This window comes from Erythrolamprus reginae, chromosome 2 (assembly GCF_031021105.1).
Source record: "Erythrolamprus reginae isolate rEryReg1 chromosome 2, rEryReg1.hap1, whole genome shotgun sequence".
Classification (NCBI taxonomy): Eukaryota; Metazoa; Chordata; class Lepidosauria; order Squamata; family Dipsadidae; genus Erythrolamprus; species Erythrolamprus reginae.
The window spans coordinates 284,794,157-284,916,052 of record NC_091951.1 but is presented as its reverse complement, the minus strand read 5'-3'; the positions used below and the strand labels follow the sequence as shown (position 1 = coordinate 284,916,052).

At 40.2% G+C, this 121,896-nt stretch overlaps 1 protein-coding gene across 2 annotated transcripts; it reads left to right on the top strand.

Annotated features, from left to right (window-relative positions):
* Nucleotides 1-10,527: 10,527 nt before the first annotated feature.
* MFSD14B (major facilitator superfamily domain containing 14B) lies at nt 10,528-41,661 on the top strand. Of its 2 annotated transcripts, none has more exons than XM_070742804.1 (12): nt 10,528-11,075; nt 15,287-15,379; nt 17,302-17,364; nt 23,998-24,125; nt 24,402-24,516; nt 27,956-28,174; nt 29,998-30,111; nt 33,307-33,378; nt 36,019-36,131; nt 36,934-37,031; nt 39,144-39,295; nt 40,044-41,661. In XM_070742804.1, the coding sequence occupies exons 1-12, from the start codon at nt 10,845-10,847 to the stop codon at nt 40,245-40,247; spliced, it is 1,602 nt and encodes a 533-aa protein (XP_070598905.1). In that variant the 5' UTR covers nt 10,528-10,844; the 3' UTR covers nt 40,248-41,661. The 2 variants fall into 2 exon arrangements, with proteins under 2 accessions (XP_070598905.1, XP_070598906.1); XM_070742805.1 differs by having other exon boundaries at nt 10,550-11,036.
* Nucleotides 41,662-121,896: the final 80,235 nt, after the last annotated feature.

Sequence of the window (121,896 nt, the reverse complement as noted above, 5' to 3'; positions counted from 1 at the left end):
TTGAAAACAATAAACATTGACAAAATCATGATTTGTCAGTTGCAAAAGGCCACTGTACTTGGATCTGCGCGCATCATACGAAAATTAAAGCCCTACATGGCATTGGACCAGAATACCTCTGGAACCGCCTTCTACCGCACGAATCCCAGCAGCTGATAAGGTCCCACAGAGTTGGCCTTCTCCGGGTCCTGCTGACCAAAAAATGTCATTTGGCGGGCCCCAGGGGAAGAGCCTTCTCTGTGGCGGCCCCGGCCCTCTGGAAAACTCCCCCCCCGGAGATTAGAACGGCCCCCACCCTCCTTGTCTTTCGTAAGTTACTCAAGACCCACCTGTATCGCCAGGCATGGGGGAACTAAGACATCTCCCCCAGGCTTTTTATATTTCATGTTTGGTATGCATGTGCTGTATGGTTTTTAATTGTTGGGGTTTTTATATATTTTTTATTATTAGATTTGTCCCATTGTTACACTGTTTCTTATTACTGTTGTGAGCCGCCCTGAGTCTTCGGAGAGGGGCGGCATACAAATCTAATAAACAAAACAAAACAAATAAATAAATACATCACACAATCCTAGATGCTTGGGAAGTGTTCGACTTGTGATATTGTGATATGAAATCCAGCATATAAATCTCGCTTGCTGTGTATTACTGTTTTTTATTTAATAGCATTTTTTTTTAAAAAAAATTGATCCTGGATTGCTCTGAATTTTTGACCAAAAGGGGGGGGGGGAGGAGATGGAGTAAGATACCTAGGTGTGAAATTATTTAGAAATTGAGTTAAGAATGGAAATCATGTTTGGCACTCAAGCTAACATAAAGACCCTGGATTGATTATGTTCCCAGCAGTCGGCATTTTACAATAAACAAACACTCAAGCATATTGCTATTAAAGCTGCTTTTAGTAGAGGCAATGATACACAAACGATGAAACATGTATCATGGCCTAACAGTACAATTGCCACCGTTAGTGCTGGCATGAAATGTGAGGAGGTCATGTTTAACAAGAACATTGCATTAAGAGATGTTAAAATAGAAAGTGAGAGCTGATTGCTCTAATAGGTTTTCTCACCAGGAATTGAGTCCAATATCTATATACATGGTTTGGGGGGGGGGGGGGAATGCAATGTCTTTATGTCAGACTATAATACCAAAATAATAAATATTACGGATGGCTGCCAATCACTTATATGAAATGACACTAAAAGAAGGTAGAAGTTCTAGTAAATGATACTCTTCCTCATTTATCCTTAACCACATCATAGCCGTGCACCAGCAACCCCGACTCCATTCATTTCATGCCCTGCCCATATCTGAGGCAGCTTAAACTTCTAGAAGAGGGGAGCCACCATGCATAGGCCATGCCCACCCAGCTCTGCGAATGGAAAAAAACCCATCACAAAATGTCACATGATGGTGTGATGCTGTGAGTTTGACACCCGTGTTCCAAACTATAAACTGAGAGCAAACCCCCTTCTATACTAGCACCTATGATGTTACCTTGTTTAGGTAATGAAACATCTACAAGAAAACAACAAAACTCAAGAGAGCACCAAGGACCCCTCAGCTTAAACCTCTCCTTGCCTGCTCCAGTTACATTGTGGTTGTTATGTCCTGAAAAGCTGGGAAGTTTTCACTCCAGACCAGAAACTCAAACAGGTAAAATCTGATTGGTCCCCGAGTTAAAGGGCTCCCTATTTAAACCCCTGCCTATAGATGTCTCCTGCCTCTTCAGTAGAGCAGTGATTTTCAACCTTTTTTGAGCCGTGGCACATTTTTTACGTTTACAAAATCCTGGGGCACACCACCAACCAAAATAACATTTACCTCCAGTCCTGACCAGGATTATAAATCGGGACCATGGGGAGGAGTAGCAGCTTCAACTACTCACCACGGCCACACAATGACAAGTGCACGGCAGCCCAAGCGGGACCTTCCTGAGTATGGATGAGAGGCAGCCTGCTATTGGTTCATCGCTAGAGGTCGGGATGAATCCTAGATGATTGGTCAGTGAGCATTCCCTGTGCCTCCACTCTTCCTGTCGCTGATAGCTGGAGGGATTGTGAGGGGAATGTTTATATTCGGATGGAGGCAGCTGGTGGCAGGCCGGATAAATGGCCTCCGCGGGCTGTATGCGGCACGCAGGCCGTAGTTTGTTTAATTTCCCCACGGCACACCTGACCATGTCTCACGGCATACTAGTTTGGTTGAAAAACACTGCAGTAGAGGGACTTAATAGTGGTGCTTTCTGGTTTTTTTCACAACACGTTTGCTGTGAATACAGTTTCAGTTAGTTTAGCTCTTGTTGGCCACTTCTATCTACTGTGAGAACACTCCATTCCCTGTGGTTGTTGAGCTCTTCCTTCTACAGTTGGTCAGATTGCAAAGCAGACTCCTGTTCCTGGAGATGCATGTCCAAATAATGTCTGACTGGCGCTTTCAATAGTGTTTGTCAGCTCCTACACATCTACCTTATAAATACAGGGTTAAAGATCTTCTAAAAGAGCATTGGACCTGCTTTCAAACACTAGTTAGTGCTTCTAAAAGACTGCTGGTCTAGCCTTATACAGATTGAGTTAACAAGGAAATGAAAGCCAGGTTCTGCTACATTACAGGTTTTGTACAGTTTGGGCTGACATTAGTTTTTTTTCCATTTTCTATTTTTTAAATTATTATTTCTGAGGACCCATGCAAAAATGCTCTTGCTCTGGACAATGACCGAAGGCCAGGCTCCCACAGCTGCAGTTTCCATGACTTTGTGCAGTGCTTCACAGCTATTTTCCAGAGAATTAGCAATATTGTCTCCCTCTGGGAGGGAGAGCAGGTATCACTGGGCCCACTCCATACCAGCTTTATTAGCAGTAGGTGCTATGGTGATGGCTATCGTTGCGACAAGTAAGCCACTCAGATTTGTTTGACTCAAGATGTCCGCTCTAGCATTCAGGTTCTCTTTGGTTACAGTATTATCTAGCTACTTCTGGATACTGCCAGATTTGAGGTCAATTGCTTTTTAACCCCATTCAGGCTGGATGCATCTTGTCAGCTGTGCTGTTTCTGAATTAAGCCCATTTTCAGAAAAGTATTACAGTGTTCCCTCGATTTTTGCGGGTTCGAACTTCGCGAAGTCTATACCACAGTTTTTCAAAAATATTAATTAAAAAATACTTTGCAGGTTTTTTCCCTATACCAGTTTTTCCCGCCCGATGATGTCATATGTCATCGCCAAAGGTTCGTCTGCTTTTAATAAATATTTTTTAAAATAAACTTTAATAAATAAACATGGTGAGTAATAATCTAAATGGTTGCTAAGGGAATGGAAAATTGCAATTTAGGGGTTTATTTATTTATTTATTTATTTTATTTATTTATTTGTTGGACTTGTATGCCGCCCCTCTCCGAAGACTCGGGGCGGCTCACAACATGTAAAAACAGTCACAACAATCCAATTAATTAAAATTTAACGATTTAAGAAAAGAAACCCCATATGATAACAGACACACACACAAGCATACCATGCATAAATTGACGTGCCCAGGGGAGATGTTTAGTTTCCCCATGCCTGACGACAAAGGTGGGTTTTGAGGAGTTTTCGGAAGGCAGGAAGAGTAGGGGCAGTTCTAATCTCCGGGGGGAGCTGGTTCCAGAGAGCCGGTGCCGCCACAGAGAAGGCTCTTCCCCTGGGACCCGCCAACTGGCATTGTTTGGTTGACGGGACCCGGAGAAGGCCCACTCTGTGGGACCTAATCGGTCGCTGGGATTCGTGCGGCAGGAGGCGGTCTCGGAGATATTCTGGTCCGATGCCATGAAGGGCTTTAAAGGTCATAACCAACACTTTGAATTGTGACCGGAAATTGATCGGCAGCCAATGCAGACTGCGGAGTGTTGGTGAAACATGGGCGTACCTAGGTAAGCCCATGACTGCTCTCGCAGCTGCATTCTGCACGATCTGAAGTTTCCGAACACTTTTCAAAGGTAACCCCATGTAGAGAGCATTACAGTAGTCGAACCTCGAGGTGATGAGGGCATGAGTGACTGTGAGCAATGAGTCCCGGTCCAGATAGGGCCGCAACTGGTGCACCAGGCGAACCTGGGCAAACGCCCCCCTCGCCACAGCTGAGAGATGGTTTTCTAATGTGAGCTGTGGATTGAGGAGGACGCCCAAGTTGCGGACCCTCTCTGAGGGGGTCAATAATTCCCCCCCCCCAGGGTGATGGACGGACAGATGGGATTGTCCTTGGGAGGCAGAACCCACAGCCACTCCGTCTTATCCGGGTTGAGTTTGAGTCTGTTGACACCCATCCAGGCCCCGACAGCCTCCAGGCACCGGCACATCACTTCCACCGCTTCGTTGACTGGGCATGGGGTGGAGATGTAAAGCTGGGTATCATCGGCATATTGATGATACCTCACCCCATGTCCTTGGATGATCTCTCCCAGCGGTTTCATGTAGATGTTGAATAGCAAGGGGGAGAGGACCGACCCCTGAGGCACTCCACAAGGGAGAGACCTCGGAGCCGACCTCTGACCCCCCACTAACACCGACTGCGACCGGCCAGAGAGGTAGGAGGAGAACCACTGAAGAACAGTGCCTCCCACCCCCAACCCCTCCAACCGGCGCAGAAGGATACCATGGTCGATGGTATCGAAAGCCGCTGAGAGATCGAGGAGCACCAGGACAGAGGATAAACCCCTGTCCCGGGCCCGCCAGAGATCATCCATCAACGCGACCAAAGCGGTTTCCGTGCTGTAACCGGGCCTGAAGCCTGACTGTCGGGGACCTAGATAATCAGCTTCTTCCAAGGACCGTTGGAGCTGGAGCGCTACCACCTTCTCGACAACCTTCCCCATAAAGGGAAGGTTGGAGACTGGACGATAGTTGTTAAGTACGGCTGGGTCCAGGGAGGGCTTCTTGAGGAGGGGGCGCACAAGCGCTTCTTTATAGAGTGGTGGAAAAACTCCCCTCCCCAAGGAAGCGTTGGTAATCTCCTGGGCCCAGCTCCGTGTCACCTCCCTGCTGGCCGAGACCAACCAGGAGGGACACGGATCCAGTAAACAGGTGGCAGAACTCACAGCTCCGATGGCCTTGTCCACTTCATCAGGTGTCACCAGATCAAACTCTTCCCAGACAGGTGGACAAGTACGTGCCCCAGTCACCTCGACTGACTCGTTGTCAGTCGACTCTGTTTTACAATTGGAGTCGAGGTTAGCCCGGATCTGAGCGACTTTATCAGCGAAAAACGTGTTAAACTCCTCGGCACTACTCTGCAAGGGCTCCCCAACTCCCCCCTGATTAAGAAGGGAGCGGGTCACCCTAAACAGAGCAGCCGGGCGGGATTCCGCTGATGCAATCAAGGCGGCATGGTACGCGCATCTTGCCGCCTTGAGCGCCACTTTGTAAGTCTTAATAAAAGTTCTTACAAGTGTTCGATCGGATTCTGACTTACTCTTCCTCCATCGCTTCTCTAGACGTCTCTTTTGGCGTTTCAACACCCGGAGCTCCTCGTTGAACCATGGGGCTCTACGGGGTCTAGCGCCGCGGAGAGGTCGCAAAGGCGCAATCCGGTCGAGAGCCCCTGCCGCAGCCCTGTTCCAGGCCTCAGCAAGGGTCTCCGCCGAACTGTGGACGAGTGCCTCTGGAATAACCCCAAGCGCCGTCTGAAAGCCCTCTGGGTCCATCAGGCGTCTGGGGCGGAACATCTTCATTGGTTCCGCCTCCCTGCGGGGAAGGATTGGAGCCAGGAAGTCAAGCCGTAGCAGAAAATGGTCAGACCATGACAAAGGCAACACTTCTAAGCCCCTTAATCTCGGACCATTACTCAATTGCTCGGAAAGGAATACCATGTCAGGTGCGTGCCCTCCCTCGTGAGTCGGACCCTGTATTACTTGAGTCAGGTCCATGGCTGTCATGGTGGCCATGAACTCCTGTGCCAACCCAGAGGTTTCACCGAGTGACGGCAGATTGAAGTCCCCCAAGACAATGAGTCTGGGGAACTCCACCGCCAACCCGGCTACCTCCTCGAGTAGCACAGGCAGGGCTTTTGACACGTAGCTGGGAGGCAGGTACGTGAGAAATAAGCCCACCTGAACCCCTAAGTCCAACTTCAGCAAGAGAGACTCACAACCTGCAATTTCCGGAGCAATGAGTCTACGCAGGCAAAGGCTCTCCCTGGCTATAATAGCCACTCCTCCCCCCCTTCCCTGGGGTCGAGGTTGATGCCATATCTGAAACCCGGCTGGGCAGATTTCAGAGAGAGGGACACCTCCCTCCGGGCCCAGCCAGGTTTCAGTAATACAAGCCAGGTCGGCCTCCTCATCCAGGATCAGATCCCGGATGAGGAGAGCTTTATTTACCACCGACCTGGCATTGAGCAGCAGCAACCTGAGTCCAGGGCCAGAGTTTAAAGTGTTAAGGGAAGGTTTGTGATACTGTTCATAGCCAAAAATAGTGTATTTACTTCCGCATCTCTACTTCGCGGAAATTTGACTTTCGCGGGCGGTCTCGGAACGCATCCCCCATGAAAAACGAGGGAACACTTGGATGACAGGTATGAGACACAAAGGACAAGCTATACGGAAGAACAAGACTCTTTTCTGCTTCACCTTGCATTCAGTTACCTGCCTTACTATCGGTGAGGTAGGTAATTGGAGAAATGCTAAACATTCCACGCAAGAATCTGTTTAAATATATGAGATCTCGTTCTGCTCCACGTTGAGGACCATGATTAGTGGCTATTTTCCACTTATGGATGAGAAATAAAGAAAGGAAATCCCTTTCCTGGCTTCTGTGGGCTTCTTCCTTGTCTGTAATCAAGTACAGAATAGGAAAATCAAGCGGCAGAATAGGAAAGTCCTGGAATTGTGGGTTGTAAAGGGAAAGGTGGTGGAATGATTTATGCTCGCATACTTTTTTGTAGGTTCAAGAAATGGCGGACATCATTATTGTTGAAAGACCCCTTAGTTAATTCTAATAAAACAGCAATATTCAAATTAATTAATTTATATATCCATACAACTGAATACAATGAATTCATTTGTATAGAACTAGATTTATTTATGCCTAACTACCGGTAAATTAAATCAAGATATTTCTATTCATAATGGTGTTGAATCCATTGTTATTTATTTTATTTATTTCAATTTATAAGCTGCCCATCTCCTGACAGGCTAGGGAAATAGCTTTACTTTTTAATTTCACAAATGTTATAAGAATCACTTTATTGTCTCTAAACAAACAGGGAGTAAGATGGAACTATAAATCCTAACCCTAACCAAGTTATTCCATTGATTCTGTTTCTTAATAACAGAAACAGGCAACTGTATTTGTTCCATCAATACATTGAATTACAATTGAAGCAATTTTTATTATTAGAAAGCTCAGGCGCCAAATATACAGTATCTGTTTGACTGTCAGATGCTCTTTTAAACTCCAGCAAGTCAATGAAATTCAGATAATTTTAGAATCCAAATTCCTCCTTTACCTTGATGTTAATGGCCATTTCTGACTACACAAGCGGAGCAGATCAGTTTAATACCATGACAGAATTAAAAACCCGAATGTTAATGAATTAGTCTTGTCATTTTATGCTTCGAAGACAGATGTTGGGAACCATCTAGTTTGGCAGGGAAAAGGGATGAGCTAGTTTTGTCACTGTGCAACTGCAAAAGGGCTGGAACTGGCTTTTCCTGAATTCCTTGGCGCCTCATCTAATTATTCCAAGAATGGCCTGCCTGACGAGGGAGATTTCTATATCATAGGTAGAATGTAATAAAGTGGTTAGTTTGAACTCTGCACGTATGCCTGAGAACAGTTCCTCCAAGATCATTATTATTTTTTTTTTTTAAACAGCTTTTGTTATTTGACTGTTTTTGAGGAAATCAGGTAGGGAAATTGCTAAGAGAATTATCTTGAGAAATGAGAAAAATTGTACTAATCTGTAAATTGAAGACTGATAGTGTTCCCTTGACTTTCGCGGGGGATGCGTTCCAAGACCACCCAAGTAGAGATGCGGAAGTAATTACACTATTTTTTGGCTATGAACAGTATCACAGGACATCCCCTAACACTTTAAACCCCTAAATTACAATTTCCCATTCCCTTAACAACCTTTAGATTATTACTCACCATTATTACTGATACTCACCATTGAAGAAGATACTTTAATGATCCTGATATTTATTAACATTATTTATTAACAATAATTTGGCGATGATGTATGACATCACATGCGGGAAAAAACGTGGTGTACAAAAAAACCCCGCAAAGTATTTTTTAATTAATATTTTTTGAAAAACCGTGGTATAGACTTTTCGCAAATGTTGGACCCGCGAAAGTCAAGGGAATATTGTATTAGGGGAATGTAATTTAGCCATTTTTGAAAAAGTATTTCTATCAACCCCTCCAATGCTCCCTTTGGAATATATTTTAAAATAACTTATAAAATTAAGTTTTATCCTTTTTAAAATGAAAACATACTTATTATTTCATATATGTGTGATATTATTGGGGGTTTTTTGGTAGTATTTCTTTGTTAGTATTGGTAGTATTTGGAAGTTTTTGTGTATAATTTAACACGGTGACCCCCAACTTTTTTTCCCTTTTTGCAGGGAGAAAGATTTTTCCGCGGACCAGAAGAGATGTGGTTTTATGTGCTGCCTACATCCTGAGGATGGCGCTTCACTTGTTTGTGCTTATCAGTTTTTGGCATGCTGCAGCCCTATGCTGGTCCATGGACTTTTAACAAATCTTTATTTTATTTTTTAAAAAACAATATAATAAAACGCCTAGTCTCCGCTTTATTAATAGGAAAAAAAGTTGTATTAGAAAAGTTTTACTAATTCCTTGGATAAAATAATCTGGTTTTTTAAACCATCCTTATCGAAGAAAGAGATAAATGACTTTTGGACCTGATGACTTTAAATTAATTGATCTGATTAAATAGTATCATATAAAAATTTAGGATGCCTTTCACTGTACAATTACTGATTTTGCATTCCTGATATTGAAATCTAATTCCTACTAATTGCAGAAAGAACAAACCTAAGCAATGCTTGGTTCTCACAATTCCAGGAAATCTGGAAGTAAAAAACAAAACAAAACCTGTTAGCAAATTTCTTCAATACTGTTGTTAAGAAAAATTTATGAATGGGCCATAAATTTCAAGGAGTGGAGAAAGACCTGGAGAAAGTATTCAGCAACAGTTAACAGGAACTCCTTGATTTACAGTCCTTCATCTAGCAAATGTTCAGTTACAAAACAGTGAAAAAAGTGAGTTACTACTGGTTCTTTCTTGCACAATTGGAACAATGCCATGGCCACATAATCTAAATTTGGGTGCTTGGCAACCACCACGTATTTACAATGGTTTCAGCATCCCAGGACCATGCTATAACCATTTGCAACCTTCCCAAGCTGGTTTCCAACAAGCAAAGATTGTTGAGGGCAAGAGGCTGACTCTGTAAACCGCCTAGAGGGGGCTGCAAAGCATTGTGAAGCAGTATATAAATCTATGTGCTATTGCTATAGCCAATAGTAAAAGCTGGATTAACAACCACATGGCTCACTTAACTGTGGTGTATCACTTAACCACCACGGCACAAAAGGTTATAAAATTAGGCATGACTTGTTTAACAACCAACTTGCTTACGTATCTAATCTAATCTACAGTATCTGCCTACCTACCTACCTACCTATATATCTATTATCTATCTACTTACTTACCTACCTACCTAGATATATGCCGCCAACTTCCAGAGGACTCTGGTCAAAATTCTGGTCCAATTATTTTATTTATTTATTTATTTATTTTGTCCAATACACAATACACATTGAAGAGAATAAACATATAGTAATATATATCAAGGAAAGGATAGAATAAAAAATATAAGAATAAAATGCATCAATGAAGAATAGAGAAGAAGATATATAAAAGGAAGAAAAAATATATGAGATATAGGAGACAATTATGGTCGAAACAATCAAAATTTTGGCCCAACTGCGGTTGTAAATCAAGGACATACCTGTACCCAACCAATTAATAAGTTATAAATTTCAATATAGCTAAAATGTAATGTAGCATTGAAACATATTGTGCCTTATTCCCAATAAGGCAACCATTATCTTTGACATGTCTTACGTAATTTTTTAAAAATAGTATCGCTTTAATAATTTTACATCCACTACTGCTCTACAATAAAAAACAAAGCATGAAAATACATTAATATTTAAAAATAATAATAAAAAATACACCGGCTTTACATCAAAGGTTTCATAAAACAGAAATCTGTGAGCACCACAGCCTCTTTCTTTCTCACATATTCGGGTGCTCGGAAGCAAAGGCGCAATGCACACAGAAAGACCGCTACACCAACATTACAGTCCGAACTTAAAAGCGCGCAGAAAAAAAAAAAAAAGGCGCCGCGCTCCAACGCGAGTCCCGCTCATCCGGGAGATAAAGCCCCGCCCACGTCGCCTATTGCGATACATGATTGGCGGCTCCGCGGTGCGGAAGCCCCGCCTTCTCCGTATGTGACGTCTTTTCCGGTGTGTGTGTGCGGGGGGGCGTGTGTGTGTATGTGTGTGGCTTTCGGTGGCTGTGATCCCGGGAGGGCGCATTAGAGAGCGCTAGAAGGGGGGGAGGGCAGCGCTGCCGCCGAAAGTTGCCGCGCCGCCGTGAGCATCTCCTTCTCTTTTCCCGTTGTGGTTTCTTTTTTTTTTTCCACGCCCCCCTCCCCACTCCCCGAATCGCCCGGCCCTAGAGACGGTGGCAGCGGATGAAGGAGCCGGCGGGAGGCCGCCCGGAGCCCCTGCATCGCCGCCGCTTCCTCCGCCGGGGCAAGATGCGAGCGACATGAGCCCCGAGCCCAAGCCGCCGCCGTCTCTTCCTCCTCCTCCTCTTCTTCCTCCAACCCCAGGCGGCCGGGAAGCGGAGGTGGTGGCCTTGACAGTAGCGGCGGCGGCGGCGGTGGTGGAGAGCGAAGCGGCGGCGGTGGCATCCGGTGCGAGCGGCGGGGGCCGAAAGTGCGGCAGCCGAATCATGCTGGTGAGGAGAATCGGGTTCAGGCCGGGCGGAGGCGCCTCGGTGAGTGTCTGAGAAGAGAGACCTTCCTCCTTCTGTCCGCTGAGGCTCCGGGGAGCTCTGGCCGTCGTGGAGGGGGAGGAGGCGGATGCTGCTCGGATGTGAGGCCAGGTGTCGGCTGGGTTTCGGCGTTTGAGAAGCTTGCATCCTGCAGCCGGAAAGGAACGCCGCCGCTGCGTCTTCTCTTTCTTCTTCTTCCTCCTCTGCTTTCTGGGCCTCTGTTTGCTTTTGGGAATTTATTTATTTATTTATTCGACTTCGGAACCGCCTTCTGCCTCACGAATCCCAGACTGATAAAGTCCCACAGAGTTGGTCTTGTCCGATTCCGTTGACTAAAGCCAGTGTTTCCCAACCTTGGCAACTTGAAGATATTTGGACTTCAACTCCCAGAAGTCCAGGTATCTTCAAGTTGCCAAGGATGGGAAACACTGGACTAAGCAATGTCGCCTGGCGGGCCCAAGGGGAAGAGCCTTCTCTGTGGCGGCCCCGGCCCTCTGGAACCAACTCTCCCCAGAGATTAGAACTGCCCCCACCCTCCTTGCCTTTCATAAGTTACTTAAGACACACCTTTGTCGCCAGGCATGGGATAAATCAGATACCCTGAGAACATATAGTTTTATAAATGTTATGATTGTATTGAATGGTTCTTAATGATGGGCTTTTAAAATGTTTTGTTTCTTTTTAAATATTGGATTTGTATATTGTGAGCTGTTCCGAGTCTCCGGAAAGGGGCGGCATACAAATCTAATAAATTAAATTAATTCTATGCCGCCCAATCCCGAAGGACTCAGGGCAGCTTACAACATAATATAATACCATACAAAAAGATACAAGCAATAAAAATAAGTTGAATATAATCTCTAAAAACTAACTAATGGTTGCAAGGGCCAGAAAGAGGTGTCCCTCCCCCCCCCTTCTATCCCTTGGGAAAAGCCATGGGTGGTGCTGTGGGCAAATTGACCTAGGTGGGTTGGAAGACTTCTGGGTTTGCCTGGAGTTCTAGCTAAAGGCCATCCCATTCAGGAGAACCTTGCAAGGAATCGATTTCGGTTCACTTTCTAGTTTAGGAAGATTGAAACAGACAAAACTACCTTGCAGTTTTGGTTTTAAACCTTGCTTTTAACTTGTTCGCATTTATTATACATTTTTACTGTTTCAGGCGTAAGGAAATGAAATCAACAAAAAGGAAACAAAAAAACACCAACCCAAACTCCACACTCATAGTAAGAACCCCATCAAATGAGGAAATCACTAGTTTCAGATCCGCATGACAAATAATCTACAGGTCTCAAATTTCATTTTGGGTCATATTGACCCGAGCAGAACAGCAAGGTTAAGTGAGGTCTGGAACTGGGGTCTCCAACCTTGGCAACTTTAAGCCTGATGGACTTCAATCCCAGCTTTGCTGGCTGGGGGATTCTGGCAGTTAAAGTCCTCTAAGCTTAAAAAAAAAGCAAAGCTGGCTGGAGGATTCTGGCAGTTAAAGTCATCCAAGCTTATAATTGCCAAGGTTGAGCTGGTCTAGAATAAAGTGCATGTCTTTGGGGGAGCCAACAGGTGTGTTAGAAATGTTGGATGGATGCTGGTGGGATGCAGTGAGTGAGTGCTATCAATTTGTTTTTCTTTAAATGACCACATAGATCAGTGGTTCGCAGCCAGGGGGTCTGGACCCCTTTGGGAGATCGAATGACTGTTTTATAGGGGTCACCTCAGACCATGGAAAAAGACAAATCTTCCATGGTGCCTTGGAACATATTTTTATACTCCAACCAAAGGGCGTTTACAGTGGGGTTATCCTTCTGAACTTCCTGCCTATCAGCTTAAAGTTCTGTTTGGAGAATTAGTGCTAGACCTATGGCTGGGAATCACCACCATATGAGGAACTGTATTAAGGTGTCGGGGCATTAGAAAGATTGAGAACCACTGCATACATTTTCTTCATGACAATCTAACCCTATTTAACCTGGCCTTTGCAGGGCCTTCAATGTTGTATCTATCAAAACTATAACATCCCCCTTGTCACTGGGCATCCTGTTCTTTCCCTTCCCACCTTTCCCAGCATTGAAGCCTTTTCCAGAGCCAGGCCTCAGATATTACACAATTCGCTATTTTCATCATAAAATAGTTCTCTGAAGGGAAGTTTGTGTATATGTTTCGGCCATTTCTCTAAGCACAACCCCATTTATTACATCATTGATCAGATTGCAGCAATCAACTTGAGTTTTCCTCTTATATGAATGGGAATCCAGATAAAAGAAGTCTATAAACTCTTGCTAGTTTTACTTTCTAAAAATGCTGTGGCTGGATGAATTGAAAAATAAGAATTCTACTCAGAGAATGAGTAATTATCTCACCATAAAACAAGATAGAAACATAGAAAACTGACGGCAGAAAAAGACCTCATGATCCATCTAGTCTGCCCTTATACTATTTTCTGTATTTTATCTTAGGATGGATATATGTTTATCCTAGGCATGTTTAAATTCAGTTACTGTGCATTTACCAACCACGACTGCTGGAAGTTTGTTCCAAGGATCTACTTTCAGTAAAATAATATTTTCTCATGTTGCTTTTGATCTTTCCCCCAACTAATTTCAGATTGTGTCCCCTTGTTCTTGTGTTCACTTTCCTATTAAAAACACTTCCCTCCTGGACCTTATTTAACCCTTTAACATATTTAAATGTTTCGATCATGTCCCCCCCTTTTCCTTCTGTCCTCCAGACTGTACAGATTGAGTTCATTAAGTCTTTCCTGATACGTTTTATGCTTAAGACCTTCCGCTATTCTTGTAGCTCGTCTTTGGACCAGTTCAATTTTGTCCATATCTTTTTGTAGGTGAGGTCTCCAGAACTGAACACAGTATTCCAAATGTGGTCTCACCAGCGCTCTATATAGTGGGATCACAATCTCCCCCTTCCTGCTTGTTATACCTCTAGCTATGCAGCCAAGCATCCTACTTGCTTTTCCTACCGCCCGACCGTACTGCTCACCCATTTTGAGATCTTGCAGCTATTGAAATTATACAGTGTAGATTAAATTACATTTATTGGATTTATATGCCGCCCCTCTCCGCAGACTCACAACAATGGTGAAGAACAATACGTAGTAACAAATCTAATATTTAAAAATCTAGGTTACAGTTTTAGATTAAAAAGTCCAAAAAAAGAAGCCCCAATATATAAAAAACAACACACAATCGAATCATACACAAAAACTAATTGGGCAAGGGGGAGATGTTTCAATTCCCCCATGCCTGATGGCAGAGGTGGGTTTTAAGAAGTTTACAAAAGGCAAGGATTGTGGGGGCAATCCTGATCTCTGGGGGGAGCTGGTTCCAGAGGGTCGGAGCCACCACAGAGAAGGTTCTTCCCCTGGGTCCCGCCAGATGACATTGTTTAGTCGATGGGACCCGGAGAAGGTATATCAGTGAATTGGGCAAAGATGAAAGTGTTTTATGTGTTTCTGTGTTAACCTTGGTTATCTGATGGACTCTCAGTGTTTGAAAATTGCAGAGTAAGTCTTCTACTAATAATTTACATTAAATTGTAATTTTTTATAAACTTTAGCTGAATTAAATATGAAATCTTGAACAGTTAAATAAGGAGCAGTAATTTTCGCTTTTCATACATCCTCAGCAACTCTTCTAGACTCAAGAATCCCACAAATGCAATGTGGATAGTTTTAAATTCTTATAGATATTAGTTGTGTTTTTGATTCTATGTTTTTTGTTCTATATCAATGTTTTTTATTTTATAAGTTTTATTGTTTGGTTGTTAGTTCACTGACATGTTTAAAGTGGAATGTAAATATCTAAGTAGAGCATTCTGATAAAAGATGGTGATACTTGGGGGTTCTAAAGTGTGAAGGAAGACACCATAGTTCTTATATAAAATCTATTCAAATATATTGCATTTTTGAGTTGTCATTAAATGGAAAAAGGGATTTTACAGGCTGATGCAAGCAAAGGATTCTCTTTAGAAAGTGAAATTGTGGCACTTTTGTCATCCCTTCATTCTTAAGTGGCTATCTTGGAAGGGTTGCAACAAGGCATCTAGACTACCTTTGCTCCATCCATGGCATGCAAAACACCTGGCAAAACTTATTGTAAAAAAATCAGAAAAAACTTTGTGTCTTCTAATATATAAATTATTGTTAGAAAAACAAATCCCTAATGTCCCATATACTATTAATACTATTTTGTTTTTATTAACAGCAAGGCATTGGTCGACCAAGTGTGTACCATGCTGTTATTGTGATCTTCCTTGAATTTTTTGCTTGGGGGCTTCTCACAACACCCATGCTCGCGGTAAGTTTTCAGATCCCATTGGCTGCAGTTTCATTAGCATTTTTCTTGTGGAAGGAACTATTCTGTTCTCTACTGGTCAGATGAAAAGCTTTTCCCCAAAATTGTTTTGTGGCTAATGGGCTAAATAGGGTTTCAAAGGCTGTGATTATAAGAGAGGTGGGAAATCTTCTTAAGTTTCTGGAAGAACCCAGATCTTATCAGGAATCTAGAGCACATCCAGAAATTAAGTTATTCCAAGATGGACATCAGTTGTGCTTGCCTTGCCACCCAGTGTAGAGAGAACATAAATTTATTGAAACAAATGCAAGGTATATAACAAGTAAATTCTAATCATTCTGTGATTAGTTGGTAGAATTTTGGAGAAATAAAACATGTTATATTTTATCTTGGGAAGGAAGAATTGTCTTAATTAAAATATGAGCTTTGTGCCATTAGATAAAATTAAAATACCAGTTTTGTATCATTAGATTTGGGACATGATATCTACATGATAGATATGAGAACATTCAAGGCATTTCTCATCTAGTTCTAGCTGCTATTTAACTCTATGTGAGTGTTGCTAGTGTCTTATTGCTTAGAACAAAGAACATTCATAATTGTTTACTTCCTTTGGGCAGTTCATTTTTTTTGTCATTGCTGTAAAACCTCTATTTCTAGTTACTTAACCAGTTATTTCTAGTTAGATTGTGTTTTATTTGCTGAAATACTACAATTCTTAAAATATAGGAAAGGTAGGACTTTAATTACAATTTATGGAAGTCAGATAAAACTGTTCTTGTCAAAATCCATCCAGTCATGGTAATCAATTCCCTATAGGCTTCCTTTGAAGGTCAGCTGAGTTTTGGGAATGGCTTGTTAGCTTGTAAGAATTGTTCTCAAACTGAGAAGGTGTTCTATATATTGAATACAGTATTTCAATTTCTTTTCCTGTGCTCCTTGGAACTAATGTTTTCAATATATATTGCTCAAAAATAAATAAATAAAGGGAACACTCAAATAACACATCCTAGATCTGAATGAATGGAATATTATCATTGAATGCTTTGTTCTGTACAAAGTTGAATGTGCACAACAGCATTTGAAATTGATTGTCAATCAGTGTTGCTTCCTAAGTGGGCAGTTTGATTTCACAGAAGTTTGATTTACTTGGAGTTATATTGTGTTGTTTACGTGTTCCCTTTATTTTTTTGAGCAATTTATATAAAGCACAATACAAATTCTGCATATTTTTCTTTCTTTCTAACAATTAAAATAGCTCTATGTCTGTTATGAGAAGATTATGGGAAAGATGCCAGATACATATCATACTGAGGTCCAATAATTGTACAATTTATTAAAATGTTTATCTTATTCTGACAACAAATCAGTTCTTTTAATGTTTCAAATTACCACAATCACATTTCATGCAACTAGAAATGTGTGTGCATATAATTAAGTGTCCTTTTTGTTTTATTCTACAGATAATGTATAACCTTTATATTGCAGTTGTTTAAATGTTAATATCAGTTTTAGCAACTTGTGAAGCTATGCTTCTTTTGGTTTGAGATATTTAATTATGATTATAATTATTTATTTAATGGAGGTAGTGATGATTTAATCTGTATTGTAGTTTGGTACTAGATTTGTGTTCAGTGAAGTTTAGCTCAGGAGGAAAGGATTTAGGTGGCCACTTTCTTTAATCTTCAGGTCATATTATTCCTTATCCATATTCTGGAGGATTAGATTAATAATGATAAGGACTTTAAGAAGAAATGCTACTCAAGAAAAATGCTGTATTCCCCTCCTATATCTTTGTATTCTTGTTAGATTGCAGTTCCCTTCATGAATGCTCTGGTGAAGGAATCTTTACTTTGGCAATTATTAAATATGCATTTACCTAAATTGAGAAGCTAATTTTGAAATAAAAAATATTTCTGTTATAGGTCTTACATAAAACATTTCCTCAGCATACATTTCTAATGAATGGCCTCATTCAAGGAGTTAAGGTAAGAATGTTTTAAGTATTATTATCACTCTTACTAATTAACAGAATAGGAATTCTGAATAGGAATTGTTATACTATAGTTATGAAAACAGCATCAAGGCAAGTACCAGCATAAACACATTATTTTTTAAAGATAGTGATGTAATTAAAGTGGTCATATATTTTTAGCCGCCCCAAGTCCTCGGAGAGGGGCGGCATACAAATCCAATCAATCAATAAATCAATCAATCAATAAATTTATAATATAGAAATAAATAAATACATAAATATATGTAAGACCAATTGAACTTAGCAAGACTTAATTTTCAGTGGATAAAGCTACACTGATATTTAGTAAATTAAAAATACGAGGCAATATAACATCAAAATGAAACTAGCAGCATATCAGTTTGATAAATCTGACCTCAGCAAGTGGCTTGTGTGAAATAAGGATGGTGTTTAAACCAGTTTTTGCATTTGTAAATTGTAGCTTGAAAACTTAGTGTCAGTGATAGAAGAGCACAAGCAGAATGGACAAAGGCATGCAGGAATGTTAGTTAAAAACCCATTGTAATCAATAGAACAATATTTCAATAACATTAGCAACTATATATGCCTCTTGCATTTGCCTTCATAGTTACCTGCCTGAAAAAAGCAGTCTAGAATAGGTTGCAATCCTGGTCCACACACAGCCTGTTAGAACTCAGTCTGTACAAGCAGGTGAAGCTTTATCTGCGCATTGTAGGATCTAAGTAGTGCACAAAACCACCCCTCCTTGGTCTGTGGGAAAATTGTTTTCCACAAAACCAGAGCCTGCTACCAAAAAGATTGTGGACTGCTGATCTAGAATGTATTTTAACACTTGCAACGTGGCTGCTAACATTCCACAGGGCAATACTCTATATGCTCTATAAAACTATAGTTTCCATAATATTTAGCTGGGAGAAATAGTGTATCATATGGCAACAGCTTTTGAGCCAAGGTACTTTGAATTGACTAACTTATAGTGCCTAAAATCCCTAATTTATGATTGACCTATGGCATCGAAATTTGGCAAATTCTATAAAACATTTTATATAATACAGTTATCATAAAATACTTTATGACATAATACAACGTGTCATAAAACACTCCCCATGCTGGTGTTTGATTGTGCCATGCAGTTCAACATGGGCTACTTTCAAGGCAGATACATCTCTGAATGTTCCAGTGAAGGCATTAAATTAGAATTCCTGTCATTGTTGAAAGCATTGAGGAATCTGGTAAAGAAATATTTTTGAAAGGATGATCCAAAGGGTCACGGGTTGTCTAGCTTGTATACAAAGGTAGCATTATGTCTGATTTAGAAGAATCAATGGTTGGTATCATATGCTTAGATAACTGCTGACTTTTTCTTATTTGTTTCCTTGTTACCTCCATCCAATCTTAGCAGCAGCAGAATTGGAACTAGATCATATTGCAGTATTGGCTAGGCCAAAAACATTTGGATTTGGAACTTGATTATTGTATTTTGAAAATTTTTACCAATCATGCAGTTGGAAAAGCTGAGTGTTTGAAGCAACATTGCTCAAAATGATATGATTTTGTTCTGAGAAAAACCAAAATATTTTCTCCCTCAGAGCATATATGCAGGCAGTCCTCACTTAGTGACCACAATTGGGACTGGTTGGGACACAATTGGGATCTTGTTGCTAAACACTGGGATTGCTGAGAGAAATATGTGACCACGATGGACTTACAGTGTCACTTTTCATTTGATCATTAAGTGAATCACCATAGTTGTTTTAATAAAGCACTTGACCACAACTTGCAGCTTTACTTCTGCGTTCTCTGTTAAGTCTACTTGTTGCAAGATGGCTGGGGAGCACACAGATGATGGTTATGTGTCCATTGGAGGCTGCAAGAGGTTTGCTGATTACAAAGTGACCAAAGGATTAATCTCACCATTGCAAGATGCTGCAAAAGTCATAAATGCAAAACTTGATCACAAATGCCCTTTTTAAACATTGTAACTTTGAACATTTGCTAAATGAGGCATTTGGTAAGCGAGGACTACCTGTACAGATCTTTTTGTAGATACTGTTTTGTTTCAGACTGCTTGACTTGAGAAACTCTGTGCTTGAAGGATTCTGTAGTTTGTGAAAAAATAAAGACCTTGGAAAAACTGGGGGCTAGGATTAGTTTCACTGATTAATTTGGATATGTGTGATCCACTGGAGGCATATCAAATGGATTTGGAGTATTAGGTGTGTAGTCAGTTGAGTAAAAGTGAATCAAGAACAGCCTTTATTCCCTCTTCTAGTGGCTTCACATTTATGTGAATGGAAAAGTTGCTCACACGATCATTGCATCATCATCATGGTCATGTGATCAAAATTTCAACACTACATAACTAATCCATATTTATGATGGTTAAAATGTCTAGGAAGAGAGAAATCATGTGATCCTCTTTTGCGACTTTCTGGAAAGCAAAGTCAACGGGGAAGCCGAATCCACTTAATAATCGTGTTACTAATTTAACAACTGCAGTGGTTCATTTAACAACTGGCAAAAAATTTTGTTAAATGGGGCAAAACTCACTTAACAAAGTTTCACTTAGCACAGAAATTTTGGGCACAATTGTGGTTGTAAGTTGAAAACTACTTGCATTAACTTTTATATTGTGTTTTATCATGGAATATTTTTTAAATAGTTGCAAAAAAATGTCAATAGTTTGAAAATCCATGATGGCTTGACAGGAAAATGAACGTTTACATTAAAAGTGCAAAAAAGGAAAGGTTAATAGATGTATCTTTAATGCCACTGCATCTCTTTTAAGGAAATCATATGTAAAGGTCTCTTTCTTGACAATTCTCTGATTTATGTCATCTGTATATTGGGGAAAATATACTTTGTAAGTGAAACCTTTGAAAGATTAATGCAATTATTTGTATATTACACTGCTCAAAAAAATAAAGGGAACACTTAAACAACACAATATAACTCCAAATAAACCAAATTTCTGTGAAATAACTGTCCACTTAGGCATCGTGCACATTCAACTTTGTACAGAACAAATTATTCAATAAGAATATTTTATTCATTCAGATGTAGGATGTGTTATTTGAGTGTTCCCTTTATTTTTTTGAGTAGTATATTTAAATCCTACTGGCATCAGTAGTGATTTTCAGTTTACTGCCTACTTGTGGACTGTCAATTTTGTTAAAACATGTGTGCTCCAAAATAGATGTACCAGTGGTCCAAATTGATATGTATAGGCTGAGCATTTGTTTGAAATTCTCAAAAGTGATAAATATTAAAGCGAAGAAAGAAAATATATACCAGTGATGGCAAACCTTTCTTCCCTTGTGTGCGGACAGCATGCGCACATGTGACAGAGGGTGCACCCCTGCCAATACCCATAATGCAAGCTCCTCCCCTGTGCATGCGACCCACCTGCCCCTGCACATGTACACATGAGCCCTGTATTGGTGTTAGCAGGCCTCCCTGAAACCTCCTGGAACTAAAAAAGGAAGGGGAGTGTCACAATATTCCCCCATGTCCATTCACATGTCACCCCCACCACCCTTCACTCATGCATGCATGTCTCCTGGCAGAGACCCCAAAATCCCCTGGCTGGCAGGAGGTACTTGGGCATGTGTGGTGAAGCTGGCAGAGGCATCAGCTCGCATGCCCGCAGAGTTGGCTCCACGTGCCACCAGTGGCATGCGTGCCATAGGTTCATCATCACCGATATATACTGCTACCTAGTGAATATTTAAGGTAGGGAGAGAAGGAGTGGGAGTAGAAACAACCTAATACAATTGAATTTTATTTACAAATACAGAACATATTCAATATTCAATATCCGGATTGTGGGGGCAATATGCTGGCTCTATTAAAAAGCGCTATTGCTAACATGTTGTAAGCTGCCCTGAGTCTAAGGAGAAGGGCGGCATAAAAATTGAATGAATGAATGAATGAATAAATAAATAAATATTGTGCTACAGTATTAAAAATCAGATCTGTATGAAAAACTGTTGAAATATAGGTGAAATAAATTCAGAATCTTCTGTAGAATATGAGTTTTATAATTCTCTAGATACTGGCCAACATTTGACTCTTTTATCTGCCAGTCTAATTTTTTTATTTTAGTCTTCCTTTACTTCAAAATGGCTTGTAGATTATCAAACATTGATGATTTAAGGCGTCATGGGCTGCAATATTACAGCTAATTTGCAGATTAAAAGGATATGTAAGAAATGCTTACCTTGAAAGATCAAGCAGACCATTCTCTTTCTGTGGCACTTTCATTATATTGTTCAGGTGGAGAATAGCTATGCTTGCTTTTTGTTGAAGTACTTTTACATCTAAGGAAAATTTTCTGTGCTCACATGAAGCAGCTCATCAATTAAGTTATTCCTTGGAGACCTTTTTATCCAGGTGTTGTGACCTTCGTCAACTTAGCTGTGTCTGAGTTAAGGAACTCTGGAAGCAGAATTAACTACCTATTATGCATGGGGCCAATCCCATCCAGTTTGTTCTTTTTGAAAAAGAACTTTCCAAAAATATAATAGAATAATGGAAAGTAATATAAACTTAAGGAAAAATAGAAAAACATGCTGTTGGGTGTGCTTTTCACAGCACTGTCTTCAGTTCACCATTTTTCTACAAGTCCCCCAATCCTTTTTTTTTAAAAAAAGCAATGCCATAAAATCAATTTTAGGGAAAAAATTTCCCCTTCTCAAATTAACTTTTTTATTGAGCTCTAGTAAAAGGTTCGGTAAAGTTGCTTTTTGGTAAATTTACTTTCTTGTTTGTTGTACTTTATGTAATCTGTCAATATGTGTGTATACGAATGATGAATATTATATGATATTGGTTACAGAAAACCCGGCAAATCTGAAATTAGAATCATAATATTGGAACAGAACATTTAAACTGTTAAGTTCAATGTTTAATGTCTGTTGTTGAATATATACTGTGAAGAATAACCTATCACCACGTTGAATAGTGAGTTTCATTGTCCAAATGTTCCTACTGTCCCCTTTTCCTCGTCCTCGTCCTCTTCACATTCAGTTATTCAGTTGTAATCTGTCTTATAACTGAAATTCACGATTCTATGACATGCACAGAAAGAGAGAATAGGCCTTGACCTATGTGGCATTCTTTCAGCACATATCTACTCAAAGTAGTCTGTTTGTCAAATGCTTTGCTTGAAGTAATTTATAACATCCCCGTAATCAAAGAGGTTGATAATATTTATTCATATAACATATCTCTGCTGCCTTCTAACAATTTGTAAATCTTAATATCACAATAGAAACAGGAACTTGCACTGTATGGTATAAGTATCCATCCTACTTTAAAAATTCTAAGAAATTAACCTGGCAGTTTTGTTAAAAAATATTTTGGAAAAAGCACATAGAACAAGTAAAGACAAGTCAATCACTCCTAGTGATGTTTACTCATACTATTCAACAAAAAGATATAGGTAGTGTTTTCAGATTTTTTGAGAGACATGAAATCATAATAATAGAGTTTTAATTACTGGTTTCTTTGTAAAGCCCTCCTTTTAAAAACCTGATTTGCTTTTGCTCTTATTAGTGACAATATTTGCGGCTGCAGTCCTTTGACCAAACATTTATATACAACAAATTTAAAAAAAGATGTAAATGAAATCCTCACTGCAAATTTGATACCACTCAATAATTTGAACGCTTTTCAAAAATCCCTAAAGAGGTTAAAGCTTTCATATAATTATATATATAAAAACATGTGACATATATATATATGTATATGTATATGTTTTTTTATGTCGGCTCACCCTGGTATATAGAAGGAACGTCACAGCTCCTTTTTGCCTCTAGGCCCAACCCAGGACCATTTCAAGGCAGTCAATTTATTTATAGCCGACAACTATATTCTGTATGTGTCAAATGTTTTTTTAGCTGGAATTTTAAAATTCCAAATATATATAATATATTTGTTAAATAAAAAGATCTACATTCCATGAACTAATCACAGTAAATCCATGTTAATATTTAAAACTAAACATTTACTAATCTCAAACTATCAGCTATACTTTATGACAATATATCTAGTTTTCTGGTAGAAGAAAGGTGACATTGTGCTTATGTCCCATCTGTGGGCAATATCAGTCACTACAGAAACATAATCCTAGGCATTGAGATGTTTGGTTTTATATACAATATTCTTGGCTTCTTATTTTGCTTTCATCTACCCTTTGAAATGACTTTGTGCTTCTAGCAATCTATAGGCATTGTGACCTTTTGTATATGATAATATAATCTAGTATCTGATGGAAACTTTATTCTTCATTTTATTGAGATGGACGCTCAAATATATTACAATAAACAATTCACCCGTTTGTTTAGCAATTTTCAATTTTGCCATTGCCATGGAAACAATTTTCCCTTGCTGCTTAAGAGTTTTATTGGATTTCAAAAGTATGACACGCATGTTTGGGATTTATGCAGCTTTGCTGCCTGCTCTCTTTGTGTGTGTATGTGTGTTTTTTAAAAAAATGGCTTATTTGTATTACTTGTTATTTCAAAATTATGCTTTATCAACAAGTGCTTACCAAAATATAACACATTTTATAGTCACTATGTTGCTAGAAACAACCTTAACATCATTATTTTTTTGTTCTTAGGGTATTTTATCCTTTATGAGTGCTCCACTGATAGGTGCTTTGTCTGATGTCTGGGGAAGAAAATATTTCCTCCTTATTACAGTTTTCTTCACTTGTGTCCCTATTCCTTTAATGAAAATAAGTCCATGGTAAGTGTGGCATAAATAACTGAGTATTTTTGGGTGGAGGGGGCACTTGGATGAAGGGGCCATATTAAGAAAAGAGATCTAATAAACTTTCTTGCTCTTGTGTGAGTCAGTGTCAGTCTTTTAACCTAATTACACTATAATTACTCTTGGCAAAGGAGTCACTGAGCATGGATGGGATAAAAATCTAATTGAGAAACAATCTAAAAGTTTGCTTTTCTTGGATATGTTTACAGTTTTATGTATCTACGATTCATAAATGTGGTTCTCATTTTGCAGGTGGTATTTTGCAATGATTTCTGTATCTGGGATTTTTGCTGTTACGTTCTCTGTCATATTTGCATATGTAGCTGATATAACTCAAGAACATGAGAGAAGCACTGCTTATGGTCTGGTAAGAATGTTTCTTAATAATTCTTCAACACAATGTGTACTTTGGTTTGTTGGGTATCATCTCAGCAGCTAATTTTGGATTTTTTAAAAAAGTGATATTGCTTAAAAGTAAAATTTGAATCTCTGTTTTTATAAATCACAGTAGTTTTATTCATATACATGATGTCTAATGGAGAGCAAAATAAAGAGGTCTTGTATATAGCATCCCCAAGAATAAGCAAGTCCATTAAATAGAAAGGTTTGTCAGCTCGTCAAGGTAGACCAATCCAAGAATTCAATTCTGATATGATTCCTTCATCTTAACAGTTTATAAAGAGATAATAATCTCTCCTGGTCAACTTATTACACGTCTTTTAAAGAAGCTTTTCCTATCTCGGATCCTTCACGAGTGAAGAAATGCTAGGATAATAAGAATTGTTTCAGAATTATTCTCTAGTAGCTTTTTATATAAAATACTGAGCATGGGATTCACCTAACCATGGCAACGAAAACTGCTGCAATGTCTGTGGTCACATGATCTCATGCTTATGATCACGTGGCTTAGCAACAGAGTTGCTGATCACAATCACTGTAGTTAAGCAAGGACTACCTATATGCATAAATATTTACTATAAATATTTCCTATTTCTAACTCGGCATTCACAGCAAAGCCACAATGTGTGGATCTATTTTAAAAAATGATTTCAGCAAAACAGTGCTATATGAAGAAGACTCAATTATCATGAAATGCTATCATGCTCTTAATACATTGAACTTTTATTGCCATTTCATTAGTTTGTGTGTACCTTAGCAGCCCCTTGGAAAAATGAGAGTAGTTAAATATCAGAAAAACATTTTCGTGAAAAACAGCTGAACTGATAAGGTGACAAAAGAAGATTCCTGCTTTTAAAAAAACTGTGTTATTGTTATTGATTAGATTTTAAGCATTAGATTCTTGATGGGTTCCAAAAGTTGTACATTTCATGAAACATCGATAAAACATCCTCTGTACAAAGCAAATAATAATTAAAAATCCAAGTTTAAAATTGGAACGACAGTTAATTTTAATGACTCACAAGCAATTTTCCACAGTTGATTGGTTGAGGAAACAGTTTCAAACATAACTTAAATCAAAGCTATATAGCTTAAAACCAGCACCCTAAATGTGTCCAGAATATATTACTTGGTTGCTGCAAATTCTGTAGCACAAATGTAACATGCATTTTTGCCAAGCGCCTGGTAGGAGGTAGATTGCTAATTTTTTTCTCCAGTTGCAGTTTTTGCATGATCTCCAAAGTTAGCTGCCAAAATTTTGGAAAAAAACCTTGCCAAAGTGATCCAGCCATTCATGCCTCCACTTGGTTCTCTGCAAGAGCAAAGAGGGACATGAATCTAGCGGTAACATCGTGCTTGCCCAGTTGAGGGTCCTTTTAATGTGCCCATTGAAAAGGGGGTTAATGTTTAAAAAACAGCTTTTTAATTTTGGTAACTATCTGATTTGAAGATAAAAATAGAAGATAACTTATATTTTTAGCCATCTAAAAAGTAGAAGTTATTGTGAGCCACAGTGGCACAGTGGTTAGAGTGCAGTACTGCAGGCTACTTCTGCTGACTGCCAGTTGCCTGCAATTTGGCAGTTTGAATCTCACCAGGCTCAAGGTTGACTCATTGTTGGGGGCAATAGGCTGACTCTAAACTGCTTAGAGAGGGCTGTAAGGCACTGTGAAGTGGTATATACACCAAGTGCTATTGTTATAAGGTTCAGCAATATAATTGCAATATTGTGATAGGATTGGAAAATATATTAAAGAAATGGAAAATTGATTGAATTATTCCAGCCAAAAGAATCACATGACAGACTAATGAAAAAAAGGATTTAAGTAAATGAAAGGCCATAGGAAAAAAACATTCCAGTTGAGAAATTATGGCTCTCTGTAATATTAGTATGAGAATTTCTGAAATAGTAATTCCAATTATTGATATTGCAATACTGTTTGCAATGCTTACATTAATATTGAATGCATAAATGTAATCTCAAAATAAAAATCATAATCACAACTGTGATAATAATAATGAAATTCAAATAATTGTTAGCGTCTTTTAATACTGAAAAATTGTAATACTGTCAAGAGATTGGGGGGAATTTATTTTCCAAGGACTGCTTTTTAACATTTATGCTGCCTCTCCATTAAAGAAAATTTCTGTTCACAATAAACAAGGAAATGTTACAGCATGTTACAGCAACCAGAGCCATAAAACAACAAGAAAGCCACACCTCAAAATATTGATAGTAAAAGGAAAAACTATAAATGCCTTCAGAATTCTGGAGATATATTTTTGTGTCTCTTAAATTGCTTAAAACAGTGTAAGAGAAGAGAGAGGGGGAAAATATGCATGCTTTAAAGTGACATATCATGGTTTTGTTGAACGCATCACAAATCCATTTCCTGAAAAGGAGTGTTTAGTATTACTATTTATATCTCTGCAGTATAAATTATTCTGGTAAATGTTTATTAATGCCGCTGAGGAGTATTTCAGAAATCATGGTGAGCTGTGATTAGATCAGTGGGCAATAGTAGTTGACAATGACAAGGATGATGATTTTGCAGCTTAACTTGATCATCAACATGCTGGTCAGAAGCAAAACAAGGCAATTTACAAATTTAGGTGTAATGAGCTTTCTCTACAATCTAATGGGATCCTTTGCATAGCCTATAGAAAAAAATCTGGTACTTGCAAAATCCCTTCTCCCAAAGCAGGTGGGTAGGCTGAATTGTTTTGTAGAAATGTACCTACAGCCTCTTCTTCATTTCTCTAATATCAGAAAATATTCTGTGAAATCACTTATAAAATCAACCTTAAAATAAAAAATAAGAAAATGTGGATGAATTAGAAGGGATATTACCTTAAGAAGAAGAATTGGGCCTTAATCAGGGGTTGGCTGCTAGCCGGAATGCTAAATTGGGCTCGCTGCTGTGGTTCGTGAATGCTTGCGGGGCTAGCACAATTTTGCTTCTGCACCTCATGCAGAATCATGCATGGAGCCGCAGGTGCGGCCGTGTTTCGATGAGGTTTTTTTGCTTCCGCACATGCCAAAACACAGGGGCAACTGTGGTTCTGTGCATGATTTTGCTATCTCCACAGGTACAAAAGTAAATTCGCGCTGACCCCGCAAGCACTCACGAGCCGCCGGGGCGAGCCCAATTTAGTGTTCCGGCTAGAGCCCACCCCGGCCATAATGATTTAGTGTAACTTTCTTGAATGTTTTGTGATGGATTGATAAGGCTTTATCAGATTTTTCTCTAGAGCTGGGTTTTAATAGTCACTTTTCTATGATGTATACATGCCTATTTCTAGGTCAGAACATCTCTATCTTGTTAGTGTTTGGAATTAATTTTTAATTGTGTTAGTTTTCCTTCTATCGAAGTATTATATTTTATATTTTTTCTCTTCATATCTAGGTATCTGCTACGTTTGCAGCAAGTTTAGTAACTAGTCCTGCTATTGGAGCACATCTGTCTAATTTGTACGGTGATAATTTGGTAGTGTTAATTGCTACAGTGGTGGCTGTTGTAGATATCTGTTTCATACTACTAGCTGTACCAGAATCTCTACCTGAAAAAATGAGACCACCTTCATGGGGAGCTCTTATATCATGGGAACAAGCAGATCCCTTTGCAGTAAGTTGCCAGTCATATTTCTTCTGCTTTATGATTCAGGATGCTACTTTTTCATTTGAGAAAATAAATGTATTTTGAATGGATTGATTAAAATGAAATTCTGTCAAACAGGCATTAAGTTATTTTTTTAACCATATGTTATTTCTGCATATAACTTTCTAATTATGTCTTGATGTGGGTAATAAGGTACTAGTACTAGTGATGGTAAAATCCTACAGAACCTTTACAATGTTTAATGTAGCTGTCTAATGTTATGGGCAGGCAAGCATGAACTTAGAGCAGGTCACCAACCTTGGCAACTTTAAGACTTGTGGACTTCAACTCCCAGAATTATTTTCAAACCAATGTAAGGGTTAAAAAATGAAGTGAAACAGCTATTTATTCTATTGTCTTGGTGAGCTCTTAGCCAGTAATCTTGTTTAGGATGACAAACTCCCTTTGGAAAGAATTCAGAACTCCTTGGTTGCTGTAATTTGTTTACATGGTATTTGGCAAACAAAGCCATTCAGATTCTCCAAGATTTGGTTTGCAGAATTTGTTGTAATGACTGGAACATTGACGTGTCATAATATCAGGTATAAATGAAATGATAAAATGTTCTCTTGGCTCTTACACTCACCTGTGGATTGGGCAGCCTCATCAGATAGACCAGACCAAGAAACAACTGCCCAGAAAGACTAAGATTACTTTAATTGAGAAGTGACTATAATAACAAATCTCTGAGAGTGCTGTGCCTCTTTCATTCTTACACCCACATGAGTTAAGAAGTTGTCTTCTAAACTACTTATGAATAGCCTTCTGCTAGTTTTGATTTTTTCCTAGTTGCTTTGGCAATGGATTTGGTCTATGTCTGTCAAGGTCATCTTCCTTACTCTGTACTAGACTGGATCTTTGCCAGTCCTGGCTTCTTTGGAAGATTAGGGAAAGAACATGATAAATTGGACGTGGGACACTATCAGTATCTCATTGCAGGAGGGTTTGATGCCAACAGCTCCTTCCTTAAGAGATGGCTCACTGAATCTATCTGTCCTTGGCAAGCATTGCTCTGTCTCTAAATTCTCATTTTTGGACTAGAGACAATGGCCAGTGCACAATTACAAAACATTCAAACAAAGTGAGTCATTTGAGTCATTTGAGTTCAGACCTACACATGGAATCAGAACACTTCGTTTGTGAATGACTTTCAAAACCTGGTGCATTTCTACTGTTCTCTTAGATATCTCAGTTAACCTTGATACTATGGACTTAATGGACTTCTTACAGGGATTGGGAACTGCATTATTATGCTTCTTGTTTCTTAGTCAACAGTTCTAATCAAGGCAGGGGAAGAGTGATTACTTCACTGGCTGCACTATTGTGTAATGCCAGATGGTCCATTCCTTTATTCCTATTTAACTTTTACATTAAGTTTCTAGGTGATTCCAGTCAGTCAGTTTGGGATGTAGTGCCTGTTCTATACAGTAGATTCTGTCAATATCTTGACATGGTATTGAGATTATAAGGGTCTTGATGAGAAAAATAGTCCAAAACTTAATCCAAATAAGCTGGAATTGTTATTTTATTGAAATGTACGACAGCTCTGATATTACCGCATAACACATACTTTTCGGAATAAGTTCCTGAGTTTCTTAGCCTCCTGAGCTTTATTTTTTTTTTTCTGTGGAATTTTTATTGTTGGTTACCAATGTTTTTTCATAACTGTTGGACAAAAATTGAACAAATGCATGAATACTATTATTAATAAATTATAGAAATGCTGTAATTCATTTATTCCCTATGGCTTGTTTTGGCTTACCTTATTTTTCCTCTTATCTTTTTGACAGTCTTTGAGAAAAGTTGGAAAAGATTCTACAATTTTGCTGACCTGCATCACTGTTTTTCTTTCTTATCTTCCTGAAGCTGGTCAATATTCTAGTTTTTTCCTTTATTTGAGACAAGTAAGTAGTTTCTAACATTTTTCAGTGCCTGTCTAGTTGTCCTGAACAAAGCTTTAAAGTGGGGTGTCTCCAGCTTTATTGGGCAGATGAAATTGAAATCATGCCCATGAGCCACCTGACAAAATGCCTGTCTTGCACAGGTACATTTCCCACTCATGAAATGATTACAAACTGTCAAGGATCCTTTTTATGCCCTTAGGATGGTCCCCATAATCTAATTTCCTTAATATCAACCCACATATTTACTGTAATCATGGCAGTCTTCTGCCCATAGAGTGAAAAGGTAGATTCCAAACTTACATATATTTTCATTATTTGACTACAAATCACGTATCATCTCTGATCTCTCACTTTTCTGATTTTTTAAGAAAAAGCAAGCAACCATCCAAAGCATGTTATTATAATGAAGAAATAAAAGAGATTATTATATCATTTTCTATGTAAATTTGACATCCTATTGACGGGCAGAGAATATAGACATTTTTCATTAAAATCTTTCTCTAGCCATTCTTTCAGAATTCTCTTAAAAGTTCATTAAAAATTAAGAAATAGCACAAAGACAATATAAATGTGATAGCAATCTATAACATTTAGTTGGAGTCACAATGTTAATTTCACCATGGGGGCCATCTCATCTCAATTTCATGCCTTCCAGTCATTTTGAGCTATAATTACTGTGAACTCTGACCCTAGTATATCATGGAATTGTAGCGCAAATCATCTGAAAGATATCCAGATCGGGAGAGCCTGCTGTAAAGCAAACTATTCCTACTTAGTATCTACCTACCCATTTACTTACCTACCCTGTGCTTTTAATCTAAGATTCTAAACTTACTTTGGAGGCTAACAAGTAGATTTCTATAGTAACTACAGTAGTCCTTGATGTGTCTGTTTGCTTGGCAACCATTCAAAGCTACAGTAGCTCTGAAAAAAACTGAACTTAATATGACAACCAGCCCTCAAAATTTCTACCATCGCAGTGTCCCTGGGGTCATGTAATTGTGATGCAAATGCTTAAGTATCTGGTGATTATGATGTCAGAATGAGCTGTGTCATATCACCATTTGCTGGTTTTTAATAAGCAAAGTCAATGGGGGAAGCCGAAAGGGAAAGCCAAAGTTGTGGATCCCAGTAAGTGTTTCCTACCATTTTTTCTCTGAGGAACAAGATCTCCGGGATCCTGCCCACCCGCACTCTGCAGTGCATGCCGAGTAGGAGCATCCTCCATTTCCCATGGTCTCTGCCAACCTGCTTCAGATTTTTGCTTCCTGCCCCCTCCCCCTGCCAGCAGCACCTTCTTTTCCCCATGTCAGCCCCCCAATAGTTCTTACATGTCGCCAGGCATGGGTCAACTAATGTATCCCCTTCTCTGACCAATAAAGTTATGAGTGGGTATGATTGTGTAGTATCGATTGTTTTTAAGTAATGGGTTTTAGCTACTGTTTTAATTATTAGATTTGTATCTGTATTGTTTTATTATTGTTGTGAGCCGCCCCGAGTCTTCGGAGAGGGGCGGCATGCAAGTCTAATAAATTATTATTATTATTATTTATTAATTATCTGGAAATCTCTTCTCAATAATCTATACATCCTGAGGTTACGAGTACAACTGACAGTACTAGATTTGTTGTTGCTAAGCAATGTGATCCTGGAATGCCATACTTTATGACCACATCGCTTAGTGACAGTAGTCCTGGTCCCAATTGCCAATGCTACCCATTATGATTATGACTGAACTATGGTTTGTTCCATTCTGGAAACATTTATTTTTAATGTTTCCATTCTGGAAACATTTATTTTTATTGTAAATATAACACAGTTCTGAGCAATGGCTTCCAAAATGGTTGAAACAGGTTGCCTCATTCTCAAAATAATAGGGATGTGTGTGCATATGTTTGTCTTTGTATGTTTATGCACCTCAACATGGAAAATCTTATGAAGGTGCAAGAGAATATTTTGAATTGAAATTAAATTGTGCAGTGCTGTGCCATCCTACATATGGCAGTACAGTGAACCCTCGATCATCGCGAGGGTTCCGTTCCAGGACCCCAAGCGATGATCGATTTTTCGCGAAGTAGCGGTGCGGAAGTAAAAACACCATCTGCGCGTGCGCAGATGGTGTTTTTACTTCCACTGCCGCCTGCCCTTTGCCCGCCCACCCCGTTGCTCGCGCCTGGGGTGCGCGCGCGCTTGGGGAAACCCTAGCTCCGCTTCCCAGCTGGGAAGCGGAGCTAGGCTGCCCCAAGCTCGCGCGCGCCGCCCGCCCGCCCACGCTGTTGCCGGCTCCGCTTCCCAGCTGGGAAGCGGAGCTAGGCTGCCCCAAGCTCGCGCGCGCCGCCCGCCCGCCCACGCTGTTGCCGGCTCCGCTTCCCAGCTGGGAAGCGGAGCTAGGCTGCCCCAAGCTCGCGCGCGCCGCCCGCGCGCCCACGCTGTTGCCGGCTCCGCTTCCCAGCTGGGAAGCGGAGCTAGGCTGCCCCAAGCTCGCGCGCGCCGTCCGCCCGCCCACGCTGTTGCCGGCTCCGCTTCCCAGCTGGGAAGCGGAGCTAGGCTGCCCCAAGCTCGCGCGCGCCGCCCGCCCGCCCACGCTGTTGCCGGCTCCGCTTCCCAGCTGGGAAGCGGAGCTAGGCTGCCCCAAGCTCGCTCGCGCGCGCCGCCCGGCCGCCCACGCTGTTGCCGGCTCCGCTTCCCAGCTGGGAAGCGGAGCTAGGCTGCCCCAAGCTCGCGCTCCAGCCCACCGCCGCTGGGGTCTTACCGGGGCAAGAGGGGGAAGACCCAGGGAAGCCTCTGCCCGGCGGGGAAACTCCACCATCTACGCATGCGTGGAAGGGCACGCATGCGCAGATGGTGGAGTTTACTTCCGGGTTGAAAACTAGCGAAATAGCCCTTTCGCGATCCTTGAGGACGCGAAACTCGAGGGTTCACTGTATATATTATTAGCAAAGGGTCATGGTATTGAGGCATCGGTTGCTTTTTATTTGACTGTAGTTGATATTTGTGCATTTTAATCAATATTTCTTTTCTACACGTTTTTTAGAAGTTACATACATCACAAAAATCGCCTAAGATATGGTGTTCTTTTCCAAGTTTGTTTTCATTTTGTAAATTCACTTTCCTTAACTACTATAATCATTACTATTTCTGAAAAAGGTTTTCAGTAGCTGTAAAGTTTTAAGTACAGATTTTGTTTATTTACAGGTGATAAAATTTGAGTATGCAAGCATTGCAACATTCATAGCTGTAATTGGCATTCTATCTATAGTTGCTCAGGTAAGCATAATTTTATTAAGATTTTTAAAAACTGCAACAAGCACGCGTAACTAAAATGTAGTAATTAAATGATGAAATGTACTTTGCAAATTATGTATGTGTAAATAAAATGTCTATGTAGGGCCTAAGTACTATAAAATAAAGAGAAAAAATGACAAAAAGTACATATTTTATATCAAATTAATATCTAACAGAATAATTCAAAAATGCTTAACAGAATTATGAATATTTAATATATCAGTCCAAAAATTGTATTCAGTAAGAACAATCAGAATGTTGAAAGCTAGTTTCTTTTATCAGATGCTGACAGAGAATTGGAATCTGACCCTTTTGTAAAGGTTCTGCAACCTTTGTTCCTGACTATTGTTCACAGAGTGAACATTTGAAAAAAAATGTTTTAGATTATGATTGATGCATGTTGGTAAATGGTTCTGTAGCATAAAGCTGATCAGTGCTTAAAAAGTGAAAATCAGGGACGTGAAAGTGAACTTGGAAGCAAACCATCCCCTAGCACAGATCACACAGAATATGTGTGATAGAACATGCACAGGTAGTCATAATTTACCAATCTGCAATTGGGACCAGCAACTGTTTGATATATTATAAAATGAAACACCACACTCCTTTATGTTAGTTCTGGCTGCAGGAAGTGAATCATTTGGAATTGTTAAGTGTGTTTGTCCTGTGACCATGGCTTGCAACTTCCTGCCGGCTTTGCCATTGACTTTGCTTGTCAGAAGCTGGCTATGAAAGTTGTAAATAGGATCATGTAACAGTGGGACACTGCGACTATCATAAATTTGCACTGGTTGCCAAGATGGGTAGGTGCTGTGAGTGGTGCAACTTTTTCACAAATTGTAACTTCAGGCTGTCACTGAACAAACTTAGTGATAAGCAAGGACCCCTTATAGTTCCCATCAGCTTCCTTATCACATGCCATTTGTAGCAGTTGCAGTTTCCAACCTTTTTCAGGGGCAACATTGTACTAGTGGGAAGTTGACCTTGCTTGTTTAAGGGTGTCCAGGAAACTTGGAAAATAGGGAAATCCGGAAATTATCAGGGAAATCAGTGGTTTGGGAAATATCAGGGAATTATCAGGGAATTCGTGAAAAAAAATGGAATAAATTAGGGAAAAAGTGAAGTGTATTAAAATGTTTAAAAGTCAAGGAAAAATCATGTTTTTTATTTTTAAAAAACCCTGATCGTGCTGTCTGGCAGAGTCAAGCAAAAATGAACATAACTGTAGCAACAACTTGCTTCTTCAGCTACTGATATTTCTCCACGGCTTAGCTGTTTGGTATGACAGTAGGTTCGACTACTGTAATGCTCCCTACACAGGGCTACCTTTGAAAAGTGTTCGGAAACTTCAGATTGTGCAGAATGCAGCTGCGAGAGCAATCATGGGCTTCCCAAGGTATGCCCATGTTACACCAACACTCCACAGTCTGCATTGGTTGCCAATCAATTTCCAGTCACAATTCAAAGTGTTGGTTATGACCTATAAAGCCCTTCATGGCATCGGACCAGAATATCTCTGGGACCGCCTTCTGCCGCACGAATCCCAGCGACTGGTTAGGTCCCACAGAGTTGGCCTTCTCCGGGTCCCGTCGACTAAGCAATGTTGTTTGGCAGGATCCAGGAGAAGAGCCTTCTCTGTGATGGCCCCGACCCTCTGGAACCAGCTCCCCCCAGATATCAGAGTTGCCCCCACCCTCCTTGCCTTTCGCAAGCTCCTTAAAACCCGCCTCTGTCGTCAGGCATGGGGGAATTGAAATTTCCCTTCTTCCTAGGCTTATAGAATTTATACATGGTATGCTTGTATGTATGAGTGGTTCTTTAAATTGGGGTTTTTTAGATTGTTTTTAATATTAGATTTGTTTACATTGTCTTTTTATATTGCTGTTAGCCGCCCCGAGTCTTCGGAGAGGGGCAGCATACAAATCTAATAAATAAATAAATAAATAAATAAATAAATGACATCATCTATACACCATGCCTTAAATAGATCTCAAATTACAGCGAAATGTCAGATAAATATCAGGGAATTTCAAAATGCTTTCCTCCTGGACACCCTGTTGTTTGCAAGGTAGCTGAATGCTTGATTTCACCTAGCAGCTTTCTTACAAAGAATCATGTATTCTTTGGGAATGCTTTTTAAAAAGTGCTTTTATCTTTCCTTGGAAATATATGATGGCTTTGGTTGTAGTTTTGAAGGACACCCCCCCACCCCCAAAATGATGCTGAATTTGTGCACACATATATGAAAAATTGATGTGGTCTGGTGGCCTACAGGTGGAGCTCATCTCACAATCGGGAGACTGTGACTTCAATCCCAGGTAGAGGCAGCTATTTCTCTCCCTGGGCATGATGAGAATATATCTGCTGAATATAACTCTGCATTGATGACAGGAAGGGCATCCTGCCAGTAAACTCTCAGTTGCGTTCAGTTGCCTAGACTTCACCTACAAGAGATTATGAGGTCATTAAAAGGAAATGACAAATGAAAAAGTGATATTGCTTCCAGATGATTTTTGCACAGGCATACAAACTCATTTTAAAATGTTTTCTTTTTGCCACTGCGGTTATTCAGATATATTGATTTATAAATAAACTACATAATGTGTTTTCTGATTTTTGTAGACTGTCTTTCTGAGCATCCTAATGAGGTCTATAGGGAATAAAAATACTGTACTGCTTGGCCTTGGTTTTCAGATGTTCCAATTGGCCTGGTATGGTTTTGGCTCTCAGCCTTGGTAAGTGCCATGTGGATGTGTTTTTAAGTGACTCTTCCTAGTTTTCTTTTTAACAATTCAGTGAATATATTGCATGTTGTGTGCTTGTGGGCATGGAAGGTAGGGTACGTACAGTTCTAACTCATATATATAATCACTCCATGGTTATTGGATAGGATGTTATTGGAAGAGGTTCTTTAAGAACATGATGCTCTGCTGGATCAGATACTTTGACCGTCTAGTGTAGCAGTCAGTCTTCATCTTGCCCAACCAAATGCCCAAGAAAGCCCAGTGGTCACCAAGCTGATGGCCTTCAGAGATAGGCATGCTGACGTGAAGGCTAATAACCATTGGCTAAGATCTTAAGTCATATACCAAGTTTTAAGTCATTGACAGCATTATATATCAAAACGTAGAATTTGTATTGCGGCTGGTGAAAAAACAGATTTTAAAGGAAAGATGTAGTTGCAGCCTGGCAATGAGTGACAAGGGATAAAGACAACTGCCATATTTTGGTTTGCTAAATTTTGAAATTAGGCACTTTTTAATAGAAAGATATAATAGTTTATTTTGAGAGAGAGAGACAGACAGACAGACAAACAGAGATACAGAGATACAGAGACAGACAGACAGAAAGAGACACAGTGACAGAGACATAGATCAAGAAAAACTATAAATATATTCTTCCAAAATAATATTTTATCGCATAATATTTATGATGCATAGCTAGTCCACAAGTCTTAAAGTTGCCAAGTTTGGGGTCCCCTGTACTAAATGCATCCTTCCTTTCAGATTATACATTATTGTGTTTTCTTGTGCTTAGGATGATGTGGGCAGCTGGAGCTGTTGCAGCCATGTCAAGTATCACATTCCCAGCAATCAGTGCTCTTGTGTCACGGAACGCAGATTCAGATCAACAAGGTGAAAGCAAGGTTATTTTTCTACAAAACTGATCTTGTAGCTGTTTCTCTCTCTTACCCCCCACCCCGGTAACATGACTGTGAATGTATAATTTTTGTGCTTTAGAAAAGGAACCCCAATTGAGGCCAGAATTTCTCTTGCTAAGTTGTTAAGTGAGTTTTGCTCCATTTTATGACCTTTCTTGCCACAGTTGTTAAGCGCATCACGCTGCTGTTAAGTTAGCAACACAGTTGTGAATTTGACTTCCCCATTTACTTTGCTTGTCAGGTCACAAAAGTTAATCACGTGACCCCAGCACACTGCAACTGCCATAAATACCAGTCAGTTGCCAAGTATCTGAATGTTGACCATGAGGACGCTGCAATGATCCCAAGGGTGAAAAATGCTCATAGATCTCTTTTCCCCCCAGTACAATTGTAATACTTCAAACGGTCACTAACTGAATTGCTTAAGTTGAGGGCTTCCGGTTAATAGCTTTTGAAAGCAGTACACCCTGTATATCTTTTACCGCCTCTTGTGCATGCAAGAAGTGGTAAGTTACATTTAATGTGAGTCTTCATAAATGATATTTCTTTACCTTAGATAATTTTTTGAGAGAGATTTTCCTTTGGGAAAATCCTTCAAGATCGCAACTGACAAAGGACAATCTGGTGATGATAATTTATTTATTTAGCTAATTGCATGCAAAATGGGACTGCAAATTAGAAAGGGCAGAACTTGCATGATGGACATGATGTGCATTTTGGCTTCATTGTAGCTAGCCTACATATCCAAGACAGGGATATTTGTAATTATTTTCTCTTTCATCTCTTTATCTCCTTGCTTGAGGACAAACTCTGCTCTGTTTTCTTCAATATTTTATTGTGAGATTAGCTTGCATTTGATCATTTATTCTTTCTGGAAGAATGGGTGATTTAGGTTTCACTTGTTTTTGAAATGAAGATGGGTGGAAAATGGGGAATGATAGAAATGTCATAGTCACCCCAGTGATTTTATTCTCACTGGGCCAGGATTTAAAAAAAATATTATCGATTGTTTATTTTGTTAGAAAATGATCACAGTTGTTGATGAAAAAGAATGGGAATATGCTGTTGTTGGCACTTTATAGAATAATTTTCTTTGTATAAGAGCAGTGTTCCCTCTAATTTTTTTTGGGGGGGGGCAGAAAAGTATAGTGTCTGAGCAGCAGTCCCTTCGGGACTGGGCGGCACAGAAATAATTAATTAACAAATAAATAAATAAACAAACAAACAAATAAAAAACCCACCCTGTTTTGCCTCAGAGAATTTCAAAATAAAATACTGTACTGTGCGTCTATAACAATGAGCTCATAATAGGGCAACTCTATCAATATCAAAATGCCACTTAAATAGTTGAGCTAGTTTCAAACTAGATTTTCATTTTCTTTCTCTCTTCCTTACTCCCATTCTTTTTCTTTCTCTTTTCCTTCCTCTCTTTTTTCTGTTTCTCTCCCTTCCTCTCTCTCTCCTTCCCTCTCACTCTTTCCCTCTCAGCTTCTGGGCAGGTTTGGAAAACTCTGAGTTGATGATGATTTTTAAGTGAGCGATTGCTCACTGCTCAGCTTAGAGGGAACTATGTATAAGAGTATAATGTAATCTAATATAAGCTCTTACACTGGAGGCGGGGTTGGCTATTATTCTCTGAGGAGTTTTTAGAAATTTCAAAGCACATGGTAATGCCATCTAGTGGTGACTGAATATGTGAGAATGTTTAACTGTCAGATTATATAGACACCACACGCTCTCTAAAATACAGAATTCAAAACAATTGAATGGGAGCAATCATTTCAGTATAAAAGAATATGTTGAGATCAGTGATCTAATGTGGTTGTTTTGAATGGAACAAGAAAATCTGTTTTTCATAGGCACACTTATGTCTCTAATTAATGTCTGTAACTTTATTTTTGAATCTAGCTGATCTTTCTTTAAAGGTAGTTAATATTCAGCCAGCTTAGAATAAAGTCAGCTAGATAGCTGTACAAGAGCTCAGAACCCATTTGAAATGCAGTCCATAGAGCTTTTTCTTTGCATTTAAAGTGGGAATGGCTGGCAGAAATTATTTCTCCTTCACTGTGAACTTGCTCTTTCCCAGGTGTCGTCCAAGGAATAATAACTGGAATCCGAGGTCTGTGCAATGGTCTTGGCCCTGCTCTCTATGGCTTCATCTTCTATCTCTTCCATGTGGAACTTAATGAGTTGGCACCTGTTCAGGATAAGACTGTTAGGCAGGATCCAAGTGATGAGGTAAAATGATTATAAATCTTTATTTGAATAGTGGCTCTTAATAGTTATTGATGAGGCATCCTATGACTAATATTTCTTCATTTCAAACTGCAAGACATAACATGGAGTGAATCAGCAGTTGATTCTTTTGATGGATTTTCCAGCTAAAACATAACCTTTTTGTACTCTTGCCTTGTTTTTCATGTTGTTCAGCTATTGCCAGACATTCTTCTCCTTGGTGTTCTAATAGCTCTGCTCTGTGTCAGTCTCTTGGATTGAAGAATGCTTCTATTTTGAAACATGATCATAGAATATTAACTGTGCAGGTTAAAATACTGTGTTTTAGCATCTCCGTTTCTAAAATCCAATTCGTTGTCAAAACAATTATCCTGTATAGATAATTCTAATTCAATTCACAGAAGTTCTCACTTGCCTAGGCCTGGTGCAGCACATGTAGAAGCATACAAGGCAAATTTTGTCTGATTCTTTTCAAAACAAAAAAAAGACCTTTTACTGGTTTTGTATTCTGCCTCAATTCATTATGGAATGGAATAGCGTGATTGCTGGAGATGACAAGTTTCTAACTTTTGACAACAGCCAACGACTGCCAGGATTGATGCAAGTCTTTTTGATGTTGGCAGCACAGTTCTAGTAGTGATATGTATAACTGTCTGTTTACTGGACAGTTAAAGATGCGGATGTGAGTGGCTTCATTGTTCACATTATACTAATCTGTGGTTGCTCAGTCTTTCTCATTTTCTTTTTACAGAGTGCAATCATACCTGGCCCTCCTTTCCTTTTTGGAGCATGTGCAGTCCTCCTAGCTTTTCTGGTTGCCTTATTTATCCCCGAGCACAGTAAAGCTGCCAGTACCAGAAAGCACAGCAGCAGCATCAACAGTATCCAGAGCAACAGTCCAGATCGGGGCAGTGATGAGGATATTGAGCCTCTGCTTCAAGACAGCAGTGTATGAAAGGAGTTTTCTTCTAAGGTTAACAGAGACAGCCATTGGGCAGACATAATCCATGCACTGAGCTCTGAATCGAGAGCGGTTCTCTTCTGGAGTGAACTTTTGATCTGTCAGAAGCTTTGCACATTTCACTCACCTAAGATATCATGTATAAGTGGCCATTGGTATTCAATTAAGGCTGATTGCAACCACTTTCTGTGGGTTTTCTGTAGAACAGTCCAAAGCAAGTTTTTCTTTTTGTATCCATGCAATTACTGTTGATCCCAACATTGAACTGAGAATGCGAAATTGCAGTATCTTGGGAAAGATGATCTTCAGATGTAGTTAAATACTTGAGTACTCAAAATTCACTGTGAGTAAATCATAACCCTGCTAGGTTCCCCCCTTCCCCGACCCCATCTCTCCCAAAATGTCTTCATTGCTTCTCTACTCTTGTTGTTTGTGAGGATTTGGAAAGAATACTCCATTTCAATAAACATTACTGAGAAAGATTTCTATCACAATCCCACTCCATCGATATAGTCTTATCTCTCTCTCTCTCAACATGCTGCCTGATTGATTGAATATTGCCGAACTATTTAAAGTGTGCAGGGAATGTCAATTGAAAGATAAATTATTGGTGCATTTTCAACCCTTGTTTTTAAAATCCTCTGAGATGATAATTAAAAGGGCTCCTATTGAAAACCTGAGCAAGGCAGTGGTGATAATTCCTTCGATAGAAAGCATTAGTGATGCTCATTTCTGGCACCACCAGTGTGGCCGGTTCTGACGTATGAACTAATTAAATGGGTGCTGAGGCACTTTATATTGACGTGTGTATTTGTCGCATCCTTTGCCATCTTTTAACTGCCATAAAAAACATTTCTGTCCCACTTAATTTCACTCCTGCCTTAACTGCTATTTAGTGTACATTGTTATCAGCTATGTTTAGCCTTCATATCAATCTCTGAAGAATCTCATAGAATTATAATTGTGAAATGTCTATCTAAAAAGACTTTAAAAGATGATTTAGTTTCTATAAAGTACCATGTTACAATTTTTAGAAGCGTTTTTGAAATTGCACAGGTTTCTGTGTATTTTGTGGCAGTAAAAATGGAACACTACACAAAAATCTAACAAAGTACTCTTATGAATGTTTTATATGTATGAATATATGTAGATATTTATAAGAAGTTCTACTTTTTTTCCTGATGGGGTACTGTGTAAATCTTGTATTTATAAATGTAATGAGGGCACTGAGAGATATACAGCTTTTATAAAGGATTGTGTAATGACGGAACAAAATTTAAATATATATATATATTTTGAAACTTGGTCCGCCTTAAGCAAAAATATCAAACCTTTTGTACTATGCAGTTTGGTTTTTAAGTTAATAAGCTTCCTAATGCATAATAAATTTGCGAACTATATTATTCAAGGTTGTAATATGATTTTGGTATCTTTTGTCTCCTGTTAAAAGTATACCTGAATTATTTATATTATGTGGGGTTTTTGCTAACTAGTTACCACATACCAGCCCAATAGCAAGCATCTTTCTCCAACAAATTCTTGTTTATGCTACATGCTTTAATAAATACAGCTTTAATTAATAGAAATAATTCAAAGTAAACTGGAGGGATTTTCAAACCTATCAATGTGCTTCTCAAAGACAGTATCAGGTTCTCATTATATAATTGACAAATTTTAACGTTCTCAAACCATTGGGTAAGATACAACCAAAACAAAGGTAGTAATAAAATGTAATTTACCAGTTTGAGGAATCTCTTGTTCTAGTACAGGTAGTCCTTGGGTTAGCTACCACAATTGGGATTTAAATTTTGGTTGCTAAGCGATACAGTTGAGCTAGTCACATAACTAGACCAATTTACTACAGTCATTAAGCCAGTCACAGTCATTAAATTAATAACATGGTTGTTAAGTGAATCATGTCCTTAAGCGAATCTGGCTTCTGGCCTTTGTCAGAAGCTGGCTGAGAAGTTTGCTATTGTAAATGTGAATTGGCTGTGAAATGTCTGAATTGTGACCATGTGACCACAACAGCCATAACTTTTGAGGATGGGTTGTTTTTGTGAGATCATTGTAACTTCAAACTTAAAAGAATTCATGTAACTCAGGAGCTACCAATACAATATTCTCTTAGTTTTGCTGCAGGGACGACTGGTGCAAGCAAATTTGATTGATTAAAAACCCCCAACATATTATTTTGTGTGGGAGGGGAAGCTTGTAATACCGTTTTTCTTTTGCCTTTATTGTGAGATGACTATTCCTTGAATATTTAAATTTTTTGAAAATATTTTTTTAATATTCCGAGCGAATGTGGAGATTGCTGATAGATTGGTAAATGAAAGTGGATTGGGGATCTTTTATCCAATCAAAATTGTCATGTTCAAGTAGTACAGTATAATTCATTGACTTTGTAGCCAGAAGGTCCAACTTTAAATCCTTAATTTCTCCAGCAGGAGATCTACAGGACTGAAAATTTACTTACTTGGATTGAACTTATTTGACATAAGGTTTTGCTTTGCGTTACTGCTAATAAATCAACAATTGGTGGCCAAAATGAACTAACATTACATGCTAAAAATGCAATGGTGCAATATTTCTCAATTATATGGGAAAGTACTTTTGTATGCTGCAAACATGGAAAACAACCTGCTGGACACTCAGGTTGTTTTCTTGGCAACAGTTGGGATTTCCAATGTCATTTTCCAAATCTCCTAAGAACAGCCCCTGCTTAGCAAGTCTGAGAATAAAACTGGTTTTATTATACAACCCCAGAAGGCTGGGAGTTGAAGTCCACAAGTCTTAAAGTTGCTAAGTTTGAAGACCTATGTGCTATCTATAGAGAACCCTAAAGTTGTGGCTAAACATATGGAGTTGTTTTTCATTATATTCAGGCATCAAAGGTATTGGGATTTTATTACTGCATCTCTTATAAATGTCAGATCAGTTCCCATGCTTTACTTCCTCATGTTAAAATACTTGAAAATCTAAGTCACCTTTTGAAATGTTCACATTAAAAAAAGAGTCATGCTAGGTTATCAAGATCTCTGTAAAGGATTGCAATATCTCTGCTACTAGAGAAAAGCCATCCTGGGGAAATAGTCCTTTACTAAAGCAATAACATTTATCAGCAGTCCCAAATGTGTGTGAGAATTGACCTTGCTTTGCACGCTGATCATTAACATTTTATAAAGCTAAAATGTGAAACGTGTGTATTAATATCTGAAACTGGTTTCTTTATTTCTTTGGAAGAGGCAAACCCTTATAGAGGTCCCTTTTATCTGCATAGGAAAATATATTTTACAATAATTCATCTGGCCCAAAAGAACTCAAGTGTGCTAAATTTTGAGTCCCTTAGTTTAGATTAGAAATATACTTCACTTACTTAGTAAAGTGAAATAATAATTTAATATTCCCCCAAATCTTGAAATAAGTTCTGAATTACTATAACGATGCAGATACAATATAAAAGAGCCTTTAGACAAAACACTTGCTGCTTTAATATAAGTGGTGAAATGATAATTTTATAATAAAAATCAGGGCTGAGATAGGACAGCACACTTTGGGCCACTTTAGATATTAAACTTAAAAGAAAGCATCAGTGGAATTGTCATTGCGAGTCTACGGAGAGGGGCAGCATACAAATCTAATAAATAAATAAATTGCTCCAAATACATGGAGTGCACAATATATTCATTCATTGCATCCACTGCCAATGTCAAACCACCTTGAGAATTATGAGGTAATAGGAATATGAACCCCAAATTTCAACCTTGTATTATGCACCAGAAGAGTAATGATACGCAATGCCACATTCGTGAATCTCTGAATGCCTGGCACTACACAAGATTAACAGGAGACTAAAAACTTTTCCAAATAATTCAATGGGATTGTCGAAGACAACACTGGAAGTCAACTCGAGACAGATTATGCAAGTAGCCATCAAATGTGGCATTTATTAAGGTGATGTTGCTGCCGCTGCTGCTGCTCTTCATAGACTTGCACGCCCTAAGCCAGATAATCACAAGGGTAGGATATACTAGTTCAAGAATGGAACTAGTATCAGCCTCTTCCTCTACACCAGAGTTCTTCAACCCCTTGTCTCCAGCCCACTGCTGGGCCACAACCCTTTGGGAACTAGGTTGCATGAGCAACGGATGAGCAAGTGAAGCTGCATTTGTGCAAGTGGCACGTGCATGTGTGAAATCATCCCCTCTCCCCCCCCCCACTCTACTGATGTTGCCAGTCCCCAGAACTGGAAAGATTGGGGACCCCTGCTCTACATGGATGACGGCATGTTGTATGCTAAGGATGAATGAAATTGACTCACTGATCTACTTGACATGGATCTACAGTGAGAACATTGGGATTTATTTATTTATTTATTTATTTATTTATTGTTTGGATTTGTATGCCGCCCCTCTCCGAAGACTCGGGGCGGCTCACAACAAGTGAAAAAACAATCCAATACATAATTCAATTAATTAAAATATTAAAAGTTAAAAAAAAAACCCTATACTAACATACACACACACAAGCATACCATGTATAAATTCAGCGGGCCCAGGGGGAGATGTTTAGTTTCCCTATGCCTGACGGCAAAGGTGGGTTTTGAGAAGTTTACGGAAGGCAGGAAGAGTAGGGGCAGTTCTGATCTCCGGGGGGAGTTGGTTCCAGAGAGTCGGTACCGCCACAGAGAAGGCTCTCCCCCTGGGGCCCGCCAACCGACATTGTTTAGTTGACGGGACCCGGAGGAGGCCCACTCTGTGGGACCTAATCGGTCGCTGGGATTCGTGCGGCAGAAGGCGGTCTCGGAGATATTCTGGTCCGATGCCATGAAGGGCTTTACAGGTCATAACCAACACTTTGAATTGTGACCGGAAACTGATCGGCAGCCAATGCAGACTGCGGAGTGATGGTGAAACATGGGCATACCTGGGTAAGCCCATGACTGCTCTCGCAGCTGCATTCTGCACGATCTGAAGTTTCCGAACACTTTTCAAAGGTAGCCCCATGTAGAGAGCATTACAGTAGTCGAACCTCGAGGTGATGAGTGCATGAGTGACTGTGAGCAATGAGTCCCGGTCCAGTTAGGGCCGCAACTGGTGCACCAGGCGAACCTGGGCAAACGCCCCCCTCGCCACAGCTGAGAGATGGTTTTCTAATGTGAGCTGTGGATCGAGGAGGACGCCCAAGTTGCGGACCCTCTTTGAGGGGGTCAATAATTCCCCCCCCAGGGTAATGGACGGACAGATGGAATTGTCCTTGGGAGGCAAAACCCACAGCCACTCCGTCTTATCCGGGTTGAGCTTGAATCTGTTGACACCCATCCAGGCCCCAACAGCCTCCAGGCACCGGCACATCACTTCCACCGCTTCGTTGACTGGGCATGGGGTAGAGATGTAAAGCTGGGTATCATCCGCATATTGATGATACCTCACCCCATGTCCTTGGATGATCTCGCCCAGCGGTTTCATGTAGATGTTGAATAGCAGGGGGGAGAGGATCAACCCCTGAGGCACCCCACAAGGGAGAAACCTAGGAGCCGACCTCTGACCCCCCACTAACACCGACTGCGACCGGCCAGAGAGAACAGTGGAGAACCACTGGAGAACAGTGCTTCCCACCCCCAACCCCTCCAGCCGGTGCAGAAGGATACCATGGTCGATGGTATCGAAAGCCGCTGAGAGGTCAAGGAGCACCAGGACAGAGGATAAACCCCTGTCCCGGGCCCGCCAGAGATCATCCATCAACGCGACCAAAGCGGTTTCCGTGCTGTAACCGGGCCTGAAACCCGACTGTTGGGGACCTAGATAATCATTTGGGATGTCATTTGGATTGGAGAAGTAGTCGAGAGAGGGAAGATCATTAAGACTGATGATGTGGAACCACCAACAGAGCCATATAGCAGACATACAGACCACTTATAAGTACCTTGGAGTCCCATAGTCACATGGGAATCACAGCAAGTAGACAAACACAGTAACATCCAGGTACCTTTAAAGGTTAAGACACATCATGCTTAATTTTTAGTGTCTACATAGACCAATTTGTGGCCTGCAGGCCAGATGCGTCACACATTGGCCGTGCCCACACCCGGTTTAACAAAAGGGAAAAAAGTCCCAATATGTTATGTGAAGATGCTTTGATGATACAAATTTGACACTTGACAGATCAGGGTAGGTTTCTTCACAATAATACTTTTCTTTGCTCTTGACTTCTGGGGGTCTCCCATTTAATTAATCAGCTCTTACTCTGCTTAGCATTCCAAAATTAGCCAGGACTATCTAAAAGTGTCATGTCTCTTGCTAGAATAGAGATGGAAACATTTAGTGGATTCAGGATGCAATGAACATTGTTTGGCAGATGAGAAGGGACCCAGGATTACAGATGGTTAGATTGCATCACACATATGTGAGTTTATATTGCATTCCCCAAAAACGTTCATCTACAATAGCTTAAAATAACAACCCCCCCAGATATATAGTGTAACATTTTACAAATGAAGAACGACGCTAATTGAGCAGAATAAGGGACAATCAAAAAGTATTGTATTTTCTGCATTTGCCATTTGGCTTTTCCCATTTTTGAAATACACTTGTATGTTTGAAATAGATGGCTAATCTCAAGTGCAGCTCCTGCACCTACATCTGCATCTGAGCCTGTTACTTTACATGGCAGTCTGTGATAAGAATTCTAAAGGGAATTATTTTTAATTGCTGCAAGCGTCATAATCTGGAATGACTGCATTGTAATATTGTACTACATACGATATCTTAAAAATTGTGTGGACTGAATTACCATGTCTTGCGGTCATTGAACCACCAGCTGGCAGCATAACACAGCTTTTATGGTAGATGCATCCTCTGATCTCTAAGGATGTGGTGTAGCATCTCTGTGTTTTGATTTTAAAAAGTGGCGGGTGGGGGGGGCAAGATATTAGATGTCTATGCAGATGGGTGAGGTTTTTTAAAAGTATTTCACAGATGAATCATTGGGTTGCTTAAAATTAACAAAAAATAGACATCCTGCTTTTAAACAAAAGCAAACTGTACAGAACTGTATAATATGAGACTAAACTAAGAATCATGAGGCCACCAGTTTGAATCCTGCCCTTTTCATACATTTACTAAATATTTAAACCTTTCATTCTTTCATTACACTTTTCCATTTACCACACAGAGGTACAAGGAATAATAATGTGTGCATCAGCCAATGTCGGATCAAAATTGAATTATTTTTCAATATGAACGAGAGATTTGAGAAGAACAAGATTTGATTTCAAGCAAATTTGATTCCATAAAGGTTTCCACGTAGGCTATAAATTGGAAGCATCAAAACACTTAAAGCTGCTTCATTTTTGTTATTGTTGCTAGAAAGGAATTGAAGATAGATAGTAAAAAATAAGTGGCAGATCTTTTAGAAGACATTAACCTTGCTAGGCATCAACCAACATAGTTTGGGGGATTTTACTGTTAATATATTTTTGAAATATTATCCAATACCTGTTTTTTAGGCAAAAAAACAAATATAATGATAGACAACAGTCTAGTCACCAAAGATTGTGGCCAAACTATCTACAGAGAAGTGTTGATTGCAAGAAGCATGCATCTTACTACAATTTATCAACCTCTTAGTAATAATAAAATACTTCAATATTTTCATCAATGACGTGGGAGTAGAAGGGGAACTAATCAAATTTGCAGACGACACCAAACTGGCAGGGGTAGCCAACACCCTAGAGGACAGGCTCAAAATACAGAAAGATCTAGACAGATTAACACTATGGGCCCACACTAACAACATGATGTTCAACGTCGACAAGAGCAAAATCCTTCACCTTGGTAAAAAAAAACCTAGACACACATACAGCCTGGGAGAAACCCCGCTTAGCAGCAGTAACTGCGAAAGAGATCTTGGAGTCTTGGTGGATAATCAACTAAACATGAGCCAGCAATGTGCAGCAGCGGCCAAAAAACCCAACACCATCCTAAGTTGTATCAACAGAGGGATACATTCCAGGACCAGGGAAGTATTAATACCACTCTACTACGCCCTGGTCAGGACACATCTAGAGTACTGCATCCAGTTCTGGTCACCACACTTCAAAAGAGACATTGAAACTCTGGAGAAGGTGCAGAAAAGAGCAACCAAAATGATTAGGGGACTCGAAACCAAGACTTACAAAGAGAGATTGTGGGAATTGGGCATGGATAGCCTAGAGAAAAGGAACATGATAGCTGTATACAGGTATATGAGGGGTTGTCACAGAGAGGAGGGGGTCACTCTATTCTCCAGAGCACCAGAGGGCCGAACGAGGAACAACGGCTGGAAGCTGACCAAGGAGAGATTCAACCTAGAAGTAAGGAAGAACTTCCTGATGGTCAGAGCGATCAACCATTGGAACAACCGGCCTGCGGAGGTTGTGAACTCCCCAACTCTGGACACTTTCAAGAGGAGATTAGACTGCCATTTGGCTGGGGTGCTTTAGGATTCCTGCTCAGGCAGGGGGTTGGACTTGATGACCTACATGGTCCCTTTCAACTCTAACAATAAATAAAGTAACCTCTTACTGAAAAACAAAGATTCCAACATCCACGGATCATTGGTTTTTCTGGGCTAATTGGCTTTTTGATACAACCCATTGGCATGGTTAGTCTCTTTTGTAAACACAATGTAGCACTTGTGTAGCAATTTAGAAAAAGCATTGAGAAGTAGGTGTGTTATGGTACTTTGATATGTTACAGAGTACAATAGATACAATAACACATTCTAACAAACTGTCTTTTAAACTTGGGAACTTTAGGACGTGTGGACTTCAATTCACAGAATTCTCCAGCCAGCATGTTGGATGTTCAGGTCAACACATCTTATACGTCTGAAATAAAAAGTACCATACTATATGTTTTGTTGAATAGCGAATGTCTAACTTTTTGAAGAGATATTTAATATACTCTTCTAAGGTATATGTAAATCCAGGAGCTTATGCACATTACACTTCCTGTTTAAAATTGAAATTATTTGAATTCATTCTGAGGGAAGCCCCCCTCCTAGAAGAATGAAATATTTTGAGGAAGAATATTATATTTCCCAATGGAGAAATTGAGAAACGTTTTTAGAGGCGGGAAGCCGACTCACTCTTAATAGCACAAAAGCAGGATGAAAGTCATTAAGCCACAATATAAATTACCCAACACCCTTTCAGAACACAAGCCCCTTCCTTGCATCACCCCCAGCAAATGTCAACCAAACCTCAGAGCTCAGACAACCTATAGAGCCAGCTATGATCCCTACATAACCCTGCAACAGCCAATAGAATGCATGTTCCTGCACAGGAACAGGAAACTCAAGTGCCAAGCCCAAGAGAAGGTATAAAAAACCTCCACTCTCAAATCCATTTGGTCAGCTGCTTCATCAATAAATCATCTTTCCAATCAGCCTCAGTGTTTCCAGTGTCTTTTCTCCTAGTTTGGAACTGAACCAGATGGATTTTCCCCTATAATACCTAATAAAATAAAAATAAAAATATTTTGTAAATAGAGAGATGGTTCACAAACATTTACTCAAAGAAAAACAATTTTGAACTGTCCCATAAATTTGCCTGCATCATCATAGAATGTAAGCATTAAAAAGGAAAGGAAGCAGACAAAGAACTCAACCAGTTTTAATATATCTCATCTTTGAAAACCACAACATCCCACCACCTCAAGTTTCAGATACACAAACTTAAAAATTAACCTGTGCTCTGTGTGAATTATACATTTAGAGTTTGCTTTAAAAGTTTCCCGTATTTAAAAAAAAATCTTTTGGAAAGATGCTTGGTTAGAAGCAAGAAGCTGGCATTTTGAATGAATTAGTTTTGGACAAGAGTAAAAAAAAAAAAGACAAACTAAAGGTGTGATTGATGTGTTGCTTGTCTCCTTGGTGAGGATACATCATGAAAATTGGAATGTGAGGCTTTTAAAAGCTACTGGCATCCTTCCTTCTAGCTAATTTAGGGAGTCAAGGTGAGAATAGTCTTGTGAGAAAGGTGAAAAAAGGAGCATAGACCTCTTTGGAAACTGTGCTTATGTAGGTATGTTGAAGTATTCTTGCTGTTGATTATAGATTAATAAGTAAAAATATGTTAATTCATTAGTGGGAACCAAAGCTTGGAAAGTACTGGAGAAAACCAATTAACAATTTGCTGATTGTAGCTGAGAATTCAGTCAGACAAACTATTAAAACTATTGTTTTATCAATAAAATGAAAGTTTGCATCAGTGCTCATTTTAGAGCTTGCAAATAAATAAATTTGCTTTATGAGCCTATAAACACTCTCCATTTCAGAAAAAAAGAGAGAGAAAGAGAAAAAACAATAAAATGACAATGAAACTATATGAACATAGGACTGGATTTCAATCAAGGGAGACTTTTAAATCCTTGAGTGTTTATGAAGCTCCTGATATTAGATGGAATATTTAGTGCAAAGATTAAAACTTCTGGCTTTTGATGTTGCAGTTGTAAATTTTTTCAACTTAATATCGAGCTCAGTAGGCCAGTTGAAAGAAAGATGCACGCTAGAAAAGTTGAAGTCAGGGATTAATGTTAATTTAAAAACAATAAAAATGATCTGAGTAATCAGAAAATGAAGAGAATAAAAACGAGTGTGGGTTGTTATGCTTGTGCCTTCAGGCCTGGAAAGTGGCAAAGTTAAAAAAAACTACACCTATTTATACTTTTCGGTCACAACTATTTCTTGAGAAGGGTGCTCCCTGCTTCTTACTTTCATGCTGTGGCCATGAAATCACAGCAAAATGGCTTATTTCACCTTTAGTTGTTGTATCAGAACTTCAGCTCATGTACAAGCAAATGTTTCAGTGAGTTTCTGAGATGGGTTCTGAAATCAGGACAAGATGAGAGAAAATCTTTCCATACATCTGAGGTTTCCTGTTATCATTTCATTTGAGAAACAATGACATTATAAAGTGACACAGCCTATAAATGTTTTGATAGGCTTAAGTAGAATATTTATCCTAGTGGGAAGGCCATTAATGTTGGTCAGCTAGATTACAACTGAAGGCAAAAAACTAAAAATTAAACCACTCTCGATTTTTAATTTTTATGGTCAATTAAACTTGTTGAAGTGAAGTAGAACACTATGTGGTTTACCGCTTCAAGATTTTTGGTTCCTCAGAGTAGGCAGGGGTGAAGCTACCTTAGATGATATGAAATAATGAGTTTTCTGTTATCGTTGTGATCACATTTAGTAATTATCCACATTTATGCAGTTCAATTTTGTAGCATTAGATACAGGAAGTTATTTGGTTGTTAAGGAGAGAGACAGAAATAAAATAATGATCTTATTACTTTTAAAGATAACTCAAGGCAGCAAACACATCTACTATTATTTCCTTCTCTTACTTTCCTCACAACAACTTTGTGAGGTGGGTTGTGTTAAGAGAGACTGAATGACCCAAAGTCACTCAACAGATCTTCACTGCCTAACATGGGACTAGAATTCACAGTCTCCTGGTTTCTAGGCTGTTGCCTACATCACCAAACCAAACAATCTCTGGGTTTCTTTCCTTTAATTTCCACCTATGAGCTACAGTAGAAGAAAGCCAGTTTGATGTAGTGATTAGGGATGAGACTAGAAATTGAGAGATTATGAATTGTAATTCTGACTGTGGCAAAAAGCCAGCTGGATGACTTTGGATCAGAAGGAGGCAAAGAGAGGGAAAGCGAGAGAGAGAAAGAGAAAGGGAGGGAGGGAGGGAGAGAGAAAGCACCAGAAGGCCTAATTTGCTTGCCTTACTCAGGATCACTTTATTATTTTTAGGCTTTACCCAACTTAATCTGTTCTCTTCTTTTCTTCAACAACTGAAACTGTGTCCTTGATGGGCTGATAGATTGTGTTTCCTGGAGTTCAAGACATATAGTATTAACTCAGGTCAGAAAATTGATATACCTTTCTCTGGGTATCATCTACAAAAGCACAGGGGGTATAATCTCTCTTGACTTTAGGAATGTGTGACCTTATGAGATTTTTAGTTTCTTGTAGCATAATCTTGTATGCAGCTGAATTGATGCAAAGGTCAGTGAAATCTGGTCCATTTTAATGGCCGGAGTAATAGATTAGTATTTCCTTAGGGTCAGTGGCGTCATAAACTTGCTATTCTTTTTCTCAACAACTTCAGCAATATTATTTTTACAAGAAAAATAAACAATAACTGTGTGGGAAGCACAGAATAGAAGAAAGAAAGAATAAAAGAGCCAGATAGAAAAAAATATAAATGAAACTGGAAAGGATAAAACAAAATTTTACTCATTTTGACCCTGGCAATTTCATCTAACACACATTTTTTGATGCGTTCCTTTACTTGATAGATTATTCTAGAATTGAAAAAAAAGTGTCCTAAATGCATTTTAGTACCTCCTAATTGGTTGAATGTATTTAAGAAGTTGGTAGAGCACACATCTTTAATTTTGATTTTAATTTATTAATTCCTTTTTTAAAAAAAAATATGTTGAATTCTGACATAAGCAGAGAGAAACCAGGTATAAATTAAGTAATAAAACACATTCAAACTACTAGCTGCCTCAGAGATTATACCAAGAAGGAAGTTGCTTTGGAAAATTTCTTATCTATCTATCTATCTATCTATCTATCTATCTATCTATCTATCTATCTATCTATCTATCTATCTATCTATCTATTCGATTTTTATGCCGCCCTTCTCCTTAGACTCAGGGCGGCTTACAACATGTTAGCAATAGCACTTTTTTAACAGAGCTAGGCTATTGCCCCCACAATCCGAGTCCTCATGATCTTATGATCTCAAAGAACAATCATTTTACTACAGTATGCATCAATATTATGAAAACAGACTGTCAACAATTTCATTTTCTTCGACAACAGAAATGTCTCTAGCACAATGTCCCGAGAAAACAAAATATTTGAATTTGGCCGAAGGACATCATTTGATACAGTTTGTCTGCCTGCCTGCCTGCCTCTCTCTCTCTTTCTCTCTCTCCATCTATCTATCCATCCATCCATCCATCCATCCATCCATCCATCCATCCATCCATCCATCTATCTATCTATCTATCTATCTATCTATCTATCTATCTATCTATCATCTATCATGTATTAGTAGCCCTTATTACCACAGAGTAACTCTGGTCATCTTACAATTCTAAAGCAATATGGATACTAAAAACTCTATGATCCAATTAAGGATGGGGAAGGGGAGAGAGAGCAGGGTGGGGAGAAAGTGGGATTTGTTGTTACTCCATCAACCACCTCCACTGTGATGCTACCACATTAGGGCCCCGGCTAGCTGCCAGAGCCAGGTCTTTAGGCTCTAATGGGAAGGTCAGGATGATTGGGACTAATTTCAGATTAGGGAGGGCAAGAGGTTCCAGAGAGCAGGCGCAACAGCAGAGAAGGCCCTTCTTCTGGATCCTGTAGGCCAGAATAATTGAGCTGATGGGCCCCACAGCATGCCTTCATTGCCAGTATGGGTGGGATGAATGGTCCCTCAAGTAACCTGGAACCACACCATGAAGAGTTTTAACAGTGATGACTGATACCTTGAATTGCATCTGGAAGCAGCCAAAACACACATGCACACACACACACACACACACACACAAACATGCACAAACATAAAAATTTCCAATCAGAAGACTGTGGATTTCTCCACCTGTGACATCATTGATAGATTTGAAACTTGAAACATGTCAGTGTCATCTGCCTTTTGACTCACTATATTATTTCTTATGGGAAAAAATGGTTTGATATTCATTTTTGGTATTCATCCAGGCCTCAACTTTTGAAAGGCATAAGGTTGTCCCAATATCCTAACGTAAACTAAATATACAAAATGTAAATTGCGATTACATTTAACATTACAAAGGGACAATTTCTCCATTAAAAAGACCAGCTCCAATACACAACATGGTTCCCAATCCAAATATTAATAATTTTAAAAAAAATAACATTCCAAATAGTAATTTATGCCATTCAAATAAACATTCCATATTTCAATTTTCTGATGATCAGTTCCACTCTGACTAAATAATCCTTAGGAACTGTAATATATTCCATGCTGAACGTTTTCTAATGATGATTATTCCACTGTGATTTGTGAACATATATACATGAAATAATTTTCCTTATTAAATTTGGATTGGATAATTAAGACTAATTTAGAAAAAAACGGTGTGCAGTTTAGGTGATTTGGATGGAAGCTTATTATCAATGTGAATTTACATTTACTTTTAATTGTTTAAATTCTAGTGGGCTTCTTCAGACTTTTCACTGCATGAAATTTGCCATGCCTCTCTTTTAAAGGATGTTCAGTTGAAGAAGTTTATATCAACTAAGAAATGTGAATCTCAGACAGAAATCTTTGCACCAGTAAAATCGTCCTAAATTGCATAGAGAGGGCTAGTACAGGATCTTCTATCTTATTTTTAAAATTATTTTATCACTTTCTTCTTCTTTGGATGATTTAAAGCCTTTTAGTGGTAGATACTCACCCAGAGCTGCTTGGCAGTTGCCCCTTCAAATAAATAAATAATAATAGTAAAAATACAACTCCAAACTGACCTTGGCGTTAATACTATATGGCAGTGATGGCGAACCTATGGCGTGGGTGCCACAGATGGCACAGGGAGCCATATCTGCTAGCACACGAACCATTACCCTAACTCAGCTCCAATGTACATGTGTGTGCTGGCCAGTTGATTTTTGGCTCACACAGAGGCTCTGGGAGGGTGTTTTTGGCTTCCAGAGAGCCTCCAGGGGTATGGGGGAGGGCGTTTTTAACCTCCCCCGGCTCCAAGGAAGCCTTTGGAGCCTGGGGAGGGTGAAACACAAGCCTATTGAGCCCACCAAAAGTTGGGAAACAGGCTGTTTCTGGCCTCCAGAGGGCCTCCAGGAGATGGGGGAAGCTGTTTTCATCCTCCCCAAGTATTGAATTTTGAGTGGGGGAATTGCTCATGTGCAATAGTGCACATTCACCCTCTTTCAGCACCCGAGGAAAAGAAAAAGGTTTGCTGTCTGTTGTGGTTAGCTCTGGCCCAGCTCCTGCCCCAAGGAATGTGCAGATGGATGTGGGGGAGACATCCACATGCCACAGGCCTGTTTTGCTCCCGATGGAATCTGCCGATGAAGCCTCCTCTGACCAAGGAAGCATGAGTGACAGAGAAGAGGGGAGTTTGGCAGACAGCCCAGGAGGAGATCAATCATCAGTATCATCTTTGGATTCTGAACAAGAATTAATGATACATCCACGCATGCGTAGAGTGATGCATAGGAGACAACAACTGAAGGATTATTACAAGAGAAAATGAGGCCACCTGTGGTTGGGTGGGGCTCCAGTAATTAGGGCTGCTGCTATAAATAGCAGCGTGTGGGTTTGGCCATTGTGAAAGAGTATCTGATCGCAGTTCTTCAGGAATCGTGTGTTGCTGTTTTCTGGACTTTGTTTGTTGATTTTTCATGCCTTTGAAACCAAAGCAGAGCAATATGTGTGTGTGATTCACTTCGTTGGAAGAAGAAGGGGTGAAGCTGCTAGCTAAGTACTTAATGACTGCTTAAGGGAAATTGTACAGACTACCCGGTTGTTTTGGGCCGAGTGCTCTTTGCAATACAAAAAGAGTGCTTAGTTTATTTTGAATTTTGTGATAAAGAACATTGTTTTGAATTTTCAAACGTGTGTGTGTCTGAAATTTGTACCGTCACTGCTATATGGCAATTATGGAGAACCTTTTAGACACTGCATGCACCCAAATTGAAAGGTATGTGTGCATGCATGAATGCACGCAGGCATACACATGCCTGCCTGACACACACACATGTGCAGCAGAGACCCAAAGACCAGCTGGTTGGTGGGAGGTCAGGCATCCTAACACTGGTAGCAAAGCAAGAGGTAAGATCTTTCACTTTTGTGAACTTTCCGTTGTTTGCAGGGAAACAGAAGCTCATTAAAGAAATGCCATGAAGATCTTACTTGGGATGATGGTGTATGTGCCAGCAGAGAGGGCTCTGTGTGCCACTTCTGGCACATGTGCCAGAAATTTGCCATCACGGCTATGTGGCCTTGAAGTTTGTTTCCTGTCTCCTCTTTAAAATTTAGCTGGGATATCATGGGTATATTTGTTTACCCAGAATCTGGAGCTGATTTACTCTGGAGTCAGGTCCAGTGTTCTCTCTAAATTTTTTTTGGGGTGGGCGGAAAAGTATAGTGTCTGAGCGGCAGTCCCTTCGGGACTGGGCGACACAGAAATAATAATAAAATTTCTCTCTCGGCTTCTGGGCAGGTTTGGAAAACTCTGAGTTGATGATGATTTTTAAGTGAGTGATTGCTCACCTGCTCAGCTTAGAGGGAACTATGGTCAGGTCCCCCCGGAGATTCGGACTGCCCCCACCCTCCTCGCCTTCCGTAAGAGTCTGAAGACTCATTTATGCCGCCAGGCCTGGGACCATTAGATTCTTGCCCCCTGGCCAAAGAATGTGTTGAGAGAAGGTTGAGCGTGTGGAATGATTGTTAGATTTTTAATTAATTAATTGGACTCAAGATATTGTATATTGTTTATTATATGTTGTGAGCCACCCTGAGTCCTTGGAGAGGGGTGGTATAGAAATCCAATAAATAATAAATAATAAATAATAAATAATAAATAATAAATAATAAATAATAAATAATAAATAATAAATAATAAATAATAAATAATAAATAATAAATAATAAATAATAAATAATAAATAATAAATAATAAATAATAAATAATAAATAATAAATAATAAATAATAAATAATAAATAATAAATAATAAATAATAAATAATAAATAATAAATAATAAATAATAAATAATAAATAATAAATAATAAATAATAAATAATAAATAATAAATAATAAATAATAAAAACATCTATCTATCTATCTATCTATCTATCTATCTATCTATCTATCTATCTATCTATCTATCTATCTATCTATTAGATTTCTATGCCACCCTTCTCAACCGACTCAGGGTGGCTTACAACATAATAAACACAATACAAGACGTGTAGAGATCTAATATTACAAATCTAAAAATTTCTAAAATCCCTTTATCTTAAAAACCCAGACATCCACATTCATCTAACTAATTTAACCATTCCTGACTGGAGTTAGCTCTAAACGCTCACGGCCCCCCCATGCCTACCGGCAAAGATGGGTTTCAGGGCCTTGTGAAAGGCCAGGAGAGTGGAGGGCGGTTACGAATCTCCGGGGCCAGTTGGTTCCACACTCCATAAATTTGAGTGTGTAAATGTGTTGCACTAGGATAATAAGCTGTGATCTTATTCTGAATGTGTTTGCCAGGAATCTCTCTCCGTCTCTTTGTCTGTCTTTCTGTCTCTGTCTCTGTCTATCTCTGTCTCTTTCTCTCTCTCTCTCTCTTTCTCTGTATGTGTGTCTGTCTCTCTCTGTCTCTCTCATCTCTTTGTCTGTCTGTCTGCCTGCCTACCTACCTACCTACCATTTGTCTAATCAAAGCATACATTGATTCAGATGTTGTGATGCCTTCTCCCTGTGAACTATATTTTCAGTAAAGGATGCCCCCCCCCCCAGTTATTCATATTATACATGCAAATAGAGCAAATAATAAAAACATATGTGACTGCCTTGTTAACTCTGGTTAGGCCTATGTTGGATCAGAGACAACATTGCTAAAACCAAAAGTAATTTTAGCATGCCGCTACCAATTATAACCAACAGAAATCCAGATTACCACTAGGTGGCAGCAAACCAATATAGAAAACGAACTCTGACTTAACTTGTGGCCATCTTGGGTGGTGGGGGAGTATATCTGGTAGTCCTATGTAAGATAACAAGGGCCATTTGAAACACCTTACATGCATTCCCGCAATAATCTTTCAGCAATCCTGAAAGATTAATATTAATCTTATCTCCATATTGAATCAGAACATTTGTAGAGGGGTAGAACTGTTCATTTGCAGCTTGTTAAGTTTTTCAATAAATAAATAAAAAAAATTATCCTTTTTGTCATTTTAATCCTATTTGCAATGTTTTCTCCTCTCTTAAGTTTGAATTACTTTTGGAGAAAATAAAACTTTTGAAACACCGGTGTATCATAAATGTAATAATCTGTTAGATGCTCTCGCTTCCCCCATCGGCCCCCCCCAATTATCTTCCCAAATGTGCCTATTCTTTCAGAAGTAATTTAGATGGCAGACATATCTCTGCAGTCAAGCAATTGAGACGGCTGAGTGTTCCCTGCAAGCTTCTATAACACACAACACTCTCCCCCTGTTGCAACAATCATTGGGCTTGTGCCCAGCACATAATTTCACAGTGAAATGTGTTAGGTGAGAAATATGTTTGTATAGCTGGTAATAATACCACCTCGTTCTCTGCCTGGCACAGTGGCTGTGCACTTAAAGATTTTCAAGTGGATATTGTCTACAACATTTCATATGTTTAGATTGTTGGATGACAGTTAGTGACCCAGCTGTCAGCCACGACAGAGAGATTTTTGAAGAACTGTTCTTTGTGAGTATGTGCTTAGTTTCAGCACATCTCTTTGGCAGCCAAAGAGGTAACTTTCAATGCAAAGCAATGCTAAGCATGCCACCTGTGAAGGCAACTGAATTTAATTCCACTTATTTCATTTTTTAAATTTTAATGGTTTAATTTTGCATTTTGTTTTCTTATCATTAAGCCTCCTTGAACAGTAGAGTAGAAAGGTGGGATGCAAACTAAATAAAGGAATAGAAATGAGCAAACATGAAAAAGCTAAAACCAGAAGGGTGATCATAAATGACCCACAGAATTGCTGGCATCTATTACTGCTTTCTTGGAAACGGCAAATCCTTGTTGATTCTGTGATTAAACAAGTACAATTTCAAACGAGGCATTTTATAACTTTTTATTGCAATGTACAACGTTACCTGTCTCCGCATATAACAAAATGCTTGTATTTGACCACAGGTATAATTGAAAGTTTAACATGGCCTGGATATATTCCAAATATGTGGGATGGATGTACACATTATTTAAAAGATGCTTTGCCATTAGAGGGAGCCAAAGACTTTCCGTAAAACCCTTATTTTTATGTAAATTTCGATGTTAAGTACTAAATAAATAAATACAATCTGAAAACAATTAGACTAAGGTAGTGCAGTGAATCAATGTGTGGCAATAAATTCTCAGTTAAAATTCCTGACTCTCCATCCTTTCACCTTTAATGAGTCCAATATAGGGTCAATCTGACAATAAGGATTGGTCCATTCAGTTTCTCATGGTAGTTTCGGAGTGGTTGGATTTTGCATTTAACATGATTTGCATGGACAGAACCTACTGGAAGGAGTCCATCACAAATAAAGCAAAATCTGGAGTTGTAGGCTAAGGAGAAGATTATTTATAGCATGCATTTCAGAGACAATACTGTTCCTCAACCCAATGCCCAGTCTAAGTCAGAACAAGAGAAGGTTCATTAAAATCTGTAATTTACAACATTCAAGGCCACCTTGTCTAACTTATTTCAATAATTCTTTTCTAAGTAGGGTATATCTATATATAATATTTTATACTTTGTAAGTCATGACACTGAGAAACTCTTATTGCTGTGAATACATTTTACATTCACAGTTCAACATCTCTGCTTGACAAGTCTTTAAATCTCGTATTATTTTGGGATATTTCTCCCCCTTGGACTACTTTCCTTCATATTTATTTGTCATAACATAACTTCTTCATTAGATCATAAGATTACGACTCCACGTTCGAGGGTACTCATGATTTTCCTGGTGTAGAAAGGCCTCCCCCACCCCAGATTAAAATATTATTTATTCTTAATATGAAAAAGAGACAGGATAGAATATTTATCCTAAAGGAGAAGTGGAGATAAATTTAACAAAGGCAGAACACAACCCCAATTTTCCTGCCATAGGAAAACAGCCTCAGGAAGAAGCTTGAAGATTCTTTAGGAATGGAGATTGTGCATCCAGTCAGAATCTACTCATAAGCAAAGAGACTCCAAATAAGCAACACAATTATGCAAGCCAAAGCTGATAAGATTAGCTCAGACAAACACCTAAGCTTTGCATTTCCCCTTTTTCTTGTAGAACTAACCATGACCCTTACATGACCCCATGGGTATCTGGCAATAACCATTAACATATTAAAGGACACATTCTTACATAGGAACAGGCATCTCAATCACAAAGCCCCGAAGAATGTATTTAAAAAAACACCTATTCTCAACTCCATTTTGTCAGCCACCACAGAAACATGGTGCTGTCACTAGTTTCTGGCTACCAAATAAACAGAGTTTCTGGCTGCAGCCTGCCTCCCTTTCATTTCTCCTGGCTTGGAACTATACTGGATTTTTTCACCCAAACACTGATGAAATTATAGCATGCAGGCAGGTCAAGTGCAGTTCCATGGAATGGTCTACTATATCTTTTTATTTCATCACACTGAACAAAAGATTGAAAAGAGATTTTATACATACATACATACATACATACATACATACATACATACATACATATATATATAAAGAGGTCCTCTCCATCCCTCCATCCATCTGTCAGTAAGATAACTCTTTATACAGAAGGCAAGAATGTTAAGGAGTGTGCAGAGTGACTCCTGAGTTATCAAGGATGCACATGCGCATAGAAAATGTGGAATCCTAGCAGATATCCAGTAGATAGTCAGGACATATGAATATTATTATTATTATTATTATTATTATTATTATTATTATTATTATTATTATTATGTCAGTACAACACAGCAAACGAGATCACTATGCTGGATTTCGTATTTCATCACCAGTCGGGCACTTCTCAAGCACCTAGAACTGCATGATGTAGTGGCGGATTATGTTTGCGATCCCAGTAAAGCGGCCTTTTGCAATTGACAGATGGAGATTTTTTCAATTCCGATGGTTTTCAAATGTTCCCTGAGATCCTTTGGCACTGCGCCCAGCGTGCCAAGTACCACTGGGACCACTTTCACTGGCTTATGCCAGAGTCGTTGCAGCTCGATTTTTAGATCTTCGTATTTCACTCATTTCTCTAGCTGCTTCTCCTGCTGTCCCCTGGGATTGCAATGTCGATGCTCCATACTTTCTTTTTCTCCACAATCAGGATGTCTGGTGTGTTATGCTTCAGAATTCGGTCAGTCGGAAGTCAGAAGTCCCACAGTAGTTTTGCTTGCTCATTTTCGACTACTTTTTCGGGCTTATGATCCCAACAGTTCTTTGCCACTGGGAAATGGTAGTTCCGGCACAAGTTCAAGTGGGTCATTTGTGCCACAGCATCATGTCTATGCTTGTAGTCAGTCTGTGCAATCTTTTTGCAACAGCTGAGTATGTGATCGCTTGTTTCATCTGTTTCTTTACAGAGTCTGCACTTTGGATCGTCTGTTGATTTTTCAATTCTGGCTTTGAAAGCATTTGTTCTAATGGCCTGTTCTTGTGCCGCCAGTATTAGTCCTTCTGTATTATTATTATTATTATTATTATTATTATTATTATTACTACTATTACTATTATTATTATTATTATTATTATTATTATTATTATTATTGCTATAACAGTTGAGAAGCATAGAATCATGGAATTGAAAAGGGCTATTGAGACCATCAAGTCCCATCTCTTGCTAAGTGCAAGGATTCAAAGTAAAGCAAAGTAAATAGGGATGGTTGTTTAGCACATTTTAAAGGGAAGCCCCACACTGCTTACTCTTTTACTAATTTGTTTTGCCACATATCTTCAGGCCTGCTGAGTTTGAGACCAAGCACAGACCTGGAAAATAAATACTTTCTTTCCTCCTTCCTTCATTCTCCTCCTCACAGTAACCCACGGATACACAACCTGTCCTCAGAGCTCTTATCCAATGTCCCTAAGCTTTTGAGGGTAACCCTGGAAGGCACCTTGCAACTGCTGAACTGTAATACTCAGAATAAGAAATACAGTACATTTAAAATAACCCATCGTATCATGAACATCTCTCTCTCTCTTCCCATATATACCCTTCTAAATTTATTTATTGACATATATATAAACACCTGCACACACACATAACTATTAGCAAAGAATTTTTAATATTTCACTATTTAAAATCAAGCTAATATTTAAAATAACACTTGGTGATATTTTTATACCCAGAATGAACATAATCTATAAGCATATGCTGTTTAAATTAATCCCATAGTCTTCTTTTGCTAATAGTGAGATAATTTTTGTAATATGCTAAATTGTAATTGAATCAGTCACCTTTGTTTTTTAATAATCTTATTGAAGTTGTTGTTGTTGTAATAATAATAATAATAACTAATACAAACTAAACTAGAATTCAAAAGTTCAGAAAGTGCAGAAGAAAATAGAAGAAAAAGAAATAGCCAAAAAAAAGTTTGTTTTTTGGAAGGTTGTCAACAACAACAAAAATCAGCTTCTAACCTTCATCAACCTGAGGATAAGCAAATATATTAACTTTTCACACTCCTTTAAAGTTACAAATGCAATAATTGTTCTCTCCTTAGCCCAACTTATATGCATTCTAGAAACTGTAAACTTTTCAATTTTACTTCAGCAATGAGTTACCCAAAAAATATCAAACTTACACGAATTTACCCCTACTCAAATAATCCAACTTTATATTCTTTCTTTTTCTCTCTACACAGTTTTGACTTTTAAACAATTCCTTTGGCCTTGCAAGATCATCTCTCTTTAGTATGTTAAAAAAAATCCATGATTTTTTTTTTAGAATCAATTTTATTGTTTTTGGTAAGTCTGTTGGTGGCTTCAGGGTCTCATAGCTCCTTAGAAACTGGAGCAACTTAAGCAAGTGGATTTCCATGGACTGCTGTGAAAATCAAGATTTATTAAATGCAAATATTTTTTTTTACCCATAGGTGTTCATAAAGACACTCATGCAATCAGATTTTTCACAAAAGCTGTTCGTCAAGTGCAAATGACTGTTATTTTAAAATGCTAATATATAAAGCTGTAGGCCTGCACTTAATTACCTGTGCATAAGCACTAATTAAGTCAGTGGATATCCTATTTACCATATAATATAGATTACAGGGAAATAGGGCCCATATTTGGCAAAACTAAAGTGTGTGTTTTGAGCACTGTATCTGGGCACTGAAGATAAATTTGCAAGTTAAGTCTAAAGCCTCTAACCCAAATTACATCTTCCCAGGGAAAACAAAGCACTGGCTCAGCTGGATGGTGTCAAAATATGCAACTTTTCCCTTTCCAAAAATACTTTCCCAGGAAAACCCCACTGTCAGCTTAGCCATAAAATATTTAGAAGGCTGACAAATGCTGATAAGCTGGGGAAAGATTTTGGGTGAAGACCAGAACTTTCAGAAAGTAGGAGAAAGTAATTCCCCGGAAATAAATTCTGGGGAGTCTTTAGCGCTTTCTGAACTTGGAAGTTTGCTTGCAGACATTTCATTGCCCAACATCATCAGTGCTAGTGAATATCTGCTTCCTCTTTATGTACATATATAACTGTCTGGTTTGGTGCTGCAACCCAACAGGACCAACACAGACTTCAGAGGATAATCAGTACTGCAGAAAAAACAATTGCTGCCAACCTGCCTTCCATTGAGGACCTGTATACTGCATGAGTCAAAAAGAGGGCGGTGAAAATATTTACTGACCCCTCGCATCATGGACACAAACTGTTTCAACTACTACCCTCAAAACATCACTACAGAGCACTGCACACCAAGTCAACTAGACACAAGAACAGTTTTTCCCCGAACGCCATCACTCTACTAAACAAATAATTCTCTCAACACTGTCAGACTTTTTACTAAATCTGCACTTCTATTCTACTAGTTTTTCTCATCATTCCTATCATCCTTTTCCTCCCACTTAGGACTGTTTGACTGTAACTTGTTGCTTGTATCCTAAGATTTTTATTAATATTGATTGTTTCTTCATTGCTTATTTGACATGACCAGAGGTGCAGAAGGAGCACTCACAACTGTAGCAATCCATCACAATGATGTCACAGAACAGGTTTGGTTGGTGCTGGTCCATGGGCGCCAGCATTTTTGGGGGGATAATTTTTCCCCAGGATTTTTCTTCTGCACATGGGCAGAACCAAGTTTTTAGCACTGTGCATGTGTCATGAGCTTTTTTCTGGCTTTTAGGGATGGAATTTTGTTGGATTTTTTGGCATTGCACATGCACATGTCCATGAGGTGCACCCATGGTGCGGGAGTAAGTGATCTGGCAGTGAAGTATATTAGAATCCATCCCTGCACTAGACACATGATGAGTTATAACCAGTGAAACACTTGGCTGTTCCAGCCAGTCATACATATATTCTAATTTACCTAAGTTCATAAAGGATGACTTCAACCACACTCCTCTTCAGCCTTGTCTTTATTGCCTATAAGCCAATTTGTGCTCCAGAGAAATGTACAGTGATCCCCCGATCATTGCGAGGGTTCCGTTCCAGGACCCCTCGCAATGACCGGTTTTTTGCAAAGTAGCGCTGCGGAAGTAAAAACAGCATCTGCGCATGTGCAGATGGTGTTTTTACTTCCGCTGCAGCAGCGAGGAGCTGAAGATTGGGGTTTCCCCACCGCCCACGCAAACTCCTCACTGCTGCTCGCCCGCCCTTCGCTCGCGCCGCTTCCCAGCTGAGTCCTGAAGCGAATTCGCTTCAGGACTCAGCTGGGAAGCGGCACGAGCAAATGGCATGGGCAGCCGAATGGCGGGCGTGCGTGCGGGCAGGCAGGTGGCGGACAAGCCGTTCGCTCGCGCCGCTCGCTCGCGCCGCTTCCCAACTGAGGACTCAGGAAGCGGCGCGAGCGAACGGCGTGGGCAGGCAAAGGGCGGGCGGGCGCGCGGGCAGGCAGGTGGCGGACAAGCCGCTCGCTCGCGCCGCTTCCCAGCTGAGTCCTGAAGCGAATTCGCTTCAGGACTCAGCTGGGAAGCGGCGCGAGCGAACGGCGTGGGCGGGCGAAGGGCGGGCGAGCGGCAGCGAGGAGTTTGCGTGGGCGGTGGGGAAACTCCTCGCTGATGCCCGCCGCTCGCCCTCCCGCCAGCAAGAGGGGGAAGACCCAGGGAAGCCGCCCAGCAGCTGATCTGCCCGGCGCCATCTACGCATGCGTGCCCATAGAAAAAAGGGCGCGCATGCGCAGATGGTGTTTTTACTTCCGGGTTCAAAAATCGCCATGTAGCCGTTTTGCAATGATCGGGATCGCAATACCCGGGGGATCACTGTATTCTGGTCTGTGGACTAAATTATCCTCTTTTAGAGGACTTCTTCCCTTCTACAACATAATTTTGTAATTTTCCAATTTTCAGAAATGTGTGTCCTCTGGGCTCTTTCTCTAGTAAAGAAACTGTTTTCCTACCTCATTCACTGAATGTTTTGCAAATAATTTAGAATTTCTTTTAATGGAAACAAAATAATGTTTGTTACTGAATTGGTACTGATTTCCTCTCTCACCCCACCCCCATTACTGCTCTTTATGTATTGTACTTCAACTTATCTGGCTGATCCCCTTCCTGATTTAAAAAGTGTTCCAGGATGTGGTTTTTGTCATGATATGAAGGTTAGAATATTGGAGGTTGCTTTAGACCATGAGAGAAAAATTATTCTGCAATGAAGGAATGGCATATTTCTCCTGCAGTTGTCTCATAGTTACATAAGGCAAAAAATTCACATACATGAGAATTTTTCAAGTTTTCCACACTTGTAATTAAATAAAAAGAAGTAGTATTCCTTTTCCATCAAGTTGATGGAGAATGATTTAAAATCAGAAGAAATATTCAGGCTACCCATTCAACTTATTCTCAGCTCTTATTTCATAATGATTAGTGTTTTCTTTCATATCTATGCATTTGTGTTTGCCGTGGGTATGGACTTGAGAAGATAATGTGATTTGGGGGTGTTTCCTCCAAGTTCTAAAACACTATTTTTGCTATATGATAAAGGGTATCAATAACCATATAGTGTCCATCCATCCATCCTTCTTTCCATCCATCACTCCATCTATCTAATCTTCAACCAGCATATATGTTCTGCTGGGCTCTCTGATAGGAGCCTCCCAAAAATTCAAGGATACAAATTTCAGACACACACAAGTTTGAAAATTCAAAACAATATTATTTATCACAAAAGTCAAAATAAACTAAGCACTCTTTTTGTATTACAAAGAGCACTCTTCCCAAAACCACTGGGTAGTCTGTACAATTTCCCTTAAGCAGTCATTAAGTACTTAGCCAGCAGCTGTGGAGAAACTTCATACCCCTTCTTCTTCCAATGAAGTGAGACACACACACACATTGCTCTGCTTTGGTTTCAAAGGCATGAAAAAGCACAAAGTCCAGCACACAAGATTCCTGACAAACTGCGAACAGATATTCTTCCACAATGGCCAAAACCACATGCTGCTATTTATAGCAGCAGCCCTAATTACTGGAGCCCCACCCAAACAGAGGTGGCCTTCCTTATTTCCTGTAATATCTTACTTGGTCTCTTCTACACATAATTCTGCGCTTGTGTGGATCCAAAATGTCATCATCTGAAGCAATAGAAGATAAGGAAGATTGACTGTCTTGGCTGTGTGCCAAGCCCTCCTCTACTGAGTCACTCCTGCCTTCTTCTTCGTCCGAGGAAACTAAACTTTGAACTGATTCTGTCGGCAATGACACAGGCCTGTGACATGTTGAAGTTTCCCCTGCATCCACCTCCCCACTCCCTGGGGCAGGAGCTGGGCCAGAGCCAACCACAACAACATCCATTGTGGCATTACAAGCTATCATCACTGAATGACCTGAAGATACTACAGTGATGGCAAACCTATAGCATACGTGCCACAGGTAGCATGCAGAGCCATATTGGAGGGCACATGTGGCATTGCCCTACGTCAGCTCCAGCACACATGTGTGCACCGGCCAGCTAATTTTCAGTGCTGGGGAAGACCGTTTCACTCTCTGGAGGCTTCAGGGAAGCTTCGCTGAAGCCTCAGCATGCAAAAAATGGCACAAGAGGCAAACCTGAAGTTCAGGGGAAAAAGGACTTCTGGTTTGCCTGTTGTGCCATTTTTTGCACTCCAGATGCTTCACAGAAGCTTCCTGAGCAAAAACAGCACAACGGGCAAACCAGAAGTTCAGAAAAATGGACTTTCTTCTTTCTCATCTTTCATCAATTTTAAGCAGCTATTTCTCTTGCCCATCGTAACAGGAGCACCATCTGCAGCACAAGATATTATGTTTTCCATTCAGTGGTGGTTTGCTGCTGGTTGGACCAGGATCCCATACTGGTAGTGGAAATTTTCCCCTGCTCACTGAACCAGTAGGGATAGCTGGCTGGCCACAGCCTTGAACCAGTCCTCTGGTCTGAAATGGCTGGAAGGAACCTTCTACGCATGCACAGGGGGTCATTTTTTTGATGTGATGCAGGCATGCATGTGAGCGATGAAAACATGTGTACATAAAACACGCACTCCCAATGCAATGCAAACCAGTCAGGAAGGTAAGTAGAACCCATCCCTATTTCCATTGATATATTATTGACATCTCAGTAATTTTTTTTAGCTTATTATATATATCAGTAGTGGTTGTGGTGGTCTCTAATGGTTTACTGAATAACATTTCTTCTTCTATGACCCCTCTCCCCCACTCGCCCAGTTGGTTTGAACCTGCAGCTTAGTGGGGAAATGCTTTGGTAGTTCAGTAAGTGGAGGTGAATCACACAGGCCTGACAAGGCCTACACATGCATAGCCCAGCCCCAGATTGCTCTGAGAAGAAAAGTCTTGTAAAACTTGGAGGAAACACAGTAAAACTGTGGGAAAACACAGAATTTCTCACTGCGAAGAAAGAAACTGTTGGGAATATTCACAAACGTTTGTGTACAGCTTATGGAGAATCTGCAGTTGACAGAAGTACATTTAGTCGTGGAAGACATTTTAAGGAAGAGGTGATTCACACAGTGCAGAAATGGCTTTGTGACCAGAACAAGGAGTAGTACCGACAGGGAATACATACCCTTGTGTCTCGCTGGAGGAAGGCCATAGAATGAGATGGAGATTACATGGAAAAATAGGGAGTGTAGAAGAAACATAATTCTTTCTTGTGTATAAGTTTCATTGGGTTCAATAAATAATTGTTGAAGAAAAAAAATGTGGTGCATTACTTTCTGGGCGACGCTTGTATATAAGAACAATTAGTGGGATTTCAAAAATTCAGTTAATAGCTCTTTTTCAAATTTTCCTCATGAAAAATCAAATTGGTCTCCTGTGGGATGTGGGAACCACTGTTTTAGAGGATCGTTGAAGCACTTGGAGGTTTATCAGGGTCCTCAAGGTCCTTTGAGTGGCGGTCCTGGTTCTTGTAGTCTTGCAGTTATTTTCCTGTGGAAATCCACTCCTACTCCCACACCATTCAAACATCAGTGATGGGCTCCTATGAGTATGGTCAGGTACATAGAACCGGTAGAAAAGTTTGAATTTCTTTCTTTTTTTCCCTACTGGGCTCTGGGTATATTTTTCCTATTGCAGTAAATGAGGTTGAATGTGTATAATTTTAGAAGAGATGTGTGTGTGTGTGTACATACACATACAGTTTATATAGTAGATAATGCATATTTTTGTGTGCATGTGTGTAATATGTATATACACATACGGCATATATACATAGAATTAAATAGTACATTTTGGATGGTAGTAAATAGATAGGGAAATTGTATCTCTTTGAGGTGAGGAGAGGCCAGGCATCCTAACCCTAACCCTTGACATGAGTGAAGTCAAGTTGGCCACCTTTAAGCCAGTCACATGACCTTTAAACCACCCCCAGTCATATGATCATCAAGCCACTCCCACCTGGAAACATGGCTGGCAAGCCACACCCACAAAATAAGCCATGCCCACAGTGTGGTAGTAATTTTGTTTTGCAGCCCTTCACTGTTGAACATCTGTAAAGATATAAATATCAATCCTTCCATTCCGTACTCTCCTGCCAGAGCTGAAGAAATGGTCTTCAAAAGAACAAGTTGCCTCCTGAAAAACCATCTTTGGGAGAACCGTGACCTAGATGACTGAGAATCTCTATGGATGAATAGGTAAAGACTTATACACATACACAAAAACAGATTTTCTGATCTGTTTTTCTGAAAATGTATCTGTAAAATTATATAAAGTTATATTTTTCTTCCATGAATGTGCTCAGATTCTGAGCTGTATTGGGAATGTTAATTCCTTTGGAGATAAGATGAGTGCTGATGAAAGACTGGGCTCCCATTGCTCAAACTGTTTTCCCAGCGTTGTGTATAGTACCATGTTGTTTATCTTTGTAGTCCCATGTAAATTTACTCAGCCCTTTAAACTTGTATCTGCTTTTGATGACAGACTGTTGCTACTTTCATCTTTGTCCTCCTCTGCTCTTGTTTTCATGGTTTTATTGCTAAGTGCTGCTAAATGTTTTAAATGTGAGCTACTTAAGAGTATAATAAATGATTTTCCAGGGCTGTAAAAGAATGTGCTTAACAAGACACCTCAAGAAATAGCTTCCTGTATTTTAAATTACATGCCGAGAGACAACTTGGTGCAGCAGTTAGAGCAATGTTTCCCAACCTTGGCAACTTGAAGATATCTGGACTTCAACTCCCAGAATTCCCCAGTCAGCGTTCGCTGGCTGGGGAATTCTGGGAGTTGAAGTCCAAATATCTTCAAGTTGCCAAGGTTGGGAAACACTGAGTTAGAGCATTGAGAGAGACCAAGACTCAAATTCACACATGCCATAAAATGTGTTGTATGGTGCTGGTATAAATAATTTTTCTTCTGTGTTTCTTAGGGATATTGTGCAAAAGTAAAAAGGAAAAGAGTCAAAGATAGCATTTTTAGTTCTTGGGAGGAAAGGTGGCCTAGAACTAAAAATGCCCACAACCTAACTTTTAGTAAACTTTATCAGCTATTGTCCCATTTGCAAATATCCTATACCAAAATGTCCTTCCTCTTAATGACTACTTCACTTTCAATCACAACAATCCATGAGCACGTTATAGATTCAAACTAAATGTAAACCGCTCTTAACTTGACTGCAGAAAATACGACTGCAGCAATAGAGTGATCAATGCCTGGATTGCACTACCTGACTCTGTGTTTTCTTCCCCGAATCCCAAAAACTTTAACCTTAGATTGTCTACAGTTGACCTCTCCCTGTTTCTAAGAGGTCTGAAAGGGGCAAGCATAAGCACACCATTGTGTCTACCGTCCCTGTCCTACTGTCCTATTGTCCTCTTTTATTGTTACTTTTTACTTATGTTATCTTTATATAAACTAGTATTATACTATACATGTTTTGCAAGCAAGCAAGCAAGCAAGCAAGCAAGCAAGCAAGCAAGCAAGCAAGCAAGCAAGCAAGCAAGCAAGCAAGCAAGCAAGCAAGCAAGCAAGCAAGCAAGCAAGCAAGCAAGCAAGCAAGCAAGCAAGCAAGCAAGCAAGCAAGCAAGCAAGCAAACAAACAAACAAACAGTTTTTAGTATTTTTTTCCATAACAGGAGATATCTTTCTTTAAAAGTGGGTAGGCGGTGGATGGAGTATTATCTAGTTCTTGTTGAACTCAGTTGAAAATTTGATTCTTTGGGCAAAGATTCCCACTAATTCTGGCTCCCCAAGTGACAGTGAAAAAAAAGTTATTTATGTTATAGATGTGATTTCAGTGGAATAGATGCTTTAGCATCTTTTGACCTACAGGTATTGACCATCAGTGGGTAAGAGGGTTTGGATGTTAAGGACTGACTCTGGGTCTCTTTTGTGTTGTATCATTCTGCTTTTTCTATGTTTTATAACAATGATGGCTAAGCTTTTTCTTGTTTCATGCCAAAAGCATGCATGCGTTTGTGTGCGGGCATCCCTGCAACCACCTGGGAACAAAAATGGACCATGGGGTACCACACCCTGACATTCCCTCCAACCCTGTGATACCATGACTAAAATTTCAGATGAATGCGGTTGTATGGTTTTTAACACTTGCGTTTTTAGATTAGTTTTATAATTGGACCTTACAATGTTTTAGTATTGTTTTTTATATGTTGTAAGCCACGCTTAGTCTTTGGAAAGTCCAATTAATAAATAAATAATAAATAATAAATAATTAAGGTGCTAGCTGTGTCTGTTTCAAAACTGTCCAAGTCCCGCAAAAACATAGTCCTACAAAGTCCTGAAGAACATACTTCCCTTATCATGGTTTAGGCGAGATTTCTGGTCTCAGGAATGTTCAGATGAGCACACAGAATGTTTTCGTCTTAAAAAGCTTTTCGTCTGAATGATAAAAAATTAACTTCCAACTATGGCTTTGCCAAATTTTTTTCTCAATCCACATTTTTCTTTTACTTGAAGAATAAGAAGGAACGTATTTACATTCTGTTTTTTATGTTCAAAATGATTTCACCTATTTATTTTCTTTATATCCCACTGTTTTAAAATGGGTTTGAGATATCTTACAAATAATGCATAAACATGCACAAGGCTATGGATTTTGAATTAAAAAAGCATCAGTACAGAGGCCAGGAGTAAAGTCTTAGACTAGAATAGAGGTCTCCAACCTTGGCAACTTTAAAACCTGTGGACTTCAACTCCCAGAGTTCCTTAGCTAGTTTTGCCATTAAATTTGCTAAGTTTTGCCATTAAATTTGCCATTAAATTTGCCATTAAATTTGCTAAATTTGCTACTGGAGGATGAACTCCAGTATTGGAAAATGTCTTTCTTGCCTACCACCTGTTCTGTCGAGCTCTCTGGTAGAATCCTCCCAAAAATGCACAGATACAATTTCAGACACACACACATTTGAAAATTCAAAACAATGTTCTTTATACCGAAAATGCAAATAAACAGAGCACTCTTTTTGTATAGCAAAGAGCACTTGTCTCCAAACAAATTGGTAATTTGTACAAGTCCCTTATCAGTTCTGTGATACTTAGCTTGCAGCTGTGAGGCAATTCACAGTCCTTCTTCTTTCACAAAGTGAAACACACTTTGCTCTGGATTAGTTTCAAAGCGGGGGAAAATCAGCACAGAAAGATCAAAGTCAGCAAAGCAGTCATGAAACACAATGATCAGATAATCCTCCACAAGGGCCAAACCCACAGGCTGCTATTTATAGCAGCCTCACTAATTACCACAGCCCCACCCAACCACAGGTGGCCTCATTTTCTTTGATAATAATCTCTCAGTTGTTGTTGCCTATGCATCGCTCTCCGCATGCATGGCTGTATCATTAACTCTTGTTCTGAATCCAAGGAGGAGCTAGATAATTGATCTCCTTCTGAGCTGTCTGCCACACTCTCCTCATCCCTGTCACTCATGTCTTCTTGGTCAGAGGAGCCTTCATCAGCAGATTCCACCGGGGGGGGGGGGAAACAGGCCTGCAGCATGTGGATGTCTCCCCCACATCCACAGTCCTTGGGGCAGGAGCGGGGCCAGAGCTAACCACAACACCACCTGGTTGATTTAGCAGATTACAGGGTATGGAAAAAGAACCTCTTGGTTATTTTGATTGGTGGAAATGTCCTGTCATGTTAATTTGCAATCGGAACAGGGGTAGGTTCCTACTGGTTCTTACTGGTTCTTTAGAAGCATTAGTATTTCTCTGATGAAATCATGGGGCTGGTTTTGTCAGTTTCTCTGTGGATGCCACCATCTTGGATTTTGCTTCTGTGCATGCGCAGAAGCTATTTTTGCTATCATGCATCCCCTGCTGCAGCGCAGGGGGCGCATGATCCTGCATGAACATGCACATTTTGCTTCTGTGCATGTGCAGAAGCTATTTTTGCTATCATGCGTCCCCTGCTGCAGTGCAGGGGGTGCATGATCCTGCATGAATATGCACATTTTGCTTCTGTGCATGCGCAGAAGCTATTTTTGCTATCATGCGTCCCCTGCTGCAGTGCAGGGGGCGCATGATCCTGCATGAATATGCACATTTTGCTTCTGTGCATGCGCAGAAGCTATTTTTGGATTGCTGCAGTGCAGGGGGCGCACAATCCTGCATGAACATGCACAGCACAAATCAGGGGCAGATTCTCAGTTCCGTTGCTACCGGTGCAGATGTGCGCGCAGCTCGTTGGAGTGAGATTTGGCTTCTGTGCATGCGTAAGACACCCGGGCGTGTGAGATTTTGGTGAAAAATCACTGAAAAATTGCACAAAATTGCCAAAATCTCACATGTGCGTGTCCTCTCATGAGATTTTGCTTCCTGGGCATGTGCAGAAGCCAAATCTCACTCCGACATGCACGCCCACATGCCAGTCACCCAGAGCTGCGCACACAGATCGATTTCTGCTACCAGTGCACCATCCCTCCCCCACCGTCCATGTAGGAACCCAATATTGAGCACGATCCTGGGCAAGCCAGCAGCAAAAGTATCCAGAAACCACCTCTGGCTTTACAATTGTGTAAAGCAGTTTCCCCCCACACTCACCAATAAACGAAGTTCATTTTATATACCTGTGATTTTTTTTTAAGGGAAGGGGATGGCTTCATTTCTTATTCTTAGAAAACATCAAGATTTTATCCTGCTTTGGAAGATTTCCATATCATTTGAGTAATCCCAGAAGGGAGTGATTCTAAAATTCTAACCATTCCTACTTAAAACAGAGGAGGCCTTATGAAAGAGATCACTTTAATACGGAATGCATGCCAGACAGGCAGGTACAGGCTTAAAGAAATCCAACAATACATACAGGGTTATATAGCAAGCCTTGGCTGAGGCAGGAACCAATCATATACACAGTAACTTTCCCGCTTACAAAGTAACTATGGAACGCGCCCTATCAGAACCTTGGATAGGGACGCCAATCGCACGGCTCTAACCGGCCGGCTGTTTCTAAGCAAACACAGCACTCCTAACCCCTTGATTGACACATACATAGTCTTTTAAATATGCCGGTTTGTAGCGCGTTCTCTCTGAGCGCCGGGGCATGCCCGCCTGCTCTGAAAACCTTTCCAATTTTGCTTCTTGCAATCCCTCCTCTGAAACCCTTATTTCCTCACCCCTTAAAGGTTCCGACGATGCGTTTTCCCCTGACAGTCTGACGGCCAGCTGCAGCGGATTCAGAAGCGATCCCGGCTGCTCCTCTTCTCCTTCCTTTTGACCATCACACGCCCTATTAACCCGAATCTGGTCTAAATGCCTCTTCCAAACCCTTCCATCTTCCAGCTCAATTTCGAAAGATCGAGGTCCCAGCTCCCTCCTTACGGTTCCCCTTTCCCAATTCAGTCCTCCAGAGTAAGCCCTGACAAACACCGTGTTACCTATTTTAACCTGTCGATTTGGGGTTACTTGCCACTGTACCGTTTGAGAGTACCATGGGTGCAGTCTGTCCAGAATGATGCGGAGCTTGCGACCCATCAACAGTTCGGCTGGGGTTTTACCTGTAGCCACGCAAGGGGTGGAATGTTGCGCTAGCAACAAATCTGCTATCTTTTCTTGCCATGAACCTTGTGGCATCCTCTTAAGGGCGTCCTTCACAGACCTAACTGCCCGTTCCGCCTGGCCATTACTGGCCGGATGCCAAGGCGAGCTTAATGCATGTCTGATGCCAGCAGATGCCAGGAATGTCTCAAAGTGCACCGCTGTGAACTGGGGACCGTTGTCCGAAACGAGAAGGTCGGGGAACCCATGAGTGGCAAATAGAGTCATCAGGGCGTCTATGATAGCTTGAGCGCAGGTAGATCTGAGCAGGACAACCTCCACCCACTTTGAATGGGCATCCACGACTATCAAAAAGGTCTGTCCCATAAAGGGACCGGCGAGATCAATATGTATGCGAGCCCAGGGACCAGCAGGCGGCTCCCATGCCAGCGGCTCGGCTCGAGGAGGGAAAGGGCGGCTTTCCTGGCAAACTGTACAACTAGCGACCCTTAACTCCACCTCCTTATCCAATCCAGGCCACCACACATAGTCCCGAGCTAAACTTTTCATGCGCACGATGCCTGGGTGATTTCTGTGCAACATTGCAAGCACCTGGCCCCTCAAGGTTTCCGGGATTACCACCCTGCTTCCACGCAGCACCACCCCTTTTTCCACAGAGAGCTCAGACTGACATCTAAAAAATGGGACAAACACATCGGCTGGGGCTGTGGCTGGCCATCCCCTTAATACCCATTGCCTTATTTGGGATAGAATGGCATCCCGGCCGGTCACTCCGGCCACTTCGGTTGCAGAGATGGGAATTCTGCTCTCAGATAGAGCAAACACGGAGCACGTTGGAGCAGGGTCGACGAGAACATCAGGCAGCGGACATCTGCTCAGGGCATCAGCGTGTGCTATGTGGCGACCTGGCTTGTAGGTCAGCGTGTAACTATAGTTCGCTAGGAAGACGATCCAGCGTGACATCCTTGGTGATAGGACCACTGGGCTCTGACGGCTTCCTGATAACAGTCCTAGCAGTGGTTGGTGGTCTGTGACCAACTCGAACTGTCTCCCATATAAATAATCGTGGAACCGCTTGACCCCTGCAATAAGTGCCAGCGCCTCTTTGTCTATATGACCATAGTTTCTTTCAGCTGGCGCCAATGTGCGAGAGAAAAATGCCAGGGGGGCTTCGGCTCCATTGGGCAACCTGTGACTAAGGACAGCACCCACCCCATGCTGTGAAGCATCACAGGTCAATGTTAAAGGTAAACCTGGGGAGTACTGGGCCAGCACGTTATTGGACAGCAGTAAGTCCTTGACCCCATTAAAAGCCGATTCCTCCCTTCCACCCCAGTGCCATTTCGCATGTTTGTCCAAAAGCCGGTGCAAAGGTTCGGCCACCGACGCCTTATGCGGAATGAATATCGCGTAAAAATTTAAAAGTCCTAGGAAGGCTTGTAGCTCAGCCTTAGATCGTGGCCTGGGGGCCTCCCTAATTGCCCGTGTCTTTTCAGGGGTGGGGTGAATTCCCTTCCCATCAACAATAAAGCCCAGGAATTCCACCCTTGGGACACCGAAAACACATTTTCTTTCCTTAAGCTTAAGCCCCGCATCCCTGAACTTGGACAAAACCTTTCGTACTCGATCCATCAACTCGTCGGTGGAACTCCCCGACACCAGGACGTCATCGAAGTAGGGCACCGTGCCATCGAGCCCATACAGTAACCTCTCCATCAGGCCCTGGAATAGCCCTGGGGCAATAGAGACCCCAAATTGTAAACGGTGACACTTAAAAACCCCTCGATGGGTAATGATTGACTGCGCCTCTGCAGCCAGGGGGTCAACTGGAAGCTGCTGATAAGCCTGAGATAAATCCAGCTTCGCGAACACCTGACCTTTTCCCAAAGTGTGCAGCAGCTGTTGCACCACTGGCAATGGATATGAATGGTGTGCCAACGCTTTGTTAATGGAACATTTGTAGTCCCCACACAGCCTAATTCCCCCATCCCCCTTAAATGCAATGACTACCGGGGTTTCCCATTTAGCCTGATCAACCGGCTCTAGCACCCCCTGGGCGATCAGTCTGTCCAGTTCCTCATCAACTTTCGGCCGGAGGGGAATGGGCACCCTGCGGGCTTTCAAACGAACCGCTGGTTCCTGTGGGTTTAACCCGAATGAAATTGGGGATCCCTTGTAACAGCCCAACTGACCATCGAATACGGTAGGAAACTCCCGTGCCAAAATTTCAAACTTTCCCATATCAGTTACAGCATTTACCCCAGTCACAGAAAGTCCCAAAGCCTTGAACCAGTCCAACCCTAAGAGATTAGAGAATGGCCCATTAATAATAATAAGAGGCAAATTGCCCACAAAAGTTTTGTAACGAACTGGAAAATAGCCCTCCCCCACAATAGGTATCGGAGTCCCTTGATAGTCTTTAAGTTGCACCGAGCATGGAGACAGGCGACCTCTGCTGGCAGCTGGAAAACAGCGCTTCAATGTTGTCCAGGAAATCAAGGAATGGGCAGATCCAGTGTCCACCTGCATAGGGCACCTCGAAGAACCCAACTGGACCACCAAAGAAATCTTCTCCGCTGAACTGGACATCTCCTTCACGAAAGTGGTAGCCAAACGTGGCCGACTATAGATAGCGTTGCAATCCTCACGCCGGTTGGACGGAAATTTTTTCTGCCATCGGGGAATAAAACTCTGGGGCTCTCGTTGCTCTCGGCTAGCGGCTGTAGAAACTCTGCGAGAACGGCAGACCCTGGAAAGGTGCCCCTTTGCACCACACTGCCAGCACATAGCATCACGGGACGGGCAGGAGGACCTCAGATGGTTGCCCCCGCAGCCCTGACAAGGAGCCTGGGGTGGCCTGGGACGGGTAACAGGAACGTCTCGGTTCCTACTCGGTGCCAATTTACACACCTCCTCCTCCTCTGCTTCGTGACTTCCCTCCTCTTCTGGGAGAACGGTGGCCTTATCAGCGGCAACCGTAGCTTTTCGGGTTACATTGACGGTGCTGTCCATGGCTGCCAGCGACTGCGTTGACAGCTCAAACGCACGAGCCTCCGCCAGCGCAGCCTGAAATGTCAAATCCCTAATGGCCAGGAGACGCCGCTTAAGCCGACCGTCTCTCACCCCTATTACAAGCCTGTCTAGGAGATAATCATTCAGGTCTGCAAACTCGCAATAAAGTGCCGCGCGACGCAGGGCGGCCACATAGTCATTTATAGATTCCCCCTCAGCTTGATTCCGCTGGTAAAATTTGTAGCGCCTCGCACACCGGGACGGGGCTGGGGCATAATGATCCTGCAAGGTTTTTAGAAAGTCTTCCCAAGAGACATCGTGGATCGAAGTAGGGGCAAACAATGCTCGAGCCGTTTCGAACATCTCGGGGCCACAAAACCCCAGGAAATAAGATCTTTTCCTGTCACCGGATATCTCCATGTACCCATTGGAGATTAAAAAGCAATCGAAACGGGCAACATAGGAATCCCATGTCTCCCCTTGGGGATTGAAGGGGGCGAAAGTAAGTTGCACTGACATTGTCACTTACGTCCAAGCATAGAAATCCTGAAGAAATGGCGAGAATCCTCGTCGCCAGTAAAACAGAGGAGGCCTTATGAAAGAGATCACTTTAATACGGAATGCATGCCAGACAGGCAGGTACAGGCTTAAAGAAATCCAACAATACATACAGGGTTATATAGCAAGCCTTGGCTGAGGCAGGAACCAATCATATACACAGTAACTTTCCCGCTTACAAAGTAACTATGGAACGCGCCCTATCAGAACCTTGGATAGGGACGCCAATCGCACGGCTCTAACCGGCCGGCTGTTTCTAAGCAAACACAGCACTACTCAATTTTTCTGCAAAGCCAGGGGGAAGGACTTCTATCTCTGGTTACACCTCAGGGGTTTTGGCCCACTGTGAAGGATAAGCTGCAAAGTTCCGATCAGAATGAAGTCAAATCAAAGCTAATGGATTTTCTGCATGAACAGTTACACTTCAAATTCTCACACTGCAGTCTCATTTGACCAAGAGTTTCATGATTTTACAAATAATGGCTGAAAACTTGAAGCTGTAACCCACCCTTGCAGTGATAGGAGTATGTAAATATGTGTATGGTAATTGCACTCTATTTACAACATGGAATCTTCTGTTGTATCATAGAAACATAGAATACTGACAGCAGAAAAAGATCTCATGGTCCATCTAGTCTGCCCTTATACTATTTCCTGTATTTTATCTTAGGATGGATATATGTTTATCCCAGGCATGTTTAAATTCAGTTACTGTGGATTTATCTACCATGTCTGCTGGAAGTTTGTTCCAAGGATCTACTACTCTTTCAGTAAAATAATATTTTCTCATGTTGCTTTTGATCTTTCCCCCAACTAACTTCAGATTGTGTCCCCTTGTACTTGTGTTCACTTTCCTATTAAAAACACTTTACCATTTTATATAATATTTATATCATTTATATCATTTTATCATTTTATATAATAGCTCAATGTGCTCTATAACAGTGTTTCCCAACCGTGGCAACTTGAAGATATTTGGACTTCAACTCCCAGAATTCCCCAGTCAGCAAATGCTGGCTGGGGACTTCTGGGAGTTGAAGTCCAGATATCTTCAAGTTGTCAAGATTGGGAAACACTGCCCTATAAGAAGAATGGCCATGCAATGAGGTGCAACAATGCATTAAAAACTGGGGAAGTGAGGCTGGGGGCCAGGGAGGAGGGATGGTATTAGATTCTGATCTCAGAGGAATTAAAAGGAAGAAACTCAGCCAGTTTCAGCACAGGTGTGTTATCAGATTTGTTCTCACAGTGCTTGTGAACGCTCAAAAAAGGCATTTGGGGTGGGGAAGTGTGATAGCTGAGGTAATTGGAAACAGTTGTTTATATTTTAACAATGTGGACATCTGTAGCCTCAAGGACAAAGTAAATGTAATTGAGAGAAACGAGGGAAAGTGAAACACCTCCATTTCAGCAGCAACACTTCTTATTTCACTAAGTTATTAGAACATGTACTTTTCTGACTTCCATCTCAAAAATCAACTCCTCTCTGTGCCATATTAGTGATATTTGGGACTTCAGCTGCCTTCTATATTGCTGTTGTGCTATGGGATGCATTAATTTGTGTTTTCTGGGGTTTAAAGAAACAACATTATAGTCAAGGCTACCAATTCTGGGCTGTAAAAATCCAAACAGAGGTAGCTAGAAGCAAAAAGATATAGAAAGCTAGCCTCTTTGCTGACCTCATGTGTTTTGCAGCCCAAATTTGATTGCCTTAATTAGAAACCTTTACCCTTCATTCAGGATGTGGTGGCACAATGCTGAGCTTGTTGATCAGAAAGATAATTGGTTTGGAGGTTCGAATCCCTAGCATGGTGCTGCATAATGGAGTGAGCTCCTGTTACTTGTCCCAGCTTCTGGCAACCTAGCAGTTCCATAGTATTTAAGAATACAAGTAGAAAAATAGGAACCACCTTTGGTGGGAAGCAGGGGTGGTGTCAGACTGAAACCATCATTTGGAGACTTTGGCCTGCCAGTTGGTTTCTACTTACCTTCCTTGGTGGTTCATGATTTGGGTGTGGGTGCTCGCTTGATTCACATGCGTGTCCTCATGCAATTAGGTTTTCGTGCATGCTCAGAAACTTGAATAATTATGGAACAATTATTTGTTTGGTCAGTTTTTTCATCTAATCACCACCAGCCAGTCCTGGGACTGCACTGGCTGGATCTGATTGGTTGAGGCTTCAGCAACCAGAGCGTGGGAGAATGGACAGCTCCCATTGGTTGAGAGACTCACAGGTTGTATATCAAAGAGCTGTCAGTTCTCTGTTGTTGCTGTTTACTAAGTTTGGTGCTGAATAGAGTTTCTTATTAAGCAGCCTGTTTGAAGCATCCTTTCAAGCAAGCAACATCCTGGCTTTCTAACACTTTTCACCTTTGCAAACTATTGATTCTGCTATGTCCATTCTCTACTTCATATATTATATTTTGTTCTCCTTTTGTTTTACAGACATGCTTAAGTGGGGCTTTTTCTCTGCATTCAACTTAGTTTTATGTTTCTCCTGATGTCACCCAAATTTCACATCCATGCAACAGTTGGCAGAAGCGTGCATTTATGCACAGACATTTTTAATTTTGCCAACAAGCATTTATTTCTTATAACAAACCTCACACTAGCCACTACTGCAAATCTTAATTTTTCTCCATCTGTTTTCCCAACTTCAATAAATATTCTACTGTGCATATTCATGCACACAATCTATTTACTATTTGTTTACAGTACACAGCTCCCTTGATTCTAATATATTAATGTTCAGATTCATACTTTTGTATCATACAATTTAACATTTGACACAGATTATTATTGTTCTCAACAAATAGTATCATTTGCATATATTTACATTTAGATACCCAAGAAATATGCATCTAATATTATTACAAGCATTTTTAGACATTTCTCCATAAATACCTTAAGCAAACAAGAATACATTATAGTACACATCTTTTACTTTATGCCCAAAGTTAGCCATTCACTAAGCATTCCATTTAATACATTTATTTTCATGCGCACAGTTTTATTTCACAATATATCATTCTGAACACATGTAGCAACCAGCCGCTGTCTTCACGCTAACAGTCCATAAAAAGCACATTTTTATTTTAACATGTTTCCAGTTATACCATCTAAACATGCAGCCTTGCCCATTTAAATGGTTTTATGACATTTATGCCCTCATTATTTTCTTCTTGAACAAATATACCATGTTTCCCAAAAATAAGACCCTATCTTACATTTTTTGAACCCTGAAATAAGTGCTTGGCCTTATTGCCTGATGCACTCAAAAGCATGATTGGGCTTATTATCAGGGGATGTCTTATTTTGGGGGAAACAGGGTATACAGCATTTACTTGAACACTAATATATACTGCTCAAAAAAATAAAGGGAATAGTCAAATAACACATCCTGGATGAATGAATCAAAAATTCTCATTGAATACTTTTTCTGTACAAAGTTGAATGTGCACAACAGCATGTAAAATTGATTGTCAATCAGTGTTGCTTCCTAAGTGGACAATTTGATTTCACAGAAGTTTGATTTACTTGGAGTTATTTTGTGTTGTTTAAGTGTTCCCTTTATTTTTTTGAGTTGTGTATATAGCACTCCACTCTTCCATCTCTATAAATTATCATATGCATTTCTAAAGGATTCCTTCCAGCATTTGCTCACTTCAGTTCTATCCCAAATAATGACTTATTTTTATTTTTAATTTAATTCACTGCACAGGAGGCTCCTGAATTAGCTGTTTTAAAAAATCATTTCCAAAACAGTGTTTTATTCCCTGTAAATTACTCTGCATTTTTCCTTTCTCTTTTTAATTTTAAACATTTCTTGCTCTACCTTCCCTTTATATGCATTATGAAATGCCTTTTGTTATTTTTTTATTAGGAGATACTCTTATATTCAGTTTTTAAAACCCACAATGCTTTCATCCCTTACTCCATCCAGTATCCTTTTTCATTCTTCCCTTTAACTTATCATACTTCCTTGGACTTCTGTGACATTTCCCCCCCCCCACCTGTGACACTTTCAAGTTTATATAGCATCAGGTGTGAAAATGGAAGCTCCCTGATACCTTAAAAACAGCTTTACCATATTTTCATGATATCTAAATCAAATAGAAGCAGGTACAGTACCAAAGGCCAAGCATTCTTGTTCTTCCAATGGTTGCAATCAAATAATGCCATTAATAAAAAATCTAACAATAAGCAGGATTGTTCAATTAACTTTCTACTTATTGTGCGATTTCTATTTCTTCTACAGTCAAAATCACAGAGGTCTCCTAAGCAAGGGTGGGCTTCAAAAATTTTAGCAAGGGGTTCTCTGCATGGTTGTTTGTGGGGCATAGCCATGGTGGGCATGGCCTACTACAGTGATGGTGAACCTTTTTTCCCCTGGGCTTGTGTGCTTCACTGAAGCTGAGAGCTGTGCTGGTGGTAGTGTAAACTATTGGTAGGTCTAACCTTGCCGGAGTGGTCAAAGCAGAGGAGCCAGACTAAATGTACCTAACCCATTTAAAATAATGGAGAGACAAAACAAAAATAAGTCCTTACTGGCTCGGTTGTCGCCCAGGATAAAAAGGACCACGGTGGCTGCTGTGGAACCTGGGCAGCCATCGACAAATGAGCTACAGGAACAAAACAAACAAAGCTTACAAATCAAAAAGCGGCAGAAATTCTCAATGTCAGAGAATTGCACAATCATGAAGTGTTATTACAACTCGGAGCCTGAAAAACGTGGATATCAAAGACGGATGTGCCAATTATAGAAACAAGAACATGGAGACTCAAAAATAACAGAACTTTGACTGGCCGATCAGTGTCGACTCATAATCAGGAACCAAATGTTCAGTGAAGTCGAATTAGAAGAAATAAAGAAAATTTGTAAAATAGAAACACCAAAATCTGATCTGGCACCAGTAGAAGTTCCAATAAGATCTGGAGTCACTGCACAACTGGAACCTGATGAAAACTTGGAAAGACAGCAAGAAGCTGCAGATGAGACACTTGGCACTATAACTCAAAGGCAGCAAGAACTGAAGGACCAAATACTTGCTCATGCAGGGTCCAAGGCAGAGCAAAAGAGATTGCCAGCCTTAAAAAACATAAGCAAGAAATGACTTATCCCATTGATGGAAGATATTAACTCTGCACTTGCAACTGTCAATGTAACTTCAATTGAACAATTGAATCAGCTTGCCTACAGTACAGCTGTGATAGTAACTGAAGAACTAGGGTTACTGCAACAGAAACCAATCGGAAAACCAACTGGAAAACCAAAATGGAAAATCCGACTGGAACTGAAAATCAAAAGCTTGAGATTAGATGCAAGTAACTTGAAGAACATTAAGGAGCAGAAACTGAACAATAAGAAGATCAAAGACTATTTGACAAAAAAGTACTGGCTTAGTACAAGAAAGATCGAGGAAGCTCTGGAAATTGTAAAGCAGCAGATAACAGCGACAGCCAGGAAAATTGAGCGATATGAAGCTAGGATCACCCAGTACAGGCAGAATCAAACATTTCAATCCAACCAGAGGCAGTTCTACCAGAACCTGCATCAGCAAACAGATAAGAAAATTGAAAAGCCAGAAGTGAAAATAACAACAAAGTTCTGGAAAGATCTCTGGGAGGTCGAAAAGGAATATAACAAAACTGCTGGGTGGATAAAGGAGTTTGAGAAAAAGTTATCAAAGAGCAATATGCAGCAGCTGGAAATAACACCTGAAATAATTGTAAAAAGAGTGAAGAAAGTAAAGAACTGGACATCCCCCGGCTGAAATACCTGACCAGCCTGCATGCAAAAATGGCCGAATTGTTCAACAAAATGCTACAGACAGGAAATATCAGTGAATGGCTTACAACTGGCAGAACATATTTAATACAGAAAGATGCAGCGAAAGGAGCCATACCAGGAAACTACAGGCCAATAACATGTTTGCCGACCATGCTCAAACTTCTGACAGGTACCATAGCTGACAGAATTCAGGACTAACTAGAGGAAAATGACATCATGCCAGTGGAGCAAAAGGGCAATAAAAGACAAAGCAGAGGTACGAAAGACCAGCTCCTAATTGAAAAAATGATTTCGGAGAACTGTAAGAACAGGAAAACAAACCTATACATGACCTGGATTGACTACAAGAAAGCCTTTGACTCATTGCCACACAGCTGGATCATAAAAATCCTGGAAGTCATTGGAGTCAATGAAAACATCAGGAAACTCATAGAAAAGGCGATGAAATATTGGAAGACTGAGCTTTTTGTTGGGAATGAAAGCCATGGACTGATCAACATTAGAAGGGACATCTTCCAGGGGGACTTTTGTCCCCATTGCTATTCATCATCGCTATAATCCTGCTGTCACTCATCCTACAGAAAACAAACCTAGGCTACCAAACTGGTAAAAATTCACCAAAAATTTCACACCTGCTGTATATGGATGACCTGAAGTTGTACGGAAAATCAGAAACTGAGATACAGTCATTAACTTCAGACTGACCGAATTCTGAAGCATAACACACCAGACATCCTGATTGTGGAGAAAAAGAAAGTATGGATCATTGACATTGCAATCCCAGGGGACAGCAGAATTAAGAAGCAGCAGCTAGAGAAATGAGTGAAATACGAAGATCTAAAAATCGAGCTGCAACGTCTCTGGCATAAGCCAGTGAAAGTGGTCCCAGTGGTACTTGGCCTGCTGGGCGCAGTACCAAAGGATCTCAGCGGACATTTGAAAACCATCAGAATTGACAAAATCTCCATCTGTCAATTGCAAAAGGCCGCTTTACTGGGATCGGCAAACATAATTCGCTGCTGCATCACGCAGTCCTAGGTGCTTGGGAAGCACCCGACTGGTGATGAAATACGAAATCCAGCATAGTGATCTCGTTTGCTGTGTTGTATTGACATAATAATAATAATAATAATAATAATAATAATAATAATAATAATAAATAAAAATAAAAATGTGGGTTGCTTTAGACTACAACTTTTACTCCCAATTTAGATTTCAAGTAATTTCTACATTGTTTTGTAGAAACATTGGTGTGTGCACCCAGATATTTTTGCATTCATATATTATATTAATAAGACTCTTTTCAAGAAATTTGTGTGGTTTTTATGGTTTTTGTTGCTCGGTTGAAATAAGCATATTCAGTACGATCAAAGGAAAGGCAGTTGCTTTTGCAACCTAAGCTGCAGACAACTGTTTCTACAACATGTTGTGGGTCGTCGTAGAGTCTTATTCTACTGCCGATTCTGAAAAACTAACCCAGAGGATATAACTGGACAAAATGAAAACATGTGCATTTTCAGATGAAAAGCTTTCTTTAAATCACTATTAGCTCTCTGAAAATGGTTCTGTGCCTCCAGCTTTATTCTGTTTTATAAAACACTATTTTACTATTTATAGATGCAAGTGACTTCCACCCCCTTTCAGTTTGTGTTGTTTTCACCATTTCTTTTACTTGAACTTCCATAGGAGCCTTACAAACTTTGATATACAATAAAACCAAGTCCAATAAAAATCCAGTAGCGAAAATTTCTAAAAGGCCAGGATTCAAGGAAATACTATAAATCTTCTTTGAAATTGTAATAAGACTAATATCAACCACAGTGGCAAGTTGGTCTATATCTAGACATTGGGGAGGAGGAATAATAAAATGCTAATCACAACATTGTAATATGAACCAAATAACTTAATGCTGACACTTTGGATCTGCTTCTTGGTGCATATCATAATAGATGCCACCTCACTGATTTTCCATAAATTATTGTTTTTTCCTGAGCTGATGCATTATGCCGTTTTTCATCTTTCATTGCTTATTTTATTATTAACACTCTTTTGGCTGATGGCTGTTTTTATTGCCACTTGTTAATTTCTGTTTTAAATAAGATTCTGAGTGTTTTAACTTGTTCTATTTATATCTGATGTAAGATGCTGAAAAAAATTATTTTGATTGTGGTGGTGTTGATATGTGTTAAATAAATGAACAACCTATCTACTTGGTCTGACATTGGGACAGAAATATGGAAAGGCAGGGACTTAGGTTGTCAAAACACAAATTTCATTATTTCTTCTTGTGATTGGTGATATCTGTGAATATAGATTTCATCATCGAGAAAAACAGAGCTAGCATAAGAAAAAACTTTCCCTGGCTCATCAGTAAAGACTGGTTTGAAGTCCTCGTAATTTGTAAATAGAATATATTTTCTTAGAAGAGAAAACAAACTGATTATGTACATCTTTCTGTTTGCCTTGTTAGAATCAAACAATAATTGATTTCATGAAAGAACAGCCTTGCCTTGATCATACATATTTATTCTTAACTTGCTTCTTTCTCCGTGCTTAACAGCAATTTGAAAAATGAGAGAAGCTTGTTTTAATTCTCCAACAGCTTAATAACTTATTCCCCTCCTTGCCAGTTCTTTGTTTTGTGTGACTTACTGCCATTCCTTTACAGCTATTGGAATGGCATCCAGTTCATTCTATGTTGTACTCTAAATAGAGTTTTACTTGGGTCTCTTAATATTTATTGATTCTGAGCTCTCACGCCGCTTTTTGTTTATTCATTCTTTTTTATGTCAAAACAACCATATTCTTCTATTTTCATGAACTGACAACTTTCTGTTGACGTTCTTCACTTAATGCTATTGTGTTTCAGAGATTGGATGTGTCATCCTTTGGACTTAGATCCATAGCCAATTCTATTCTTTCACCTCATGCATATACAGTGGTACCTCTATTTACGAATTTAATTCATTCCATGACCAGGTTCTTAAGTAGAAAAGTTTGTAAGAAGAAGCAATTTTTCCCATAGGAATCAATGTAAAAGGAAATAATGCATGCAATTGGGAAAACCACAGGGAGGGTGGAGGCCCTGTTTCCTCCCAGGAGATTCCTAGAGAGGCCCCATGGAGGCTTCTCCCCCTTTTCCTCCCCACTTTCTTCCCAGGAGATTCTTAGAGAGGCCCCACAGAGGCTTCTCCCCACCTTTTCTGTCCCTGCTTCCTCCAAGGAGATTCCTAGAAAGACCCCCAGTGGCTTCTTGCCATCTTTTCCAGCCCTGTTTCCTCCCAGGAGATTCCTAGAGAGGCCCCACAGGGGCTTCTCCCTGCCTTTTCCGGTTACAGTTTCGGAGGCTCGGGTTTGTAAGTGGAAAATGGTTCTTGAGAAGTGGCAAAAAAAATCTTTAACACCCGGTTCTTATCTAGAAAAGTTTGTAAGTAGAGGCGTTCTTAAGTAGAGGTATGACTGTATGCATATTCATTCATTCTACATCAATGACCTTTGCGATTACATCACAAGCAACTGTGTCCTCTTCGCCGACGATGTAAAACTTTTCGACACCACCGATAACACAACTACTCTCCAAAAAGACCTGAACTCTGTTTCTGAGTGGTCTAACACATGGCAACTCCAAATCTCAACTAGCAAATGCTCTGTCCTTCTCATTGGGAAAAAGAATCTGAACTCCAAATATGAACTAAATAATCAAATTATCACAGATAATCCCCACTCAGTTAAAGACCTCGGTATATTAACAACAAAAGATTTAAGTGCCAAAGCCCACTGCAACAACATAGCCAAGAAGGCTTCAAGAGTTGTAAACCTAATCCTACATAGCTTCTGCTCTGGCAATCTCACACTACTTACCAGAGCTTGAATACAGCTCATCCGTTTGGAACCCATATCGCATCTCAGACATCAACACCCTTGAAAATGTCCAAAGATACTTCACCAGAAGAGCCCTTCATTCCTCCACTCAAAACAGAATACCCAACGATTTTTCAGAAAATATTAATTAAAAAATACTCCACGTTTTTTTTGCTATACCACGGTTTTTTCCCACCCAATGACATCATACATCATCACCAAGAGTCACTTCTCTGTCTCTTTCTCTTTCTCTTTCTTTCCTGTCATTTCCCTGGTAAGGAAAAACTAGACAATTTCCTCACACATCTTAACAGCCTACACCCCAAAATACAGTTTACTATGGAAACAGAAATCAATGATCAACTTCCCTTTCTAGATGTACTGGTCTATAAAAAACCCAATGGCAGCCTAGGACACACTATCTACCAAAAGAAAACCCATACCAACCGTTATCTAAATGTACCCTCACACCACCACCCCGCACAAATCACCTCAGTGGCCAAAACTCTCATCACCAGAACCAAACGCTTAGCTGACCATGAGCACTTAAAAACTGAATTGAACAAACTCAAAGATGTATTAATTTCTAATGGATTCGAAGGGAAAACAATCACAAACTTAATCAAAAAAGAGACACCCCCCAAAAAACAAGATCAAGAACAGGACAATGGTACCACCATCCTCCCTTACATCAAAGGCACCACAGACAAAATTAGTAAAATTCTGCACAAACATAACATCAAAACTTCATTTTGCACTAACCAAAAAATATCTAATATCCTAAGGAGCCCCAAAGATAAAATCCAATTGGAATACCAAGGAATCTATGAAATCCCTTGCAAAACATGTGCAGCCACATACATTGGACAAACCAACCGAAGAGTGAGCCAACACATTGCAGAACATGTGAATGCAGTTAAAAAAGAAGAAAAGACTTCCTCCCTTGTCCAGAACATTAAAAAAACAGGGCACGAAATTGACTTTGAAAAAACTAAATTACTTCACAAAACAGAGAATTTATATAGAAGAATTGCTCTGGAAGCCATAGAAATTGAGAGGAGCCCCCTTTGCATAAATAAAAGAGATGACACGTCCCGCCTACCAGAAATTTGGAAACCAGCCTTAAACAAAAGAAAACACTTCATGAAAATCACCATGTCAATCCTTCTAATAATTATGATTTTGGAATTTTGAAATTTGAAAACCAGCCTTAAACAAAAAACACTTCATAAAAATCACCATGTCAATCCTTCTAATAATTATGATTACACCAACCAATCAGATCACTAAAACATAATCACCCAATCTATTTGCTACATTCAAACCAAATCTCCACCCCCACACTATATACTAGGAAGAAATGACAGTTGCAAACATTCCATTTTACAACAACACGAAGCTTGGAACTTCAGCCTGATGATGGTGAATGTGATTTCACCGAAACGTCGCATAGACATGCAAAATATTACACAGGGCAAAACCCGAACTCAAACAATCTACATACATATACCCGTGAAAATTTACGGATCACCCTGGTATATTTTAAGGAACGTCACAGCTCCTTTTTTGCCTCTAGGCCCAACCCAGGACCTCTTCCAGGCAGTTAATATATTTATAGCCGACGACTATATTCTGTATGTGTTAAATGTTTTTTTAGCTGGAATTTTAAAATTAAGGGAGACTAGGATGGTCCCATTTCGGCCTTGTTCTGGCCTCATCAGCTAGCCACACCCTTTCCTTTACTGGGTATATATATATATACCCACTAAAACCCTCATTGTGTATTGGACAAAATAAATAAATAAATAATAAATAAATAAATTCATTCTGACTATATGGGTGTGCATTACATCCCAAAGCCGGGAGGAGGGGGAGTTCTAACCCACTTCCTGTGCTAGAGACTTATGCATGTGAGAAGTCCAGGTCATTTATGTTTTTAGCCTGATGATGTCCAACTGAGTAGTGATTGCCCAGCAGAGAAGATGTGGTTCATAGTGCAAATTCAAAAAGGCTGCAGACTTCAGCAATGTAACACCTCCTAAATACAAAAAAGAATTGCCTTACAAAAAGACAATAATAAAAGGAGACAGAGAGATCTTTCACGATGTGAAAATATTACAGACACATTTCTTGAAGTGCAAAACAGAAGTTTTGATACACAACCCACATCAAAGCTTGGATTATTATTGCAACAAGAAATATATATACCTAACTGCAGAAGGGGAACAGATAAGAAAATACCTAGAATCTTCTGCTTTATCTCAAGGTGTGAATTTCTTAATCAAAAAGTCACCACCAGGCACATTAATAAGAGAAATCCATTCTTAATTGTTTTGCTGTGAGAAATATAGCAAAGATCAAATTCCCAGTTAGGAAATCTGTTATCATCAGCGCTTCTGTCACTGTCAGTGTGGGTAGGCGTGACTGTTTCTTACACCAGGTTTAAGCCTGTTCTGTCTGGGTCACTCCAGAAGCCAATACCAACCCAAAAAGAGAAGCCAGACACCCTGGTAAAAGGCAAAGGCAGTTTTATAAAATTCAAGAAAAACACAGGTAACAGAAAATGTCCTTACAAACAGGAAAATGCTGTATCTTCAGATATATCCACGAAGGCAAAAGTCCATGCAGCAATACAGAATTCTTGCTGCCAAGCCGAGGCTGTAGATAGCAGACCTACACCTCCCGTGGGTCTTCCAAAGCTGCTGGGCCACAAGTCAGGAACAGAGACACCAAGAAACAAGACAGGATAACGCAACTCCAAACTGATAACATTCCTCATGGCTTCAAGGGCTTGCCTGCCTTTTAAACCCTGCTAAGGAGGACCACACCCAGGGCCGCCGATAGACGGGTATTACTGGGAGTGGTGTCACGGGCCCAGGCCAAGGGGGGCCCCTCGCCCGCCAAAAACTCCCCAACCCCGATTGAGACAAACTCTGCCACTGCGGAGCTTCTCCGACCACGGCCCGCACCAAGACAACAAAAGAGCCAGGGCTTGCACGACCGGTGAGGGGGGGGGGGACTCCCTTCCAAAGCTCCCAGGGGGGGGAGGGGAACGAAGAAGGGGGAAGCGAAGAGAGAAGGCTGGTAGGTGCCAGTTTTTGTATGGCCCGAACGAGTCGCCTCTCTCTCTCTCCGTCTCTCCCCGCCCGGCTGCAGACAAAGGAGCCGCTCGGCACCATCCTGCAAGGTGCAGGGAAGGTGGAAAGGGTGGGAGGTGGTCAGATCTCTCCCCCCGGGGCAGGGGAGGGAAAGTGGGGGCGAGGCAAGAGAGAGGGGGGAGGCCGGAAGGAGGGGAGAAAGCGGGGAGGCTTGGCCGCCGGGTAGCTGAAAAGGAAGAAGCCGGTTTTGGAGCTGCCCCCTTAAAACGCTCCATCTTGCAGGAGGTGGCTCGCCAACGAGTGAAGCAAGCATCTGCTCGCGACGGCCAGCAATGCTGTTGACAGCAACCACCCGATTGCTGGGAAGGCGTCTCAAAAGCCTCCTCGGGGTTTAAAGCAGGGGCTGGAAGATTGCCCCCCCCCCCCGCATTTTGAAAGGGAGAATCCAGCAGTCAAAAGAGATGAGAGCTGATCATTGTGAGTGCTGAGACAGAGTTGTAAAACTTCGGAGAGATGGGTGGGGGTTTGATAGAGGGAGGACGAAGCTTCGGAGAGGGAGGATGAAAAGGCAGGAGGGGCTGGAGTCCAGTGCCTGGCAGCATGTCTCTTCCCCACCCCGTTTCCCTCCAACACTATCGGGTCCCTTCCTTTCTCCCTCCCCCCCCCGGTTTTGGAGCCATTGGGATCTGTTCCGGGACGATCCTTCCTTTATTTCTTTATTGGCCAAGTATGATTGGATACACAAGGGAGGAGAGATAAACATATGAGAGAGTGAAGGGGAGACAGAGGGAGAGGATGCAGGAATGAAGAGACCTGGAAGGAGAGAATGAGAGAGAAAGAAAAGAGAGAAATGGAGGGAGGAAGAAGGAAGAATGAAATGAATGGAGGGAAAGAGGGTGGAAGGACCTTTGGGGGGTAATTTCTTTCTCTCTCAACATTCAAATAATACAATGCACCATCTAATTTTCCACGAATAAAATGCTGTATTTTCTTAGTAACTAATATCAATCATCCCAAAAGTTGCAAAAGGTTTTTTTCTAATTTTGTCATCCAGTTACATACATTTTCTTTTAGTTAAATTCCCTCCTTAATGTTCCTTCAAAAAATATTTCTAACTTATTAACCAGTATGCCAAAGTGCTAAATTCAATTCCATTTATGCATTAATCCAAATCAGTATCACCTACTGCATATCGTATTATAATCAATACTTCTAACTTTATTAAAACAGATCAGCAATTCCTAAATTGATATATCTAAATAGAAAAATAGAAGTTAAAAAAGAGCAAACAAAACAATACTCTAAGCTTAATCAACCCTTCTCAAACTCCAATTTCTTCAATCTGAGCAGAACTTTGAACCAAACCCTTTTTTTTATTTTTTGTATCCCCTTTTAATCCCCTTTTCCATTTTATTCTTTCTATTCTTCCTTCTAGGAAGAAAGGATTTTGTTACAAAAATAAAGGGGTTATTGGATCAAACTTTGGACACTTGACAAGTTAGTTATGATGGTGGCCATGTCCCAGGGTTATGTGAACATCTTTTGGGATGTTCAAGCAGCTGCAAGGATTAACTTAATGACTGTGGCAAGAAAGGTGGTAAAGTGAGGCAGAACTCACTTAATAACGTCTTACTCAGGAGATAGAAACATTGGCCTCATTGGTTCATTTACTGATGGTTCAAAGTCGCAACGGCCCTGAATAAAGTGACATGGTCCTTTTTAACACTTAGCACCTTCGCAGCAGCCCGATGATCGGAGGATCAAAACTTTGCTGCCATTTCATTTTTATGACCGTTGCTGTGTGTCCTGAGCTCACGTGACCCCCTTTTGTTTCTAACCAATCCACACCCAGGCATGGAAATGTGCCACTCAGACATTATACTTTTCTGCCCACACCGAAAAAAAATTAGAGGGAACACTGCTTGAAGATATCTGGCTGGGGAATTCTGGGAGTTGAAGTCCAGATATCTTCAGGTTGCCAAGGTTGGGAAACACTGGCCTATGGGACCGCCTCGCTTGGCGTAAAGCGGGAAATGATCCCCGGGGGATGGAGTGGCTCGGCGACTTAAAGTAGTTTTAAAATGGTGGGGGGCCCAGACACTTAGGCTGTATGGGGCCCCAAAATTCCTGATGGCGGCCCTGACCACACCCAAACCCAGCTGTTCCTAATTTAGTGCTGATAATACTTTAATTGCTCCTTTCTTTGATCTGACTGTCTCTGTGGCATGTCAATGACGGCTTGAGCTTCATCACCTAATGACTCCAAACTACTGGCTGGGGAGAGCCCCCCCCAGGGCTCTCATGCTGTTCTCCTTCATCCCATTCCTGATTTTCCTCTCCCCCATCCGACTGTTCAGCCCCCTCCTCTTCGCTGTCATCCTCCTCCGGGCATGGAGCCAGCAGAGACACAGCCGGTCCCTGAGCAGCCTCAGGCTGAACCACAACAAAGCCCTAATAAATTTTGCCTTTCTTTGAGAACAGAAGGTGAGACAAAAAAGCAGTTCTCAGTCCCATACAAGATCAAAGGCACTGTTGGGGAAAGAATAGCTCTTCAGTAGAGCAGATCATGATATTCTCTAAAGGGCCAAAGAGCATTTGTGTGTGTGTGTGTGTGTGTGTGTGTGTGTGTGTGTGGCTCATACTTCATCTTGTACAATTAATAATATAATATTTGAAATGAGATGGGAGAACAACATATAGAACATTGTGCACATGTAATCAGGACAAGGATCTAAAGTCCAACCCCAATTCATCCTATTTTATTTCAGTCATATTTTACTTTGGGGCTCAAAGGAGGTGTTTTCATTCCATTAGCTTTGACACATGAAAATATTTCTTTCATGGTTCCTAACCCATTTTGATTTCAGGAACCTTTCCTGTGATAAGCTGTGAAATTGGGTTTTCTCATTCTGCCTTCCCCAAAGTGCATGGAAAATCCAGACAGAATTTCATATGATGGTTGATTGCACAGCCAGCCAAATGTTTAGACTGGATTTGGCTTTTTTTAGCCACCTGTCAAGTCTTTCCCAAGGACCCGGGATAGGCAGATGTTGTTTGATGGTGTGAAAGTTATGGTCACAGGATGGAAACTGTTCCAAGTAAAACTGCCTTTTGCAATTGACTGATGGCGTTGTTAAGTCTGGGGTATTCTGAGGCAGATGTTTGTCTGTATGAATTCTGAAGTCCCAGAGCATTTTAGCGTCTTCATTTTCTATTACTCTGTCAATCTTGTGGCCCCACTGGTTCTTTCTTGCAGGGAAATGCTATTTCTTGCAGATATTCCAATGTACTATTGTCGTGCTGATGTTTGTAATCAGTCTGTGCAAACTTTTTTTTTGCAGCAACTCACTAATTGGTCCACTGTTTTTTTACCTTCTTTGCCGAGTGTGTATTTGCCATCTGTTGCTGTCTTCTCAATTCTGACTTTCTACAATTCTGCAATTATTCAATTATTCTTAAGTCTTAGTCTCATGCAACCAGAATTAGCCACTTTGTCTCTTTCTTCATTTTTTCTGCTTTAGCCATTGTAACATCTTCTTATGTGCTTTTTCAATAGTATTTTTTTTTGTCAAGTTCTGTCCATGAAATGCTATACCTTGCCACATAACTTTTGTTAGAATGTTCATGACTGCGAGGGACAGTGGTAACAAGGTCAGCCAATGAATAAACATAGCAAATAAGTCAGCCAATAGGAGTTTATTTATTTATTAGATTTGTATGCCGCCCCTCTCCATAGAGTTAACCACTTCTCAATCTGTGCAGAGAATCGAAACGGGAATTTAAGCTTAAGTTTGGGTGTGGCTCATTCTCCACTCTGTACTCTTCCTCTCCACTCTGCTGAAATGAAACTAACTGTTCTCTGCTGTCTGTAAATGCTTGAAGAAGAACTCTGCTTATGGTATTGTAAATTCATCTGTTACTATGTTTATAAAGAAGTTTATGAATCCATCTGAATCAGTCATCTGTGTGTGCTTCTGGTTTTGCTTTTTGCAACAAACTTTAATATCTTTTCTATTTTTGCATGATTTTTCTTGTAGGCCAGTCTGCTCTCTTCAGGATTCAGTAAGCTTTTACTAGCTTCAGTGCATCTTCTTCACTATCTTCACTTCTTCACTATCCTTCAGATAACCGATAGCAAAAATACTACAAGAGAAATGAAATCAATATCTGACTAGGGACCATTCCTATTGGGCCCCAAAGTATGTGACATTGCTTCTAATTTTGAAGGTCAAAAACTAGGTCTGGACAATTTAAATATTAAATGTAACTTCAAAAGTACAGAAGTACTCTGTTCCAGAAGCCTCTATAATCTCTTTAGTGAAATATCTTCTTAAAATAAACACATTGTTTGAGAACATTTCCTCCTTACAGGCATTTAAAATTAAACTCTTCCGCTGCCTTTTTAAGTACCTGAAATAAAACTTGAATTAGCAGTGGTTAGTCACTGGAACCTTGAATAATAATTGTTAATTTTTTTTTTATAGAGACACAACTCTGTATTCCAATTTAGTCACTTTAAAAAGTTTTGATTCTGGTAGTTTATTACATTCCATATTATAACAAACAGTAGCAATCCAACCGACATCCTACTGGGCTTGTTTTCTTTTCTTGTGCTGAATACATCTTATGAATGGCAGCCTTTGCTTGGAATCCTGCTGTCTGGGATCCTGAATCCTGTAACAGGAGCATCTGCAGGATGTAGAACAAAAAGTCAAGATGGTGGGATCAATGAACATTAAAAAAAAATCATATGGGGCTTTGCTTGCATCATCTGGATTGCATCCTCTGCCTTCATGCCTTGGACACCTTTAAATTATAAGAAGAAAGAAAAGCCCTCTTAGTCAGTGTTGCATTAAATGGGTGAAAATCATAAATTACGTGGGATGTTCTCTTGCTGTCTGCTGTGCCCTGAGAAAAAAAAGTAGAATGTACAAAATATGATCTTACAAGCTCCTGCTGGTACTCCCCCTACAATTCCACCTACTGACCTCCACCTACTCGCTTTCTCTGACTTGTCCTCCCACTTCTCAAATATGACAATTTGTCTTTGTCAAAATATCTTTGTGATTGGAAGCTGCAAATTCAAAGCTCCGATTCTGTTAATTTATCTTTTTTCTTTTTTTCTTTCTCCCTTCACTCCTTCCATGCTCAGCTGTTGACATTCTCATCTCCTTGTCCCATATACACCTAGAGTTGCTCTGCAAAAGACATATAGGACCTCTGGGGCCCTATTTTTTTTCTTATGAAATGATGTCAGCCATGTATTAATGTTAATCCCTCTGCAGCAGCCACCTTTCATTGGAATATGAAACACCTGCTTCTTAGTTTCAGGAAGATGTTATCTCTGATCAATTGTCGATGGGATAACTGTTTAGGGTCGCTGTTGTGCTCCCAAGCTTTTGATACATAGCATTTGTTTCTGAAAGATCACCTTATTTAAAGGAGGATTAGGGCAGGTGACCGCTTGGCACAGATGAATATCAAATCTAACTTCCTATTTGTTCTGATATCTCAATAAGCTGTGTTTGCACCGCCGTATTTGTTTGGAAATTTTTGGCGATTTTTCAGTTTTTTGAGCACGAGTGGAAAAAATTGTACTGTGCATGCATGGAAGCCAAATCATGTAAGGAGACACGCATTGAAGTCTAGCGATCACACACGTGTAACTTCACAGTGTGTACCAGTAGAAAAAGGTAAGAAGAACCCACCCCTGGGCAGTACAGTGATGAAATCCAATTTTTTTACTACTGGGTCTGTAGGTGTGGCTTGGTGGGAGTGGCTTGATGGGAGTGGCAGGGGAAGGATATTTCAAAATCTCAATTCCCACCCAACTCCAGGGGAAGAATACTGCAAAATTCCCATTCTCTCCCCACTCATGGGGGGAAAGGATATTGCAAAATCTCTATTCCCAACCCACTTTAGGGCCAGCCAGAAATGGTATTTGCTGGTTCTCTGAACTACTCAAATTTTCCGCTACCGGTTCTCCGAACTACTCAAATTTTCTGCTACTGGTTCTCTGAACTACTCAAAATTTCCACTACCGGTTCTGTGAACTACTCAAATTTTCTGCTACCGGTTCTCTGAACAACTCAAAATTTCCAGTACCAGTTCTCCAAACAACTCAAAATTTTCACTACCAGTTCTCCAAACAACTCAAAATTTCCACTACCGGTTATCCAGAACCTGTCAGAAACTGCTGGCTTTCACCCCTGGAGCAGGACCTCTTTGCTCCATTTAGTCTTCTTCCTACCAAAAATCTTCAGCTGGGTTAGATCTTGGAGTCGCTAGGTGAAACTCTGAGGCAAGAATGTACTAAACTCAGCAGCAGCTCTGTGTTATCATTCCAGTGATCACCCATCGTTCTCAGCATCATGTTCACAATACCAGAAACTGTAGGAAAACTTTTTTTTTTCATGGATGCCAATTTACTATAACCAACATCTGAAGAGTGTGCAGAAGTATTATTGATCTGTAGGTACAAACAAAAATTATATCCAAACAAGCAGTTTTATCAAACTGACATCTTCCTATTTACTATATTGGATCAAACAGTGGTTGATTTAGGGAATGAACAACCTGTTATTTGATCCTACTTATTTCTAATTTCCTTTTTTGAGAATAATACACCATAGAAGTTTGAACAAGAAAACTTGTTTCTAACAGTTTGTGCTCAATATTTCTTCCCTTCCATACAGATACAGTAACTAGGTTCTTTTAATTGCTCCTGGAGGTGCAATACTTCCTCTTTTTTACCAGCCTGGTAAATGTTGTTATCTGAAATGTTGGAGATCCTCTGAAAGCAGCCTAAGCTGGTCAGGTCTAAAGATGGTTTCTGAACCTCATCACTATTCCCTTCAAACTGGTGAGAAACTCCACTTTAAAAAAGGATATAAATAGTTCCAGAAATCATTGGCAGAATAGATTTTCATGGTGTTCTTCCAGTTTGTCCCAACCGCCCGTAATTACAGGGTAATTAGTCCAGAAAGACACACACCACATGATAGAAGGAAAACCAAAAGTCTTTATCAACAGAAAAACAGAAACAGCTCCCTTTTTAAATGTCAAAGGAATTTTCTGGTACACACAAGGCACAGGTTAAATGCAATCCAATTTCTCACCCAATAACTGGGAAATTGAGTCCAATTGTAAAGTCCAGAAAGTCCACACACAATCTTGAACAGGAAACAGCAAAATCCACGATCTTGATGAAACTATGAATCAGATAAACTGCCATGAGGCTAAACCAGCAGGCTGCTCTTTTATCTGTAGCACTAATTACAGCAGGTAATTACTAACCACAGGTGGCCTCACTTATCTCCTGTAATAATCCTTCAGTTCTCTCCTATGCATCACTCTACACATGCGTGGATGTGTCATAAGTTCTTGTTCAGAATCCAGGGATGATAAGGATGATTGATCTCCTCCTGGGCTGTCTGCCAAACGCTCCTCTTCCAAGTCACCCCCACCTTCTTCTTCTTCTGAGGAAACTTCACTACCTGACTCTGTCGGCAATACAACAGTCCTATGACATGTTGATGTTTTCCCTGCATCCACCTCCACATTCCTTGGGGCAGGAGCTGGGCCAGAGCCAACCACAACACATGGGATCCTAACATAGCAAGTCGAGGAGGGATTTATCAAGAAAGAAGTAGTTCGAATAAATACCAGAATTGTATCTACTTCTTCGAGCAGCAAAATTAATTCAGACAAATCATTAGTAAGCAGCACAGTAGACACCTCAGGTCCTGTACTCAACCCTAACATGAATCTGCAGATAATCAGGGAGTAGATCTTGAAGGAAATAAGAATCTTTTTTTTTGCATGCATGTTTGGATTCATTGCTTTACTGTGTAACTCATTTTCAGCTTATAAACAATTTTGGGCAGATGGCCAGATATTCCCCTGAATAAATCATGCTTTCTTCAATTATTACAAATATACAACTTTGTTAAAATATTCATGACTGGGAGAGCCAGTGGTAACAAGGTCAGCCAATAAATAGGCATAGCAACTCAGCCACCCAATAGGAGCTAGCCACTTCTGAGTCTGTGCAGAGAATCAAAACTGAATACTTAAGCTTAAGGCTGGGTGTGGCTCCAGCCTGCTCTGCACTTTCCCCTCTATATTGTTCTCCTCTGAACTCTGCTGAAATTAAACTGTTCTCTGCTGTCTGTAATTGATTGAAGAACTCTAAGGGTATTGTAAATATGTATATTATTATGTTTATAAAGAAGTTATTGAATCCAGCTGAATTAGTCATCTGTGTGTGCTTCTGGTTTTGATTTTGCAATGAACTTTAAAAAGTTTAAACTTCTGAGGCAGTTAAGTATCCCCTCCCCAAACCATGACACTCTCTCATGCTGAACATATGGCTCAAAATGTTTAATTTTTGACTCAACTGTTCCTGCAACATTCCTTCAGAAGATTGAAGATTCATCTTAAAAAAAATATCTTTATTGGTTATATACATTAAAAACAGGCTAGATTCATCTAGATTTTCCTGGCAAAACTGAGATAAATATTAACATTCTTCTTAGCAAGTCCTGGCTTTCTTTTTGCTATTCTATGAGTCCCACTGTTACCTCTGCTTTTCTCAGTGACTTTAAACATTGACTTTAGGTAACAACAGTCAGTCGATCCTTGGATCTTATCCTGGGGTTCTTTGTAACTTGTTGGATATTTTTATGCTATGTTCGTAAAGTGATTTTGAGAGATTGGCCCTCTTGGGAAGATTCACCATTATTCCAAATCTTCTCCATTTCAAGGTAAGGTTTCTGAGTGTAGCTTGCTAAAGCCCCAGAACTTTAGCTTTTTTCAGTCTAATAGGCACCAATGAGTTTTGCAGAGCTCTTCAGAAATTTATTTGAGCTGGGCTTGTGTGTTGAAAGCTCCACCAAGATAAAGGAATCCAAAATTTAAGAAATGTTCATAAGGCAAAGCTGACCAAAATTAGCCACGAATCAAACATTAGTGTTAATTATTCATCTGAATTTGATGACAACATCTAGCTGACTTTAGCAGATTTTAAAAAACTAAGCAGAATCAAAGCTGTATAGTACTTGGATAAGATTTCACCAATAACTCCAAGAGCAGTTATTGGCAACCTACGGCTCCAGAGCTGTATGCAGCTCTTTCATTCTGGGAGCTGTAGCTCGCTGTCCCTTTCATTCATAGTGAGTCTTCATCCTCACCATCCCCCTTACCTTCTCAGATTATGTAAAAAGTTATAGGGAGGAGAGGGTGAAGGGCAGAGCCAGCCAGCTGATAGGGAGCTACAGCAGGGGGACAAAAGAGCTTCATTCATCTGGGAATCTGAAATGACTCTTGATTTAAATCATACGGTAAAAAGCACCCCAAAAAGCAAGAATATCAGAATAAAACTCAAATCCTCACTTGTTTTTGGAAATTGTTCAAGAGGGAGCACACACGCGCACGCACACACACACACACACAAGGGAGGGGGAGAGATGAGAGAGAGAAAAGGGGAGAAAAAGAAAGAGAAAAATGAGAAAATGATGGAGGAAGAGAATGAGACATAGGAAAAAGAAGCAAATGAGAGAGAGAAGGGAGAGGGGAGGAAAAGAGAAATGAGAGCAAAGTGGGGAGAAAGAATGAGAGAGGGAAACGAGAGGTAAACAGAGAGAAGGGGAGAGAAAGAAAAAAGGAGGAGAGTGGAAGAGGAAGAAAGAAATGAAAGGGATAGAAAGAGAAATGAGGGAGATAAGGGAAGAAAAAGAGAAATGATAAAATGATGGAGGGAGTATGAGAGAGAGGAAAAAAGAGCTGGAGGGAGAGAATGAGAGAGGGGGGGAAGGGGCAAACAATTGAGACAGAAAGGGAGGGAAAGAAAGAAAAGAATGAAGGAAGCAGAGAGAGAGGAAAAAGAAACATAGAAACATAGAAGACTGACGGCAGAAAAAGACCTCATGGTCCATCTAGTCTGCCCTTATACTATTTCCTGTATTTTATCTTAGGATGGATATATGTTTATCCCAGGCATGTTTAAATTCAGTTACTGTGGATTTACCAACCACGTCTTCTGGAAGTTTGTTCCAAGGATCTACTACTCTTTTAGTAAAATAATATTTTCTCATGTTGCTTTTTTGATCTTTCCCCCAACTAACTTCAGACCGTGTCCCCTTGTTCTTGTGTTCACTTTCCTATTAAAAATACTTCCCTCCTGAACCTTATTTAACCCTTTAACATATTTAAATGTTTCGATCATGTCGCCCCTTTTCCTTCTGTCCTCCAGACTATACAGATTGAGTTCATTAAGTCTTTCCTGATACGTTTTATGCTTAAGACTTCCACCATTCTTGTAGCCCATCTTTGGACCCGTTCAATTTTGTCAATATTAGCATCAATATAAGAAAAAACAAAGAGCAAGTGAGCAAGCGAGAGACCCATTTTACACAGACAATACCTGGAGCCACAAAACCCAGGTAGGCGTGGCTAGAGCAGGTCATGTGACTGGGTGGGAATGACATTGAGTTGGTGAACTGGTTCAAACTAGAAGGAACCCACCTCTGCTCTTGACTGCCTTGTCAGCATAACCCCCACACTTCCAGGAACAGTCTCCTCCCCAAATAATCTTTTTCATTGGAATGAGAATTGTTCAAAAATGCAGATCAGATTGTGATAACCATTTAAAAGGATCACTTATCTTGAAGCAAAGGTGACTGAAAAAGAACATTGTTACATGCCTGTTATTCTGATTCACTATTCATTACTGTTAACTGTTGTGTTTAGCTCTGGTCCAGCTCCTGCCCCAAGGACTGTGGATGTGGGGGAGACATCCACATGCTGCAGGCCTGTTTTGCCCCTGGTGGAATCTGCTGATGAAGGCTCCTCTGACCAAGAAGACATGAGTGACAGGGAGGAGGAGAGTGTGGCAGACAGCTCAGAAGGAGATCAATTATCTAGCTCCTCCTTGGATTCGGAACAAGAGTTAACGATACAGCCATGCATGCTGAGAGCGATGCATAGGCAACAACAACTGAGAGATTATTATCAAAGCAAATGAGGCCACCTGTGGTTGGGTGGGGCTGTGGTAATTAATGAGGCTGCTATAAATAGCAGCCTGTGGGTTTGGCCATTGTAGAAGATTATCTGATCGTTGTATTTCGTGACTGCTTTACTGACTTTGACTTTTGGTGTGCTGATTTTTCCCCGATTTAAAACTAAACCACAGCAAAGTGTGTTTCACTTTGTGAAAGAAGAAGGACTGTGAATTGCCTCACAGCTGCAAGCTAAGTATCACAGAACTGATAAGGGGCTTGTATAAATTACCAGTTTGTTTGGAGACGAATGCTCTTTGCTATACCAAAAGAGGGCTTAGTTTAAGTGAATTTTCATTATAAAGAACATTGTTTTGAATTTTCAAACGTGTGTGTGTCTGAAATTTGTACCTGTGAATTTTTGGGAGGATTCTACCAGAGAGCCCGACAGAACATTAACTAATTTGAATGTGGGCAAGACAAGTACTCATCCTATCACTAAAGAGTTGGCTAAGGATAATCTCTGATAAACATAAAACAGAGCTTACATTTTCTGAAATTATCTTCTGGGGAATTAATGAAGACATAATGCCACTTAGTATGAAATAGGGAATCTACATCTGTTTTATTACATACATTCCTTTGCATCTGTAAGTTCTCACAGAGTCTTAGATGCTTTAAAAAATAATTAGGTTTCCTAATTATAATGTATAGAATAGATCTGTAAGACGAGGCTTTGGTTCAAGGGCTATGACTGTATCTAGTGTGAAATTCTAGGTGAGAAAAAAAAAAGCAGTTTTCATGTTATCTTGTGTTTTAGTTGTTGATCTAAACTCTCCAGAGTACTCATACCAAGGTGTTGTGTCCTATTGATCAGTCTCTTATTTTGACACTCTTTTAAAGAAGCTATTTAGAGGGAGAAGTGTTACTGAAAGCTCTCTGAGTTTAAATCAGCCTGAGATGTACTTCCTTGCTTGGCAAGTGTTCTGTCGAGCTCTCTGGTAGAATCCTCCCAAAAATGTACAGATACAATTTCAGACATACACACGTTTGAAAATTCAAAGCAATGTTCTTTATACCGAAAATGCAAATAAACAGAGCACTCTTTTTGTATAGCAAAGAGCACTTGTCTCCAAACAAATTGGTAATTTGTACAAGTCCCTTATCAGTTCTGTGATACTTAGCTTGCAGCTATGAGGCAATTCACAGTCCTTCTTTCACAAAGTGAAACACACTTTGCTCTGGTTTCGTTTCAAAGCAGGGAAAAATCAGCACACAAAGATCAAAGTCAGTAAAGCAGTCACGAAACACAACGATCAGATAATCCTCCACAATGGCCAAACCCACAGGCTGCTATTTATAGCAGCCTCACTAATTACCACAGCCCCACCCAACCACAGGTGGCCTCATTTTCTGTGATAATAATCTCTCAGTTGTTGTTGCCTATGCATCGCTCTCCTCATGCGTGGCTGTATCATTAACTCTTGTTCTGAATCCAAGGAAGAGCTAGATAATTGATCTCCTTCTGAGCTGTCTGCCACACTCTCCTCCTCCCTGTCACTCATGTCCTCTTGGTCAGAAGAGCCTTCATCATCAGATTCCACCGGGGGGGGGGGGGGCAAAACAGGCCTGCAGCATGTGGATGTCTCCCCCACATCCACAGTCCTTGGGGCAGGAGCAGGGCCAGAGCTAACCACAACAGCAAGGAGTCTTATAGAATATCTTTTTTCTGCTCTCTGTCCACTTGCTGGGTGTGGGAGCTGGGAGACCGGATGTTATCACTGCATTGGCTATTCAGCTGATTGATGCCTGAGTTTGAAGAGCTTCAGAGAATTCTAGGTTTTGCATCTCCTGAGGGTGACATTCCATAGATACCGCGGGAACAGCTGCTTCAGAGCCAGACTCTGAGTCCTGAGCCTTGACAATACTGGATACTTAGTTACAAAAAAAATATATCAGTGATATCAATCACAGCTGTGATCCCCACAGTGCTGCAAACCATGGCTGGCTTGCCATCTGGAATAAAAACAACTAGTTTGTAAATTCAGTGTCATTGTACTAAGGAACACATTTTAGATAACAAATCACATTTGCTGTCTTTGCACAACATACCAAGCCAAAAATCAAACAAACATCCTATGAGAATTAGGTAATGAACACTAAAATCTGTTAGATGTATTAGAGAAGGTTAAATGTTTTTCAAATAAATTTGGAAGAGAAGCCTATTACAGTAAAATCCCATTCCTAGTTGAAATCAGAGGCAGCTCACTGGAAAGCAAAACCAGAAAGGATCAGTAGCCTTCACGTACTGCTTGTGGCTATTTAATCAGCCATTGGTAAAACAAGATACTATCTGACTGTCTTTATGCTTCTTTTGCATTCTTTGTTTCATTTAGCAGTTTTTCAAAAATAATATTGGGAGTGCACTGTTGAAAGATATGAAAAGCTACATTAGGGATAAATGATCATTGAGAATATGCCTGGCGATAAAGGTGGGTCTTGAGTAATTTGCGAAAGAGAAGGAGGTTGGGGGCCGTTCTAATCTCTGGGGGGAGTTGGTTCCAGAGGGCTGGGGCTGCCACAGAGAAGGCTCTTCCCCTGAGTCCCGCCAAATGACATTGTTTGGTCGATGGGACCCGGAGAAGGCCAACTTTGTGGGACCTTATTGGCCGCTGGGATTCGTGCGGTAGAAGGCGGTTCCGGATGTATTCTGGCCCAATGCCATGTAGAGCTTTAAAGGTCACAACCAACACTTTGAATTGTGACCGGAAACCGATCGGCAGCCAGTGCAGGCCACGGAGTGTTGCAGAAACGTGGGCGAATCTAGGGAGCCCCACAATGGCTCTCGCGGCCGCATTCTGCATGATCTGAAGTTTCCAAACACTTTTCAAAGGTTGCCCCATGTAGAGAGCATTGCAGTAATCAAACATCGAGGTGATGAGGGCATGAGTGACTGTGAGCAATGACTCCCTGTCCAAATAGGGCTGCAATTGGTGCACCAGGCGAACCTGGGCAAACGCCCTCGTCGCCACAGCCGAAAGATGATGTTCCAATGTCAGCTGTGGATCGAGGAGGATGCCCAAATTGCGAACCCTCTCTGAGGGGGTAAGTAGTTCCCCCACCCCAGGGTAATGGACAGACAGATGGAATTGTCCTTGGGAGGCAAGACCCATAGCCACTCCGTCTTGTCTGGGTTGAGTTTGAGTTTGTTGACACCCATCCAGGCCCCAACAGCCTCCAGATTCTTTAGAAATTTTACCAAAAGTTGCCTTCAGAATTTTTATCCAAGGTGATGTGTAAGTTCACCATAGGCCAGTGTTTCTCAAATAGTGAGGTGGGTGTTGCCAGGGGAGCATGTGACCCCAGGGAACATGTTTTTTTTGCCACATGGAGTAGATTTTTGCAGTGATGGGCTGCCAATTTTTTTTACTGCCACACTCTAGGTGTGGCTTATTTTCTGGGTGTGACTTGATAGTCATGTTACCAGGTAGGAGTGGCTTGCCAGCTCTGTGACCATATGAGAGTGGCATGACAATAATGTGACTGGGGGTGGTGGCTTAAAAGTCATGTGACAGAGTGGGAGTGGCTTACCGACCAAGATAAGTTTTCAAATAGGTGCGTGGACTCTTTTTTAGTTGATTTAGTCACATTATTTGAATGGCCACCAAAAGGACATATGATAGACAGCGTTATTTGTTGAGGAGCACAGTAATATTTTAAGCTTTTGTACTGACCCCACAAGGTTCTGTATGATAACAGATTAGGCAAATAGCTCAGTTTTCTTTAATTGCTTTAAAAGTTCAGTTCTAGATAATGATTAAAATGATTAAAGTATTTATGGCTAAAAACATACCATTAAATTATTTCCTATTTTAAAAGTAATTAAGGATCATACAAAGGTACTGAAGAAGGAAGGACAATTAAAAAAACTATTAAGTATTCAATAAACTTACTACCCCCACTGTGTCCCCCCCATGGGGGCAGCAGCCCATTACTGTTTTTTGGCACCAAACAATAGCATACAGTACAGAGTAAGAGATATGAAGTGCATGTAACAAACCCTCTTAAACATAAACATATTACACCCCAATCAGGCTGATAAGCCACTTGTGTTTTTTCAGAGTAGAAGCTAAAGATATAGACAGAAGAAGGCCTCCTATTCCAGTTTTCCAGAAGAAAGTGCCTCCACGTTAAAGTACCATTTGCAATGTTCCTAGGATGGACTTAGTATTCTCATTTTGGGTTTACTTTATATCCTCCAAACAGCAGAAATATCATGTACACTTTATACACTGTAATTTATTCCTTTAATTTGGAGGGACTCAGGAATGGATATCATTTTTCAGTTGCTTTTCGTACATTCCAGTGGTTCCAGTGGATGATTTCCATTCATCTCCAACTATTCTTCAGCCATTTCTTTTCATTAAAGAAAAACCCATTAGCTGTTCTGAGCCATTGTCTATTAATCTGCTTTACAGCAATTTAACTGGTGGCCCAACATAACAATATTATACACCAATGCTTCCCAAACCGGTGGAAATTACCCAAAGTTGGGTAAAAGTGTTTTTTCTTTGGGTAACCACACACAAACCCAATCACAACAGGGACATTTAAACTGACTTGAAAGTGTTTTACCTACCTTGAGTAAAAAAGACTTTGTGACTAGTGATTTTGGGTAATGAAGGAAAAAGTTTGGGAAGCATTGCCATACCCAGAATCAAGTAGAATTTAAAAGCCTATGTAAATACTGATTACTATGGGAAATGCTTGCATTAGTTCATCTTGCAGAAGAACTCTATCTCTGCTAAGTATATGCATAATTGTATGTGGTATCTTTGCTCCTTTAATGAATAATTGAATGCTCATTTTTTAAAGAACTTCACTGGGTGGGGTGTTGTTTTAGTCAACTGATTACATATAATAACTATGATTTTCCTTGTATGGTGTGCTTTGCACAGATTTAAAATGTATGTTTATTAATCAACTCGGTTGCTAGTCCATGAATTTCAGAAAACTAAATAAGAAACTGGTGAGTAACAAAGTGACAACAATTTGTGAGGTTTGAATATAAAACAAAATACAAAACAGTAAAGCCTTTCGTATTTTTGTATTGGAAAATTGACCTCAGTTCTGTGTTGAGTTCAAATATTTTGCTCTGAATATTTGTTCAAGGTTGCAATTATCTCTTATTTATACTTACAAACATATCAACCTCAAATAAAGTATATTAAAGTTCTAGGAAGCCCTCAAAGCCCTAACTTGATGGAAAAAGGTCTAGTTTGTATTCCAATAGAATTGGAGATTCAGTGGATAATTATTCCTGTCTAGTACCAGAATTATGACAGAATAACAATCTTCAAGGCAAGCCAAAAGAATATCTTAAGGTAAAGGTCATACAACCTATTTTTGAGACCACAGTAACCTCCCACAGCTGGGCAGCCTTCCCTGTCTAATGTTTTCTATATGGGTTGGACAACTCTCACAATGAGTGATCCTTGGTGGTCCCTAAGCTTGGTTGTTTTCTTGCAGACATTTCATTACCCAAATTACCATATTTTCCAGAGTATAAGATTCATCTTTTTACCATCAAAATAGGGTGAAAACATGGGTGCATCTTGTACACTGCATGTAGCTCCACCCAGTCACCCCAACCCTTTGGTCTCTGCCTTCCAGCAATTTACCTCCTTGAGGCAAGCAGCCCAGAACCTGATTACACCCACTGATTATATGCTTCTGGACCCTTAACTGATGGAAGCTGGAGGCAAGCCCACTTGCTAAAGTGAAACTAAAGCTGCACAGAGGCAAATTGCTGGCAGGGAGAAGCAAAGCAGAATTTTATTTTCTTGTGCTAACTGGACTGCTGAAACTGGCTGTTTGTTGTTTGCTGCAAGAAGGTTAGTCAATAACTATAAATGCCTATAAAATGTTCAAATTATTAGACATTTTTAAAAGACTGCTTTGTTATTGTTCTAAAGAACTTAACAAAATAAAGAAGCTTTTTAAAATAAATGCTTAATCTAAAGAGGCCCAGTGCTATTATATCTTATTTTAAATAGTAGAGAATAACTATACTTCCAGAAAGTCACATCACATTTAACAGGAACTATAACAGTATAATCTGAAATGTAGCAGTGGTCCTGTTTAATATTCTGATAAGATAAGGCAGCGGAGTTAAACCCTGACTTAGTCAAGATTGGAATAGATCTATTTAAATAAATAAGTTTTAAGAAAACTTGCTTGCATTAATACAGTGGTACCTCTACCTAAGAACGCTTCTACTTATGAACTTTTCTAGATAAGAACCGTGTGTTCAAGATTCTTTTGCCTCTTCTCAAGAACCATTTTCCACTTACAAACCCGAGCCTCTGAAACTGCAACCGGAAAAGTCAAGGAGAAGCCTCTGTGGGGCCTCTTTAGAATCTCCTGGGAGGAAACAGGGCTGGAAAAGGTGTGGAGAAGCCTCCATGGGGCCTCTCTAGGAGTTTCCTGGGAGGAAACAGGGCCTCCACCCTCCCTGTGGTTTCCCCAATTGCATGCATTTTTGCTTTTACATTGATTCCTATGGGAAAAATTGCTTCTTCTTAAAAAAATTTCTAAGAACCTGGTCATGGAATGAATTAAGTTCGGAAGTAGAGGTACCACTGTACTGCCATAATGTATATTTCTCCAATTCTTTGCTATTTCTATGGGTCAGACACGTATGCACAGAAATACCCAGCAAACAATATATATCAACTGTGCTGGTTGCTGGGAGACAGAGGGAGATCTGTTTTTTCCATTGTTTTCCTCCCCCAAAACTAAGGTGAAAATTAATTTTAAAAATTGTTCTATGATGCTGATGTCTTAACATTGTTCACTGTTAAAATTATCCTATTCTAATATTTTTTCTTAATGAATGCTCCATGAAGGAGAAGATAAATTGTTCTTTAAAGACCAATCATCTGCCCTCTGTAATTTGCCATTAAGCATTGTTTGAAGTAGGTTTAGTAATTGGGAATCTCCAAAAGAGTCAGCTTTTTGGTGTTAAAAGAAGAGTTACAGATGCTAAACCTATATATGATGGTATCCCTCCAATGACTGAATGCCATTGTTCCAGCAGAGACTTCTCCTGGGAGATCTTTTTTTGTGGGTTTCCCTTCTTACAGTTACCTCTGTTAGCTCTCAGGCAATTCAGAAAAAAAAAAGTCCCAAATCAAAATTAGGACTATGTGAAAATTGGATTTGAAGGTTTCATTCACAGACATTCAATTGAACTTTGTTAAGATATTCCTGAACTGAAAGAGCCATGTTAACAAGATTAGCCAATGAATATGCATAGCAACTAAGTCAACCTGTTCTGGTCCAAACTTAGAAATGCTTTTCTCAGTCAGATAAACTCAGGGATGGGCTACTGCCCAGACGGGCGGGGGGGGGGGCGCGGACGCCGCCGACGCAGTGGGGTAGCGAAAATGGAGCTCCACTCCAGAGCACCCAATTTGCACTGAAAGGTGTTGAAAGAAAATGCAGGGCGTCTTCCATAAGTAAAATTTTTTGTAAACTCCACACAAATGGGTAAATCATATAGATCATGTTTATTGTCTGGTATTTCCAAATCATAGACTTACTAAGAGATGAAATCCGTCAGATCTTATATCCATAATCTGTCCCATTACATATAGGTGAAAAGAGATTCATTTCTCCTATCTGCAGGGTCTTGCATGGTCTTTTGTTAAAACTTAAAAATGGCTGTTGCAGAGCATGGTACAATTACCTAGCTGCCTAGGTATAGGTTAATGTCCAATAAGAACACACAGATGAGGTCACATTACCTAGAGTGCAATCTGTTAATGCATTCCCCTAATTAAATCTCTTAAAGAAACAGCTCTTAAACTGAGCTAAATATCCCTTTAGTCTGTCTGCACACAGCCAATAAGAGCTAACCACTTGCGAGTCTGTGCAGAGAATCAAAACTGAAAACTTAAGCTAAAGCTTAAGGCGTGTTCTGTCTATTCTGTTCTCTGGTTCTGTCTGTACTCTCAGCCTTCTCTGTGCTTGTCTGCTTTGCTGGAAATGAAACTGTTTGTAACTGTTGCTACATTGATGAAATAATTTACTGGTAGTATTGTATGTGTATACACATATTACTATGTTTATAAAGAAGTTAATGAATCCAGCTGAATCAGTCATCTGTTCGTGCTTCTGGTTTTGATTTTTATATACCAAACTCTGATAAACTGTTTTTTGGAGCTGAATCACTGATTTGATGCACTGAGTTGAAACAGGTGCTTTTGAATCAATTTGATGTATGTCTTGTTATTCAGCAATTCAGTTATTTCAATCCTTTTGACCCAATGGATATTGCTTCACCACCAGAATTGTCTATCTGTCAGTAACTGTTTCTTTGAGTTATTGTAAGCTGGTGCTACATCTCCTTGTCTTCTACAAACCTCTTTTTTGATTGCTTTCCAAAAAGAATTTTTTCTCAATTTTTCTTTGTTTAGATTTTCTAGTAATTCTGGTTTCAGAAACATGAGTACACCTGGAAATGGACATAGCCTTTGCTGTTAGTATGATATTTCTGTATTTATAAGTTTTTGCTTACATCTCACATTGTTTTTCTTATAAGAAGATATTTCATAGCTAAGCTTGCCACAGAAAGACAAAGCCTATCACTAGTTCAACTTCTTCTCCACATCTTTTCCCTGCCTTAGCATTATTTATTGATGTGTCCTTCTTTGTTTGTGAAGACATGGTACCCCCTTCAATTCAGTTTTTATGATTAATGGCTCTTAATAGATATATTCTCTATTAATTTATCAAAGCCTGGACAAAAGATAGTAACTTTCAAACGCTGTGAAAACCATTTTAATTTGTCTGTTCTAATTCTCTTTCTAATTGCTCCACTGGATGACTTCTGGTCCTAGAATTTCTCCATTTTCACCCTGCCATCATCATCATCATCATCATCATCATTATCATCATCATTATTAATTAGATTTGTATGCTGCCCTTCTCTGAAAACTCGGGGCGGCTCAGAATAAAATAAAAACAAAGCATACAGGACAAATCTGATACATTAAAAAAACTACAGCTAAAAACCCAATGTATTAATCAATCAAACAGTCCAATCACACCATGTTGGTCCTTATCTGTTCTGTCAGGCTCTCTGGTAGAATCCTCCCAAAAAAATCACAGGTACAAATTTCAGACACACACACATTTGAAAATTCAAAACAATGTTCTTTATAATGAAAATTCACTCAAACTAAGCCCTCCTTTTGTATAGCAAAGAGCACTCATCTCCAAACAAACTGGTAATTTGTACAAGTCTCTTATCAGTTCTGTGATACTTAGCTTGCAGCTGTGAGGCAATTCACAGTCCTTCTTCTTTCACAAAGTGAAACACACTTTGCTGTGGTTTAGTTTCAAAGCAGGGAAAAATCAGCACACAAAAAGTCAAATCAGTAAAGCAGTCACGAAACACAACGATCAGATAATTCTTCACAATGCCAAACCCACAGGCTGCTATTTATAGCAGCCTCACTAATCACCATAGCCCCACCCAACCACAGGTGGCCTCATTTTTGTTGATAATAATCTCTCAGTTGTTGTTGCCTATGCATCGCTCTCTGCATGCATGGCTGTATCATTAACTCTTGTTCTGAATCCAAGGAGGAGCTAGATAATTGATCTCCTTCTGAGCTGTCTGCCACACTCTCCTCCTCCCTGTCACTCATGACTTCTTGGTCAGAGGAGCCTTCATCAGCAGATTCCACCGGAGAGGCAAAACAGGCCTGCAGCATGTGGATGTCTCCCCCACATCCACAGTCCTTGGGGCAGGAGCTGGGCCAGAGCTAACCACAACATTATCAATTTATATATGAAATTTTTTGGGGGGGGATTGCTCCAGGGTATTACATCATGCTTACTTAATTTGAATGGTGTTTATCTCATAAATGATTGTTGCCTAATCAGCCTGAACAGATTCTTCTGGAGCTCTTAACTATCAAAACTAAATTTTACTTTCCGGAATTATTTAATGCCACGCACAAATCTGCTGAGTGCATTGCTTACCTGTAAGTCATTATAACTTAGAAATAAGTGTGAAGAAACCAATCCAAACAAAGATCCTTGAGGGACCTGACCTCTTACTTCTCCCCTGTTGTTAATGTATCATTTATTCCTATTATTTGCTTTCTGTTTGCAACCACTTAGCTATCTTTAAAATGATAAGACTTCTTATCTCATTATTGCTAAGCTTACTAAGAGCCTTTCATAACATCAAGTCTCTCTCTTTTTAAAATCAAGTATACAATGTCAATAGATTCACCTTCATTCAAGTCTCTGATGACACTTTAAAAGTGTTTGTGAAACTTGGCTACTCCTTGTTGGATCCTTGCTGATTGTTATTTATTTATTTATTTGTTTGTTTGTTTGTTTGTTTATTTATTTATTTATTTATTTATTTATTTATTTATTTATTTATTTATTTATTTATTTATTTATATTTGTATGCCGCCCCTCTCCGCAGACTCGGGGCGGCTCACAACAAAGTGAAAAACAATTTATAACAAATCTAAATTTCTACTAAAAACATTTTAAAAACCCCATTTTCTAAACACACATACATACACACATACCATTCATAAATTGTATATGCCCGGGGGAGATGTCTCAGTTCCCCCATGACTGACGACACAGGTGGGTCTTAAGGAGCTTATGAAAGGCAAGGAGAGTAGGGGCAGTTCTAATCTCCGGGGGGAGTTGGTTCCAGAGGGTCGGGGCCACCACAGAGAAGGCTCTTCCCCTGGGGCCCCCCAACCGACATTGTTTAGTTGACGGGACCCGGAGAAGGCCCACTCTGTGGGACCTAATCGGTCGCTGGGATTCGTGCGGCAGCAGGCGGTCTCGGAGACATTCTGGTCCAGTGCCATGAAGGGCTTTAAAGGTCATAACCAACACTTTGAATTGTGACCGGAAGTTGATCGGCAACCAATGCAGACTGCGGAGTGTTGGTGAAACATGGGCATACCTAGGTAGGCCCATGACTGCTCTCGCAGCTGCATTCTGCACGATCTGAAGTTTCTGAACACTTTTAAAAGGTAGCCCCATGTAGAGAGCATTACAGTAGTCGAACTTCAAGGTGATGAGGGCATGAGTGACTGTGAGCAGTGAGTCCCGGTCCAGATAGGGTCGCAACTGGTGCACCAGGCGAACCTGGGCAAACGCCCCCCTCGCCATAGCTGAAAGATGGTTTTCTAATGTGAGCTGTGGATCGAGGAGGACGCCCAAGTTGCGGACCCTCTCCAAGGGGGTCAATAATTCCCCCCCCAGGATAATGGAAGGACAGATGGAATTGTCCTTGGGAGGCAAAACCCACAGCCACTCCGTCTTATCCGGGTTGAGTTTGAGTCTGTTGGCACCCATCCAGGCCCCAACAGCCTCCAGACACCGGCACATCACTTCCACTGCTTCGTTGACTGGACATGGGGTGGAGATGTAAAGCTGGGTATCATCAGTGTACTGATGATACTTCACCCCATGCCCTTGGATGATCTCACCCAGCAGTTTCATGTAGATATTGAATAGCAGGGGGGAGAGGACCGACCCCTGAGGCACCCCACAAGGGAGAGACCTCGGAGTCGACCTCTGACCCCCCACTAACACCAACTGCGACCGACCGGAGAGGTAGGAGGAGAACCACTGAAGAACAGTGCCTCCCACCCCCAACCCCTCCAGCTGGTGCAGAAGGATACCATGGTCGATGGTATCGAAAGCCGCTGAGAGGTCAAGAAGCACCAGGACAGAGGATAAACCCCTGTCCCGGGCCCGCCAGAGATCATCCATCAACGCGACCAAAGCAGTTTCCGTGCAGTAACCGGGCCTGAAACCCAACTGCTGGGAACCTAGATAATCGGCTTCTTCCAAGGATCACTGGAGCTGGAGTTCCACCACCTTCTCGACAACCTTCCCCATAAAGGGAAGGTTGGAGACTGGCCGGCAGTTATTAAGTACGACTGGGTCCAGGTAAGGCTTCTTGAGGAGGGGGCGCACGAGCGCCTCTTTATAGGATGATGGAAAGGATCCCCTCCCCAAGGAAGCGTTGATAATCTCCTGGACCCAGCTCCGTGTCACCTCTCTGCTGGCCGAAACCAGCCAGGAGGGACACGGATCCAGTAGACAGGTGGCGGAACTCACAGCTCCAATGGCCTTGTCCACTTCATCAGGTGTCACCAGATCAAACTCTTCCCAGACAGGTGGACAAGTACGGGCCCCAGTCACCTCAACTGACTCATTGTCAGCCGACTCTGTTTTCCAATTGGAGTCGAGGTCCGCCCAGATCTGAGCGATTTTATCAGCGAAAAACGTGTTAAAATCCTCGGCACTACTCTGCAAGGGCTCCCCAACTCCCCCCTGATTAAGAAGGGAGCGGGTCACCCTAAACAGAGCGGCCGGGCGGGATTCCGCTGATGCAATCAAGGCGGCATGGTACGCGCATCTTGCCGCCTTGAGCGCCACTTTGTAAGTCTTAATAAACGCTCTTACAAGTGTTCGATCAGATTCAGACTTACTCTTCCTCCATTGCTTCTCTAGACGTCTCTTCTGGCGTTTCAACTCCCGGAGCTCCTCGTTGAACCATGGAGCTCTACGGGGTCTAGCGCCATGGAGAGGTCGCAAAGGCGCAATCCGATCAAGAGCCTCCGCTGCAGCCTTGTTCCAGGCTTCCGCAAGAGACTCCGCCGAACTGTGGATGAGTGCATCTGGAATAACCCCAAGCACCGTCTGAAATCCCTCTGGGTCCATCAGGCGTCTGGGGCGGAACATCTTGATTGGTTCCGCCTCCCTGCGGGGAAGGATTGGAGCCAGAAAGTCAAGCCGTAGTAGAAAATGGTCTGACCATGACAAAGGCAACACTTCTAAGCCCCTTAGTCTCAGACCATTGCTCAATTGCTCAGAGAGGAATACCATGTCGGGTGCGTGTCCTCCCTCGTGAGTCGGACCCTGTATTACTTGAGTCAGGTCCATGGTTGCCATGGTGGCCATGAACTCCTGTGCCAGTCCAGAGGCTTCGCCGAGTGACGGCAGATTGAAGTCCCCCAAGACAATGAGTCTGGGGAACTCCGCCGCCAACCCGGCTACCTCCTCGAGCAGCACAGGCAGGGCTTTTGACACGCAGCTGGGAGGCAGGTACGTGAGAAACAAGCCCACCTGAATCCCTAAGTCCAACTTCATCAAGAGAGACCCACAACCCACAATCTCTGGAGCAATGAGTCCACGTAGGCAAAGGCACTCCCTGGCTATAATAGCCACTCCTCCCCCCCTTCCCTGGGGTCGAGGTTGATGCCATATCTGAAACCCAGCTGGGCAAATTTCAGAGAGAGGAACTCCTCCCTCTGGGCCCAGCCAGGTTTCAGTAACACATGCCAGGTCGGCCTCCTCATCCAGGATTAAGTCCCGGATGAGGAGAGCTTTATTTACCACTGACCTGGCATTAAGCAGCAGCAACCTGAGCCCAGGGCCAGAATTACACTCATCACCAGTACCCAAGATTGAGCTCACAGAGCCAGAACAAGGGACCGTTATTAAGCAACGGTCCCTCGTTCCCCTGGAACGGCTAACTCTGTGGCCCCCGCCATATCTGCCTCTCCCCAGCAACACCGGAATATTCTGACCCTCTGTCACCCCAGAGATTAGTGCTCCCTCCCCTCCTGCCTCTCCGGCATCAGGTGGGCCAAGTCTATCATTCATACTGTTTCCATTTATCACATTCATACCATAATCCCACCCGCCCCAACCATTACATTCATACCAATCATTCGTCCCATATCTACCCCAATCATCCATTAATTACGAAACCCCCTAGCAATATTAAATTGAATTAAATTAATAATAATTAAAATACTAATAATATATATCACAATATAAAATAGAGAATAAAAAAATTCATAGATTAATAGTTAATAGTATAAAATCAAGGCTTAGCTATGAATTAAAGTTGGTAAAGTGCGAGGCTCGCTCCTGTGCTTTGGGTTGGACATTTACACCATGTTTTAAAGTAAATGCCAAAGCACTGACATAAGTTTTGAAGCAGCGAATTCCTGTTAACTATCTGAAATGCATTACCTCTCCACATTTTTGAGGTTTTGTTTCTCTGTAGAAGCTTCTTAATGGAGATGCTAATGCCTTGGTAGGTGGATGGGTGGGAACAATAATACAGGAATTGTACATGTACTTGCTATCTTCTTGAAATGTTCTATTCAGTTATGTAAAATGCAAATCTAGTTGTCTTTTAACAGTATTAACATAATTAACAGAGTAGAAAGGGATGTTGGAGGTTCTCTAGTCCAACTCCCTGCTTAGGCAGGAAATCTTATATTATTTCAGACAAATGGCTGTCCAATTTCTTCTTTAAAACATTATGTGATGGAGCACCCACAGCTTCAATGCAAGCCATTCCACTGGTTAATTGTTCTCACTGTTAGGGATTTCTCCTTAGTTCTAGGCTGCTTCTTTCCTCAATTAAGTTCCATCCATTGTTGCACCTGACATGGCATACGCAGGAATACTGTGATAATTAAAAGAAATAATAATTGAAGAGCTTGGAAGATTAAGCACTTGGTGATATTGAATTTTTTCAGATAAAGACATTACAATAAAGCAAGCCTAATATTTTCTTCTTACATGTGCATATCAATTTGTTTTTCTTTAAACAAGATAGTAGTCACAAACATTGATTTTTTTTAAATAAGCCACAGATTAAGCAATGTGAAATTGACTTTGTTTCATCAAACTATAGCATTAGCAGATGAAGCAACTCTAACTGTAGATTTTTAACAAAGTATTTGACACTACTCTCCATCTTATATGACTCATTAATTCAAATTGATTTGGAAAAAAACCTGTGTCGCATAGAAAATTAGTTTGGCAAGCACATGAACAAAGTGCCGTTAGTATTAAATTTGTGTAAAATTGTGTCACCAGCCTTTTAAGAAGGAAGGAAATGCAGTCTGAATTTCTAAGTGTTAACCCAGTACTTTGTTTAAATACAGATGCATCAATTCAAATTCCTATAGACAGTCTTAAGATAATGCATTCCCTAAAATTATTGTACTCTGGGATATCAAGATATGAATCCTACAATGTTCACAGAAACATAAAGCTAATGCATCTTCCAGAGAGAAATACTTATTATGAGTTACACAAACAGAAAAGGAAAAGTAACACATACGAGCAGCAGAAAACCAAGAAAGTATATATTTTATTTGATGAATCGGGATTATTTGCTATTATTTTAAAGAAATCTTTCTTCAGTAGTTGTAAAACATGAGTAGAAAGTGAGGGTATATTTTACAAACATGTTATTGTCAAAGTTGGATACCCCTTGTTATCCTTTTAAAATCATCTCTCTCTCAGTTTATAAGAATTATATTTAGCACATTTTTTTTTCCAAAGGAAGAAATCCCTGAATTATAAGAGAAATATAATAGATCACTCGGCCATGATTGCAGATATTGTTTTCAAAAATTGCACTATAATCCTCTTTAATAGTATCATCATAAACACCAAGTAAGTACTCTGAATGCTCTCAAATAAGATTTATATCTTGTTCAGGAGATGTACTTTAGTCTTTGATTACACCATATTATTAACTTAAATGGCCCCTGTTTATAGTTATACCAATTACCATCAAGAGTCATTACTTGATATGAACAACACTGTTTACTCTTTTTTTTTAACTAACAACAGCAGGCAACCAGGTTTTATCTGTATACATCTGTTCATGCTGTCCCTCTTGCAAAAGACCAGATTCTTAGCAATAAGAACACAAACTCCTTTTTATTAATTTTGAATGTTTACATTGCCAGATATTTTTGTATACTTTGCCAGTTATTTTGGGATATGGAAAGATTAGTAGTTGCTGGCATTATTTATTAATTCTGCTCAGAAACAATGGAGCAACGTGCATTTCCAATAAGGCATATTTTAATATTGTAACAATGCTTACTTAATATTGTAACAAAGCCCTTTGCTTTATTACATTAAGTATTACACAATGAATTGCCCTTTCAGCTATTAATATGGATAGTAGTTATCCTGGGCTACTAAAACATATCTTAGATTCAAATCACATGAACACTAGAGCAGTGTTTCCCAACCTTGGCAACTTGAAGATATTTGGACTTCAACTCCCATAATTCCAGCTGGCTGGGGAATTCTGGGAGTTGAAGTCCAAATATCTTCAAGTTACCAAGGTTGGGAAGCAGTGCTCTAGAGAACATATCATTGTTTGTCTTCACCCTCAGGGTGAACATTTAAAAATAAAATAAAAATGGTAGATAATATGATTATTACAGTGGAAAGTCCAGAAAGATATTGTCAAAGAATGGCTTTGGAATATGCTTTCTTTAGGAGAATAAACCAAATTCTTATGCTATATAAATTTCTTAATTTATTAGACCAGAATTGTAGACGGAGAAAGAAAGGGTCAATTGTAAGGCTATTGACAAGGATGGAAATTCGAAGTATGCATTTAGAAGATGTGTTTAACACCACAGTCTCAACATATGGTGATATCTGACCAGTCTTCTATTGGAAATTAAAGCAAGGTTCAATGTAACTGGTACTTGAATTAAAAACTATCAAGGAATATCAAGGTTATGAGCTTGTTCAGGGAGTGAAAAGGATCCTGGAAGAGAGACTAGCAAACCACTTACCGACTATTGTTATGAAAGCTACATGGTTGTGTCATGTAGTCATCTAGATCAAGCTTGACTTGAAACTATCTTAACCTTTATCCATTTTGTTCACATTAATATACATTTCTGAAAACAATTTTCAGAAGTCTATTGATGGTGTCCTTGTACATTTGTGGCACCCGCTCTTACAAAGATTATGAAGTGTATCTTCTTAAAGAAATGCTCAATAACTTGATGCAGCTTGCTGATATATGGCATAGCCCTCCCCAGAAATGAATCGAAGTCATTTGAGAACAAACACTTAATTCGATGGTCAACACATTACAAAAGTTTTAATTTTTGAGAGATTCTATATCAGAGAACATACTATAGCCAAAGCAAGGGAAATAAAATCTTGGGTATGTATATCTACTAATATTGAAAAAGAAATTGCCAGCTATCTGATATGTGTTCTGTAGAAATAAAAAAAACCCCAGACTGAAATCATATGGTGTTCCTGAATTGCCATGGAAAATGTTGGGCATATCTTATTATCATCCAGATTTTGGGGGGCAATATGCTGACTCTGTAAACCGCTTACAGAGGGCTGTGAAGCACCATGAAGCAGTGTAGTATAAGTGCTATTGCTATTAAAAATTATAGAACCATGAGTTTTAGTACTGTAGCATATAGATTGCTGTTGAAATACTAAGCCTTGGGGGAAACTATCCATCACCATTTTATATAACAGATAATAGATATTTCTTCTATTCCCATTTTGGGAAGAGAAGCACATGAGGCTTTTGATTTGATTTGTTAACATTGTAAATATAGTTGAATCTCAGATGCAAGAACAATTATTTGGATGAGTGGTCTAGTTATAAGGAGACAAACAGGAAGCTGAGAATATCTTTGAACTCACATGATTCAAACAAAGCAGTATAAAGACAGCAATATATCACGGCTTCATTGGAAGATGCTATCTGGCGGTCACAAACATTTTTACTACCCTGGATGAAAATGAGAAGCAAAATTCGTGGAAACTTAGAATTCAAATAAACTTGACTGCAAGGTGGACAGCATATAAACTTAATAAATAAATAAAATAATCATCATTAATACTAATAATTAATAACAATTAATACCTACAGTGCAGCAAGAGGTAAGATATTTTTCTGGTTCGTCATTTGCATGGAGACAGAAGCTCATGAAAGGAACACCATGGGAATCTGACCTGGGGCGATGGTGTATGTGCCAGCAAAGAGGGCTCTGTGTGCCACCACTGGCAGGCATGCCATAGGTTTGCCATCACAGTAATAGGGCAAAATAGTGCATCACTGGGCAAATTATTTTTTCAATCAAAGTCCTTTAGAGGGGCTTACTTATAGAACACTGGGACCCATTACTGTGTGAATTAAATTTTGGAATGTTCTTGTCATTTTAGTTCCACTGCTGTGGTTGTATGATCCTCAGGGAGAACGTTCCCTGACAACTTCTCACAATTTGATGAGAAAGCCTGAGAAGCTTCCCCATTAACCAGGTTCTTAAGTAGAAACATTTGTAAGAAGAAGCAATTTTTCCCATAGGAATCAATGTAAAAACAAATACAGTGTTCCCTCGATTTTCGCGGGTTCGAACTTCGCGAAAAATCTATAACACGGTTTTTCAAAAATATTAATTAAAAAATACTTTGTGGTTTTTTCCCCCTATACCATGTTTTTCCCCACCTGATGACGTCATATGTCATCACCAAACTTTCGTCCACTTTTAATAAATATTTTTTAAATAAACTTTAATAAAGAAACATGGTGAGTAATCTAAATCGTTGCTAAGGGAATGGGAAATTGCAATTTAGGGGTTTAAAGTGTTAAGGGAAGGCTTGTGATACTTTTCATAGCCAAAAATAGTGTATTTACTTCCGCATCTCTTCGCGGAAATTCAACTTTTGCGGGCAGTCTCGGAATGCATCCTCCGCGAAAATCAAGGGAACACTGTAATGTATTTGATTGTGGAAATCACAAGGAGGGTAGAGGCCCTGTTTCCTCCCAGGAGATTTCTAGAAAGGCCCCATGGAGGCTTCTCCCTGCCTTTTCTGGTTACAGTTTCGGAGGCTTGGGTTGGGTTGGTTCTTGAGAAGAGGCAAAAAAAGCTTGAACGCCCGGTTCTTATCTAGAAAAGTTCGTAAGTAGAGGCGTTCTTAGGTAGAGATACCACTGTATATCAGAAAGAAAGACACAACAGGTCACAGGTGGTCTAGTAATTCCTAAAGTCTGATTCTGACTTGTTCCATAAGGTACAAGATTTATATCACTTAGACATGTCTTCATGCCAGGTAATTAAAACAATAACAACAACAACAACATTTGCTTTAGCAATTGTGTTGACTTTCAATTTTCCTGGAAAAGCTAAGGTTATGTTTGTGGGGTGGCTAGAGAGGAGATAACATGGAAAGGCAATTCACAGATCTCAAAAATAGCAACTCAGCCCAAGGGTATCTGCAGGGTATGGTCAAAAAAGTCAAGCCACCGCAGAACAATTGAAGCTTTGTCCTTTTTTTATGCAGGCGGAGAGGGATCGGAGAAGAAAGAGGTCAAAGTATTAAAAGACACTTTGTTGTTGTTGCTGTTGTTATTATTTTATAAACAAGAGTAGGAACTTCCTATTGCATTTTTCAGTATCCTTTATTTTTCTGAACCAACATTAAAGGTACATTACTGAAATCTGTGCAATTCTTCCTTCCTTGGCCTTGAAAACTATGCAGAGATTGACATTAGGCCAACATATTGAAGGAGTAGAGTTCTTGTCTGCAATTCATTTGCAGCTATATGATCCTGGAAAATGACATGGTTGTTTCACGTGTGTTCACATTTCCACATGTCTTGAACAACCTCCATCTGACTAAAGTTAAAATCTTCTACAGCCTTACTCAATATCATCTGCTTCCTCACTTATATTGTGAACAGGGATAAGCATTTATGTACAATTGTTTATAGATTCAAACTAAGAAAACAGGAATATGAAGGTATTGTATAATAAGCATTCAGGTTGGCACAAAGTATGTGCAAATTTTGTACGATTTTGAGGTTGATTCAGGTTTTGTTCACTTAAGGATTCATTAAAATGTACAATCTGTGTCGGGGTGTCTAAACAATTGCAGGCAACTTATATGTGGCTTGTGATTTTTATCTTCTTTGCCCTATTTATTGCAAATCTTCTCAAGTACAGAATAGTTCTAAAGATGACCTAGTTTCTCACAATGGGAG

Excerpts from the sequence above, each read along its gene's own strand:
- MFSD14B (XM_070742804.1), top strand. The coding sequence starts at position 10,845 with ATGAGCCCCGAGCCCAAGCCGCCGCCGTCTCTTCCTCCTCCTCCTCTT. Across the intron at positions 37,032-39,143 it reads CGCAGATTCAGATCAACAAG|GTGTCGTCCAAGGAATAATA; the intron begins GTGAAAGCAAGG and ends GCTCTTTCCCAG. Across the intron at positions 39,296-40,043 it reads GGCAGGATCCAAGTGATGAG|AGTGCAATCATACCTGGCCC; the intron begins GTAAAATGATTA and ends TTCTTTTTACAG.